This window comes from Rana temporaria, chromosome 7, assembly GCF_905171775.1.
Source record: "Rana temporaria chromosome 7, aRanTem1.1, whole genome shotgun sequence".
NCBI lineage: Eukaryota > Metazoa > Chordata > Amphibia > Anura > Ranidae > Rana > Rana temporaria.
The window spans coordinates 171,265,496-171,406,022 of record NC_053495.1 but is presented as its reverse complement, the minus strand read 5'-3'; the positions used below and the strand labels follow the sequence as shown (position 1 = coordinate 171,406,022).

The following is a 140,527-nucleotide window of genomic DNA, read 5'->3' as shown; positions in this document are numbered from 1 at the left end:
ATAGAGCGACAATTTTGAAAAAAAAAACGTTTTACTTTTTGCTATAATAAATATCCCCCAAAAAAAGTATATTAAAAAAACAAATTTTTTCCTCAGTTTAGGCCGATACGTATTCTACATATTTTTGGTAAAAAAACAACGCAATAAGCATTTATTGATTGGTTTGCGCAAAAGTTATAACGTCTACAAAATAGGGGATAGTTTTATGGCATTTTTATTAATATATATATTTTTTTACTAGTAATGGCGGCGATCATCAATTTTTATCGTGACTGCGACATTATGGCGGATATTTTTGCCGCTATTTTGGGACCATTTACATTTATACAGCGATCAGTGCTATAAAAAATGCACTGATTACCGTGTAAATTTATTATAGCAAAAAGTTAAAAATATTGCTTTTTTTTTTCAAAATTGTCCCTCTATTTTTGTTCATAGCACAAAAAATAAAAACCGCAGAGGTGGTCAAATAAATGTGACTGGCAGGGAAGGGGTTAAGTGTGTCCTAGGGAGTTATTCAAACTGTTAGGGGGCGTGGCAACGAGTGACACATCACTGCTCCCCGCTCTCCACGAGAGGTAGCAGATGATCAGTGTCCTGTCACTAGACAGAACGGGGAGATGCTTGTTTACACAGGCATCCCCCCCCCCCCCCCGGTCTGCCGCTCCGTGACATGATCACGGAACACCAGCGGACATCAAGTCCACACGCTGGCAAATTTAAATTGACGTATATTTACATTGAGTTGCCTATCCGTGCCATTCTGCCAACGTAAATATGCGTGAGCCGGTCCCTAAGTGGTTACAGCCCAACTTGCAGATTATATGAAAGAAACTCTTTGCACTATTCAGGGAATATAATAACTGTGCTAAATCAAAGTACAGCAAAACCCAGCTGACTTTTCATAGTGCATCTAAGAAGACTGCTTGTCCTGCTGCGGTGTGATCCCGTCATGAGACCACATCAGCCTAATCCTCACAAGAGTCTTGCGTTAAATAAGTAGAAAATAATTTCCTTTATTTTATCCACTTAATTATTCTATACAGTGAGACAAAGACATAACTACATTTTGAGACGAAGACATAACTTAACATTAGCTACGCCTCATATAGCAGGGGTAACTTTACGCCCAAAAAAGCCTAACGTAAACGTCGTAAAAAAATGCGCCGTACGTACGTTTCTGAATCGGCATGTATACCTAATTAGCATATTGATCGCGTAACTATACGGAAGCGCCACCTAGCGGCCAGCGTAAATATGCAGCCTAAGATACGACGGTGTAAGACACTTACGCCGGTCGGATCTTAGGGAAATCTATGCGTAACTGATTCTCCGAATCAGTCGCATAGTTACGACCACGCACACTCAGAGATACAACGGCGTATCCTGAGATACGCCATCGTATCTCCGTTCTGAATCTGGCCCATAGGGTTTAAGGGACAAAGATATGTCCTTGTCACACTGCTTCTATGGGGTACATTATTGGATGAAATAAAGAGAATTTTTTTTGTAATTTGACAATTTTCTGATGTGGTTGACACTGTTGAACCCCAAGGTGCTCAGTGGGGGGTGGGGTGAACAGCAGCACAAGGCATTCCTTATGGTAAGATGTGCAGTTGCCCCGTTTTGTTTTGAAGAAGACTTGGTAAGGGCAGTGCTGGAAGCCGCCAATATTTTCACAAGCAGTTCCGGCCACTATACTAATTTATCTAAGAAGGGAGTAAGCTGCACGAAACTAAAAGCCAACGCTGCCTTTTACAACTTGTTACACCTGTTTTTAGGGTGTAACGTATTTACCCCCCCCCCCCCCCCCAATGACAGCATATGGGAGTTCTTTTCCCCTGCAGCGGCTGTCAAATCGGTGGGGCTCCCCCTGTCCAGCCACAGTGATCTATAAATGAATACACTACAAGGAGCTGGAGATGTGCCTGATCTCACTGAAAGAGAAAGAAAACCGCCGCTCCAGACAAATGCAGTATGGTTCAAAACCCAATGGGTGCAGGCAATGCACAAAGCATAAATAAGAGGGAGGAGATGATGGACAGCCGCACTCCAATAAAGTGTAAAAAATGGTGCCTTTTATTCCAGTAAAACGAAAACTACAACCGCAAAAAAAAACGCAAGCAGTGGGGTAACACAGCTGACGCGTTTCACATCGATAACCGATGCTTACTCATAGCTGTTGTAGTTTTACTGGAATAAAAGACACCATTTTTTACACTTTATTGGAGTGCGGCTGTCCATCATCTCCTCCCTCTTATTTATGATCTCACTAAAACATCTCAAAGTTCAGTAGGTGATCTGCTAATCACAAGTTGCCTAATATCACTTCTTATTTTTGACTAGTAAAAGTTTCTGCACTCCTCCTCTTTTATAAGCCAATTGTTGGGGGGCAGACAACGAAAGGAAACCAGACATAGAAGTACATAAGCTGGCGTTGCTGAACTTACCTGAAAGAGACTTCTGCCTGGCAGGCATGCTGATCCTCCATCTTCCTGGAGTCACTGTCTCAGCACAAGTATGCAGTTTTGAGGCCCTGGCTTCATTAGGGTCAGTAACTCAAAAGTATTGGGGAAAAAAAAACAGCATATTTGCAATTTAAAGCAGAACTTTACTCATAACAAGTTATTGAAAAGAATGTTCTTTAGCAAGAATACATTCCACATTAATAGCTATGCTACCAAAATGAATGTGTGGTGTAAATTGCCTCTAGCATTGTTCACGTTTTCTTCTTGCCGAAGGCTGGCATTTTGTTGAAGCCCTGAACAGCAGTAAATCTTTAAGTTGACAGCAGACCGGCCTCCACAAATTTGGTGCGGGGCCTAAAAATTAAAAGCAACTGAAAGAAGGGTAGAATAGTGTATTTATTTCTAGATTTAAACAGTATGGGCACTTATTTTTAATGTTTTACATGGCTATACCTGCAAAAGGGGCTTGAAGTGATGGTGATGTCCATGTAAAGAGCACTGTACATCTGTAAACCTCAGACATGAAATATGAACAAAGAATATCCCTCTATGGTGTGTACGTGTCTCAATTAAGAGTACTAAGGGGGTTATTTACAAAAGGCAAATCCACTTTGCACTACAAGTGCAAAGTGCACTTGAAATTGCACTGAAAGTGCAGTCGCTGTAGATCCGAGGGGGACATGCAAGGACAATAGAAAACAGCATTTTAGCTTTCACATGACTGGATAATAAAATCAGCAGAACTTCCCCTTGTTTCAGATCTTCCCCTTAGATTTACAGTGACTGCACTTCTAAGTGTGCTTTGCACTTGTAGTGCAAAGTGGATTTGCCTTTCGTAAATAACCCCCTAAGTGTCACCTTTGTCTGTTACTTAATTTCTCTGCTATCAGCATGAATACAAAGTTTTCCTGACACCAAGAGAACAATAGTGACAGGGGAGGGAGCTCCAGCTGATTGACAGCCTCAGCGCAGTTGCTTTGTGGTGGGGGTGTGTCCCTTCCCTCCAATCAGCACATAGAGCTCTCCTTACTGTGCTCTGCAGAGTGTGAATTTAATTCTCCACCACCTTCTTTCTGAACTCTTAGACCAGCTATATAATTCAGCACTTAGAACATACCTAGAGAAGGCTACAGATAGACAAGTACAACCTATGTAGGAGAATTTGTTTCATCTCTGAGTATCACATGAGGCCAGTCACTTTAGGGCATGGGTCTTCAAACTACGGCCCTCCAGTTGTTCAGGAACTACAATTCCCATCATGCCTAGTCATGTCTGTGAATGTCAGAGTTTTACAATGCCTCATGGGATGTGTAGTTCCGCAACAGCTGGAGGGCCGTAGTTTGAGGATCCCTGCTTTAGGGTATATGCAATGGTTTGCAACCACTTTACCCCCCCCCCCCCCCCCAAATATATCCAATTGCAGCTTACCAGTCCTAGTGGCTGTATACATTCCCCCCCCCCCCATGCTAATTTCTAGGGTTGTCTCGGTACCGAGTATTTGCGGGAGTACTTGTACTCCCTCAAATGCCCCTGATGCCTGGCCAAATACTTGTCCCCCCCCCCCCGCTGCGTTTATCTGCGTGAGGGGAACATTACAGCTTTCGTTTGAATAGCTGTGTTCCCCGCCGCGTATAGACACTCCCCCTTGCTCGGGATTGGACGGGTGATCTGTCCAATCCCGAGCAAGGGGGAGTGTCTATACGCGGCGCGGCGCTGATTAACGCGGCATCATCTAGGTATGGGGGACATGGCTGTATATATGTGGGGGGACATGGCTGCATTTGGGGACACATTTAAAACAAAGTATCGGTATTCGGTATCGGCAAATACATGAAAAAAAGTATCGGTACTTGTACTCGGTCCTAAAAAAATGGTATCGGGACAACCCTACTAATTTCCTCCTTTTAGCTTATCACCCTGCCAGTATCGCACTTCCGTATCCAGGATGACAACACTCACCCTCAACGATAGCTGAGAACAATGTTATTGATAACAATACAGCAGTTTATCAGCTCACAATATTTGTTTTTTTACTTATCAAGCAGGGACCAAATAAGTCAATGTTTAAGGTTCACATACAAGTTAAAGGGCCAATTATTATGGTAAATGCAGGGCCAACCACTTATCCGTGATCAAAAAAATCTGACCAGGAGCACAATAGCCTGTTTTAATAATTAAAGAGCGAACGCCTGTTCTCAACAAAAGTGAAGTGCTCAGTAATGGTTGGCTGTAAGAATTTTGAGTGGGAAATGTGATCTCAAGTAGACATCCTACCACATTTCTATCCTTCATACTGGAAGGAAAGCACTCGCATAGATTACAGTGCTTTGAAAAAGTATTCATACCCCCTGATATTTTACACATTTTGTCTTGTTACAACCAGAAACGTAAATGTGTTTTATTTGGGATTTTATGTGGTAGACCAACACAAAGTGTCACATAATTGTGAAGTGGAAGGAAAATGATAAATGGTTTTCCATTTTTTTTTTTTTTTTTTTTTTAATACAAATATGTGAAAAGTGTGGCATGCATTTGTATTTGGCCTTTTTACCCTGATACACCTACCTAGTAAATAGAGTCCACCTGTGTGTAATTTATTGTCAGTATAAATACAACTGTTCTGTTAAGACCTCAGGGCTCTATTTACTAGGTAGGTGTATCAGGGTAAAAAGGCCAAATACAAATGCATGCCACACTTTTCACATATTTGTATTAAAAAAAAAAAAAATGGAAAACCATTTAATACAAATATGTGAAAAGTGTGGCATGCATTTGTATTTGGCCTTTTTACCCTGATACACCTACCTAGTAAATAGAGTCCACCTGTGTGTAATTTATTGTCAGTATAAATACAACTGTTCTGTTAAGACCTCAGGGCTCTATTTACTAGGTAGGTGTATCAGGGTAAAAAGGCCAAATACAAATGCATGCCACACTTTTCACATATTTGTATTAAAAAAAAAAAAAATGGAAAACCATTTAATACAAATATGTGAAAAGTGTGGCATGCATTTGTATTTGGCCTTTTTACCCTGATACACCTACCTAGTAAATAGAGTCCACCTGTGTGTAATTTATTGTCAGTATAAATACAACTGTTCTGTTAAGACCTCAGGGCTCTATTTACTAGGTAGGTGTATCAGGGTAAAAAGGCCAAATACAAATGCATGCCACACTTTTCACATATTTGTATTAAAAAAAAAAAAAAAAAATCATTTATCATTTTCCTTCCACTTCACAATTATGTGCCACTTTGTGTTGGTCTATCAAATAAAATCCATTTATGTTTTTGGTTGTAATGTTTCAAGGGGTATGAATACTTTTTCAAGGCACTGCTGAGATAAGGCACTTGTGCTTGTAAACTGGATGATGGAAAACAAAGTATAGAATAGTGGCCGATCCAGCTTCTACAGCATGACCTGCTTTACTTTGGTACAATGTCCGTATATTATCCTGTATGTAATTACAATCAATAGAGGTCAGGCTCTAAAACAGTGCAAGTTCAGACTGCAGTGAAAATAAAAAGCGGCAACAAGATCATTCAAGGTACAGTGGTAAGTTTCCTCTATTTCTTTGCAGCCTTTTCTTCAAGTAGTTTGAATATGTCCTCCAGGGATTGGTGCACACACTGCACAAACTGCTGTACATCACGTGCTGGGTACGCGGACACATTGCAACCAATCCAGTCGTCGTGTACTCCATAGCCTACCCCAAAACCATCGGGGACCACTGGAGCAAAGCCTCCTAGCTGCACCGCTGGGCTTGTTAATGTGCTTGTGGAGAGAATGTTGTGGTTGATTCGTGCGTACGCTGGATCCTGGTAGAGCTCTGGAAGGGACATTCCTTTGCCAGCAGCAAGGTAACGCAAGGCAAAGAGGTGCCGATCAAATCCTTGACCTGGAAGACACAGGGGACAGATAAAGACCAGCGTTACAATCAGACACTCTCTTGCCATTCTGTAAAGTAGTTTAGTTAACCATTTGCCTACAGGGCACTTTCACCCCCTTCCTGCCCAGGACAGTTTTCAGCTGTCATACTTTGAATGACAATTGTGTGGTTATGCAAAACCGTACTCGCATAACAAAAAAAAAAAAAATTATATATATTTTTTTTCACACAAATGGGGCCAGATTCTCGTAGATCGCGTATCTTTGCGCGGGCGTAACGTATCCGATTTACGTTACGCCTCCGCAACTTAGACGGGCAAGTGCTGTACTCTCAAAGCACTTGCTCCGTAAGTTGCGGCGGCGTAGCGTAAATAGGCCGGCGTAAGCCCGCCTAATTCAAATTTGGAACAGGGGGGCGTGTTTTATGTAAAATAACCATGACCCGAAGTGATTGACGTTTTTCACGAACGGCGCATGCACTGTCCGTGGACATATGCCAGTGTGCATTGCTCCAAATACGCAGCAAGGACGTATTGGTTTTGACGTGAACGTAAATTACGCCCAGCCCCATTCACGGACGACTTGCGCAACTGACCTAAAATTTTCAAAGTTTGGCGCGGGAACGACGTCCATACTTAACATTGGTACGCCGCATGTACGCCACCATAAAGCAGGGGTAACTTTACGCCGGGAAAAGCCTAACGTAAAACGGCGTATCTGTACTGCGTCGGCCGGGCGTACGTTCGTGAATTCGCGTATCTAGCTGATTTACATATTTCTAGGCGTAAATCAGCGTACACGCCCCTAGCGGCCAGCGTAAATATGCAGTTACGATCCGACGGCGTAAGAGACCTACGCCGGTCGGATCTAATAGAAATCTATGCGTAACTGATTCTAAGAATCAGGCGCATAGATACGACCCCCCAGACTCAGAGATACGACCGGACAACTCAGAGATACGCCGTCGTATCTCCTTTGTGAATCTGGGCAATAGAGTTCTTCTTTTTGAAGTATTTAATCACTACTGGGGTTTTTATTTTTCGCTAAACAAATAAAAGAAAGAAAAAAAAAATTCATAGTTTGTTAAAAAAAATTGCAAACAGGTAATTTTTCTTCTTCATTGATGTGCGCCAATGAGGCTGCACTGATAGATGACACCGATAGGCAGCACTGATGGGCACAGAAGAGACGGCAGTGGCTCTCCGAGTTCGGGACCGATGTCCCTCTGACAGAGGCAAGTGATCAACTTTTCTTTTTTTTTAAATAGCTGATTATTGGCTCTGTTTACATTGTGTGATCATCTGTCATTGGCTAACAGCTGATCACGTGGTATGAGGAGAAGGCATCAGAACAAGCGACAAATTTTGGCTGCACCAAGGCCCCTTTCACACGGGGCAGTGGAGGTGCGGTGACGGTATAGCTGCGCGATTTTTAGCGCCGATATACCGTTGTATTTACCACAATATTCAGCTGCTATCGGTGCGGTTTTAACCCCCCGCTAGCAGTCAAAAAATGTCAATACCGCCGGCAATGCACCTCTGTAGAGGCACATTGCCGGCGGTATTAGCGCGGTTTCCCATTTATTTCAATGGGAAGGAGCAGTAAACACCCCGCTCCTATACCGCTCCAAAGATGAGGCTAGCAGGACTTTTGGAGCAGTCCTGCTAGCACACCGCTTCAGTGTGAAAGCCTGCAGGGCACGATTTTTTCAGGCGGTATAGCAGCGCTATTTTTAGCGCTGACCCGCCTGAAAAATGTGTCCCTGTAAAAGGGGCCTTAGGCTGTAAACTATTTAAATATTCTTTGTAGGGCTGCGGAAATTAACGATTAATTGGTCGATTAATCGTTAATTTCTTTGGTCGATTAAAATTATTTTGATCGATGACGATCCGCGGAGTGAGCTCCGCGGTCTCGCCCATAGGAAAGGCCGCGGCTTCGGCCTAGCTCCGGAGCCGCGGCGCGCTGACGTCATCATCACCTGCCCGCCTGCTTGTATCTTCTTCCCTTGCGCACGTGTGTCCATCGGCTACTCTGCAGATGGGTCTGCCTGCCTGATAGTCAGGTAAGAAAGGACAACCATCTGTGTGTGGTAACATTATGGGGCAGATGTATATATTCCTGGAGTATGGGGACAGATGTGTATATTAAAGCATGGGGGCAGATGCTGTAATGTACACATCTGCCCCCATGCTGTAATGTACACATCTGCCCCCATGCTGTAATGTACACATCTGCCCCCATGCTGTAATGTACACATCTGCCCCCATACTGCAAGAATATACACATCTGCCCCCATGCTGTAATGTACACATGGGGGCAGATGTGTATATTCTTGCAGTATGGGAGGCAGATGTGTATATTAAAGCATGGGGGCAGATGTGTATATTACAGCATGGAGGCAGATGCTGTAATGTACACATCTGCCCCCATGCTGTAATGTACACATCTGCCCCCATGCTGTAATGTACACATCTGCCCCCATGCTGTAATGTACACATCTGCCCCCATGCTGTAATGTACACATCTGCCCCCATGCTGTAATGTACACATCTGCCCCCATACTGCAAGAATATACACATCTGCCCCCATGCTGTAATGTACACATCTGCCCCCATGCTGTAATGTACACATCTGCCCCCATGCTGTAATGTACACATCTGCCCCCATGCTGTAATGTACACATCTGCCCCCATACTGCAAGAATATACACATCTGCCCCCATGCTGTAATGTACACATCTGCCCCCATGCTGTAATGTACACATCTGCCCCCAAACTGCAAGAATATACACATCTGCCCCATGCTGTAATGTACACATCTGCCACACAACTACTTTTAGCTGATCTCCTTGCATTGCAACTCTGCATTAGCCACTGGTAAATGTGGTGGGGGCAGTATGGGGGGCAGATGTGTATATTCTTGCAGTATGGGGGCAGATGTGTATATTCTTGCAGTATGGGGGCAGATGTGTATATTACAGCATGGGGTCAGATGTGTACATTACAGCATGGGGGCAGATGTGTATATTACAGCATGGGGGCAGATGCTGTAATATACACATCTGCCCCCATACTGCAAGAATAAACACATCTGCCCCCCATACTGCCCCCACCACATTTACCAGTGGCTAATGCAGAGTTGCAATGCAAGGAGATCAGCTAAAAGTAGTTGTATCTGTATGTGCGTTAATTAATCGAAATTAGTCGATTAATCGATTAAAAAAAAAAACGATTAATCGAACACAAAAATTTTAATCAGTCACAGCCCTAATTCTTTGCAAGCAGTAAAATAGCTTTAAAAACAACCCATTTTGAACTTTATCTGCTTTTAATGTGAGGTTATTACTTCTCAAATATCATATACTCTACAGTGGAGATTCCGTCAGTTTCTAACAGCTTTGAAACACCTGCTGTGCGTTTACATTAAGCCGCGTTCACATCTGATGTTTTGTGATTCTGCCCTTGCTCCCAAATCATTACTGCAATGGTGGCAAAAAATGAACCACGCGTGTTCAGGTACCATTCATTTTCAATGGCATCTAAACACGGTACAGTTTTGCTGCAATTTTTAGCACAAAAAAATTGCACTGCAATCGCAGCAAAACGCATTGTGCGTAGCTTGTCACCCAAAATAAGCTCTTGCTCCTTCTGGGTGAAAAGCTTCATGTGATGCCATTTGCCACAATTGCAAAACCATACCACATTTAGGTGGCATTGAAAATGAGTGGCACCCAAACACACATGGTGAGTTTTGCCACTATTGCAGTGCGATTTGGGATTGTGGCCAGAATCGCAGCAATTCTGCATGAGATCCCAAAATGCCAGCTGTGAAAGCAGCTTAAGGGGGGTGTCAAACTGCTAAGGTTCTGGGAGGAAAAAAAAAAGAGCACACAAGACTGTCAATGCTAACACTAACTTTTTGTAGCAAGTCACAAGCTTAGAGTAGGGCAGCGGGTGTCGGGTCTGTGTCAGATATTTGTAATGCATATGGTCAACTAATTATATATATATATATATAAAAAAAAAGAAAAAACATGTTCTACTTCCCTGCACTGTGCAGTGGTTTTGCACAGAGCAGCACCAATCCTCCTCCTCTTGGGTCTCTCGTCGCCTCTCCTGGCCCCCTCCCCCCGTTGAGTGCCCCCACAGCAAGTAGCTTGTTATGGGGGCACCCAAGGCAAGCGGCCGCACCGTGTATGCATTCAGACACGGAGCTGCGGCCCCACCCTGCTCCCCCTCTCTCCTGATTAGCTAACTGACTTTGATGGACATCACTGAATCAAGATGGGGCTCAAGTAAGTATTAGGGGGGCTGCTGCACACAGAAGGCTTTTTTTATCTTAATGCATAGATTGATCAAAAACCTTTAAGCTTAACATTTATTGGGCTTGCAATTATAACAAAAAAAAAACTCGCCTCCAGACCTTAGGCCGCGTACACACGGTCGGTCCAAACCGATGAGAATGGACCGAAGTTCAGTTTCATCGGTCCGTGTATACGGCCCATCGGTCTGTTGTCCTTCGGACCAAAATTTTAAAACTTGCTTTAAAAATCGAACCGATGGACCGCTGACCGATCGGTCCAAACCGATGGTTAGTACACAAAAGCATCGGTTCTAAACCCGCGCATGCTCAGAATCAAGTCGACGCATACTTGGAAGCATTGAACTTCGTTTTTCTCAGCACGTCATTGTATTTTACGTCACCGCGTTCTGACCCGATCGGATTTTGAACTGATGGTGTGTACGCACATCAGACCATCAGGCCACTTCAGAGGTGGACCGATAAAAACGGTCCGCCGGACCATTCTCATCAGATGGACTGATCGTGTGTACGCGGCCTTAAAGAATAAGTTGTGTTTACTCTGCATGTTTTAGTCAATGCAGAAGATATCTGGAATCATTAATATAGACTCTAAACCAGGGATCTTCAAACTACGACCCTCCAGCTGTTGCAGAACTACAAATCCCTTTAGGCATTGTAAAACTCAGAGATTCACAGACATGACTAGGCATGATGGGAATAGTAGTTCCTGAACAACTGGAGGGCCGTAGTTTGAAGACCCCTGCTCTAAACTGAACTCTGATCATTGTGGATTTTTAGTCCATTTGCATTAGATCTTTTCTCCAGCTCAACATTGCTTGGAAAAAAGTATGAGCCCTATAGACCTCTCGTAGTTAATAACGGCTAAACATGCATACTATGGGGGTTATTTATGAAAGGCAAATCCACTTTGCACTACATTTAAAAATAAAAAACAGAATTTTAGCTTTGCACATGATTGGATAATAAAATCAGCAGAGCTTCCCCTGATTTCAAATCTACTCCTCAGATTTACAGCGACTGCATTTCCAAGTGCAATTTCAAGTGCAAAGTGGATTTGCCTTTCGTAAATAACCCCCTATGTTCTTGTTTCAGAGGTTTTGAGAAATGAGGTCCAGTATTAGACTCACCCATTGCTGCCTCCTTAGTTAGCTGCCCATGATACTTGGAGCATTCATTGAGCATTTCCCTGAGCTCAGCTGCGTTATGCTTGGAGGAATTCTTCACAAAAGCCTCTGAGCACTTCTTGGTATAAAGGCTAGCTGGTCGGATGGTCTCTGTTCGGCCATGTTTGAAGGCTGCGGTGCTGCATGACTCATAAGTGGCAGTTGTCTGTCCATATTGCCTGAGATAAGCCATCTGGAATGAGAGCTGAGATATGGCGTCAGGACTGAGCTTCTGAGTTTTCAGGAACTCCTTCCCTCCTCTTTTGAACTCCATGGTGGCAATGGTCAGTGAACCCACCAGAGCATCAAACTTCTTTTTAGCGTCAGTTACTGCAGCTTTCAGAGAGTCATCCATATGAAATGTAAGTTTTTGTACGGCGTTACCGGAGTCCACAGCAGCGGGGGCGCTCTGAGGAGACACGGCTGGCTGCTCTGTACTGTCCTTGAAAACCTCATTTTGAAACCTCAGAACAGCAACTCCATCTCCCCATGAATGCTCAAAATTGATTGCCGCTGTCCCATCCTTCGTCATGATGATGCTGAATGACTTGTCATACCAGCGGTTTGAAGCGGAACCATGCAGCATATTATATGAGAGGTGAAGGCCATCTTTAACAGGAAAGTCATCCAGACACAGACAGAACACAGCTGAATCTACTTTATGCAGAGCCTCTTGGTTGCCATTGTCTATCAGCTTCTGCCTCATTATGGCCCACGTGTTCCTATCTTCACTAGTCAGATATCCTAGGGGGAATTCTGGTGTAGGAGTATTGTCTGACAGGATGTAGTTCAGGTGGGCTTTAATTTCTGATGCATTCACTATGCTTCCATCTTTATCCAGAACATCAAATGCATAGAAGTTTCCATTTCGGAGGACCAATAGATGTCTTGCCTTCTCATCGCTGACAAGTTCATCCTTGTTTAGTTTTGGTATTCGGGTGGAGTTAAACAGGCGGAAATACTGAGACATGTCTAGCGGGTATGCATTCACCATGTATGCCCCGTACCAGGACAGAGAGGATGGCACAAAGCGGATGAGCTTCCTAAACCTTTGCGTGTCACTTTTGGCCGGATTGAGGTGGAATATTTCTGGCTCCAGATAACCAGCTCTCATAGTTTTTAGGAAACGCATGGCAGACACGGTCATGTTTGTGGCTCTGACAAGCTGGTTGTTAAATTCTGGCTTTGGATCCGGAGTGAAGGACATGAAGGGATTAGAATTCAGCACAAGTGGGTCTCTAGCACAGAGATACATGTCAAACCATGGACCTGCAAACCAAGATAAAATATTATTACGCTTCAAGTCAAGCATTTCTGAAGGAAATCAATGACAACTCAACTATATTAAGTGAACTTTTCTTGTACAAAAAGTTCCCAAATTAAAATGTATTCTCTAAGGCCCCTTCCACACTGGGGCGGCGGTGGTAAAGCGCCGATATTTTTAGCAGCGCTATTCGGCCGCTAGCGGGGTGCTTTTACCCACTTCGAGCAGCCGAGAAAGTGTTAAAGACCACGGCTTTGCCAGCGGTACAGCCGCAGTGCCCCATTGTTTTCAATGGGCAGGAGCAGTATACACACCGCTCCAAAGATGCTGCTAGCAGGACTTTTTTACCGTCCTGCTAGTGCACCGTTCCAGTGTGAAAGCCCTGGAGACAGCAGCGGCTGTTTCAGGTCGCTTTGCAGGCGCTATGTTTAGCGTTATAGCACCTGCAAAGCGATCCAGTGTGAAAGGGGTCTTAAAGCAAGCACCCATAAGGTCTTTCATTTCATTTGTCTTCAGCATTTTGTTAACTTGCCAATTGTCTATGTGAAACATTTCTCCTGTGTATGATTTATTGCAGACTCAATATATACAATAAGGCACATATCTGTGTCAGCATTGATGTTCTTCCTTCTAGCCCATTTCAATAGGGAAAAAAAGCACCAAATGTGCATCTGCAGGGTGCCTAGAGTGCTCAAAGGATAAGTTCACTTAAAACACATTTTTGCAGGTAATAAATAATTAGCATTTTTTTTCTAAGAAGTCTGCAGAGCATTGCACTCACAAATCAGCAGATCATGGGTGCAATGTCCAGCTCATGTAGACTCTTAACATAGCTGTGCAGGCAGACAGCTATCTGAGAGCAAGAAGAATCAATGAGCTAAGGGGAAGCTCAACATTAACCTTGCAGCTCATTGAAAACTACAAGCCGTCAGCGGCAATGGCTTACAATGTTTGTAGGCACTTATTCACAGGAAACTGTGAATAAATGATGCAGCCATGTGGGCGTAGTCCCGCATGGCCGCACTGTTTTTTTTTTTTTTTTTAACAGGGAAGGCACTGGTTTTTAAATAGTGACATCAGGTGTAGGGAGAAGATCCACAGCCAGCTGTCACAAGGAGGAGGGGGGGGGGGGGAGCTGCAGATGCTGGAACATATTTCATGTTCCACCCTAAAAACAGGTGAAACATGTAACATGTTCCAAAGGTGAACTTATCCTTTAAACATTTTCTGTGCACCTGCGGACTCCCGAAGATGTACTTTAAGCTTCAACATGAATTGTGAGCATTCTCCCTCATCCCAGAGGAGAGACGAAGATGAAACCTTTTTTTTCATAAACACCTACCTGAGATATAACTGGTATGTTTGTTCTGCTTGTCTTGTTGCACCAGTTCCTCATGCAGCTGCTTGCCCACCCCGTTTTGGAAGTTCAGTGCCAGTTGTTCTGTCTTCCTGAAAATAAAAGCCAGAAACCATAATTCCCAGGTGGGTATAATAGTGTCCATCTAAAATAATATTAGCATGAACTTAAAAGGTATCTATGCTTTTACAATAAATTGCCCCCAGGTACAGAAGAAAGGTCACCCACCGAGGAGCAAAACACTGTGCTGCCCAATATGGTACTGGGCTGCATCAGATCTACGCTTCTAATTTGTGCAGCAGTTGTCAACAGGTATAGAAGGACTCAAATGTGGCCACTGAAAGCTCCGCACATGACAGAAGACTTGCAGGCAGAAAACCTATTGGAGGAACTCTTTATGCCGCGTACAGACGGTCGTTTTTTGTGATGAAAAAAAACAACGTTTTAAATCATGAAATAAAACAACGTTTTTGAAACTTCATTTTCAAAAACGACGTTGCCTACACACCATCGTTTTTTCAAAATGCTCTAGCAAAGCGCGGTTACGTTCAGCACTCTTTTCCATTGAAGCTCGCTTCATAACTTGCTTCTGAGCATGCGCGGGTTTAAAAACGTCGTTTTGCCCACACACTATCATTTTCATTGACACAAAAAACGACGTTTTGAAAAACGACACAAAAAATTCAAGCATGTTCGAATTTTTTTTTTTTGTCGTTTTTCAGAAGACATAAAACAACGTTTTCCCCACACACGGTCATTTTAAATGACGTTTTTAAAAACCACGTTTTTTTTCCATCACAAAAAACGACCGTCTGTACGCGGCATTAGAGACTGTGGACATGCAACATGGTGTGATTGGAGACGGAAAGCACATTAAAGGAGACAGTTGGACTAGGGACTGTAAAGGATTGCAGAGAAAATGTCAAAGGGTCGTATGTGGCCTTTTAGTACTCTGGTAAGGTGACAGGGAGGATGGGTAATATTTCCACATACCTAAATTCATCATTGTCTAGAAGAGGTTGTTGTGCATTCAAGTATTTTTTCACAGTGTCTTCAAGTTTGGGTATTGGCAGTCTGGAAGATATAAACAAAGATTTTAAAAATAATGAAAGAAGCTTTATGATAAGAAAAATATAGACCATCTCCATTATAGAGAAAGGAAGAATGGCTGTAGGATTATCAAATACATAAATAACTATAGAATAATGTTAACATTTTGTGTTGTATGCACAGTTTTGGGACTTATGCCCCGTACACACAATCGGAATTTGATGGCCTAAAATCCAATGGAATTTTTTGTCGGAATTCCGTTTAAGCTGTCTTTCATACACACTGTCAGACCAAATTTTGACCATCCAAAATGCGGTGACATAAAACACTATGACGAGCTGAGAAAAATGAAGTTCAATGCTTCCGAGCATGCGTCGACTTGATTCTGAGCATGCGTGGGTTTTTTCTCAGTTGGAGTTGCACACAGACGATAGGAATTTCCTATGTTTTTTTCTGTTCCATTTCTAAACACCGACTAAAAAAAGTCTGATGGGGCCCACACACGATCGGAATTTCGATCGTGTGTACGCGGCATTAGGAAGGTTCTTGGGCTGGCATAACAAGTGTATGTACAGCTGTGGCTGCTCAGCCTGTACAAAGCAATGACAGGCTGAGACATCGCTGTTTGCATGTATGTGCACACCCACTGATCACCTGCTGTTAGAGACAAATAACCAACCCTAGATGCAGACCAAGATTAAAAAAGGGTGCCCGGGATGTCCTCACCCAAAGCTGACCTGTCCCTCAGCTCTGGGTGGAGATGCCGGCATTGCTAGTAAGGGAATCAGGAAGTGAAGCTTTGTGGCCTCACAGCCTGGTTGCCTACTGCGCATGCACGAGTCACGCTGAGCGTTCTGAGTGGTCCCTGCTGTCTTCTGGAACCTGCGTGTCTCCCAGAAGACAGAGGGGGGGGGGGTGTAGGAGGGGCTGGACATGGTTTAGATCGCCACGGATACTGCATCAATCTTTTGTCAGAAGACAGAGCAAATAGCTGGAATAAACAGGTATCTGCTCCCCCCTGAAAGGTACCAAATGTGACACTGGGAGGGAGGGGGGGGGGGTCACGGGATCTGGACAGCAGAAGTTCCATTTTTGGGTGGAACTCAGTTTTGAATATCTGTCCCTAACCAAAAGTAACCACGGGTTGTGTGGATACATAACAACAGCAATTTGCATCTAAGCTGCCAATCTCTAAGCATTAGCTCTGTCACATGGAAAGAAGGGCAGAGAGTAACATGTTACCCATAACTGAAGTATTGTGTATCCCTTGTTGCTTCCAAAACCAGACAGAGGGATGGGGGAGTGAAAGGAAGGTGAACAGAGGAAGCTTGGAGGGCTGCAGTTAAGTGAACCTGTTTTACAGCTATTAACCTACTTAAAATAAATAAAATGAATTTCATCCTAAATTTTGCCCTAAGGGAGATAACTTTACTACAAAACAATAAATGTACGTTAGGCAGTCAGGAAGTGGTTAAAGCAGAACTAAAGTCTGCAATACTCCCCTCCCCTCTAATGGTCTGACGTTCTCAAGGTCCCTGGCCGCATATGTCGGGTAACAGTTGTTGGACCTTTGACCACCATGGGATGATATACTGTAACTGTGCAGCAGTTTATTCATCTCAGCAGACAGGCACCATGTTGAGATTGTACCCTAAGCTGCGCTTCTGCAGTTCAGTGTACATTCTACATAGGACTGTGAGAAGGCAGGTATGTTTATTTTATTGCAGAGGAGACATTGCATGTTTTCTGCAAGAATAAGCCTGCCTGCCCAGTTTTTATTTATATTTTAGTTCCGCTTTAAGGGCTTGCTCAAACTTGTGGCAGCCCTTGTCATCCTTCTGAAAAGCGATTCATGGTGGATTGATATTCAGAGGGCAGATGTCACCTCTTCATCTCGTATTAACCTTGAAAAGCCCACATCACCCCATTGCAACCACATGCATTGAACTCTTGAATGGGTACATTCAGTGGCAGTACAGAGCGCTGAACATGACAGGGGGTACATTTTTTTTACAATGGCCTGTTGAACACTTCATTCAGCTACCTTTGCAGCTTAAGTGGGGCAGTAACACCACGGCTCAATCACCTATATTTACTGCCCCTCTGATCACCAGCATGAATGAGCCCTAAAAGAGAACAGATTAGTGTAAACCTTGGGTAAAACAACATACCTTCCAAATGCTCTTGATTACCACTTCAGACCCACGCTATAGCCGAAAGACGGGCCCAGCACGGCTCTGTTGTTCCAGGAGAGCATCCATGGAAGTCCTCCTGGAACCTCGTCCTCCAACACGTGCTCTGTGTATCCTTCGGACACAGCTCATCGCGGATTGCAGTAAAAGGCCTATCACAGCGGCCCCTTACCATGTGATCAGCTGTGTCCAATCTCAGCTGATCATGTAAACATACTTGTTGGTTATCTGCATTCCTTTCCTCACGCGCTGTCACAGCGTGAGGAGAGCCGATAAATGGTAAGTGTGACAGGGACATCGACACTGATGGTCAGTGCCTTGATCATCAGTGCAGCCCCAACAGTGCTGCCTATTAGTGCCACCTATCAGTGCCCATTAGTGTCGCCATCAGTGCCGCTTATCAGCACACATTAGTGAAGGAGATTTTTTTTTTCGTTTGGTTGGAAAAAAAATAAAAACCCCAGTGGTGAATACATACCACCAAAAGAAAGCTCTATTTGTGTGAAAGAAATAACAATGTTATATGGGTACAGTGCTGCATGATCACACAATTGTCATTCAAAGTGTAATAACGTTGAAAGCTGTAAATTGGCCTGTGCAGAAAAAAGGTATAAGTGCCTGGTATTGAAGTGGTTAAGCATTTCAGATCGACTGGGCAATGCAAATACTCAAACTAGGGATGACGATGGCATGTGTACACCATAGAAACAATTAGTGCTAAAACTGATACACACTCAGTGATTGTCCATATACACACCTAGGCAGACTTTTCTGAAAGTGCATAGTGGGGACAATGCTTTTGTGCAGATACTCCGAGTCACCACTACCGGCACTGTACCCCCGGAGGAGGACGGATGTTGTGGCAGCTGGTGATGCCCCTTTCCACAGACATGACTTAGTCAGCAAGCGAGCCATGGCAATAGTCTGTCAACAGAAAACTGGAAACCTGGAGGAGACAAAAGAGCATATATTAACCTGGAGGAGAGAAGATCAGAGTAATCATAACTGATAAGAGCAGAGCAGAGTACAACACACAATGAGGCGTATAATCAGTGACACAGAGATCTGAAACATATGAACTGGTCTTGTTCTGATCTAGACACACACACACACCACATATATCCCTCCTGTCTGTTTCCTCCGACAGCCATATTTCCATTTGATTTAAAAAGTTTCTAAACCCAATAATAGAAATTGAAGAAACTGCAGATCATTAGTCCTTTAGATAAGGTGGCTGCATTTGTTTTCTTCTTTTTATGATTTTATCCCTTTAATTTCACCTGTACCAATTCATTCTACCTGTAACATATTTCCTATTCTAGGGTGACAACACTCACTGCACTGCATCTTTGAGGAGCAGCATTGTCACCCTAGGACAGGAAAGTATTGTAACTGTAGAACACTTCTCTCCATAACATAGGAGGGGGTATTTGTAGCCCTTTCTGGAAGCATCAACAGGTATTTTTTGCATTTCTCAGACCGATATAACAAAATCTTTCAAATATATATTTAAAAGAGAAGTGTGGGATATAAGAAAAATAAACACACATACTCACCTAGGTGGATGCAGCATTGGTTTGATACTGCACCTGTCCCCTGCCACCTCTAAGGTCGTGTACAGACGAGCATACATGTACGATGAAACCGGTCCGCGACAATGACGCGGCAACGTGGGCGGCCCTGCCAGTTAAATGCTTCCACGCATGCGTCAAAGTCATTCGACGCATGCGAGGGATGGCGGGCGCTCGGACATGTACGGTAGGTCTGTACAGACGACCAAACATGTCCGAGCGGGCAGGATTTCAGCGGGCTGTTTTAAAACAAGTCCAGAAATATTTGCCCGCTGGGAAAAGGCCCGGCGGGCAAATGTTTGCTGGAATCCTGCCCGCTCGTGCCTACACACGACTTACTGGATCACCAGGCAGTGGAGGGGGAGGGAACTGCTAGCTCGGGCTCTCAGCAGCTCACCGAGAGGATGAGCCACCTGGCTGCCAGGCATCTGGGTGGATCCCAACATTAAAGTCGGGGACTTTCCAGTCTGTGATGTCAGCCAACAGTGGACTTTAACCTGTTGGCTGAATATGGGTCACAGGAGTGCAAAACTAAGTGCACTCCTGTGACCCCCAGGTAAAGTATAGCCAAAAATGCTTTGGCCCTACTTCTCCTTTAATAGACCAGAAGGGTGTAAAATTTAGGAGTTAACAGTTAGAGTTTACATACACCTTAAGTCATTGGATGTGGACACCCTTCTACAATGACAACATTGTTTTTGCCCCCCTGGAATGTTTTCCAGTTTCTGAACTCACCAAATGGCACCCCCCTTTGAATAAGTTCCAATGATTTAATTTTTTGTATTTATTGTTAGGCAATATTTAAAGCCGAATTTCAGGTATGGCAATTTTTATATATCTCAGCTTGAACCAATGTAAGCGTCAGGGATGTCCTCTTTCTCCATTATTGTATGTTATAATAATGGAACACCTTGCAAATGCACTGCGACAAAATGAAGACATAACGGGCATTCAGGTAGGTCCCCTACATGAAAAATTGGCCCTATTTGCAGATGATTTATTACTATTTGTAACAAACCCCCATACCTCTATTCCATCTATACTTTCAGAATTCCAGAGATTTAGTGAAGTTAGTAATTTTAAAGTTAATTGCAACAAATCAGAACTTCTTAATATATCTGTCCCGCAAGGAAAAATGAAGCGAATATCGAAGAACTTTCCTTTTAAGACGTGTACGGAGTCGATTCGATACTTAGGGATTAGTATTTCAGCGTCACCAGCACAACTATACTCTCTAAATTTTCTCCCGATGCTCAATAAAATCCAAACGACCCTGACATCATATACACTCAAACGTCTTTCGTGGTTTGGTAGAATTAATACCCTTAAGATGGATATACTCCCTCGTCTTCTATACTTGTTTCAAACAATTCCAATCCACCTTCCGGCAGTGTTTTTTCGTAAAATTCACCGACTATTTTCTAAGTTTATCTGGAATTCAGTCCAGTCAAGAATTAGTTTCGGGACACTATCTCTACCAAAAAACAGAGGTGGAGTGGGGGTACCAGATGTTTCGATTTACCATAAAGCGACTATATTAGCACGTATTACGGACTGGTTTCACCACTTCACCTCGAAGCAATGGGTTCAATTGGAAGGACATATGAATCCTATAGATTTATGCGCCCTTCCATGGACCTCGCCTATTCTTCGAAAAGGCCTTTCAATACCAGTAGACCTTACTAGGCAAACACTGTATATATGGGACAGACTGATACCCATATATAAAATATCAAAACAATTGAGCCCTATGACCCCCTTTTTTGGAACGCCGGATTTTTTACCAGCCCTACACTCAATCACGTTTGGGCCCTGGTATAAACAAGACCATAGAAGAATTGCTCAAGTCCTCCAGACAGATTCACTACTAGTGGTAGATTTTCCATCGACTAAGACCCCTCAGAACTCTGCGCAGTGGCTGCAGAGACATCAAGCCTTTTGCTATATACGATCAATCCCATCGAAACTAGATTTCTATGCTGAACCGACTGCATTTGAATCCTTGCTACTGCAAGAAGAACCAATATCACACTCAATTTCTATAATTTACTCTATCCTTTTGCTTTCAATCCATCCAGATCTCCCCCCGTTCACGCGGAAGTGGGAGAAAGAACTCCAAGAGAATATAGCTTTAGCAGACTGGCAAAAAAGCTTTATTTTGACTCACAAAACTTCAATAGATACAAGAGCACAAGAAAAGGCATATAAGTTGGTGAGTAGATGGTACAGGTGCCCTTCTATAATGCATCAAATCAATCAAAATATACCGGACATTTGTTGGCGTTGTCACGAGGCAAAAGGTAGCATGTTACATGTCTGGTGGGATTGTCCGCCGGTAAGAAGGTTTTGGAAACAAATTTTTGATCTATATGGAAAATTGGAGGATACAGTAATTTGCGCATCACCCAGAGTGGCCCTTCTAAATATGACCCCAGGTCCTTTAAAAAAGGCAAGAGAGGACGTGATTGGATACTTTATTTCAGCAGCTAGAGTAGTTATTCCTCGATATTGGAAGACAGGGGTAGTGCCTTCCCTAGGGGAGTGGGTGAAGGAATTGGAACGTTCTAGAGACTTGGAAAGTCTATTGGCTCGGGAAACGGGAAGGGAAGAGCAGTTTTCTCTTACTTGGTCTGCATGGTCTGACTTTCGGAAATCAGATGAATTCCCAACCTGGGTTAAAGGGAACCTTACAGACGAGTAGCCATGGTGGGGAGATTATTATTACTGTTTAATTTTATTTCCCCCCCACCCCCTTTTTTTTTTTTTTTTTTTTTTTTTTTTGTTCCTCCTTCCTTTTTTTTTTCTATGTGCCTATGGGTATTATATGTTACAGATAAGAAAATATGTATTATGTACATGTATGCTTGACTGCTATGATTATAGTAGTAATGTATGTCTATGTAGATACTACTAAAATTCAATAAAATTCAGATTGAAACAATGTAAGCGTATGTATGTGCAATAGATGTGGGATCCCTCTGGAAGCTGGAAATCACAGTAGTTGGCATTGCTACTCCAATGATTGGCTCTAGCGTCTGGGATTCGTGCCGAGTGGCTGCCTTGCTGCTTATTGAACATAGGAGGTTGCACACTTGGCACAGGCAGCATTCTGAGAACTCTGATTGGACACGGTGGAGATTGTGACATCACCTCCCACCTCATCCAATTAGAGAACTCTTTGTATTCATTAACAAAATACAAAGGGTTCTCAGAATGGTGCCCGTGCAAAGGGACCGTCTGTCTTAAAAAAATCACCCCTCTTTTGTATGACATGTTGGGGTTATATCTTTCACTTGGATGTTATAAGTTGCACAGTAAATACAGCTGGATAAAACAAAAACTGTGTCTGTCTTAATTTCAGGCTACGAAGCAACAATACATGATTATGGTAAAGGGGGGGGGGGGGGATTCTTTACTGTATATGCTTACATTGGTCCAAGCGGGATACATGTAACTAGGCAAAATTAGCCGCACTTGGAATTCAGCTTTAAGCCCCTTTCACACGGGCAGTCTGATCAGGACGGCCTGTGAGTTTTTTTCAGGCGGACCCGATCAGACCCTGCATTGTTCTCTATCGAGTGGCTAATGTCAGCGGACCCACTGTCATCCAATCTGATCCTGTCTGCCAAAAACAGATGGAAGGTGCTCCTATTTTCCATCTGTCCGGCAGATCGGACAGAAACAGACAGGAGGTCCATTTCCATCTGATTGCCCCATAGAGGAGCGCAGGACTATGTCCGTATCTGCTCTGCGTAGCGGAGTGGACACGGACCTCTCATCCGCCTGCTCAGTGGGATCAGCAGAGATATCCTCTGCTTAGCAAGCAGATTCCACATAGCAAAGGTGCCCGTGTGAGAGGGGTCTTAGGTTGGATTCACGCTTGTGCGATCACAGACATTGCATGCGATTCGCACCGCATTCCTGTGCAGATTACATGTGATGTCTGTGAGATACGAATTCAGCCATGCAAACTGTATGGCTGAAATCGCATCGCATTCGCACCAACACGGTGCAGGACCCTTTTTTTGATCCGCATTGGAATCGGATTGCATATGCGATCCGATTCCTGCACCATTTGACAGTTTGCACTTTGAAGATGTCAGTGTGAACCAGGTTGCGATTCTGGTGCGATGCAGGAACCCACACTGAATCGCAGGGTTTCCCGCATCGCACCAGTGTGAACCAGGACTCAACGTTTATAAAAAGAAGAATCGAGAAGGAGGTATAGCTCTGCGTGCTTACTGGTTGTTGTACTGCTCCCACCCTCCAATGCCACATTTGGCACCTTTTGGGAGGGAACAGGATATCTGTCTTTCACAGGTATCCTGTTCCCACTTCCGGGGACCTTAGCCGCGGGTATTGACGCCACCACCTGGGCTCCCTCCTCCTCCCCCGGCCAGTAGGAGAGCAGAGCGGAGCCGCATGTGCAGTAGGGTTGACAGCATGAAGCCATAAGGCTACACTGCCAGGTTACCTTACTTGCAATGGAGGCGGCATTGCACCCAACAACTGATGGAAACATCAGCTGCGGTGCCGACATCGCTGGACTCCAGGACGGGTCGGTATCCTTTTATTTAAAGTCAGCAGCTGCTGTATGTGTAGCTGCTGGCTTTTAATTTTTGCAGCAGTGGGTGGACCTCCGCTTTAATCTTTGACCATATAATATAGAAGCTGATTGGTTACTATGCACAGATGCTGTGTGTACCATTTTTATTAAGGGCCAGTTCTCACCAGACGCAGTTCCGTACAGTTTCGTGTGCATTTTTTCTGCACTAAAAATGCATGCACAGTGTTTTCCATGTATTCCAATGGCTCTAGTTCACACCATTCAGTCAGTTTCCAGTGCAGAAACTGACCGGAAACTGACTGCATGGTGGGAACTAGAGCCATTGGAATACATGGAAAACACTGTGCATGCATTTTGTGCAGAAAAAAAACACACGGAACTGAACGGGACTGCGTCTGGTGTGAACTGGCCCTAAATCTCCTCCAATAGCTCATATCTGGGGAAGCGGACAATCACTGGGGAGGTCCACTCAGCACCACTGCCATTCATAGAACGTCTTGTATATTTTTCTCTGATTGGATGAGTCTGGGATTGTGACATCATAGCCCGCCTCTCCCCCTCATCCATTAGAGAACTTCTTTATTCACTGAAAAAGGAAAAATAAAAATACAAGGCGACCTTTGAAAGGTTGCGGTGCCAAGCTAGCGCCCCCCTGTGTTCACTTCTGCAGCACCAACTACTACAGTAATCCTCCACAGCAGTCTCTCAGATATGGAATAAGTACACTTACACCAGTCAATGGCATTATGCAATATAAAGCAGACATGGAGCTCTGACTGCAATCCTTGGAAACAGTTATTACATGGTCACAGATACAGGACAATACTTCATAAGTACAAGAATAGACTCTCCCCTCTGAGCAGCAACCTGAGATACAGAATCATCAGTGTGCAGCTCCCTGTCTTCTATGTGTACAGCTGACACTCATATGAGAGGTGTGCAGCACCCTAATTCTTCCGGCAGACCCCTCTCCCCATCATATGAGACCCTGCCAGCTCCCCTCCTACCTGCACACACGTCCTATGCACTGTCCTCGACCCGCCCCTCTCCTCTGTCCCCTTTACCTTTGCCCTACTTACCTCCCCCCTCCTTCACCACAGCCCCGCCCCTCTTCTCCTGACAGGCTAGTTCACACTAAGCTCAGGCGCAACGCACAATGCTTTCCCCCGCAGACTTTAGACTAGCACATCCGTTCCGGGATGAGGGAATGTTTACACACTACACTGTTTCTAGAGTTTTCTGGAGAGAAATAGTTTATAAAGGCGATTATTTCCCGCCTGTGTCTGACTGGAGGAAGCATTTACAGTGTCAGTCAATGTTCATGGTCCAGCAGAGCACAATGTACATGTATAGAGGAGAATGGCTGCCTTTCCTTGTTAGTGGCAGTATATATATCTCTATATAAATTTATATATATATATATATATATATATATATATATATATATATATACTGTATATATATATATACATATATATCTGACAATATGGTTCCATATTGCATGGGACAGAAACCAGTGTGATTTGTCCTTGTGGCGGGGGGTCCCTGTGTCTTCAGGTTGATGACCTTGAGCTCCTTCACACATCTGTATGTGAATGGTGTCTCATTTAGACCCCTGTCACGTCGGTTGTTTCTGCAGTGCTTTAGCACCGGTTTTCGTGCCCTAGCCAGTCACGTGACAACGGTACCTTAACCACCTTAGTACGCTTACCCCCTTTTCTGCTCAGGCCATTTTTCAGCTTTCAGCACTCTCACACTTTGAATGACAATTGCGCGGTCATGCTGCACTGTAACTATGTGAAATTGTTATCATTTTCTTTGCACAAATAGAGCTTTCTTTCGGTGGTATTTAATTACTGTTGTAATTTTTATCTTTTACAAAAAAAGACCAAAGTTTTTCTTAGTTTCTGTCAGTAAATTTTGTAAATAAGTAATTTTTCTCCTGCGCTGATGAAGCGGTACTGATGGACACTGATGAGGTGGCACTTATGGGGACTGATTAGGTGGCACTGATGAGGAGGCACTGATATGCCACACTTGTCGGCACTGATAGGTGGCATTGGTGGGCACTGATGGGCATTGATAGGTGGCACTGACTGGCATCACTAATGGGCACTGATTGCTGGGACTAGTGGGCACTGATTGCTGGCACTGGTGGGCACTGATTTCTGTCACTCCTGGCACTATATTGTAATTAGGGCACTGATGATCAGTGCCCTGATTACATGTGTAGATGTTCCCCTGTAAGGAGATGCCGCTGATCGGCTCTCCTCGTCACACACTGTCAGTGTGAGGCGAGGAGCGCCGATTACCAGCATCTTTGTGTTTACATGTGACCGGGTGTGATTGGACACAGCTGATCACATGGTAAAAGAGCCGCGGACGTGGCCCTTTACAGAGATCAGGGTCGCGCCATGTCCTAGCAACACAACGCGGCCCGATCGCCGCACTGCGCGCCCCCGCAGGCGCATGAGACTGGCCATTCTGGGCCGACGTCATATGATGTTGTCCCAGAACAAGAGCCGCACCGCCCCTCCATCATTTGAAGGTGGGCGACAAGCGGTTAAAAAAAAAGAGGACCCGTTTTGCCGCGCCTTCGAATCACTTTCAAGGCTGCCCATTCATTTCATTGGGCAGGGGCATTTTTGGAACGCTAGTTACAGCGATCCAAACACACTCAAAAGATGCTGCTTGCAGGACTTTTTCTACCGTCCCGAAAGCGCACCGCCCCAGCGTGAAAGCACACATTCAAATGAATGGGAGACAGTTTTCCGGTGCTATTTTTAGCGCTAAAACACCTGAAAACTGCCTCAGTGTGAAAGGGGTCTAACATGAGGCGCATTACACTGCACCTGTGTGAGAGCCGTGTATACCTATACCTGTACAGATATTCCATGCAAAAAGGCCCATTCATGGCAATTGGGATGCAGTAGCTGCATGGATACAGCAATACTCCCAAATTGACATCCATGTGGGTGCAGGTAGGGTTGACACCTGTCTGGGATTCACCTGAACAGTCTGGGTTTTGAATCGTGTCCGGGTTTCAGTCCTCCAAAAAACCCGGACACATTTTCAGACAGGAATGTGGCTCAGAACAGGACCTGACAGGAGGGTGAGGGGGCACTATGCACGCCACATTACTATTCTCTTTGGAGCCCCCAAAGGTGTCCCAGGTCTGTTATCCTATAGCAGTGATGGCCAACCTTGGCACCCCAGATGTTTTGGAACTACATTTCCCATGATGCTCATGCACTCTTCAGAGTAGCTGAGCATCATGGGAAATGTAGTTCCAAAACATCTGGGGTGCCAAGGTTCGCCATCACTGTCATATAGTGTATTATAAAGATTTGTCGCTAAAGTGTTTGGCTTGAAGAAAAAGGGGCAACCCTAAATGCTCACTAAATAATTGTTAGTTGAATTATTTACTAGTATTATTTTTTGTACTTTTTTAACCCGATTTTCTTTATTTTTTGTAATGTATGGTTTATAAATATTAATACTTTTTATACTTTTTTATTTTATTTAGAAAGATATGCATCTGAAAACAAGTACATAATGTATTGAGTATAAAAGATTGCAATGCATTCAGAAGAAACAGACTATGAAATCACATAGCAGTTGTTCCGTAAGTCAGACTTTCTAATGTTGTCTTCTTTGCGTTACGTAAAAAAGACTATCATGACAATGAATCCTCATGTTAATTCAGCATGAGATGCGTATGTGCTCCAGATGCAAAAAAATGTATTTTATTTTTTTAAATCAAAAGGTTTTTATTATAACAAAAGCAAAATGCACTTCCAATACAGATGTGTAAATATACAGTCCATACATATAATGGAAACAACTTTACATACACAGGGGCCCGGATTCAGAGAGCAATTGCGCCTGCGTAACCATAGTTACGCAGCGCAAAATTGCGCTGCGTAACGAATGCTACTGATTCAGGAACCTCGTTACGCCGACTGCAGCCTAAGATATGCGTGGCATAAGGCTCTTATGCCCGCATATCTTAGGCTGCATTCTTGCGATGGCCGCTAGGTGGCGTTCCAGTTGTGCTCAGCGTATAGTATGCAAATTGCATACTAACGCCGATTCACAACGTTACGCGAGCCCTGCGTACGCAGTTTACGTCGTTTGCGTACGGCGGTTTTCGCGTAAGGCTGCCCCTGCTATTAGCAGGGGCAGCCAATGTTACGTATACCTGTCGTTCCCGCGTCGCAAAATTTGAACTTTACGTAGTTTGCGTAAGTGAATCGTGAATGGCGCTGGACGCCATTCACGTTCACTTTGAAGCAAATGACGTCCTTGCGACGTCATTTGCCGCAATGCACGTCGGGAAAGTTTCCCGACGGAGCATGCGCTCTACGATCATCGGCGCGGGAACACGCCTAATTTAAATGATTCCCGCCCCCTACAGGATCATTTAAATTGCGCGCGCTTACGCCGGGCATTTTGCCGGAGCGCCCACACAATTTACGGAGCTACTTCTCCGTGAATCGCGCGTAGCGCAGAAAATTTGCGGGGGCGCAGGGCAAAAACTTTGCCCTGCGCCTCCGTAAAAACTGCGCAAAGGTACCTGAATCTGAGTATAAATGTAGTCTTTAGATACATCTTTTTTTTTTTCATTAATTTTTTATTAAAGTTTTCAAGTTTACAGAGATCACAAGAAAGATTACAAAGGGTGAACGGCAATGTTCAAAATATAACAGTCATTATAACATTGACAGTGGCATACAGTTTCAGAATAGCGTTCAAGAAAAAATGTGTTTATGGTAAAACCTGTATATTGGAACATTTCCATATCCACATGGAGGATATTTCATCATTGGTGGCCAGAGTCGTGTAGCATTCGCAAAGTCTTTGTGGTGAAGAGTGAGGTTTGTTATGTGATGTGAGCGGGGCTCCAAACAATATGGTGCTATAAACCGAAGTATGCCACCACAAAGCCCATTCACCCCTAACGGGATCAAACTGTGAATGGGTGGGGGCCATAAACGTTTAATATTGTGTACTGAATCTGTTTGGTTTATTTTGAAGCTGAGGTGAGCCCCCCTTTTAAGGGTATTTTAGCGATATTTGGGTCCTCCGAGTGTCCTAGGAGGTCTTTCAGGGCTAATTTAGTGCATGAGTTGGTAAAGAATACCGTGGGATGGGGTTTTGGTGTAGTGAAGTGTAGTGAAGGGGGGACAGGCTGGGGGAGGGGGGGGGGTATAAGACGACAGAAGCAGCAGGGATCCGAGGTGTATTCGAAGAGTTTGAAAATGTTAACCCTTAATTGGGTGTGGCGGTGTTAGTAGTCAGATCTGTAGCATCTGTGGAATCTCTATAATGAATACAACATGCACAGATTTCCTTGTATTCCATCGGATCATCCTTGGCCTGGTGTATAAGGTTTTCCATTTTGGCTATTTCGTCTACTCTACGGACCCATTCCGGTAATGTAGGAGGATTGGCACTCCTCCAGTGGGTAGGTACACATTGATTGGCTGCATTAATGAGGTGCAGGACAAGGATTTTTTTGTATTGTGAAAGAGGCAAGGAGGTATGGTGGAGTAGGTATTGTGCTGGGGTGAAGTCTGGGGTGTATGTTCTGATTAGGCGGTGAATTTCTGCCCAGAATGGTTGTATGAGTGGGCAATCCCACCATATGTGGAGTAACGAGCCTGTGACTGAATTGCATCGCCAGCAGAGCGGAGAGACAGAATGATGGAATTTAGGGATCCGGTCTTGTGTCCTGTACCATCTGGAGTAGATTTTATATCTATTTTCTTGAGTAGAGGAATTAATGGATCCTTTGTAGATATGGGTGTGAATGAATGACTTGTATAGCGCTACACATGCGAACTGAATCGCCTCTGGCGCTTTTTGCAGCCAGTGTCTTCCCGGCTGGTGCGGTCATTAACCCCGTAGGATCTTGACACGCTTGGGTGTGTATGCGTTCCCAATCTTCTTTGGGAAGGTCTATACTCAGGTCATTTTCCCAGCGTCGTATGATTTTATCTTGTTTTGGGTTGTAGTCCTGGAATAGAAGCGCATACACGGCCGAGATTAAATGCCTCTGGGGCTCTATACTGTTGCATAGCGCCACGAAGGGTGTGTGGTCAAGGTGCCATTGAGCGTTAGGCGTGGTACTAAGGAGGAAATGTCTAAGTGGCAGGAATTTAAAAAAGAGGATGTGTCGCTCAGGGAATTTAGAGGAAATCGCTGAATAGGGCAGGAGATCGCCATTGTGGAAGAATTGTTGAGCTCTAGTCAGGAGATCAGGGGATATGTCATCTGGGTTGTGTAGAAATAGGCCGGGGGGGGGGGGGAGTCTGGGTTTTGGTCCAGCGGGGTCAAGGGGCCGGGGGAGGGGGTCAGTCTGAGAGTTTTGCATGCGGATATAAAAGTCAGCATTGTGCGTCCTATTAACGGGGGAGCAGTATATTCTTTACGGGTGGATTTATGGTTGATGGTAAGTGAGAGACCGGTATCTTCGCAAAGGAGTGTTAAAGTTGAATCCAATCTTTGCTGCTTCTATGTGCCAGTCAACAATTCTGATGAGGTGGCATGCCCAATAATATTTAAGTCCCACTTTCAGTTTCGGGATCCCCAGTCTGTCCCAGCTTATTCTGGGGTTCTTAGGCCGCGTACACACGGTCGATCCATCCGATGAGAATGGTCCGACGGACCGTTTTCATCGGTTCACCGATGAAGCTGACTGATGGTCTGATGTGCCTACACACCATCGGTTAAAAAACTGATTGTGTCAGAACACGGTGACGTAAAACACACAACGTGCTGAAAAAAACGAAGTTCAATGCTTCCAAGCATGCGTCGACTTGATTCTGAGCATGCGTGGGTTTTGAACCAGTGCTTTTGTGTACTAACCATCGGTTTGGACCTATCGGTCAGCGTTCCATCGGTTCGATTTTAAAGCAAGTTCTCTAATTTTTGTCCGAAGGACAAAAGACCGATGGGGCGTACACACGGACGGTTTGGACCAATGAAACTGAACTTCGGTCCGTTTTCATCGGTTTGGACCGATGGTGTGTACCCGGCCTTAGAAGCCCAAATGAAATTTCTGCACGTCCTCCTATAAGATGTGAAGTAAGAAGGAGTGACTTTAATGGGGATAGCCTGAAATAGATAGAGGAGTCCTGGGAGATCATTCATTTTTAAGATGGCGATTCTGCCGAACCGCGAGAAGGGACTTGTATGCCATTTATGAAGGTCTCCCTGAATATTCTGGAGGACGGGTTGAAAGTTAAATGTATAATGGTCATTCAATTTAGTAGGATTTGGGTGCCCAGGTATGTGATTGCATGTGGTTCCCAGCTGAAGGGGAAATTAGCTTGGCATTGTGTCACTAACGCTGTCGGGAGTGTAATGTTTTGGGTTTTCGATTTTGTAAAGTTTGGAGATTTGACAAAGTTTTAAAAAGCGAGAAGTCTTTGAAAAGGTTGGGGATAGTGGTAATGGGGTCGGAGAGAAAAAGCAGAATATCATCAGCATAAGCTGCTATTTTATATTGTTTGTGATGAATATCAATGCCTTTGATATCCGAGTTCTCTCTCAGTTTACGGAGCATTGGTTCCATGGTGAGGACGAAGATAAGGGGGGATAAGGGACATCCCTGGCAAATTCCGTTCGAAATGGAGAAGGCGCCCGACAGGCGACCGTTAACTCTAATTCTAGCCGTAGGGGACGAGTATAATGTGAGTATCATTTGAATTAGGCGGTTTGGAAACACCATCGCTTGTAGTGTAGCAGACATGTAACATTTTTAATTATTGAGTGGAAGGGAAAATGAATAATGGTACTGGAGGGGTCTTCTAGGGTAGGGTTCTTCAATTAAAATTTACAGGGATCCAGTCAGCAAAATATATTTCCGGCAGTGGTCCAAATCTCATGTTAGCACTATAGCACATCATGGTCCCCCATGCACATCATTGTCTTCTGTCTACCTTTAACATCATGGTCACCTTTACATCACAGTCCCCTCTTTAAAGCAGCCCCATAGTGTCCCCAGTTCCCCTTCACCCCAAAGCTGCCCTTTACATCACAGTCCCCTCTTTAAAGCAGCCCCATAGTGTCCCCAGTTCCCCTTCACCCCAAAGCCGCCCTTTACATCACAGTCCCCTCTTTAAAGCAGCCCCATAGTGTCCCCAGTTCCCCTTCACCCCAAAGCTGCCCTTTACATCACAGTCCCCTCTTTACATCAGTGTCCCCAGTCCAGGGGGAAAAAAAAGGTATTTATAATGTTTTTTTATATCTATGCAAAAATGTTTTGCCTTTCATTTTTATTTTAAACTGAATGGTTTGTTTTACAAGGTGATCATTTACAATCACTTTAATTTCTATATTATAAAAACAGCCATTATTGACCATTTTTGTACACCAATTGTGTGTTTTCATTGTATTGCACAGGTTTGGGTTTATAAACTGCTGAAAAAAATGGACAGTGAATGTAGTGGATTTGAATCTGCTTGCACACTGCCCCTTTTAACATATTTAAACATTTATAAGCTACATAATACAGTGGAACCTTGGATTACGAGCATAATCCATTCTGGGAGAATGCTTGTAATCCAAAGCACTCGCATATTAAAAGGGAGTTTCCCCATAGAAGTCAGTGGAAACGAAAATAATTTGTTCCGCATTGACTTCTATGGCATGCAATACCACACGTGGCCAGAGGTGGGGGGGCGCTGGAGAGCCTTGGAAATACTCAGGGAGAGCTCAGGTGAACTCGGAAAGGCTCGGGAATGGAGTATTTCCGATCGGCTCCTGCAACCTCGCACCTCTGGCCATATGTGGTACGGTAGGCTGGAATCCTGCTCGTATTGCGAGGCAACACTCGCAAACCGAGTAAGGATTTAAAAAAAATGCTTGTATTGCGAAACGCTCGTTAACCGCGTTACTCGCAATCCGAGGTTTCACTGTAATACAGTAATAACATACTAGTCATGGTACAAAACAATAGCTAGCAATTGATAAGAATGTTCAATTATTGGTCAAATGTATTTCCCAGCTGGTTGGAAAATCCATTATCTACCAAAAGCCATTTTTTACAAATATTATCAATACAAGCAACCGGTCATAGTACGTGACAGTACGGGACACATCATCACACATTACAGACGTTGGAAATAAAAGGTTAAAGGAAGAGTTTTCTTTTTGAAGCTCAGCTGTCTGCAATATGATGGATCTGCTGTGTATTAGAGCGCAATGTGAGCACAATGGCAATTATAATTATAAATATGTGTGATTTTCTTATCTTAGTCTTTTTCTTTTCCTGTTTTCGAATAAAAATCTGCTTTCCTTTATTTTTCTCTTGTCTTGTATCCTTTATTTTTGTGCAGTCATATTCTTTTCAAATTATCCCGAGCTCCCTAATCTCCTCCCAGGCTCCTAATGATGAAGTCAGTAATAGGATTGGGGGTATTAATTTGGGACAGTAATGCCAGCTGCAGGCTGTGTGGCTTATGGGTGAGGGGTGACCTTGCGGGTTGGCCAGCCTGCGCTAGCTTTGATCTGATCTCTGCGGAACGTGAGTTGGCTTGTCACAGAGCGGCGTAGTCCCTCTGTGGGATGCTGATCCTCCCCTGGAAGCTGTAAGGACATCATGGCAGGGGCCCTGGATGCTGTACTGGCCAGAGCCAAAGATGTGTGCAAAAGGAATGGGCTGCTTATTCTTTCCGTACTGTCTGTTATTGTGGGATGTCTCTTGGGATTCTTCCTCAGGACCAGGAGGCTCACCGAGCAGGTCAGTATCATACTTTTATAGTTGCTGACGTTCTCGTATAACTATCAGTGCGCAGTGTTGTTGCATACGCTTTAGATTTACATCATCAGTTATGACATTTTTCTTCAACTATATGTCAACACAATCTCTCTAAAATCTCATATAAGCTTTAAATCTGCAGTTTTTATTGATATAATACCTGGAGAACTTACAATGAAAGTCCTCGTTCAGGCAATTCCTGCTAGAGGGTGACAATATTCTGTTCCTAAATTCCAATTAGGCCCCTGTGTTTCCACCCACAATGTAAACTGCAAGTGGCTATTTCAACACATTACACCTGCATGGTCCTCTGTTGCCACCACCAAAATCCTTACTGAGAAATGGCATGCACCATCGCTGGATTGCATGTAGACAGGAGGTGGCTGAAAAGAGGATGCAGAAGATGAAGCAGCAATGAGATGCAAAAAAAGTTAATCGGCTTTGACTGATATACTGTGTGTATATATATATATATATATATATATATATATATATATATATTGTCAAATGTATTGGTCAAACATTCCCATAGACTCACTCCTAAACCTTGTGGAAAGCCTTCCCAGGAGAGTTACATAGTAGGTGAGGTTGAAAAAAGTCCATCAAGTCCAACTAGTGTGCGTGATTAGTCAGTATTACATTGTATATCCCTGTATGTTGCGGTCGTTCAGATTCTTATCTAATAGTTTTTTGTACCGTTACTCCTATATGAGCTTGTAGGAAATCCCATTTCAAAAACCTCCACTGTTCCTGGAAAGAATTTCTACTAGAATTTTAGGTGTGTTTGTGGGAATGTGTGTCTGTTCATCCAAAAGAGCATTTGTAAAATCAAGTTACAAACATCCGACTTACAAACGACTCCTACTTACAAATGAAGGGAGACAACAGGAAGTGAGAGAAAATCTACCCCTAGGAAGGGAAATTCTCTCCTGTAAGAGTTATTGTGAAAAAAAAGTGTCTCCACTTTATCACCAATCCTTGTTTCTCTAACAACCCAACATTTTTAATATCTAATTGTCACAGGGATAGAAAGTGAGGTGAAATCTTTTTTTTTTTTAATCAGATCTTTTTAATTTTTATATGCAAACAACATTGAAACAATACAAACAGATTGTACGAACAGAATCACATTAAACCAAACACAACCCAAAAAAAACAAAACAAAAAAAACACCCTAAACCACTCCCCCCCCCCCACACAACAAACCCCCCCTCCCTATCCCCCACCCTGCTTTTGGAGTATATATGGGGAAAAAAAAACCTATTGGTTTACATAATACCTAAATGATAGACTGGAGCCACCTTGACCAGGTAGCATCAAACTTACTCTTGAAATTCCTTAGGGAGTATGTATCTTTTTAAAAAAAAATAATCCTATTGAGATCTAAAATCCACTCAGATACAGTCGGTGCGTAGGGAGAGATCCACTTAGGAGCAATCTGTCTCCGGGCAACAATAAGTGCGTGCCTTATAGTGTTACCAATAGAGGAGGTATAAATAGACGTATCGCAGTAGCCCGATAGACATATAAGTGGTTCAACTGGAATGTTAATATCCAAAAGGCCGTTTAAGGTACCAATCACCTCCGCCCAGTATCTTTGGAGTTTCGGGCATTGCCAAAAAAAGATGTATTAGCGTACCTGTGGTACCAGGTGAAATCTTCTGAACAGGGGCAAAGACAGCAAAACAAATGATACAGGGGTGTTAATAGATTTTTTTATCTGGAACTACACGTAAAAAATGTACCTATTCCGACTTACAAACAAATTCAACTTAAAGGGGTTTTCCAGCCATTTTTTAAGTTTATTAAAAGTCAGCAGCTACAAAAAGTGTAGCTGCTGGCTTTTAATAAACAGACACTTACCTGCTCCAGCGACGCGTCTTCATTCCTAGTGTGGGCACCCGGCAGTGACAGCTTTCGGGCTTCACGGCCGGGCACCCACTGCGCATGCGCGAGCGGCACTGCGCCGTCCGATTGGACAGGCGCTCGCCTACAGGGAGGGGCTGTGAAAAGGCGATTAAGCTAATCGCCTTTCCAGCGCCTCGGCGGAAGGAGGAAGTGGGACAGGAAGTCCCCTTCTCCTGAAGCCCCCACCCCCCCCCAAAAAAATGACATGCCAAATGTGGCATGTAAGGGGGCGAGGAGTGGGTTAAGTGGAAGTTCCATTTTTAGGTGGAACTCCGCTTTAAGAACAAACCTACAGTCCCTATCTTGTTTGTAACCCGGGGACTGCCTGTAATGCTGTTGAACAAGATGTGGTTCGCAACCAGCATTTTTTATGTATTCAAAGGTATCCAATAGGGGTTCAGGGCTCTGTGCAGGCCACTTGAGTTCCTCCACACCAAACTGGTCAAACATGTCTGTATGGACCTGATTTTTAACAGCTGAATGTAATATTCTGGAGAGGTGTTCACGCGTTTGACCATATAATGTAATGTATTGTTGCTGAGATAAGATTTCAATAACACAGGAAATGAAATATTTGCAATGACTCAGCCAACCCATAGACCTGCATTGTGAGAAAGAGCAGTAAAGCACGACCATTGTGTAGCACTGCAAAGCCAGAAGCAGAGCCTGCATATGTAATGAGGAAATAGAATGCATAGACACAAGATTATTAACCACTTCCCCCTGGATGAATGTCATATGACAACGTGGGGTTTAAGTGGTTATACCGGGATGAGGCCTGCAGCTACAGGCCTCATCCCGGTATCAACCATTACAGCCAGCAATGTTGTTTTCTGTAGAAGTGATTTGAGTGGCTATGCAGCCACTTGAACACTTCTATAGGTGGCTGAAAGGGGTGCCCCACCACCAACTTTTCTGGGCTCTCCAGTTCAATGGGGGAGCCTGGGACTGCGCCTACCAGCAGTATCTCCATCTGTGATCAGAGAAAGAAGAACTGACGTTCCAGAAACTGGAAGCAACAATGGTTGTTTGTTTTCCTGGCCATTATTGGTCAAGAAATCAGGCCATCAGACCAATCTGCCTCTGCATTGAAGGCTAGAGGGGAGATCTGGGGTCTAATAGACACTCTTTCTCTCCAAAAAGAGGACCTCTCATGGCCCATGTTGTTCATCCTTTGTGATAGCAACAAAGTTGATAAAACATTTTTAAAGAAAAGGGACAGTGGAAAAAAGTTTTTATTAAAATAAATAATATTTAAAAAACAAAACTGTAAAATGCCCCTTCCCCACTGTGCTCATATTAAAATGTAAATGGTAATCGCACTATACATGACGTATCATCGTGAACGTCAGAGAAAAAGCAAGTATGATTCATACTGCTTCTAAATTTCACAATCTAACAGGGACAAAATATTTTAAAAAATCACACAGGTCAAATATGTAATGGATTTACTAAATATATATATGGGTAGGATTTACTAAAGACAAATTGGTGCACTAACTTTCCCCAAAGCTTAGTAAATGTGGTAAAGCTTTGCTGATTTCCATCATCCAATCATGTGCAAGCAAAAATGCTGTTTTTTTTAAGTTTGCTTGCACCTGATTGGGTATTCTTTACAAAGCTACGCTTTACCACATTTACCAAGCTCTAATGAGAAGAGTGCAAATGCACTTGCAAAGTGCACAAACTATTTGGCTTTAGTAAATCCACTCCATAGTGCTTTCAATATATTCCAATGGCTCTAGTGACACCAGTGCGCTCAGTTCTAGTGCTTTCAACCAATGTATAACCTGCTACCTTTTTTTCATCCAGATGCATCAAAATACATGTAAATGCACCAAAATGCAAACAGTCCTTATGAAAATAAAGATTTTTAAAGTGTCAAAATATAAAAAGAGGAGGAGGAAGTGTGTAATAAAATTGCATGCAAGAAGATACACAGGTGGGGTGGATAACTGGGGTGAAGGGTGGGGGGCGACCTCCCCCCTCATAGAGACACATGTATATTTTGAGCATAAGAGTATTTTACACAAAGGGGTGCCCCTATTGGCACAATTTGAGTGGAAGGGTATGCCCTGGAAAGGTGCCCATCTGTGACCCTTGTATGTGAGGGAGTGCTGCCAGAGTGAAGGGTAACAATAAGGGATATAGGGGTAGATACGGGTGAGGGAGGGACGAGGAATTTCCAGGCTTAGGGATATCAGGTTTTATAATATTCTTTTCCGGTGTAATATGATATATTAAGACCTTGTATTTGTTGTATTATGTATGTTATGTCTTGAAAGAAAACTAATAAAGACAGTTTAAACACAATAAGAGGAATAAAATGCATTGGACTGCACTAAAAATATATATAAAAAAAAGCACTAAAAATGTTTGTAAATGCATATACAAAGACATATCCGGAATGCTGAAATTGTGGTGTGAACGAGCCCTTAATCACTGATCACACAAAATAGTTCTAAGTGGGCATTTCACATGAATCAATAGGGCACATGCCAGCTTTCATAATAATATTTTAAGTGAAAAAGTGTCTTTTTTTTGTCATGATTAAATATTTTTGCCAGAGCTTCAAAATGTGACCCAAAACCTATGCAAAAGATTTCATGATCTCTGGCTACTAAAAGCATTGTGGGTGTTTCAAATAATTAGACACCAAAGAGGGTCTTCTGCTTTTATTAGAAAGATTTGGTGTGAGAGATGAGTATGAGAGGCGCACCGTTGTCCAGCACTACTAAGCCAGAAGCAAAGTCTGCATATGCAATCAGTATTTGACTTTCAAGAATATATTTGCCAACTATATACAAAAATAATATTTTTAAAATATTTACATGCATAGCCTTTGGGGTTCAGTTACTAATGTAGCGCTACCCCCGGAGGAGTCGCTGATTAGATTTGGGATCGGCGTGTTTAAGTTACCTCTATACTGTGTCTAGGGTGATGGTGGTGCTGAGAGCAATGATAGAATGTCCAGGATCGTTGATTGCGTTTTCAAATGCTTTATTTTCCCGGTCAAACACGACCAACATGTAACTTGAGGTAGAAAAGATAGGTTGGTGAAGGAAGAGCAACTTCACAGTATCAGGCCATGGATAGTAAAGGCAGTCCTGCCCTTTAGCAATGGTATTTGTATGCGTCGCCACTCCAGCCGGAGTGGGTGAAGTGCCCCTGGACAGACCTCTCTCGCAGGCCTGGCAGAGCGCCACTTCTGGGAAAGGAAACAAGTCTCTGCCACAGACTTGGCTCTAAATTAGATCTGGATGTCCAGATGAGACCTCTGCCACAGGCCTAGTGCTTGAAAGTTAGGACGGTAAAGCAAATCCTCCCAGTATGTCTTTGTGGTCACCGACTGACAGTTTGAATGTGACCTGTCAGTGTCCGGTGCCCAGATCCCCGGTGGTTCGTTCAAGCCCTGTTGTATCACCTGCCTCCGGGTTCTCCTCAGACCGATCCCCCACCAAACAGCACCCAGCTTGGGATCTTCTCAATAAAAGTGGGGACCCAGTAAGTCGAACTTCCCCTGCCGTTGTATGTGTTGTACGTCACCGCGTTTGAGAACGAGGAGATTTGGTCTTGACAGTGTGTACGCAAAGAAAGCCTGTCAACTAACTAGATATAACCATGCTAAAGGTGAAGAAGAAAACAAATAGCACAGTCAGGAAGGTTTGTGGTCCAGGATGATGGGACAGTCAAAATTCGAAGCACACAAACAGTGTAGCGCAAGCCGGCGGGAACTATTTCCATGCTGCCCTCCTGCAAAGTGCTGCCCCAGGCCTGGGCCTTGTTGGGCTAGGCCAGGATACAGCAGTGGATGGAGGTGGATCACTGGTGACCTCAGTCGTTTCTTTTATTTATCTTTTTTAATATAAAAGAGTATTTTTAATTGTACAAATAATTTCTTAAAGAAGACATCATATAAATGTTAAAAAACGTTGAAAAAACCTGATAATGCCATATGCAAACCCCCCATCTCAGATTCATGCACCCAAGAATATACAACAATAATAGTAAAAAAGAACAGGGGCTGTTATATGTACCTTTTTAATGATTATTTTTGTATATTCTTGGGTGCATGAATCTGAGATGGGGGGATTTGCATATGGCATCATCAGAGTTTTTCAAAGTTTTTTAACATTTATATGATTTCTTCTTTTAAGGAATTATTTGTACAATAAAAATACTCTTTTTTATATTATTAAACGTCTTTTTTTATTACATTTTGACTGTGCTAAAGTCCCAAGGAGTCCAAGATAATTTTATTTGTTGAAAAAAAAAAAGGTCACATAAAAATACCAAATGCGTTTCGGGGGAAAAAACACCACTCCCGTTTCCTCAAAGCTGAACACAGATAAAAAACAGGATAAAAGCCGAGACGTCACGGATTTATATTAGAACCAATATTGACCTCTGTACTTGGCGTAACAGCTTGCCATTGCTGGTCAGCAACTGCTGTCAAATTGTTACTGTGCAGAGTTCAATACTTCCTCCAGCAGGAACACTGAAAGCAATAAACTCTGACTGGGGTTCTAAATGTAGCAACCCTTTCACATATTTATAGAAATCAGTTTTTGGTAAAAAAAAAAAAACATTTTTTTTTTTCAATTAATTTCTTTTTATATGAAGCCATATACACAGTGTATATTATTTTACAACTAAATCACATTTTCCAGTTATTTAGCCAATTGCAACCATGCTGTGTGATCCTAACAATGTGTATTGTTTCTTACAGGAGATTAGTTACTTTCAGTTTCCTGGGGAGCTCCTCATGCGGATGCTGAAAATGCTGATCCTGCCGCTTGTGGTATCAAGGTGATAAAACACTTTTTAATCTTTTATTTAAGGTATTACAATGTATGTCTATCCTGTTAAGCTTGGTTTACAATTGTTTTATTAGACATATGCATTTTTGCTGTGTTTTTGCCATATTTGTGGTGCATTTTGCCCTGGGCATGTGACTGGATAAAGCCCTTCCCACAGGAGGGTTACATTTTCCAAGCATTTTTTACCACAGTTTCACTTCAACAGGGAGGTGTGTTTTTGGTTCATTTTTTTTAACGCACTAAGCATGTACCTAAAATGCATGAAGCAGGAAAACCAACTGAAACGCATTAGACTGGTGTGAACAGCTCATAGGCCCCATACACACGATAGAATCCATCCGCTGAAAAATCCCAGCGAATGGGTTTCAGCGGATAGATCCTATGGTGTGTACACTCCAGCGGATCTGTTTCCACGGATATTTATCCCCTGGGATGGATTCCAGCAGATCAAATATTTGCTGACATGCTAAACAAATCTATCTGCTGGAATCCATCCCAACGGATGGATCCGCTGGTCTGTATAGACTCACCGGATCCATCCGTCCGAAGGGATCCCCCGCATGCGTCGTAATGATTCGACGCATGCGTGGAATTCCTTATATGACAGCGTCGCGCACGTCGCCGCGTCATAATCGCGGCGACGGCGCGACACGTCATCGCCAGAGGATTTTGGGGGGGATTTCAATGCGATGGTGAGTACACTCCATCGCATGGAAATCCGCTGAAATCCTCGAGAGGATTTATCCGCGGAAACGGTCCGCTGGACCGTATTCGCGGATAAATCCGCTCGTGTGTATGGGGCCTTAGAGATTTAAAGGGATGCATTTTTGTTCAACATTTTTAACTGAACTGATCAAAATTGAATCAGTGTGAAAGGGCCCTTAGACAGTGTCTGTAGGAGCCTGACTTTGTACCTGCGATCCACTAATCGGAGGTGTAATGCTCTGCAGGTCTTCTGTGAAAAAACAAATAAATGAACACTTTTTTTTTGACCTGCTAAAATGTGTGCATTTTTTTCATAAAGGTGAACTTATCCTTTAGATCTAATGTTTTAGTTTTTACAACTTGCTTTACCCCTTGCCGCTGCCCTGCAGTGGTCCTTTAAAGCGGAGTTCCGCCTATTTTTTTTTTTAAAGTCAGCAGCTACAAATACTGCAGCTGCTGACTTTTAAAATAAGGACACTTACCTGTCCAGGGTGCCCGCGATATCGGCACCCAAAGCCGATCTATCGCTTGGCCTTTTGTGTGCTGCTTCTGCCACCATCTTTATTAAGGGAATCAGGAAGTGAAGCCTTGCGGCTTCACTTCCTGGTCCCCTACTGTGCATGCGCGATCCCACTGGTCCCTGCTGTCTTCTGGGACCTGTGTGTCTCCCAGAAGACAGCGGGGGATGGGGGGGAGTGTCCTGGATTGCCTGGGACTGTCCCGCAATTGACATGTCTGTCCTGGGTCCTGGGCACCTTCATTCTGGGACAATACAATGTCCCGGAATGAAATAGAGGATGCAGCCACCCCCTACTAACTAATAACTACATTTCCAGAACTGGTTGCTAGGGCCAGCGCTGCCTGGCATCTTGCAACCAGTGAAAATTTACTCTCAGACAGTGAGACCAGGAGTGAGGCCTGCGCCTAGTGCAGCACTGCTGTCCCCACCCACCTCGGCACCTCCTCCTTTTCCAGCACCCAGCGGCAAGCAGCAGGGACAGGTGCGATCTTCACTCTCCAGATAGTGACACCACTCCTTTCCTTCTACGCACGTGGCTCATGCAGAGGGAGTGACAGCAGCACTGCATCTGGTGGCAGGCTATGGGTGGCAAGCGGGCGGCACTGCATCTGGTGGCAAGTTACACATTCACCTGACAAATAACCCGCCGCCAATTTCCCCATCAACCCCGAGACTACATTTTACCCCCCCCCCCTTATCTTTTTTTGGGGAAGGTGAGAGAGGGTCTGTGTCCCTGAATGGCAGTTTGGAAATGTGGTCACCCTAGCCTGACGTGGTGTAGATAGCCGGGGGTGGCTCGGCTATCTATGCCTGGAAATGGGAGCAAAATACCTTTGGAGGATTCCAAAAAGCGAAAGTTCCATTTGTGGGTGAAACTCCGCTTTAAGTGGGTGTGAATGCTTAGGAGGCAGAGATGGCTTTCCGATCATGTAATCACTGGGATTGACTGTCACAGCAGTCATATGATCTTAAGCGCATCCCTTTGGCTCCCAATTGCAGAGACCAGGAGCTGCCAGTAACAGCTTCCCAATAACATGTTTTATAGAAAAGAACTTGTGCACTGCTATGCAAATATACTGTACCTTATAATGTGAGATATTAATAAAGTAAACAAAGAACAGCTGCTACCATTCAATAAGTGAACTCATAAATAAAATATACAAAATAATGGTGCGCTTATTCAATATGAATTTGTAAAGCATTAGTAAAAATCCTCAACTGAAATTAATAAAGTGCAAAAACGTGAAACTTGATACTAAAGTGCAACAAATTAAAAGCACCACTATATAAGTCCACAATATGCCGAAAAAGTCCAAAGACAGTGATGATTCTGAAGTGAGCAGATATTCCCTGTGTCCGTAAAGCTCAGCGGGGATCCTCCGTAAAATCCCTGCTGAGCCGTCAGCTGACAGGGCGGTCCCCGCACACTGTGCAGGGACCGCCCTGTCTTTCCTCCGCTCTCCCCTAATGGGGGATCGGATGAACACGGACCATATGTCCGTGTTCATCCAATCCGATCCGCCAGACGGAAGAAAAATAGGATTTTCTTCCGTCCGAAAAATCGGAGCTTTGCGGAGGCGGGTGATTACGGGTGTCAGCGGATAGTCATCCGCTGACACCCGCAATCACATAGGGACCAATGTATGTCCCGTTTTTATCCACAACGGATGGATGAAAATGCGGACCTACGGTCCGCACATGTGAAAGGGGCCTTGTTAGTATAGGAAGATCCTCGATAGTCAGGAACACCAGCTCCAATAGTGAAGGACACACTCTCTCTTTTGAAGAACGATTTCTCCAATTCTGCTCAAAATATAAAATAATGCATAGCACAATACCATTTAAAACGATTTATTAAAACTTAGGGATTGTGCACTCACAGTTTCCACATCTTGTATAAATGCAAATGATGTATCCAAACTGCGAGCTCCTGGCCTCCTCACCACTGATTCCTATGCCTACATACTGTACTTTCACCACTAATAGATGTCTCTCATTCCCATCTTAAAATGTTGGTATGAACCAGGCACATAGCATTTCCAGATGCTCAGCAATAGCGTTGTATTTTTCTAAGTGCAGGCTGTCTTTAAAGTGGTTGTAAACCCATAAAAAAAAAAAACCTGCAAGACAAAGGCATAATGAGCTAGTATGCATTGCATCGAATACTAGCTTATTATGAAATACTTACCTTAGATTAAAGCTGTTGCAGTGGTCCCCGTACACCGCTGTGACCAGCGACATGTCTCCTGGATTTATTTCTGGGTTCACAGGCTCCGGCGCTGTGATTGGCTGAAGCCGCGATGACGTCACTCCAGCGCGTGCGAAACGCCGGTCACGGCACAGGCCCTTTAGAAACGGCACGAACTAGCCATTTCTTCAGTGCTCATGCACCGATGACATCGGCGCAAGCATATATGGTAAATATCTCCTAAACTGTGCAGGTTAAGGAGATATTTCCAGTACCTACAGGTAAGCCTTATTATAGGCTTACCTTTAGGTACAAGTGGTGTAACAGAGTTTACAAGCACTTTGAATGCAGATTCTATATGAACACATATATACCGTATTTATCGGCGTATACCGCGCATTATTTTGCCCTGAAAATCAGGGCAAAATCGTGGGTGCGCGATATACGCCGATACCCGCTTTCCCGCGCCGAGTTTGAATACTGCGCCGACATATATGCGCATATATCCGAATATATGCGCAGTACACTCGTGTATAGTTGGGCAGTCTCTGCTACACTCGCGCTCACGTCCTGTACGTCCAGGACGTCAGCGCGAGCATTGCCGACTATACGCGAGTGTACTGCGCTCGGTATATACCGGCGCAGTATTCAAACTCGGCGTGGGAAAGCGGGAAACGAGCGAGGAGGACGCCGCAGAAGGACGCCGCAGAAGGACGCCGGACCCGACGAAGAGGACACCCGAAGCCGCAGACGGACGCCGGACCCGACGAGGCCGCTGATGGACGCCGTGCAAGACACCAAACTGTAAGTACAAAAATCTTTTTTTCACAGGAATTTCTGGGCAAATTTAGGGGTGCGCGATATACGCGGGAGCGAGCTATACCCCAATAAATACGGTATATATATATATATATAGTCTTTCCACCTAAAAGGACATTTTTGGCCAAAATTGGGCTTTAAAAAGTAAAACAAAAATAGAAAGAATATCCACTATCCATTTTCTCAATATTAAGAAAAAATATCCACTTTCCACTATCTCAATTTCTGTTTCAAATACTTTATTGAATTTTATAATTATCAACAAAATTCCATTAACAGAGCATGTACAATAATATGATAGAAATATATATTCTATTAACAGAACATGTACACTAGTATAGTAGAAAAAGGCGTAATCATTCAGGAAAGTAACTCTTATAAATGTAAATGAAAATAGATAACCTAGCGGATTGTAGGATAAGATTATGTAACATGAAATGTCATAATCATAGCTTCATGGCAGCTATTTGATGACAAGTAATTAAGAAATTAAGTTGATTGAAATAATATAATCTGATTATGTCATCTATGAAGAGAATAGAATAGAATGAACCTATAAAGAAATATACATTTAATGTGTTGTAGAATAGCTGGGGGAATAAATTAGCCTAAACCAGGGCCAAGTTCCTTCTCTTGGCTTGGCTTTATCTAGTGTGAAGGTCAAAAATCCTAACCATTCAAAGCATCTTCTATTACATTATATCAGATAATTAACAAGAATAAACCTAGTAGAGGGGATAGGGCACTTGTCTCAATTTCTTAGAAGTTCGAAAACATGCTGGGTGAGCTGCTAATGCAAGAATGTGTAACGTCTTTCAGATTTTGTAATAATAGGTTTACAAAGACTGATTTATTGCCCCAGTTGCTGCTGCGCAAATCCGTTTCTGTCTTCTAATAATGTAACGCTGGTGATTTATACAAATGGATTATTTTTCATGGTTGTGTGTTGAAATATAACGTCAATGGGGTAATAAAGCTTTCCTAAACAAAAAGAGATTGGTGGGTGAGGATTTATTTATTAGGCTAAATACCTTTTTGTTACTGGAAAAAAATAAAAATAAATGATGTGGGGTTCTTATACTCAAAAGACCTTAAAGATTAATATTTAGTTTAATTTGATAAGTATGTAAAAGCTGTTATAAAAATAAATATATACCGTATCTTATGGACAGACACAGAAGATGGGTCAACACTCACTCGCACAGCAAGATTTATTTTAATCTATAGAATTATAAACTGCGATCTAATACCACATGCAGGTGTTAAAGCTGAAGGCAGATAAAAAGAACATAAATGAACACAGATCTGTATTTTTGTTTTATTTATTTTATATATAAATATAAGTATCTGAGTTTCTCTTATTTCAGTCCCTGTACAGTAAAACCCAAACTGAGGAAGCTGCAAAAATAACTAGCCTGATGTGCTGCAATGATCACGTGCTAGCAAGAGGTATGCTGATAGGAGGAGGGGACAGAGTGAAAGAGTGATGTACATCTCAATGTGCTCTTTTTCTGTCCTGTCACTGAGGATGAGACTAGACCTGTAAGGCCGCATACACACGATCGGTCCATCCGACGAGAACGGTCCAAAGGACCGTTTTCATCGGTTAAACGATGAAGCTGACTGATGGTCTGATGTGCCTACACACCATCAGTTTAAAATCTGATCGTGTCAGAACACGGAACGTAAACCACGTACAACGGCACTATAAAGGGGAAGTTCAAATCCAATGGCGCCACCCTTGGGGCTGCTTTTGCTGATTTGTGTTAGTAAAAGACGATTTGCGCTTTTCTGTCTGTTACAGCGTGATGAATGTGCTATCTCCAAAACAAACGCTAGTTTTACAAGAACGAGCGCTCCCGTCCCCTCATTTAGTCTGAGCATGCGTGGATTTTGAATCGATGGTCGTGCGTACTAACGACCGGTTTTGACCTATCGGTCAGGCGTTCATCGGTCAAATTTTAAAGCAAGTTCTCTTTTTTTGGACCGAAGGACAACTGACCGATGCGGCCTACACACGACCGGCTGTGCTGTGTGGCAGAGATTTTAAATGTTAACAACTGGAGGGACAGAAATACAAATCCTTTGGCAGGTAAAACAGTTCCCTTATATTGCTGCATCTACAGCATACTGGGCCAGATTCACAGAAGAGATACGACGGTGTTTCTCTGAAACGCCGTCGTATCTCTCAGAGTATCTATGCGACTGATTCATAGAATCAGTTGCGCATAGATATCCCTTAGATCCGACAGGTGTAATTGTCTTACACTGTCGGATCTTAGGATGCAGTACCGCGGCCGCGCCGCTGGGGGGAGTTTGCATCGTTTTCCAGTGTCGGGTATGCAAATTAGCAGTTACGGCGATCCACGACGGTTTTCGCGTTCGTTACGTCGGCGCAAGTCATAGTTTCCCGTCGCAAAGTTCAGCAATCTTTTTCATTGCTTAACTTTACACCAGCCATGTTAAAGTATGGCCGTCGTTCCCGCGTCGATTTTGAATTTTTTTTCCGGCGTAAGTACGTTACGCACGTCGCAATTCACAAGCACGTCGCGCCGCCGTAATTTCACGCAAAGCACGTCGGGAAAATTGCAAACGGAGCATGCGCAGAACGTCCGGCGCGGGAGCGCGCCTAATTTAAATGGTACACGCCCCATTTGAATTGGGCGGGCTTGCGCCGGACGTGTTTACGATACACCGCCGCAAGTTTACAGGTAAGTGCTTTGTGGATCGGGCACTAACACTGAAAACTTGCGGCGGTGTAACGTAAACGGGTTACGTTGCGCCGCCGCAATTGTACCTGAATCTGGCCCACTGTACTTTAGTGTGATGGTCAAGGAAAACATTTTTCCTTATACTTTTGGTCAGTGGGAATAATTTATCATAGCTAACAAGATCATTGGTTTCAGTAGCAACCTACTTTGGTGGCAGAGATGGTTCCTTACTCAAGGAACCACTAGCAACCTCTGGAATCTTCTCTACGGTATCAAGGTTTTCCCTTTATTTTTATTAGGTAGAGCAGCCTTTTTTAACCAAGGTTCCATGAAACCAGTGGTGGCTGGTGCTCCTTTTTGGGGGTGTGGGGTGGCACCCTGTGCCCACTCGCTTGGCCACCCACCTGCCCGCTCGCCAGCCGGCCAGCCCCGCACTTACCACATCCTGGTCACGGGCAGCTTGTCCGGCTTCTCCTCCCGGCCAATCCGGTCGCTTCTCCCAGACAATCTGGAGAAGCAGGAAGACAATAGCGAATGTTTATTCGCTAATGTCACAAGTGGGTGGGCTCAACATTTTTGAAGCCCAACCTTTTTGAAGCCAATTAGAGTCTATGCTTAAAAAAAAAAACCTTCTAGAACTCTATGCGTCTAGCGTCCCACATGGAGATTAGGGGCTGGCACAAGCGACTAGGGGGCCCCTCAGCCACCACTGCATGAAACCCTAGGGTTTCTTCAGAAGTTGCTAGGAGTTTCTTAAGCATTGAACAATCTCAAATATGTAACCACTAACACCAATGATTTTTTAGCTATCTATATGTTAACATTCATCCCACTAAGCACCAATGTAAGGCCGCGTACACACGGTCGGCCCAAACCGATGAAAACGGACTGAAGTTCAGTTTCATCGGTCCAAACCGACCGTGTGTACGGCCCATCGGTCTGTTGTCCTTCGGTCCAAAAAAGAGAACTTGCTTTAAAATCAAACCGATGGACGCCTGACCGATAGGTCAAAACCGATGGTTAGTACACAAAAGCATCGGTTCAAAACCCGCGCATGCTCAGAATCAAGTCGACGCATGCTTGGAAGCATTGAACTTCGTTTTTTTCAGCACATCGTGTGTTTTACGTCACCGCGTTCTGACCCGATTGGTTTTGGAAACAATGGTGTGTAGGCACATCAGACCATCAGTCTGCTTCAGCAGTGAACCGATGAAAACGGTCCGTCGGATCATTCTCATCGGATGGATCGACCGTGTGTACGCGGCCTAAGGCCCCGTACACACGACCGTACATGTTTGCTGAAACTGGTCCGCGGACCAGTTTCAGCAGACATGTTCGGTCGTCTGTACAGCCGAGCGGACAGGATTCCAGCGTACATTTGCCCGCCAGACCGTTTTCGAGCGGGCAAATGTTTCTAAACTTGCTTAGAAACATGCCCGCTGGAATCCTGTCCGTCGGACATGTTCGGTCGTCTGTACAGACTTACCGTACATGTCCGAGCGGCCGCCATCCCTCGCATGCGTCGAATGACTTCGACGCATGCGTGGAAGCATTGAACTGCCAGGGCCGCGCACGTCGCCGCGTCATCGTCGCCGCGAAGGAGCGGCCTCGTCGCCGCGCATCGTGTACGCGCTGATTTCTGTATGATGGTGTGTACAGCCATCATACAGAAATCTCCGGGTGGGCATGTCCGCTGAAAACGGTCCGGCGGACCGTTTTCATCGTACATGTTTGCCCGTCTGTACGAGGCCTTAGAAGCATCTGACTGACCACCACAGTAATTTACTGTGAGCTTTAGATATAATAATAATTGGAAAGGGTTCCCTGAAACATGAAGGTTGCTTCAAGGGTTCCTTCATGATAGAAGGTGTAAGAAAGGCTGGGGTAGAATGAAACAAAAACTAATCATAGCTGCATGTGTTTTCTTAAACGGAGTCATCCAGCAGAGGGCAGCAGGACAATAATGTGCAGGAAAACAGTGCAAAAGTTGAACTTCTTCACAAAACTGTTTTGCAGAATATGGAATATACATGTAAACTTGAGATCTCATAATCTAAATGTTATTTGCACTTATTTTTAGTGAAGGTGCCCAGTTTTATCTGATAAAGCTTGTAGAGGCAGCATCTTCACAGCTGTTTTATATCTTATTTAACAGCTGTACAAGCTTCTTGTTGATTTAAATCTAGCCCTGAATATCTCACTAGCCGTTGGCAGCACAGAAAGATCTAATTTTAAACGACTGAAGGACAAGCTCATTCTGCACCGTTGCTATCTATTGAAGGACTCATTTGGGGGGGAAATGTAAACATCAACAATGTGTACGCAGCAGCGGCACAAAATTACCTTGGCTTTCAATCATTCAGAATGATTAAAGTCCAAGACCATTTTCCACCTGAGCTGCTGCCTACACATCGTTTATGTTTACATCTACCCCCTGACATGACAATGTTCATTTGTGTAGTAACCAGTGTAAAATATGGTCAGAAATGGGACTGTGGGCACAGAGTTTGATTGTTTTGGTTTATGCCGCTAAACATTATGGAATAAAATGAAGCTGTGTGATTGGGCCCATAGCATACAATAGTGGCGGCTGGTGCTCAATAATTCGGGGGAAGGTCAAACCAACACCACCCCCCCTTGGCGTGAGGCGAGACTGGAGACCCAGGAGATGGACATCAATGCGGGAACACCAGCAACACCCCTCCGCCCCCCTGTGGGACTAGACCAGTGGTTCTCATCCTGGGGGTCGGGACCCCCTTTGGGGGTCAAATGATGATTTGCCAGGGGTCACCAAATCCTGGGCTGTTCCTGAAGCCTGCACCACTCTCAACCCTCTTGCGGCTGCTCAGCAGGGCTGTCTCTGGAGCTGATGGCCACCCAGCTGGGCTGTTCCTGGAACACACGATCGCCCACTCAGCCTCTTTGCAGCCGCCAATTCAGTTCACGGCATGACTGGGGGGCAGAGACTAGAGGTCCGCTGACTGGTGAGGATTGTGGGGTGGGAGGAGCTGGAGGAGACCCTATCTCCTGATTTAAGCATAGGTGTCAATACTACGAGACACCACAAAGTCGGAGACACAGTGAGTAACACTACATGTGATTATAGTTGCCATAAAAAGTCCCCACTACAGTTCTCAGATCAGTAGATGACCTTGATCAAGAGCACCTAAGTTGGCTGATCAGAACTCCCCCTAGCATTGCCACTCATCCCATTCCCCCTCCACCAAAGAGTAAGAGAAGGAATTAAAGTAGAGAATACATGGAAGGGAGATGAAAAGAGGGGGAGGAAGAAAGAAAAAGTGAGAGAAAGAATAAGCGAATAAACAAGAAAGACGGCTAGAGAGAGGGATGGGGAAAAAAACAAGAAATTAGGATAGCGAGAGATAAAAGGGAAAAAGAAGAGAACAAAGAGAAAGAGAGATACATCCTAAAATGTACCATATGCGGTTTTAATACTGTACGAGTGGAGGAATCAGAGAGCGCTAAATTTCCGTGAGTTAGGGGCGCAAATTACTTGTCTTGCCTTGGGTGCTGACAACCCACGCTACAAAAATAATTTTACTGTTAGGGGTCCCCACAACTTGGCAAATTTTATCAAGGGGTCACGGCACTAAAAGGTTGAGAACCACTGGACTAGACAGACAGCCTCCTTACCTTATGGATGCCTCCGATCTCCCCTCCTCTCCTCCGTCAGAGCCAGGGAGTGCTGGATGCTGGATGGCTGAGTCGCTGCGGGTGAGCAATTCCTGGAGTCAAAGTGGCGGCATGCGGGTCGGTCAATCGGGCTACTCCTGCGTCTCCTCCAGTCGTGCGTCTCCTCCCTTCTTCTCCTCCCCCGATAGGTTCGCTTCTCCTTTCGGCCAATCAGGAAACGAGTCTCACGACCCTATTCCTGATTGGCTGGGAGGAGAATCAGTGTGACAATAGTGATTATTCATTCGCTATTATCACACAACTGGGTGGGCTCCCATTGGAATCCATGCGCCTGGCGCCCTGCATGTAGATCAGAGGCCCGGATGCATGGATAGGGGGATAGGGGGGGCGGCACCCATATGCCCCTAACGGATGGATTCTCTCTCGGGTGCGGCCGCTCCATTCCTTTGATGTGAAGCCATAGCTGGACGCCCTCAATTACAATGCCAGCGCCGCGGAGAGGAGGGGGAAAGGAGCAAGGCTCTGTGTGCCTGCATCGCTGGATCGTGGGACAGGTGAGTGTCTGTTTATTAAAAGTCAGCAGCTACACTTTTTGTCGCTGCTGACATTTAAATGGGTGGAACTCTGCTTTAAGGTATACAAAGCCGCACTTATTGTGTGTTTTCTATTTGCCCAGAGTTTTTAGCTTTACACATTCATTTTAAACTCAAAGTTTAGTTCATGATTTGTTGATCCTTTCTGCAGGCTAGTCAGAATGGTTAGATATATAGCGGTCTGGATATAATAAAGTAACTTCCGAGGATGTTGCTGCTGATGAATTACGTAATATTCCCCTTTACTGAACCCCAAGTAATGACATTTATGAAATATGTCAGGTTATGACGGTCTCCATAAACATTACATGCCTTTGTGGCTGGCCTCTGTCCCAGGGATCTAAGAAATCATTTTGTACAGGTTCATCTCTGTGCTTGTCATTATGATAGATTTGGCTGCTGCAGTGTATTTTATTCATTTCCGCTTCTCTACCTGATATTAAAAATAATAGAGTAACAGGCAATGGAAAGGAAACTGCAATGCCAAGTTTTTGTTCTGGGCTCCTGTGCGTTATTACCAAAGAACCATGACATCATCAGCCCAGGAAGATATAACAATATGATTACATTTTTTTTCCAAGGTTACTTTTTCAAAGGATAAGTTCACCTTTTTTTTCTAAATTCCAGCTCCCCATGTAAAAATATAGCATTGTAGCAAGGTCCCGGGTCCCCTTTGGTCTAAGGCTGCGTACACACGGTCGATCCATCCGATGAGAATGGTCCGACGGATCGTTTTTATCGGTTCACCGCTGAAGTAGACTGATGGTCTGATGTGCGTACACATCATCGTTCCAAAAACCGATCGGGTCAGAACGCGGTGACGAAAAACACACGACGTGCTTAAAAAAAAGAAGTTCAATGCTTCCAAGCATGCGTCGACTTGATTCTGAGCATGCGCATTTTTTGAACCAATGCTTTTGTGTACTAACCATCGGTTTGGACCTATCGGTCAGCGGTCCATCGGTTCGATTTTAAAGCAAGTTCTCTCATTTTTTTCCTAAGGACAAAAGACCGATGGGGTGTAAACACGGACGGTTTGGACCGATGAAACTGAACTTCGGTCCGTTTTCATCGGTTTGGACTGATGGTGTGTACGCGGCCTGAGGAGAACCTCCAGAGTAAGGGACAGCTGACATCCTGTGTAGAGTGGGTTATAAGGCATAGTGGGTGTAATGCAAGGTAGATTCATGGGTGCCAGACACTTTTGAATGCAAAGAGATTTATTTTCTCTTGAACAGAACTGTGGGAGAGAGGTTTTTGGGCCAGAACACCCTTAAGTAGTTGCAATGGTAATTACCAGACTCTGAGACTTTTATAGGTAGAAAGCCATGCAGGGACCCAGCCGGACACCACATCTGCATTTGTAGACACGCTGTCTCCTATGGCACAGTCTTTTAACAGTTTCTAACACAAGTTGTAGCAAACTTCTGTACTTCCTCTACAATTACTTCTGGTAGATCTACACTCCACTGAGCTCCCAGTCTCTCTCACTAGACTTGCTGATCCACTGCAACTGGATGTCTTGAGCACTTCCAGCCTTCTCACTGAGTATCTTCCTCAAGCGTCACCCCTGTGTCCCTGCTGGGTCCCTAGCTTTGCACTTACAGGTTCCTGGCTTGAAACACGGCTGCTCTGAAAGCATCACATCCGCTGGCTGGGTCCTTGGCTTGACACCTGCTGAAGTTTCCCAATTCTTCACTGTCCCCGGTTGGCAGGAATACTGCGCTGGTACTTGCTTTAGCTACTTACAGTGGTCTCTGGTAATAAGGTGGATGGTCCCTTTGTGGCGACAGCTTCCCCTGTACCTCCGACCACATCAGGTTCTCCGGACGGCAGAACCATAACTTCTGGTTTGACTGCAAGCTGCAGTCCCAGCCCTACCCTGCTCTCTTGCTTCTGGATAGGCCTGCAGACAGCCTTAAACCTTGATGTCGCGGGGTTAGGCCTCAGAGTGCTACAGAAATAATGTACTTATTTTGCAAAAATATCAAAGAATTCCATTAATTCTACAGACACTTACCTCACTGTCTTCATGGATGTTTCAAACTAATATCCATTACTTCTACCTTACTTCCTGGGCAGGCTATAGGTCATGACACAGGAAGGAGTTGACCAGCTGACCTCATTAGCATACACCCTGTATCATCCACCCTCCTACCTACTCACCCACCCATTTCCAGGTGCATGTTTTTTACATGAAATGCAATTAATCAGTGACCACCCTTCTCACTAAATACAAAGACATCGATTTTTTTTTTCCTACCTTAACTTTAACTTTGCATAGATCGTTCATTTGGCATTTTGAAGTGTGCAGCAAATGAGAGATCAGATAACAGCCTATGTGGAGCAGAGCTGTAGTACTAAAAACAGGAGGAGTGCTTAGTTAACCTGCCTCAGCGAGGGACCCTTCTTAAAATGCTAGTGTTTGGATTGTTCTCCCCAGAGCACACAGTGCTTACACACACACGGTAGCTACCACACCGTGTCTTAATAGAAACACACACTGTTCACAGCATCCACTGAAAAATGTCTTTCACTCACTGCCACATGTAGACAGAAATGTAAAAGAGATTTACAATATGGTAGCTTTAACAGATATACAGCTTAACTATTTTTAAATATAATTTTAGTGAAAAATTAAGGTAAAACAGTTCAAGAATATATATATATATATATATATATATATATATATATATATATATATATATATATATATATATATATATATATATATATATATATATATAAATAAATATCACTACGTAAAGTTGTCTGGTCTTTCACACGATAGGATCGCCAGAGGAGAATGGTCTGAAGGACCGTTTTCATCAGTCCAAACCGATCGTGTGTGGGCCCTATAGGTTCTTTAACCTTCGGTCAAAAAAATTAGAACTTGCTTTAAAATTTAACCGATGGACGCCTAACCGATAGGTCAAAACCGATCGTTAGTATGCAAAAGCATCAGTTAAAAACCCGCGCATGCTCAGAATCAAGTCGACGCATGCTTGGAAGCATTGAACTTCGTTTTTTTCAGCAAGTCGTGTTTTACATCACCGCGTTCTGACACGATTGTTTTTTTAACCGATGGTGTGTAGGCGCGACGGACCATCAGTCAGGTTCATCGGTTAACCGATGACAACGGTCCTTTAGACCGTTCTCATCGGATGGACCGATCGTGTGTACGCGGCCTTAGAGTTTGATTCACGTGCACAGTAAGTCCAGTCTAATGTAGCCACTAACCCTCAAAAACGTGACTCACAGTACCCATGGTAGTTTCAGTGTAAAATGAGTTCGGAGATGAAAATGCAGCCAACTCCCTGGAGCTGGTGTTACAGAATTAACCCTCCCAATCCCAAGGGTCTAATGGGTGTGCTGAAGGGGGCTAGGAAGTGTTTTATTATGCTCCAACAGACAAACCTTTACTGCCAATTATCATAAATGTCAGCATGACAACTAACAAATTATTTAGCAGAATGAAATTACAATTCATTAGAGCTTAAATATAATATGGATCTTATGCAAAATTCTAATGCATTTTATTGTCTGTCTTGTAAGATAGATGTGTCTGATTTCTACCAGATTTGTATCTTTTAATACATTAAAGTAGAACTATAGGCAAAACTTTTTTTTTCATTTTGAATAGAGACTAAAGGAGAGTTAAAACCTCTGTTCATTTTTTTGCCATCTGTATCCCAATGGGAATATTTACCATCACTGAGGCCGCGTACACACGGTCGGACAAAACTGATGAGAATGGTTCAGTTTCATCGGTCCAAACTGACCGTGTATATAGCCCATCGGTCTGTTTTCCTTCGGTCCAAAATTTTAAAACATACTTCAAAATCTAACCGATGGTTAGTACAGAAAGCATCGGTTCAAAACCCGTGCATGCTCAGAATCAAGTCGACGCATGCTTGGAAGCATTGAACTTCCTTTTATTCAGCACGTCGTGTGTTTGACGTCACCGCGTTTTGACCCGATCGGTTTTTGGAACGATGGTGTGTACGCACATCAGACCATCAGGCCACTTCAGCGGTGAACAAATGGAAATGGCCCGTTGGACAATTCTCATCGGTTTGGAACGACCGTGTGTACGCGGCCTTACTGTCCCATAGAAATATCAGGAAGTGAGAGGAAATCCCTGAAAATTAAGGGAACAGTAGTGTTCTCATGACAAATAGATGGAGTCTAAATCTCCCTAACTGGGGGCAGAGGTCATGCCCCTGTGCGTCTAACACCGTTCCATGCATTCTCTTGGCCTCACCTCTATCTGGCTTCCATGGCGTGGACACAATTGTAGGACTGTGGGCACAGAGCTACAGTGCCTGGCCTGTCTTCTCCCTGCAGCAATGAGATTGTTTGATGGGAGATTTACATAGGATCTGTTTATGCTTGACCCTTGATTGCTTGCCACTTCCTCAATGCTACAGCTTGTTGTATAAGGTGTTTACCATCATTCTCTCTATTTGCCTGGATTTTGGCTCCTGTGTTCATCTGACATTAGTATCATTATTCACGGCCTACCTAAGGGACAGCTCCATACACATTTATGTACCTATGTTCTAGCCATGGTCCACAGCCCCCTGGATTTATAAGTTACTGCAATAATTGATTGTTACTCCTTTATTACCAGAGTTGCAGGGCTACCCAGCTATCGGTGTCTGCTAGAGTCTTATATTTCATTTATGCTTTATTTATGACTTAATAGTTATATATGTGGATGCATGGATGGTTGTGAAAAATATAAACATATGCGCTAAAAACAACTAATGTATGTGATACCTTACTAAGATCAATCCAATTGTGATAATAATTCAAAACCCTGAATAGGGGATTAGTCGTGTTGCCACAGTGGGGTGAAGCACACAAAATATATATAGATGAGGAAAAAAAAAAAAAAAAAAAATTAGTGTATAGAAATTAATTAATAAATTAATACAGAGCTAATTAATTCAGAGCATCAAATAGTACTCAATCTCAGAATACCGTCCCTGTAGAGTAGATGGTAAAATAGGGTTAAACAATGTTGATTAGCAGCAGCGTGAGAGTGTCACTGGATACAACAGCTCTGTGAAACAGGTATCTTATACTCAGCTTCAAATCACTTCAGTAGCTCCAATGACACAGCCTTGGTCATTAGCGATGGTGCAAAAAACAGGCTTCAGCCCCCCTCTTCAATACACCACAACAGGTGTGGGACATGTAAGAAAAAGGGAAACACAATAGTGTAATACAGCCAGACACGACAATACCGCTGCCAATGCTATGCGCCGATCCACTCACGCTCTCCCCTTCTTTGAATCAAGCCACTCAGTAACGAAAAGTGTAGAGGTCCTCACTCGGGAACTTCCGACAGATCTCGTACAGCAGACTCCTCCCCTAATGGATGGTTGTCTAGACGTTTATTTGCTACAGATAACGTTGTACTTTTAGATGGTGGAAGGTAGAGTTTTTGTTTATTTCATTTGTTTCATTGGCCCGGATTCAGGTAGATTTGCCCCTTATTTACGGAGGTGCAGGGCAGCGTTTTTGCCCTGCGCCCCCGCAAATTTCCTGCGCTACCCGCGATTCACGGAGCAGTAGCTCCGTAAATTGCGTGTGCGCTGTGTAAACTTGCCCTGCGTAAGGGCGCCTAATGTAAATGATCCCGTAGGGGGCGGAAATCATTTAAATTAGGCACGCTCCCGCGCCGAGCGTAGAGCGCATGCTCCGTCGGGAAACTTTCCCGACGTGCATTGTGGCAAATGACGTCGCAAGGACGTCATTTGCTTCAAAGTGAATGTGAATGGCGTCCAGCGCCATTCACGAATCACTTATGCAAATGACGTAGATTTCAAATTTCGCGACGGGTATTCTTTAGCATTGGCTGCCCCTGCTTTTAGGATGTGCAACCTTACGCGAAACCCGACGTACGCAAACTACGTAAATTGCGTACGCAGGGCTCGCGCAACGTTGTGAATCGGTGTTAGTATGCAATTTGCATACTATACACTGAGCACAACGGGAACGCCACCTAGCGGCCATCGCTAGAATGCAGCCTAAGATATGCGTGGCATAAGAGCCTTATGCCACGCAGATTTTAGGCTGCAGTCGGCCTTACGATGTTCCTGAATCAGGAGCATTCGTAACGCCGGGGCAAGTAAGCAATTGCGCTGTGTAACCTATGGTTACACAGGCGCAATTGCTTCTTGAATCTGGGCCACTGGTTATAATATACCTAGGACCTCAGCTGTGTCTGGTGGTAACTCTTCTTGCTGAGCCACCTTAGATGCTGGACAGTTAGATGTTGGCCAATCTTGCCTTGTACCTTGTTTATCATGAACCTTAAACTCTTTGCTCCTCCCATGAACTTCCTGTTTTAAACCATGTCTCTGCACTTCCTGTTTGCCAGATTATTGTGCTCTCCCCAGCCAATATCTTGCTCTTGTCACTCCTGCTGCCATCCGTATCTTCTCTACCACTTGTTACCGACCTTTGGCTTTTTCCTCGACTACACTTCTGCTTGATCCCAACCTGCAACCACTTGTTACTGACCTTTGGTTTGTTTACTGACTATGCTTCTGCTTCATCCATACCTGCTATGTCTGCTACTGGACCCTCGGCTTACTCACCTCATGACCTGCTTGTATACCTGCCCTGCTGGTCGGTGGGTATCTCTTTACTTATATAACTATTGGACTCCAAGCCTGACTCCAGGTTGTGATACAGGATGTATATTGATCAAACCATTCGCCAGACTGTTTTATGATATTACCATTAACAGCAGGCATGATTAAGAGTCTTTTGTAATATTTATAAACCCTGTTTGTTTTAAAAAAAGAAAAAGAAATAAAGAATAATAAAAAAAAAAAGAGTCTTTTGAAGACCCTGACTGACCACCATCTGAATTTTAGAGAAATGAAGGTGGTGCCAATACATCTTCCCCATTCTTTCCACACAGTTTGAGGCTCATCATACCTCATTATTTTAACACCTACCTAAAAAGTAATCGCAAAAATTAGGCTTGAATGGTTAAAGTGCATTTAACATTTAATGTTCAGCCAAGACTACCTTGTCTACAGGATGACAACACTGCTGCACAATTTCACTGCAGAGTGAACAGCGTTGTCACCCTCTTAAGGGGTGTGGAACAATCACAGATCTACTAGCAGGATCAAGAGATATTAAAACTATGCAACATCAGAGACCAAGAAAAACCAAAACTTCTTTGTTTATGGTAGTGATAGACTATATCATATATTTTTTATTATGCCCATAGTTTCACATGTAGGTTTCCACAGATATGATATAACTGTCTCTTTATATAGCCATTTAAGACTACGATGAACTCATGATTGCGAGTAAGCGAAAGACAATCCTGATTGATCTCTGGGTAGAAAACGATTGGACAGATTAGAAAGCCTTGTTCTATGGCTATCTTCTTCTACAGAGATAAACCGGTGACGAGAAATTCTGCATTATGTTGGTCTGCTCCTTCTCCTTTTAAATTCTATAGACTTAGCAGGAGTGCCTGTACAACCTGGGTGTTCCTGTTTATGGCCAAAGCTCAAATGTGAGACAGTTGGATACTGATTTCAAATGCAGTCATTTTAATATCTGTAGCCACCTGTAGTCTAGGAACAATGGTAGCGTGACCAGAATGATATACATTCCAGAATGAGAGTAGAGCTTGTTGGGGATTCCAATTTTTTTTAAATGATAACTATGAGGATGCAGCTCTATATTGCCGGGTGGGTCCCTGGGATAGTCAGCTTGTATGAAGTGAAAAAAATAGACCACTAAGCCATAGAAATTGACCCAGTTATATGTATATTTTATACATGATACTTAATTGTAGAAAAAAAAAATCAAAAGATCACTTCCATTCTGTTTATGTGGTCCTTGTAGAAATCCCCTCATTCCGCGTACACACGACCGTTTTTCATGTCATGGAAAAAACAAAGTTTTTCTCAACGTGATTCTTCTCAAGCCTGCCTTGCATACATACGATCGTGAAAAAAATATGCTCGAGCAAAGCGCGGTGACGTACAACACGTACGACGGCACTATAAAGGGGAAGTTCCATTTGAATGGCGCCACCCTTTGGGCTGATTATGCAAATTTCCCTTCCCATAACTTGCTTCTAAGCATGCACGTTTTTTCCCCCGTCGTTAAAGCCTACACACGACCGTTTTTCACGACGACGACGTCGTCGAGAAAAATGCTCTGGAGCCTACACACGATGGTTTTTAATGACCAATTTAAAAAATGGCATTTTTCTCGTCATGAAAAACGGTCTTGTGTACGCGGCATCAGAGTAAGGCCCCTTTCACAAGAGGCGGATCAGTAATGACACTGTGCAGGGACCGCCCTGTCTTTTCTCCGCTCTCCTCTATGGGGGGAGCGGATGAACACGGACCGTATGTCCGTGTTCATCCGCTCCGCTCTGCAGACGGAAGAAAAAATTTGATTTTCTTCCGTCTGCAAAATCGGATGTTTGCGGAGCCAGGCAATTACGGGTGTCAGCGGATGTTCATCCGCTGACACCCGCAATCACATAGGGACCAATGTATGTCCCTTTTTTCATCCGCAAACGGATGGATGAAAAAGCGGACATACGGTCCGTACGTGTGAAAGGGGCCTTAGAAAGTTACTGTAGGTTGGCTCCTAGCCAGGCTCTTCATTTGTATTGTGATAAAAAAAAAAGAAGATATTTGTGCCAATCCCACAGCTTGGCGCTCTAGTCTTTCACTTCATACAAAATGATGCACATTGGCTTGGGTTACAGACATGCTCTATTCCACAGATAACACATCATTTAGTTTTAAATTGGTAGCTCTCTGCAACTAAATTGGATTTTTTAATTATAAAGACTTCTGTAAGAAGGGCATCATCTTTCATCACAACACATGGCACACATTCCACACAACAAGTGTTATATGGCAAGACATCTAAAATGCTCTACTGAGAATATTTGAGGCATATCCATTTAACACTTGCCAAGCTCTAAATAAGGAAAACACAGATCCCTCACACAAATGCACTTAGAAGGGACATTATGAAGTGCAAGTATTGTTCCAGTTTCCTGTGTTAGCATGTAATCAGAACCTTATGGTGTGCATTTTATAGTTATTTTCCACTCAGAGAGGCAAATTGAGGCTTTCAGAGCTTCATATACAATTCTAAACAACTGTATTACTTGAATAAAGAACAAATAATGATAGCAGGTTTTATTGGCTTATTATCCAGGGGAGAGAGGGATAGGGTTTAAAGGATACCCCAAAAAGGTACTGGTATTTCCTCCACTTAATAACATTATCCCTTCTCAAGAGCCAGCAGTCATACCTCCCAAGTGTCCAGGGATGGACTGGCCATTGGGACTACAGGGAGTTTCCCGGTAGGCTGATGGCTCAGTGGGCCGGTTTCAGTGACAGCGGACCGCCGCCCCCCCCTCCGCTCCTCTGTCTCTCCCTTCCCGCAGCGCTCACCTCCTCTCCCTCCCTGCAGCGCTCACCTGGGTGGAACAGAGAAGCAGGGGGAGGACCAGAGGAGCAGGGGGGGACAGAGGAGCATGGGGGAGGGGACAGACAGCTGACTCAAAAGCTATGGCCTGGGAGTTTTTCACTTCTGCCTAATCTTGTCCCATAAGGGGGGGGCACCGGACTGATACTTTGCCCCAGGTGAAATAATGTCTAGCTTCCCCTCTGGTACTGCCTATAAGAGTACTAGTACCAGCCGTTCTACTCTAATAAAGCAGAATGGCTAGTGGCTAGTGAAGGTGGAGAGGGGGCTTGGGTGGCGGGGGGGGTGCAGGATTTGTCCGGCCGCCATGAGAGAGTCCTGTCAAAGTGGGCCAGTCTGGATGAAGTCCAGGGCCAAATTTTTGTCCCAGTCCAGCCCTGCAAGTGTCCCTCATTTGGAGGGACTGTCCCTCATCGGGAACTAAATCCCTCTGTTCCTCATGCAGCCTCGGTTGTCCCTTATTTTGGACAGATGTGCGGGCCTCTATAATAAATACAATATTCAACTACCAAAAGTGTTACACTACATTAAACTTTCCACACAAAAGTTTCTTTATTATTTCATTATTGTTTCAAAAATATTTACTACCGGTAGAAAGTAAACATAATGCCATAAAAAGTATTTTTGGGTTTTAACCAATCATTTTGTGTTTATTAATTCTTTATGGGACCTGTAACTGAAGGTGTGGCGAGGAGTGTGTTCTTTACCTACATACTTTATACTCACTACACCCTTTTTTAAAGGGTGTCCCTTCTTGCCGTCTCAGAAAGTTTGGAGGTATGACATTAGTGTGTCTTTAGGCCAGGGGTCCTCAAACTACGGCCCTCCAGTTGTTCAGGAACTACAATTCCCATCATGCCTAGTCACGTCGGTGAATGTCAGAGTTTTACAATGCCTCATGGGATGTGTAGTTCTGGAACAGCTGGAGGGCCGTAGTTTGAAGATCCCTGCTTTAGGCCTTTAAAGCGGGGGTTCACCCTTAGAGGGCACTTTTTCCCCTTAGATTCCTGCTCGTTTTCTCTAGGGGAATCGGCAATTTGTTTTAAAATATGTGCAGTACTTACCCGTTTACGAGATGCATCCTCTCCGTCGCTTCCGGGTATGGGCTGCGGGAATGGGCGTTCCTTCTTGATTGACAGTCTTCCGAGAGGCTTCCGACGGTCGCATCCATCACGTCACGATTTTCCGAAAGGAGCCGAACGTCGGTGCGCAGGCGCAGTATACAGCCGCACCGACGTTCGGCTTCTTTCGGCTACGAGTGACGCGATGGATGCGACCGTCGGAAGCCTGTCAATCAAGAAGGAACGCCCGCTCCCGAAGACCCATACCCGGAAGCGACGGAAGAAGATGCAGCTCGAAAACGGGTAAGTACTGCTCATATTTTAATATTTTAAATATTTTTTTAGAAATGGGTGAACTCCCGCTTTAAGCTCAGCAGTTGACTGAGTATAATTGTCTAAAGGTGGTCACCATCCTTTCTTTCAGGTCCTAGCACAGGCCCTTTCTCAATCCTGGGGACATGGCTTTGGAAATTTACAGGCATCAGCTCTGGGTTGCAAAGGGCCTCTGGACTCTTCTCACCCTCTCCAGGTAGCAGGCCCGGGAGGCAATCACAGGGCCTTCAACCAGGGGAGGAGGGGGAGGTATGAGGGTGGGAGGAGGGGGAGGGATGATGCATTTTGTTTCACATGTTCGTATTGGTGTCTTTTTCTATATATGTAATGGTGTTGCACTGACTTTGTTATCACTTGCCTGACGAAGAGGTCCTATGCGGCCTCGAAACGTTGCACCTCTTATGATGTTTTCTGTGCATTAAAACTTTTTTGGACGTTGTATACGATCCGCGGTGTGCTGGCGAATATGTTCATGTCATAGGGCCTTCAACCAGACATCCTTTCTAGGCAAAGTATGGGAGCGAAGGACCCTTTTAAAAGGGTTCTCTAAATATTTATCTCCTTCTCCAGGCCTGCATCTCTGGCAATAAATCTCTTAGTGATTGGCCCAGGTAAATTAAGTAATCATAACTTTAAAATAAATAATCATAACCCATAACTTTATATATATATTCTTACTCTATTCACTGGAGAACAATCCTCTGGAGCAGGCAGAAGTAAACAATGCCCTAGTCTTAGGGGGTATGCAATGTGTACAGAAAGGTAACTACATGAAAGCTCAGGTTGGCTACAGTCTAGCTGAGTCATCAATTTTACTTAGAGGCACTTCAACTTTGGCAGGACTAATACATATATACTCGCCAAGCAATTTATTAGGAGCACCTTAGTCGTGCAGTTTTCTAATTAGTTAACCATTCAGCAGCAGAACAATGCATTCAATCATGAAGATACAGGGCAGGGGCTTTATATAATATTCACATCAAACACCAGAATAGGGTTGGGGCCAGACAGGTTGAATTCAGTATTTCTGCAAGTGTTGATCTCCTAATATTTTCACTTAAAGCATTATCCAGAGTTTACTTATGCCCTGTACACACGATCGGTTCATCCGATGAAAACGGTCTGATGAATTTTTTCATCAGATATCCGATGAAACTGACTTTCATCAGTCGTGCCTACACACCATCGGTTAAAAAAACTATCGTTTCAGAACGCGGTGACGTAAAACAGAACGATGTGCTGAGAAAAATAAAGTTCAATGCTTCCGAGCATGCGTCGACTTGATTCTGAGCATGCATGGATTTTTTACCGATGGGCGTGCCCACAGACGATCGTTTTTTTCTATCGGTTAGCTAACCATCAGATGATTTTAAAACAAGTTCCTTAACCGATGGATAAAAAACCGATCAGACCGTTTTCATCAGACAAACCGATCGTGTGTACGTGGCATCAGAGTGGTGCAAGTGATCAGTGACTTGGTGAAGGGCAAAGCTTTGTTTATGAGAGAGGCCAGAGGAAAATGGTCAGTCTAGTATGATCTGACAAAAAGGTTTTGGTAACTAAGATAGCCTCTCTTTAAAACTGTGGTGATCCCACAATGCACAACATGTTGAACTTTGCGGTGGATAGGCTACAAAAACAAAATACCATTTTGGGTTTTACTCATGTTGGCTAGGAAAAGAATGCAGATGCTGCGAGGGAATAGGCTCAGAAAAACTGGACAGTTAAATACTGTAAGAATGTAGCCTATTGTGATGAATCTAAGGCCCCGTACACACGACCGAGTTTCTCGGCAGAATTCAGCCAGAAACTCGATCAGAGCTGTATTCTGCCGAGAAACCCGGCCGTGTGTACACTTTCGGTCGAGGAAACCGACGAGGATCTCGTCGGGCCAAATAGAGAACATGTTCTCTATTTCCTCGTTAGTCAACGGGGAAACTTGGCTCGCCGAGATCCTCGGCGGCTTCACAAGGAACTCGACGAGCAAAACAATGTGTTTTGCTCGTCGAGTTTCTTGGCCGTGTGTACGGGGCCTCAGTTTATGCTGTGGCACAAAAACGGTAGACAAGGGGGACTACGATTGGGCAGGTGTTGGCGCCAAATTGTTTAAGTCGCCACCCTGCTTCTTCTTGGATAGGACAACCATTCACCTACTGTTGAGAAAACTCTCTGCCAAATTGCGGCATACTGCCGGCCAGAGGCCTGCTCACGACATCCCCGGCCACTGACCTTAATGCAGAACAAATGAATATCCACCAAAAAATGCATTTCCACCACTTTACTGCAACTTACAATTTTCACGTAACTTCCCGTAACATATCACATAAAAAACAGAATTACAAAGGAAACCTTTGTGGAATGTAGAATCCATGCCACAAAGAATTAAGGCGTAAAAATTGGGACATACGCAATATTAACACACTGTCTCTAATAAATTTCCTGCAGTGTATGTTTATTGTCCAGCTGTTTCTTGTTTGAGCGAAACTTGGTAGAAAAAAAAAACAGAAATTGTGCAATGGGTGACAAGAATAACTCTTCCTTCAGACACCTATACATGATGTCTCTAGGGTCAGACTGGCCCTTGAAGCTACAATACTAAATTTGAGGATCCCTTGGTGGGTTCTGACTCTAGGTGGGCTATAAAACAAGCTAACAAACAAAATAAAGATCTCTTTTATATATTATTATATTATAGCAGCCTAATTGGACCAGTATATTGAATTGTAGAATGGCGAGCATTTGTGTGTAGATGTGTTGGGCTATTTATGAAAAAATTAAGTATATTTTAATCCATAAAGGCAGTGCAGTTGCAGGTGGTTGGCCTTCAGCTTGAGAAACCTGCAGATCATTGTCAATTTGAGAGAAGGATTTTGTAAACACTCTCAGCAGGAGAGATGAGTGATGACGGGTCTGGCCAAGATCAGGGAGAAAAAAGAGAGCGATTTTGCATGAAAACTCAAGCACTGACTGCTAAATGATGTGAGAAACTGTTTGCCATTAAAGCATGCCTATATTCAAATGTTAGCTAAACATTTTATTATAACATGTATTTCTTGCTGGCATGAATAAATAAAAGTCTAACTAAACCTAAAAACATAAATGTTATATAGTGGGTATAGAGAACAGTCACCCCCTTTAAAATAATAAAATGTTGTTGCTTTGCAGCCTGAAATGAAGACAGACACAGTTTTTGTTTTATACAGCTGTATTTACTAGTGCAACTTATAACATCCAAATGAAATATATAACACCAACATGTCAACAACAAATTCAAAAACAGAATCTTTTATGCCCTGTACACACGATCGGTTCGTCTGATGAAAACGGACCGATGGACCGTTTTCATCGGACGAACCGATCGTGTGTGGGCCCCATCGTTTTTTTTCCCATTGGTGAAAAAAAATAGAACCTGTTTTAAATTTTTCTTATGGTTAAAAAAACGATAGAAAAAACGATCGTCTGTGGGGAAATTCATTGGTCAAAAATCCATGCATGCTCAGAATGAAGACGACTAATGCTCGGAAGCATTGAACTTCATTTTTCTCAGCACGTCGTAGTGTTTTACGTCACCGCGTTGGACACGATCGGATTTTTAACCGATATCTGACGAAAAAATCCATTGGTTCGTTTTCATCAGATGAACCGATCGTGTGTACAGGGCATAAGTTGGAAAAATCACCCCCCTTATGTTAGTATTATGTTGACCACCTTTTGATTTAATTACAGCCTTTAGTCTGTTGGAATATTTGTCTACTAACTTTGCAAATCTAGGCTTTGCATTATTTGCTGTCATGGATATGCAATAAAGTCTGGCAGCTTACCTGTCTCATGTCTTCATTAGAGGCCTGACCCTCTTTCTGGCTGTCTTTTATCACCTTCCCCCCTGTATGGCCCCACCCAGGCCATCCCAGGAAGTCTATATTAACTGTTGCACTACATGTCTGCAGTGCTGTTCAACCTTTGTTTGTAGCTTGTTCCTGTCTGCAGTGTGATACGTTTACCTTCCTGTGTACCGACCTTGGCTCGTCTCTGACTTCTCCTGTTGCCTGTTTCCCTGACCCTTGGCCTGTTCCTTGTTTACCCTTGTCTGCCTGTTGCCCCGACCTTGGCTTACCCATCACTATCGCTTGTCCTGGTTGCTGCTTCCCCCCTCTCCCTGCGAAGTGTGACCTTGGGGACCCCAGGGGACGCGACCTGGATCCAGCTGCGGCGAAGGCCATCCTCACCACCAGAGGTTCTGGTGAACACAAAGCTGGGTCTTAGACTCCGCGCCCTGGGGAATCTTGGGCTCACGCTTCCCCTCTGTTTGCAGCAGTCGGCCATAGGGTTCACTACCCTGTGGTGCATCCCTGACCCCAACAGGGTGCACTTGTCACCTGGCCACAGGTGACCTGACATTTGCCCGCTCTTCTTTGCAGAACTGCTCAAGTTCGGTAAATGTGATGGCGACTGTTTGTGGACTGCTGTCTTCAAGTCATTCCACAGATTTTCAATGGAGTTTAAGTTTGGGCTCTGACTAAGCCAGGCAAGGACATTGACCCTTTTCTCCTACAAACACTGTGTGGTCATTGTTGCTGTGTGCTTTGGGTCATTGTCATGTTGGAAGGTAAACCTTCTTCACATTGACAACTTTCTGGCAGAGGGCAGCAGTTTTTCTTTCCTCAATAATTTGACCGTATTTTGCCCCATCCATTTTTCTTCTATCCTGTCAAGTGCTCCAGTCTCTGCGGTAGAGAAACACCCCCATAACAGGATATTACCCCTCCATGCTTTACTGTAGGAATTGTGTTATTTGAATGGTGAGCTGTATTGGATTTGGGAGGCCTGAGTGAAGTGTTTTTTTCCTCTCCAGGAGGGAGGGGGTCCAGTTCTCTGGGGGCTGCTGCCCATAAAGGCAGCCTCACTAGGCTAGGGATTGCAGTCTGGACCTCAGCAGCTGCTGGTCTGAGGGCCTGGAGAAGATTGCCAAAGGATTATACTGGAGGGCACTATCTTGAAGTCCTGGTCTGGAGAAGGATCGTTTTATCTCCCCCATTAAACGTCTACCTGTGGATACTGGGTGGCAAACAGCTCCTGGGACACTGTAAGTAAAGACCTTGCAATGGACTAATAGTTGTGGAAGTGCTAGAAATGAACTAAGTGGCAGAAATGGCTACAGTATATGGACTTCTGCTGTAGGGTCCTAGATATACTGGCCATTCCCTGTTACCTCCAGGAAAAGCTGCTTTTGGAAGATTAGTGAAAAGTTTGTCCTCCCATTATTGCTACTGATCATATTGGATTATCCTGTGACACTAAAGCCCACAACCACCAGGCCAGGCTTGTGAGGAAGAGGCCCTTGCCCTCATCAAAATGCAAGGCACCCCCTATGTTGAGGGCATTATGTTGTCTGGTTTGTTTCAGGAGGAGGGCACTGCAGACACTGGGGAGCTACAGTTCATTGAGGGAACCATGAATGCCAACAAACACTCCTCCAAGATGACCACTGCCTTGCTAAAGAGGCTGAGGGTAAAGGTGATGGACTGACCAAGCATGTCTCCAGACCTAAACCCTTTTGATCATCTGTTGGGCATCCTCAAACAGAAGGTGGAGGAGCGCAAGGTCTCCAATATCCACCAGCTCCGTGATATTCTTATGGAGGAGTGGAAGATGACTCCAGTGCCAACCTGTGAAGCTCTGGTGAACTCCATGCCCAAGAGGGTTAAGGCAGTGCTGGAAAATAATGGTGGCCACACAAAATATTGACACTTTGGGCCCAATTTGGACATTTTCACTTAGGGGTGTTGCCAGAGCTTTAGACATTAATGGCTGTGTGTTGAGTTATTTTGAGGGACAGCAAGTTTACATTGTAATACAAGCTGTACACTCACTACTTTACATTGTAGCAAAGTGTAATTTCTTCAATGTTGTCTCATGAAAAGACAATAAAATATTTACAAAAACATGAAAGGGTGTACTAACTTTTGTGAGATAATGTAAAGCCTGATTTTACTGTTGTGGGTTTAATAATACTTTAAGATTACATTTTAGGGAATGTTACATTTACCCAGCAACAAATAGAAACTGACATTACAGATATATTACAAACATTGTGGGCATTACCTGTGACTTTTGCGTGAATGCTAAGACACTCGCAGAGCAAATTTTTTATTCATTGAGCCCTGGTTCACACTGGGCTGTGGGAGTGAAGCCGTGCGAGTTCAGCTGAATTTCGGCCGTGATTTAAGAGACATCTCTGCAGGTTTCTGCACAGATGTCTATGTAAATCGCGGCCCGAAATCGCAAAAAGTAGTACAGGAACTACTTTTTGAAATCGGTGCAGCGCCGCAGATGCGGCGTCGCACCGATTAGGACAGTGTCATTGCCGGCAACTGGCGGCAAATGCCACCGATTTGAGATGCGATTTCACATGTGAAATCGCATCTCAAATCGAAGGAAATCGTACCCAGTGTGAACCTGGGCTCACCTCTTAATGTGGAAAAGGTTTACAGACTTCTGCTTAAAGCTGGGTTCACACTTATGTGAATTGGATGCAGTAATTTCCTCATCCAATTCGCATAGCAGGAGATTGTGACTGGCTCTCTATGGAGCCAGTTTACATATCTCCGCAGCGGCTCTGGTGCAAATTGTACAGGCGCTCTGTGCGTCTTTTGGTCCGTTTTAGGTCTGAATTCAGCCAAATATTCTGGCTGAAATCGGACCTGAAATGGTGAATGGAGACGCAATGGACTCCTGCTGTGAGCCTCTGTGTGTTCTAGTGTAAATCCAGCCTTATTGTCACCACCAACATACAACACATTGATAATTTACTGTGCCTCTGAGCAGGGCTGCCATTAGGAATTTATACACAGCTTCAGGAATGCCGCAAATTGAGAAGCTGGGGGGGGGGGGTGAGTTGGGGGGTTGCTGCCACCGCAAATTAAGGTGGGGGGGCTTTGGGTGCTGATAAACAAAAAGAAATGTAAAAAAAAAGGGGGATGCCATCCGGGGCCTAGGGGACCACCGGCCCCTAAGGCCCTGTACACACGATCGGACAAAACCGATGAAAACGGACTGAAGTTCAGTTTCATCGGTCCAAACCGACCGTGTGTGGGCCCCATCGGTCCGTTATCCTTCGGTCAAAAAATTTAGAACTTGCTTTAAAATTGAACCGATGGACGCCTAACCGATCGGTCAAAACCGACGGTTAGTACGCAAAAGCATCGGTTCAAAACCCGCGCATGCTCAGAATCAAGTTGACGCATGCTTGGAAGCATTGAACTTCATTTTTCTCAGCACGTCGTTGTGTTTTACGTCACCGCGTTGGACTCGATCGGTTTTTATAAACTGATGGTGTGTACGCACGACAGATCATCAGTCAGCTTCATCGGTTAACTGATGAGAACGGTCCTTCGGACCGTTCTCATCGGATGGACCGACCGTGTGTACAGGGCCTCAGAGGTCGGGGGGGGGGGGGGGCTTTGGGGGCTGATGAATAAAAAAAAGAAGGGGGATGCCATCCGGCCCCTGGGGACCACCAGGCCCCATAGAGGTCGGGGGGGCTTTGGGTGTTGATGAACAAAAAAATAAAAAAAATAAAAAATTAAATAAAGGGGGATGCCATCCGAGCCCCTGGGGACCACCGGGCCCCTTACAGGTGTACTGTCTGTACCCCCCTGATGGCGGCCCTGCCTCTGAGTATTGATGCCTCTTCAGTACCAGAAGATCTCATAGCTAATGGAATTCCCAGAACATCACTAAAGCCCCATACACACGGTCGGACCTTTGTCCAACCAAAATCACATCGGAATTCCGATGGAATTCCATCGGAATAAAAGAGAACATGTTCTCTATCTAAACGCCGACGGAATTCATTGGAATTTCCGATAGAAATAATCCGATGGGGCATACACACGGTCGGAAATTCCGATGGAAAAAGTCTGTCTGACTTTTTCCATCGGAAATTAGACATGTGCGTTCCCATTCGTAACGAATGGATTTTCGTACAAATGTGTTCGTTTTCGTACATTCGTATCAATTCGAACATACAAAAAGCTGAAAGAACCAAAATACGAAAATTATGGAATTACGAATAAGTAAAATTGGACAATCTTACTAAAATACGAAACACCGAAAAGCAAAAGAATGAAAATGACATCTAAAACGAACGATTTGCATTCCATATTTTAAATCCTTTGTCTGTTCGTATTTTCATTCGTATGTTCGTATTTACCTTTGTGTGTTTTGTATATCCGTTTCTTTGTCTGTTCGTAAATTTGTGTACTTGTATCGTTCTTTCGAATAGGCACTGGGCAGTGTAGTTAGTGAGTGATTGCTTAGGGCCAGATTCATGTACAAATCCAGCGGCGTAACGTATCGTCTGTGAATCTGGCCCTATATATCTTAGCCAATCAGCTTATCTCTTTTGTGCTGAGTCACATTGGACAGTGTAAAGCATTTCCGTGGATTTTTGTCTGAAGGGAGTTGGCCGGACTTTTGAAACCGAAAAAGTTTGTCCGATAGAGCGTACACACGGTTGGATTTTTTGGAAAACGCTCATTTTGACGTTTGTTGGCAAAAAGTCTGACCACGTGTACGGGGCTTAAGAGAAAGTATATCTTAATATAGATTAGCCGCGTGTTGCTATGTATTTACGAAAGTGCAAAATTACGAATCCATTAAACGAAAATTATTATCTAACAAAATTACGAATTTCGAATCAATGAAAATAAGTTAGACAGAATTACGAATCATTCAGTATAAACGAAAATAAAACTGTTACGAAAATACAAACGGGTCCGAATAGGAAAACTTGCATCTTACGAAATACGAACGGGTCCGAATAGGAAAACTTGAGTCTTATGAATTTACGAATCTTTACAAATCTACGAAACGAGACAAAACGGAACAAAAAAATACGAAAATGTTTGTTGTGCAGACGAAACGGAACAAAAAAATACGAAATTTTTTGTTGTGCACATGTCTATCGGAAATTCCGATCGTGTGTACAGGGCATTAGCATTGTTTTATGTGAATCCATATGCACATCATTAGGCCATGGAATTCTTAATTGTATCACTTAAACAAGTCCTGAGTAAAAGGCGTACCCCCCTCTTCCAGCACGGAAAGGTTCTTCACCACAATTTCCTTAACATTCTACACGAGACCATCTTTTTGCAAAACAACTTAAAGAAACTAATAAAAAAAAAAAAAACATATACCACAGACATTTTTCCAGCACTGAAAGACCATTTAAATCCTGAATGAATTTGCAAGCGGTTGAGTTTGTGCAGATTCATGATTCACAGCGCCTAAAACTGCAGACGATGGGAAAATGTGATCCACATGGGATATATCTGTAATGAGAAACAATTGTATGGTTCCAAGGAGTCTGCTGCAATCCCTTCAGCCTCTGCTAGTATCTCACATTAAATAGAGCTTATTTTATAACACCCAGGAGATGGCTGTTAAGTGCGTCTATGGCAGCATGCAGGAGTTTTATGAGACAGTCAATGTTTCTGTGTGATGTTCATATAAAGTTGTCTTGGCTTGTTGGCATAGCTTGGTGGTATTGCTGCAGTCTGAAAACAAAATTACAGGTTTTTAATATATTGTTTTTATATACAATAAAAACAGTACAACATACGGTAAAAGAGCTACAATTCTGTAATATATATTGTACTGTAATAAGATACCAGGTGACATATGCATTGGGGTCCCATTGACATCTGTAGTATTAGATTAGCTGCCGCAATTCTTGTGCCACAATTTCTGTCCAGCAGCATGCGATGTTCTAAAGCCTCGTACAAAAAACGGATTTCCCGATGGGAATTGTGTGTTGACAGCCTGTTGGCTGAAAATCCGACCGTTTGGAAAACGCTCCATCGAAGAAAAATTGTTGTCCAAAGTATAAACACGCATACTCGGAATCAATGCTCACCAAACACGACATTAGCAGAAGGTGCCCAAAGGGTGGTGCTCAAGAGCTGAAAAACCACGTAGTATGTCCAGTACTGTTTGGCCGACAATTGTGTGCCGTTTGTATGCAAGACAAAATCCAGGCACACGCCCTTCGGAGAAAAGTCTGATGCTTTGTCTGTGGAAAATCCGATCGTGTGTACGAGGCTTAAGCCTAGAAACATCACTCACCGTAATAATTTCTGGCCTGTGACAGTTCATAGACCAGTAACTTGCAGATACGTTTAATTTGCATGTTAGAAGGTTAAGCAAGCAGGAGCAGACAAATTGCTGAAGGGCTGTGATCTATGACATGCCAGAATTATGCAAGCTGTACACAGCTCGAACTTCAGCTGATTCCTGCTAAATTGTCTACATTTTCAGCCGTGAGTGGCCCTGTCAGCACCACCCAGCTCGAAAAATGTTGATTAAAAAATTGACTGAGTTGGGTGGAAATTTTTTGATCAAACAGGGACAACGTCAGTCAGATGCAGCCACTGTTTGGGTAATCAGACACCTGTGAGTGCAGCCTATTTGTATACAATAGCCAGCAGTGCAGATTCCTCCATCCATGGATGGGGTAATTGAGTGATCTTTTTCTGTGTACAAAGATAGGTCTATAACCAGGGCTCAAGTCCTGCGGGAACGCGTGGGAACGGAGTTCCTGCACTTTTTTAACAGCAGGAACACAGTTCCCTTTGCAGGACTAGAGCAGCCGAGCCAATCCTTCACTAAGCAGCGATGCCCAGCTCGAGTAACTTTCATGGGCAGGCGAACCTTAGTAATCCTTTATGTTACTGGCCGCTTCCTGTATATGGAATCATCGGGTAGTGTGCGGGTTTTCCGTCACTTCCACAATGCCACAATGTCTCCTGGGAGCTTTTGTCATTGTACCAAGGAGACATTGCGGAGGTGTGCCGCAAGTTATTGCGGGATTTAGAAAGAACTTGCTTAAAGTTCGTTCTAAATCCTGCGATAACTTGCGGCAGACCTCCGCAATGTTTCCTGGGAACAATGACAAAAGCTCCCAGGAGACATTGCGGCATCATGGAAGTGACGGAATACCTGCACACTACCCGATGATTCCATATACAGGAAGCGGGCAGTAACATAAAGGATTACTAAGGTACAGTGGATCGAAAAAAAAAAACATGCGGTTTAGTAATTATGCATATGAGCGTATCATTCTTTTTTTTTTTGGTGGGGGAGAGGATCTTGGGTGGGAGTTCCCACACTTTTTTCCCCAGGACTTGACCCCTGTCTATAACGATATAATTTGATGAGTTTGGTGTTGAGGAACTCTAGTGGCCTGCATAGAGTGCTGACTTCCAACCAACCGAACATCTTTGGGATGAATTGGAAAACCGATTGTAAGGCAGGTCGTCTTGCCCAACATCAGTGCCTGAACTTAAAAATGCTCCTTTGGCTAAATAAGCACAAACTCCCACAGACACACTACAAAATCTTCTGAAAAGCCTTCCTAGAAGACTGGCAGCCATTATAGCCATTCATGACAATGGACGCATGACAATGGACGCACAAATAGGGTCAGTAGTCAGCGGAGCGCACCATCTGTTGCGCCTACTACGCAGACTTATTCCATTTATCCCCAAAGAAGACGTAGCAGTCGTGGTGGGAACAATCGTGAATTCCAGACTGGACTATGCAAATGCCCTGTACCTCGGACTCCCAAAGTACCAAATCTCCCGTCTGCAAGTCGTTCAGAATACGGCCGCCAGACTGGTGACTGGGAAAAGGACATGGGAATCAATCTCACCTTCGCTGAGAACCCTTCACTGGCTGCCAGTAAAAGACAGAATTGCATTTAAAGCACTCTGCCTGACACATAAGTGCATCCATGGGAAGGCTCCGCAATATCTTTGCGACAAGATAGAACCTCACAATTCGAATCGCGTTCTGCGATCCACCGACCAAAATCTGGTCAGGGTACCAAAAACCAAATACAAGTCCAAAGGAGAAAGAAGGTTTGCTTTTCAGGGTCCTAGACTATGGAACGCTTTACCAACCAGCATTCGGTTGGAGGAAAACCACCTGACTTTCAGAAGACAGATCAAAACTCTGCTCTTTTGATGTCATGAGACACGAACAACTAGCGCCCAGAAGCGATTCAGTTCGCATGCGCCGCGCTTTATAAGTTTTTCATTCATTCATTCATTCAAAGGGTGGGGGCAACTCAATCTTAAAGTTACTGTAAAGGGATTTAAAAAAAAAATAACAATCACGGTATACTTACCTGCTCTGTGCAATGATTTTACACAGAGCAGCCCTGATCCCCCTCTTCTAAGATATTCTATTGGCTTCTTCCCTCTGCTGAGTGCCACCACAGCAAAAAAACTGCTATGGGGGCGCTCATGCAAATGGCTCCTGCTGCTGCCTCCATGGCTAGTGAGGGGAGAGAGACAGCAGAGAGAGCCCCTGCTCCCGGGCACAGTGCTGGATCAAAATCGGGCTCAGGTAAGTATAAGCAGTGCTGGGGGAGAGAGATTACTACCACCAGCTAGCGGTGTAGTGAGATGTCGGCACAGTCCTCCACCTTCGGGTTCTTGTTAGACCTGGCAAGATGGCACACAATAATACCTGTGGATACTCCATGCTGGTGCTCTCCACTGACAGTGACTGGAGCCCAGCTGTTCTGTGTAACCAGACATTGTGGGGGCAACTCCATATAAATTCCTTTGATATTAGAATGGGATGTTCAAGGTGTAGTTATTAAGTGTCCACAACGTTTTGGTCATATAGCTTATGTATATTTAAACTATAATAACCCTTTAAACCAGTGGTGTCCAACCTGCGGCCCAAGATGAATCATTTTTATTTTCTGGATTTTTGGGGTAAAATTGCGTTTACACTTAGCAAACACATGTGGCTAAGTGAACACAGTGGGGTTGATTTATTAAAGGCAAAGCATTTGTGCACTGCAAGTGCACCAACAAGTAAACTTCAAGTGCACTGCAAGTGCAGCTGCTCTAGATCTGAGGGGAACATGCAAGGAAAATAATAAACTGAATTTTTGCTTGCACATGATTGAATGGTAGAAATCAACAGAGCTTCCCCTTAGATCTAGAGCAGTGATGGTGAATGTTGGCACCCCAGATGTTTTGGAACTACTTTTTCCATGATGCTCATAAACTCTGCAGTGTGGTTCTAAAACATCTGGGGTGCCAAGGTTTGCCATCACTGATCTAGAGCAACTGCACTTACAGTGAACTTCCAAGTGCAATTGAAGTGTACTTATAGTGCACAGTATATTTGCCTTTAGTAATCTTATAAATTTTATCTTTCCAAAGGAAAATATCCCACTCTTCACAATCACACCTCATTCATGTCATCAGCTTTTGGCAGCACCTATATTTGTGAGCGACTATTTTCAACGATGAAGCACATGAAGGCCAAAAATCTGAGGCTATGATTACCCTCATCCAGCCTCACATGATTCCCCAGTCGGCCCAGACCGGCCAGACTGTTGCAGTCAGGGTAGCAGGGGGCAAGGTGCTACGTTTATCCACCGTCCAAGTCGACAAGTGCGTGTGGCATTACTACGCGAGTTACCCGCAGAAGTACTTTTGGGGAACGATTTGGGTCATTTAACTTCCTCATATGCCCCAAAGGCCGCCATGGCTGTGACCACCCGATGCCAGAGCCAACTTCAAGGCAACCCCACTCCTATGGGGACCCAGACGACTCCATGTTTGGGCTGGGAGCTGTACTAAGTCAAGTTGGTGATGACGGGAAAGAGCAAACGGGTGGCGTATCTCAGCCGCAAGTTGTTACCCTGTGAAGTTGTATATGCTGCCGTAGAAAAAGTGTTTGGCCTTAGTCTGGGCTTTAAAGAAATTGCAGCCCTACGTGTATGGACGCTCTTTTACCGTCATGACGGACCACAATCTCTTGACATGGCTTAACCGGGTGGCGGGATAGAATGGGCGATTACTAAGGTGGAGCCTGGCTTTGCAACCGTACAATTTCACCATACAATATGGGCCAGGGCCTCAAAACAGGAAGGCGGATGGGTTATCCTAGCAGACAGACCTGGAACCTTAAGACTACTTTTCCAACATCCTCGAGTTGACCTGTTCGGTGTCCCACTGTGGCTGTTGGACTGTTTCCCAGGGGAAGTACTGTCATGGACCTTGGAATGCGGAAGTGTTTCTCCTTGAAAACTGTTACACAGTGGGGGATCTTCTGCCCTGTCTTAAGGCTAACCCCCCCCCCCTCCAGACGGCTCCATTGTTCTGTGTCTGGCTGTTTGTGTACATTGATTGCCCTCTGGGGCTTCTGTCTCATTACACATAGCAGTCATTTTATTCAAGCTATCGGACCAATTCCTGCTGATCCTGTTTCAAGTCCTCATTTGCATGGCTAAGAGGACCTAATGGAGAACTACCATGTACTTTACAATTGACCAATAGGAAAGCGGTTGTTGGGGGCGGGATGTTCAAACTTCTGTATAAAAGTGTGTTGTGTGCTTCCAATAAAAGAGTTTCCTGTTTGAACTTACATACAGCCTGCCTGGTGTTTGTTCTGATGGATTTCGAACGGCACATAGCTGTAGTTCGAATCCCGGAGCCTTGGATGACCGAACCATCAGACGTTTGCAATAATTAATATTAATTATTAATTATTCATTAACCACTTCAATACAGGGCAGAATTACTTATTCTTCATAAATCCATGTTGATTACTGCTGATACTCTTTTCCTTCCTAAAATTTGCAATCTGGTCCAATAGTAGCAGAGGAGTGTCGGGAGAGCGGAACCGAGCGAGCAAGGGTCTCGTTACACCCATAATTGTGTAAAAAGTAATTTCTGCCCTGTATGGATTTATGAAGAATCATTCTTGCCACACCAATCTATTAATCTTCTATGAAGAAGTGAGCTGTCATCTAGATAAAGGAAAGCCTGTGGATGGGGTGTATTTGGATTTTGCAAAGTTCCCCACAAATGTTTACTGTACAAGTGTAGCGCTATACAAGTCATTCATTCATTTATTCACAAACTAAGGTCTGTCGGCATGGACCATAGTAAGTACATAGTGAGTACCTGAATTGAAAACTGGCTACATGGGTGAGTCCATAGTGTGGTGATAAATGGGAAGTACTGGGAATGGTCCGGTGTTAAAAGTGGGGTCCCCCAGGTTTCTGTCCTGGGACCAATTATTTAAAATTTGTTCATAAACGACCTGGAGGATGGGACGAACACCTCAATCTCAGTATTTGTGCACAATACAAAGTTAAGCAGGTAAATAACTTCTACGCAGTATGTGGAAAGATTACAAGAAGACCTAAACAAATTAATGGGGTGGGCAACTACATGGCAAAAGAGGTTTAATGTTGAAAAAATAATACATTTGGGTGCCAAAATTGTGAATGCAATTTATCTTGCTAGGGGGAGAACCTCTGGGGGAATCTAGGATGGAAAAGGACCTGGGGGTCCTAGTAGACAACAGGCTCAGCAATGGCATGCAATGAAAGCTGCTGAAAGCAAAGCCAACAAAATATTGGCATGCATTAAAAAGGAGATTCACTCCAGAGATATTTTTTCCACTCTACAAGACTCTGGTCTGGCCGCATCTGGAGAATGGCGTCCATTTCTGAGCACCAGTCCTCACAGCTATGGGGAAAGACTACAATCATTGAACTTATTCTCTCTGGAGAGGAGACGCTTGAGAGGGGATATGTTATTAATGTACAAAAACCGTACTGGTGACCCTAGCATAGGAAAGAACTTTTCGGTTAAAGGGAATTTAAAAAGACAAAAATATTTGTTTTTATACATTAAGGGGCAGATTCACAAAGAATTGCATGGGCGCAGCGTATGTGAGATACGCTACGCCGCTGTAACTTACTTTTTTTAGCTTTGAATCCACAAAGAATTTGCGCCGTAAGTTACGGCGGCGTAGTGTATCTCTTGCGGCGTAACGGTGCCTAATTCAAATTGGCGAGTAGGGGGGCATGTTTCATTTAAATGAAGCACGTCCCCGCGCCGAACGAACTGCGCATGCGCCATCCCTAAATTTCCCGCCGTGCATTGCGCTAAATGACGTCGCACGTGGACGTAAATTACGTCCATCCCGATTCACGGACGACTAACGCAAACGAAAAGAAAAAAATTCAAATTAAACGCGGGAACAACGGCCATACTTAACATAGCAGGTTTAACTATACGCCACGAAACAGCAGCTTTAACTATACGCCGGAAAAAGCCGACTAGAGACGACGTAAAAGAATGCGACGGCCGCTCGTACGTTCGTGGATCGTCGGAAATAGCTAATTTGCATACTCGACGCGGATTACGTCGGGAACGCCACCCAGCGGACGCCGAAGAATTGCATCTTAGATCCGAAGGCGTACGAAGACGTACGGCTGTCGGATCTAACTCAGATGCCGTCGTATCTTTTTTTGAGGATTCAAAACAAAGATACGAAGCGGGAAATTTGAAAGTACGCCGGCGTATCAGTAGATACGCCGGCGTACTTGCTTTGTGGATCTGCCCCATAATCTTTTTTTAATAAAATATTTGTTTTTATACATTAAGTGTAATTTGTATACTGATGGGTCATCCTTGAACAACCCTTATTTTTTCCTTTCTGTGTTGTTATCTATTACATTGGGTTGATGACCCATCAGTACAAGGCTGGATTAGCCCCTTCTTTTATATAATCCTCCCAAACTATATGCAAAAATGATATAGTCAGTAAACAAGCCAAGGTTGGTGGTTGCAGGTTGGAATCAAACAGAAGCATGGCCGAGTAACAAGCCAAGGGTCAATAACAAATGGTAGTGGAGATAAGGACAGCTGCAGGTATACAAGGGAGAAAGATATTGACTGGAGAGAGTACAATATTCTGGCAAGCAGGAAGTGCAAATGTAATGGTTGAATAGGAAGTTCATGGGAGGAGCAAGATTTTAAGGTTCACCAGAAATATAGTACAAGGCAAGATTATCAAAGTAATCTGACAGCATGCTGTCCAGCACAGGTCATGGGTTCAGATCCCGGCCCTGACAGTTTCCCTGGTTCAGATGTCCCCTTTGAAATATTTTCCCCTTATTCTTTTTATTTAGAAACAACCTTGATATTTTGGATTTTCTTTACATAACACTGGGACAATAGCAATAAGGACAAAAAAGAAAGTGGATTTCCCCCTAGATTACACAGTTGATCTCCCCCCAAAAAACTGATAGAGGTTCTTGTTTTTCCTTATCCTATCAAAAAAAGCAAAAAACATTTTTGCCTATTAAAGGTAACCAGTCACATGTTTTAAGCTGGATATAAATAGATAAATAATTATTTTCTTTGTATTGTGTAACCAGAAAGGCACTGTGCTAGCTGTTAGTCCTGTTGCTTGATTTCTAGAAACGTTCCCTGAAGATGTGATGTACTCTAATCCGGCTCTATCAAAGCATTACCGCAAGCATCCTGTTTACGTGGATTTGTTTTCATGGTCCTGACATGTCACGTAGCACAGTGCCAGGACATATGTACCATTGTAGGGAGATTGCAAATTGTTTGCATTTTGGATTTAACAACAATTTAGGGGTGTTTAATATGTTATTTTTTTACATAGTTCCAGCAGGTACTAGACTGCCTATACTACTGCCTACTGCTTTATAGCTACTAGATGGTGCTGACTATCATAGGAAATAAGTATTCTCGAATCGGTGCCATAAAAAGAAGGGGGGAAGTTGGGACTTTGGATGAGGCACATATGTAGTGCACCTCCATCCCTGGTTCAGGAATTTGAAGCGGAAGTTTGGGACTTTAACCACTCCCATACAGGGCACTTATACACCTTCCCGCCCAGACCAATTTTCAGCTTTCAGCGCTGTTGCACTTTGAATGACAATTGCGCGGTCGTGCTACATTGTACCCAAACTAAATTTTAATCGTTTTGTACCCACAAATAGAGCTTTCTTTTGGTGGTATTTGATCACCTCTGGGATTTTTATTTTCTGCAAAAAAAATTAAAAAATTACCGAAAATGTAGAAAAAAAACGTTTTTTTTTTGTTTCTGTTATAAAACATTGTAAATAAGTACGTTTTCTCCTTCACTGATGGGCACTGATGGTACTGCACTGACGGGCACTGATAAGGCGGCACTGATGGGCACCGATGAGGTGGCACTGATGTGGTGGCATTGATGGGCACTAATATGCGGCACTGATGGGCGGCACGGATGGGCACTGATAGGCAGCACGGATAGGCGGCATGGATGGGCTTGGATAGGCGGCACGGCTGGGCACGGATAGGCGGCATGGACGGGCACAGATAGGTGGCATGGACGGGCACGGATAGGCGGCACAGATGGGCACTGATAGGCGGCATGGATGGACACTGATAGGTGGCACGGATGGGCATAGATGGGCACTATTGTATGTGTTGTACTAATGGATGCCAATCAGTGCCAAACAATGCCTGCCAATCAGTGATGCCCATTGTGGGCACTGATTGGCATCCATTGCGGCACTGATTGGCATCCATTTTTTGTGTCCTCCTCATCCCTGGTGGTCTAGGGTGGCATCCTTTTTTTTTATCCCTGGTGGTCTATATGGCCATCCCTGGTGGTCCAGTGGGCATCCCTGGTGGTCCAGTGGGCATCCTCGGCATCCTCAGTGGGGCCGATCGGCTCTCCTCTACTCGCGTCTGACAGACGCGAGTGAGGAAAAGCCGATTACCGTTTTTTTCTGTTTACATCGTGATCAGCCGTGATTGGACACGGCTGATCACGTGGTAAAGTGTCTCCGTGAGAGACTCTTTACCTTGATTGGTGTTGCGGGGTGTCAGACTGACACCCTGCAACAACGATCGCTGCGATGCGCGCCCCCGGGGGCGCGCAGCGGCTCAGAATCCTGAGGACGTCATATGACGTCCAGTCAGGATTCTACAACCACTTTGCCGATGTCAATATGTCATTGGCGGGCGGCAAGTGGTTAAATGAGGCTGCAGACATGGTGTGGGTAATGGGAAAGGGTACATATTTATTAACCATAAAAATGCTGGGCATGTATCAAAAACAGAAAACACATGGAAGAAACAATCATTTCAAATAAATATAATTTCATAATACTGCCACACACATGAATTATGTGCATGTGCAATATAGGCAGCAAGGATACAGCAGTGCATGACCAAGCGCCACATAGTGGTCTGTGTTGATGAATGGATATATTCAATGGGTTTGCATATGTACAGATATCACATTAACAGCAACAGTGAAGGAAATACAAGTATTGAAACCAGTAAAACCATGAAGGGTTGAATGTGTTGTTAAATTAGATGATGCGATGAAGACATATATTTAATCCCTGTTACCCGACGCGTTTCGTGTGTATAACACTCATCGGGGCGGATGTTTGGGATATCTACAAAATATATAATGAGGTATAATTACTTGATCTGGTTGGTGATGGAAACAAATCAAAGATGGAACAGGGACCACCGCCGCGATCCTGGCGGCCATTGCAGACAGCAAATCCTCTGTAGAGGGTAAGATAGACACGCTGGCTATAGAGTGTGGGCTCATAAGGCAGCACATGGATAAATTCAGGGGCCGCCTGTCTGAAGCAGAGCAGCGCTTGTCAGTAATGGAGGACACAGTGGCTTCCACCTCTCATTCTGTTGGGGAACTGCAACAGCAGGTCAGAGTCCTGATGGCCCGTTCTGAAGATGCCGAGAACCGCCTGCGCCGCAACAATGTGCGGGTGGTCGGGCTCCCTGAGGGCGCAGAGGGCGCCAACCCGGTGGAGTTTGCAGAATCCTTCTTTAAAGATCTTCTGGGCCTGCGGAACCTGTCCCCGGTATATGTGGTGGAACGCGCCCACAGGGTACCTGCCGGTAGGAGGCCTGCAGGCGCATGGCCGCGTGCCTTCCTTGTCCGCCTGCTTAACTTCAGGGACCGGGACACGATCCTGGCCGAGGCCCGTAAACACCCTGAACTGAAACATGAAAATGCTGTGATTCACCTGTATCCTGACTTCTCACAAGAGCTGCAGAAGAAGCGGCGCTCCTTCACAGACGTCCGTCGTCGCCTGAGAGAGAAGGGCCTGGTATACAGCATGCTCTATCCTAGCCGTCTGAAGGTGATTCACAGGGGCTCAGCAAAATTTTTTGATTCTCCGATGGAAGCGGTGGATTGGCTGGATTCACTGGCCTGAGGAGGTGCTGAGGTCGGGGGTTGAGGTGGTGATGTGATCGACCTAGGAGGAGAAGTCACTTACCTGTCTAAGATGTCCTTGCTGGGAGCAGTGGTTCCATGCTGCAGTGTTTGAATGATATGCTCAGGTTACACTTTGTTGTGGAACTCCATAGCTGAAAGCTGGTTGTAATGTTACGAGCGGTCAATCATCCGTTCCGGACAGGAGCAGCAGGTACGGTTAAGCACGGATTGAAAATCCCGCGTGATTCCCTGAAAACCCCCACAACTTTTTTTTTTTTCTTTTTTGAAGTGGATGGACTTTTGAGACGTTCCACGGCTGTTCTATACGTTTTGGGTACAAAGTTTCTCCGGCGGTGATACCGTTTTTTAGTTTGGTTCGCCTGGAGCAAACAGGGCGTTGGGGCTTGTGTGATGTTTTTTTCACTGTATTTTTGCCAGACGTTTTTAATTTTTCTTACTGGCATGTTTTGTTCCCCCCCCCTCTTTTTTTTACCTCTCCCCCCCCCCCTTCCTTTTTTTTACCCTTGGGACATTGACTTTTTGCCTTCACCTTTCCTCGGCTTTGGGGCCTCGCCCCATGTGCGTGTTACAGTGTGTGATACCCTTCATGACATGTATATTGAACCATTGAAATATGTTACCCTGTGGCTCTCTGTGTCCAGACTCCCCCCCCCTGGCTGGCTTGATTCGTGTGCCCCTCCTGTCCTTCAAATATTTTTCTCTTCCAGACCCAATGAATGATATTAAACTAGTATCGTGGAATGTCCGCGGTTTAAACTCTAAATTCAAACGCTCTTTAGTCTTACAGTACCTCAAATCCCTGAACCCCCATATTGTCCTCCTGCAAGAAACCCACTTGGTGGGTAGTAAAACCCTTTCCCTGAACAGGAGCTGGATACAGAGGGCAGTACACTCCACTTACTCCTCATACGCCAGAGGTGTGGTCATCTTGCTGCATAAGAAATTGCAATGTAATATAGAACATGTGGTGACGGACCCTCAAGGGAGGTATGCTATTGTAGTCCTCACCGTAGACTCTCAGCTGTTGGCTATAGCGAATGTTTACATCCCTCCCCCCTTTCACAAGGAGGTGTTGTACCTGATTTTAGAGAAGATTGCCACCTTTGGTCCACTAAAATTGCTAGTGGCTGGGGATTTTAATAATGTGATCGATTATGAGTTGGACGCTTCTAACCCAAACCGGGTGCGGAATCTGGATCTCGGGCACTGGGCAGATATGGCGGCTTTGGAGGAGGTGTGGCGGTGGAAACATCCTGGTGAGAGAGGTTACTCCTATCTTTCCCACGTCAGCTCATCCTCCTCCCGTATTGATCTGGCCTTTGCGAATCCGGCCCTCCTGCCGCTGGTGACCGATGTTGGTTACCTGGCCGGGGGTCTCTCGGATCACACCCCCTTGCAGGTGACGCTGTGCCGCCCTGGGGGGGGTAGTCGGAGAATCTGGAGACTACACCCGGGGTGGGTTGATGAACCATCGGTTGAGCCGCTGGTTGCCGGCCATATTGCTGAGTACTGGGAGGTCAATGACGGCTCTACGGGTGGGCACATGGTATGGGATGCATTTAAAGCGTCCACCCGGGGTGTGTACATCGCTGCTATCAAGGCTGCTAGGACTGAGAAGAATTCAGAGTCGGAGGCGCTCCAGGTCCATGAGGTTCGGTGTGCGAAGGCTCATGCTGAGGCGCCCTCTGCCTCCACACTTGCGGAGTTGCAGATGGCCAGAAGGGCCTTCTTGGTTCATCTGCAATCTCTTACGCAATGCACGTTTAAATGTAAGGCGGAAGACTTATTTGAGAAGGGGGACAAGAACGGAAAATTGCTGGCATACTTAGCGGCAGATGCTAGGCCTCATGTGGCAATTCCTTGCATACACACGGCAGGAGGAGCCTTGGTGGGGGACAGGGAGGGGATAATGCAGGCTTTTGTGTCCTACTACTCTGACCTCTATGCGGCTATCCCACAGTATGACAATCAGGTTCTGACGGACCTGCTGGACTCCTTTCCGATCCCGGTGTTGCCTGGGGAGGCGGTGGAGCTCCTGGAGGCTCCTTTTTCTCCTAAGGAGCTGACTGTGGCTATTGCTTCCTTCCCAAATGGAAAGGCGCCGGGTCCTGATGGGATTCCGGCAGAGTGGTACAAGACTTACTCTGAGGTGGTCTCGCACAGGTTGCTGACCCTTTACAGGGAATGTTTGGAGGTGGGAAGTTTGCCCCCCTCGTGGTACGAGGCCCAGGTGGTTGTGCTTCCCAAACCAGGGAAGGACCCCCTCCATTGTTCCTCATATAGGCCAATTGCTCTACTGAATATGGACCTAAAAATTTTGACCAAGATGTTAGCTAATAGGTTGATGCCCTGCCTAGAACACTTAATTTCACCTGACCAGACAGGGTTCATGCCCAAGAAGGCTACAGATATTAACTTACGCAGAGTGTACGCCCACACACAGATTGACGGGGACATATCTCACGGGGGGGCCCTGGTGTTTTTCGATCTTGAGAAGGCGTTTGACTCCATTGATTGGGGCTACATGACCCAGGTACTGGAGCGTATGGGCTTCGGCCCTGTGTTCCTTAAATGGATATCATTGCTATATAGTAGTCCGGTGGCGGCAATTCGTTTAAATGGTGAGGTGTCGTGCACCTTCCCGGTATTCAGAGGCACCAGGCAGGGGTGTCCCTTGTCGCCGGGCTTATTTGCCCTGGTGATGGAACCCCTGGCAATTGCACTACGATCCTCGCCTCAAATTGAGGGAATCAAGGTGGGCACTCTGACTGAGTCACTAGCGCTTTACGCAGATGACCTGGTTTTGTTTCTGGGGGATACCGGTCCTTCCCTACATGCCGCACTTTCATTGATGAGCAGGTTCTCTGTGGTCTCAGGCCTCAAGGTCAACTGGACCAAGTCAAAAATCCTCCCACTCAGGTCCCATGTGTCGCCTAGACAAGCTGATCCTTCTAATCCCCTACAGTGGGTAACTCAGATTAGGTACCTGGGGTTACAAATTACGAACTCTGTGTCAGACTTTGTTAACCTCAATGTGTCCCCATTGTTGAGCACTGTCTCCAGGAAGTTGAACTCCTGGAAGAATCTCCCCCTGTCCCTCATTGGTAGGGTCAATCTTATTAAAATGAAGATTCTCCCTCTCCTGCTTTATACATTTAGGAACACTCCGGTGTGGATCCCAAAGTCCATTTTTAAGGCCATAGATGGTATGATCTCCTCCTTCTTGTGGCAGGGTAATCTCCCTCGTCTCAAGTTGGCCATCCTTAAACAACCCTGGGGGGAGGGGGGTTTGGCGGTACCCGACTTTCATAGGTACTTCCTGGCAGGCCAGCTGACGGTTGCACACCGTTGGCTGACTTCTGCTCCGGACGATGCTGCGGTGTCGTTGGAGGCGGCTTGTGTGGGTTCCTATGAGGCGCTCTCCTACTTAGTTTATAGAGGCCCGAGGGCCCCTTACCCCTTGACGCACTCCATGAGGTCAGTGATTAGAGCATGGTCTGTGGCACAAGAATTGAGGCCTTCTGATCGCCTCACCCTCTCCCCTAAAACGCCTCTATGGAGAAATCCTAATTTGTCACACTTTCTGGACTACCCGGACCCGGTGGTGTGGGCGGCCTATGGGATAAAGACCTTAAGTCACATTGTGGGGAACGGTATACTTCTGACGTTTGATGAACTAAAGGCGCGCTATGACCTTCCCAATACCCATTTCTTTAGGTTCCTGCAGTTGCGCCATGCATTCCTGGCTCAATTTGGTGGGGTTCCTTTGACTTTAGAGATCGGGGATTTGGAATCGCTGGCCCGTAGCGAATCACTTCCTAAGACGGTATCTAGCCTCTATCAGGAGTTCTTTCAGGACACTACCAGGCTGCTGTCGCCCTGCAGGAGTGCTTGGGTGGCTGTAGCCCCGGGACTGGACAGGGACGACTGGGACGATGTCTGGGGGGCGGCATTTCAGGCCCTGGTCTCCACTAGGGACAGGCTTATACACTACAAGTTCTTGCATAGGATATACCTGACCCCGGCCAGACTGGCTAGAATGTTCAGAGGTCAGGGCTCTGCCTGCTGGCGGTGCTCCATGCCCTCTGCCGATTTTATGCATGTCTTCTGGGATTGCCCCCAGGTCAGGGCATACTGGCAGGCGGTGGTAGATTGCATTAGGTCGGTCACCTCTATCTCGATCCCCATGACTGTGGAGGTGTGTTTGCTGCAACTAGTTGAACCCCTGGCCACGACCAGGGCTATAAGGACTCTTCTCATTCTGCTGCTTTTTTATGCCAAAAAAAGAATCATCCTTTCGTGGAAAAGCTCCTCAGCCCCAACGGTGACAGCCTGGAAGGCGTTAGTCAACAAAGCCATCCCATTCTATAAGGCAACTTACTTGAATAGAGGGGCTTTGACCAAGTTTGATAAGGTATGGGGGGGCTGGATGGCCTCTGTGGATACAGTGTCAGATTAAGCTGGATGGGTAGGAGGCATGCGTGGTCTGACGGCTGAGGGGGTCAGGGAAATTGTGGGTAGGGGCGCAGGATATGTCTCATGATGACTGTTCACTTTGAAAAGGGTACTTGTTACTGCCTACTATGGAGGGGTTCGGTCCTCCAGGATGGAGTGCGAGCATCCGTCTCTTAGCTCGGTACTGGGGTCAAGGGTCGGCAAGAGGACAACACTCCACTTGCCGTCGCCGCACCGTCATAATACGTCCACAAGGTGGCTCTCCTAGGCGAGATCACGTATTATGACGTCCTGCCTTTTAGCCGCCACTAGGGGTGCACGCGCGCCCCCCGCTCGCCCCCGACTCCCGTGCGTGTGCCCGGCGGGCGCGATCGCCGCCGGGCACACGCGATCGCTCGGTACAGAGCGGGGAACGGGAGCTGTGTGTGTAAACACACAGCTCTCGTTCCTGTCAGCAGGGGAAATGCTGATTTTCTGTTCATACAATGTATGAACAGAAGATCAGTGTTTCCCCTAGTGAGGCCACCCCCCCCCCCCACAGTAAGAACACACCCAGGCATACTTAACCCCTTCCCCGCCCCCTAGTGTTAACCCCTTCACTGCCAGTGGCATTTTTATAGTAATCTAATGCATTTTTATAGCACTGATCGCTATAAAAATGCCAATGGTCCCAAAAATGTGTCAAAAATGTCCGAAGTGTCCGCCATAATGTCGCAATACCGAAAAAAAAATCGCTGATCGCCGCCATTACTAGTAAAAAAAATATTAATAAAAATGCCATAAAAATACCCCCTATTTTGTAAACGCTATAACTTTTGCGCAAACCAATCAATAAACGCTTATTGCGATTTTTTTTTACGAAAAATATGTAGAAGAATACGTATCGGCCTAAACTGAGGAAAAAAAATGTTTTTTTATATATTTTTGGGGGATATTTATTACAGCAAAAAGTAAAAAATATTCATTTTTTTCAAAATTGTCGTTCTATTTTTGTTTATAGCGCAAAAAATAAAAAACGCAGAGGTGATCAAATACTACCAAAAGAAAGCTCTATTTGTGGGAAAAAAAGGACGCCAATTTTGTTTGGGAGCCACGTCGCACGACCGCGCAATTGTCTGTTAAAGCGACGCAGTCCCGAATCGCAAAAAGTACTCTGGTCTTTGGGCAGCAATATGGTCCGGGGGGTAAGTGGTTAACTTACCAAATCCTCTACTTCCCTATGCTTCAGTGGTGGATTGTCCCTTAACATCCTCACAACCCTGCATTGGTCTTGATAACATCAGGACCTTAGACTGCTGGAGTTTAGGGGCGAAGATGCTGCAAGGACTGCTCTAGCAGCACAAAGGAGCAGCGGATCAGGTAAGTAAAACTACAAGGCTGCTAGACCTAAATGAGCAATTTCCCAGAGTTGGGCTTTAAAGGGGTTGTAAAGGTTTGTGTTTTTCCACCTTAATGCACCCTATGCATTAAGGTGAAAAAAAAAGTTCACCTGCTCGGCTCGTCCCCGGCATCCTCTTCTCCACGGAGTCTCGGGGATTGATTGGATAGATTTATAGCAGCGCAGCCATTGGCTCCCGCTGCTGTCAATCAAATCCAATGGCGTGGTGGCTGGGGGGCAGGACCGAGTCATACACTCTATGGATGCCCAGTGTATGACACGGGAGCGCGCCCGCAAGGTAACCCCCTCGGGATAGGGCTTCCCAGAAGGGGTTAGCTATTGTGGGGAGGAGCCGAGAGAGCCGTCCGTGGGACCCCAGAAGAGGAGGATCGGGGCCACTCTGTGCAAAACGAACTGCACAGTGGAGGTAAGTATGATGTGTTTGTTATTTAAAAAAATGAATAAATGAACCTTTAGTACCACTTTAAGGCACCACACAAGTCAAAATTATAGTATGTATTTCATATTATTTATTGACTTGTATGGGTCCTAAAAAGTCAAAAATGCCCTCTTTTATTTTATGTTGGAATGTTTAGCTTTAGGCCCCTTTCACACTGGGGCGGGAGGCGCAGTGGCGGTATAGCGCCGCTAAAAATAGCGGCGCTATACTGTCGGAATTGCCGTGGGATTCGGCCGCTAGCGGTGCGGTATTAACCCCCGCTAGCAGCCGATAAAGGGTTAAAATCGCCCACAATGCGCCTCTGCAGAGGGCGGTATTACCGCGGTTTCCCATTGTTTTAAATGGGAAGGAGCAGTGAAGGAGCGGTATACATACCGCTCCTCTCACCGCTCCAAAGATGCTGCTGGCAGGAGACTTTTTTCTCTCCCGCCAGCGCATCACCTCAGCGTGAAAGCCCTTGGGCTTTCCCATTGAGAAGGCCGGGCAGGAGTTTTTCAGGCGGTATAGCAGCGCTATTTTTAGCGCTGTACCACCTGAAAAACTCCTTAGTGTGAAAGAGGTCTTAGGGTGTGACAGCTTCCCCGCATTACAAATTACAGAAGGATATGTTAATTGTTGTAAAAACTAGGCCATCGTAAACATTCACGACCCATGTTTCCAGGAGTCGTCTGACCACATGGGCTAATTTTTGTGGACTAATGGGCTAATTCTATAAACAGAGATTTGACACTGTTACCTAAAGATTGTACTACTAAGCAGAAGGAAACACAACTGTGTTAGTATGGGTATTACAGTGTCTGAAGGCACAATAATGTATTGTGTAGTAGTCTTGCACCGATTTCTCTGAAGATTTCCAGACCCTAGAACAGGCAATAAATAGCATTGCTGGATTGAATTGTCCCTAAATAATGTTTATTTTATTTCCACGTGTCTAATTCGTCAATTATAAACTGCAGATGTTGCTGGCTCGGTGTAAATAAGCACATGCCAACCAACACAGGAAACAACAAAGGAAAGCAGGAACAAAAATACATTTATAATCTTGAGCACACAGTGTTGTTTGTAAGCCACTAAAGCAAAGTAAGTGATTGTATTACATAAATTATTAAATAAAAACATTCCTCTGGCAAATACACAAAGTTCAAATGACTCAAATCTGGATTTAGCTTCACCTTCCTATTAGGGAATGTTGCACGTGTTGATTTCCAGGTATCTTTTCTTTAAAATTATTTTTGTCTCTTACATATTCTACAGCTCAAACCAATCACATCTGCCCATGTCCACTAAACATCCTCCGCTCTAATGGCGCGTACACACGATTGGAATTTTCGACAAAAAAAGTTTGATGTGAGCTTTTGGTCGGAAATTCCGACCATGTGTAGGCCCCATCGGACATTTTCTGTCAGAATTTCCGACAGCAAAAATTTGAGAGCTGGTTCTCAAATTTTCTGACCGGAAAAGTTTTTGTCGGGAAATTCCAATTCTCTGTATGCAATTCTGATGCACAAAAAGCCTATGCATGCTCGGAATCATTGAACTCAATTTTTCTCGGCTCGTCCTAGTGTTGTACTTCACCACGTTCTTGACGTTCGGAATTTCCAACAACATTTGTGTGACCGTGTGTATGCAGCACAAGTTTGAGCCAACATTCTGTCGGAAATTCCAATCGTGTGTATGTGGCAAAGAGTTCACACTTGGGCAGCTTCTGAAATAGATCTGCGGTGGATCGCTTTTCAGAAAGTGGTTAAGCTGACCCTGCCACCTCCAGAATGCCTGTTTTTTTTTTTTTTTTACTTTTTCCTTGCCGAACAGTAATTTTTAATGGGACTAAGAGGCCACAACCTCAAGCCAAATGGTTGGCTTGTGGTGGAAGCAAGCTCATATTGTCCTAAACAGGCAAGTTCAACAGGCAGTGCCACTTGCCAACTCAACCAGCTTTGTTAAATGTATCATGGCGCAAAGCACAGTGGCTGTGGCATGTGTACAGCCTTCTCTGGCTGTACAGTGGCCCAGATTCAGGTACGATTTGCCCCTTTTTTACGGAGGCACAGGGCAGCGTTTTTGCCCTGCGCCCCCGCAAATTATCTGCGCTGCGCGTGTGCGCTCTTTAAAATTGCCCTGCGTAAGGGCGCCTAATGTAAATGATCCCGTAGGGGGCGGGAATCATTTAAATTAGGCGCGCTCCCGCGCCGAGCGTAGAGCGCATGCTCCGTTGGGAAACTTTCCCGACGTGCATTGCGGCAAATGACGTCGCAAGGACGTCATTTGCTTCAAAGTGAACGTGAATGGCGTCCAGCGCCATTCACGAATCACTTACGCAAATCACGTAAATTTCGAACCTCGCGACGCAGGAACGACGGGTATCCTATAGCATTGCCTGCGCCTGCTATTAGGATGTGCAACCTTACGCGAAACCCGACGTACGCAAACAACGTAATTTGCGTACACAGGGCTCGCGCAACGGTGTGAATCGGCGTAAGTATGCAAAAAAAACACAATGGGAACGCCTCCTAACGGTCATCGCAACAATGCAGCCTAAAATCTGCGTGGCATAAGAGCCTTATGCCACGCAGATTTTAGGCTGCAGTCGGCGTAACGAGTTCTCTGAATCAGGAGAACTCGTTACGCCGGCGCAAGTCAGCAATTGCGCTGCGTAACTATGGTTACGCAGGCGCAATTGCTTACTGAATCTGGGCCAGTATCTTTTAGGTGTGTGGCGGGTATTGAACCACACCTTAACAACACGTGTTTATTGCCTCCTTGACAATTGTGTGGAAGAGATCTAGGGCTTTATGCGCATGGCACATGGTTGCATGAACTATAGTTGACTAAGCTTAAAATGACCCCCACATACCAACTAACTCCTATACTATACTATCCTATACTAACAGCCATGTAAAAGGAAGATGCTTATACTTATCTATTCTCAGCTTGCCCTGATCTCCCCAGCGGACGGCTTCAGGGAAGAGGAGAGAGATGGAATGCCTGGGTGGTGACCATAGGTGTGCACAGCCTATTGTATTAGGGTGCGCACCCTTAAGCTCAAACACATGCATGTGTATGTGTCTACATATATATGACGCCGGCACATTGATCTCCCTGTCGGCATAGTGAAAGAGAAGAGCATAAACACTTCCCTTATGGCAGAGATGGTAAGAGGGAGATCTTCCCCATATTCCTGCTGCTATACAGAACAATAACACTAATATGCATTGGGGTGATTAGGGTGTGCCTGGGCACTCCCGGCACACCCTGTGCACACGCCTATGGTGGTGATATCACCCTTAGGCTTACTATGGGGCATCTGTTGTTGGCTATCCCTCCTCTTCCCTGAAGCCATCCACTAAAAGCCGATCATGTGACCAGACTGGAGGGCCCTGAGAAGAGAGAAGTATAAGTATCTTCCTTCAAAAGGGAAGTTAATATAGGTGTTAGAAGGGGGTGGGAGCCATTTTAAGCATAGTTAGTTAATTATGTTAGTTAACAAATTATCACAACATCCTACACACTGGGGAAAACTGCTTGTGTGAAAATTAAGCCTATGGTCCATGTCACACTAGCGATCCTGTCCTAAAGGAACCAGTTGCTAAAAAGAACTCTCACTTGTTCCTATGGCATTCCTCCCTCCTGCCCAAATGCCCCAGAATCTTTCTGACCTGCCAAGAAAACGGTTTTACAGCAACACCCATGGTAGGGCCAGGGAGGGAAGGATGTCATAGGAGCAGGTAAGTGTTTTTTCTTCTCTCTTAGCAATCTCACCACTTCCACCAGCAACAGGATTGTTAGTATGATATGGGTCTAAGCCCTCATTAGAACAGTCATACCTGCAATGTGTGTTACACAGTACTAGCATCGCTATGACAATAACAACTGATGGAATTCACATGGTGTACAATCTCATGCTTCTGTGTACAATTTTTTTTTTTACTTGTAAGCAAGTTTATGTATTTTTGGTCATTTAATTTTATAAGAAACACATGTTAAAGTCTAACTCCACATTTATTATCCCTTTAAATAGTTTGTTTGGGCCAAGCGAGCCCAAACAAACTATTTAGTACTAGACCAACAGGTGCGCTTGCTGGGCATGCTGTATGAAATGTATGTAGCCTAAGCTGTGTTTCGGCAGTGGAAGGTGACTTCCTATTGCACTCCTGGAATAAAATAGAGCTGGGCTGAGCGCTGCTCAGCCATTCACAAGAAGCTTTGTATTCTATGAATGAACACAAATGAATACAAAGTTTCCTCTGATTGGCTGAGGGCCCCCATCCATATTGAATGTGTAGATGTGGGAATCAAGTAATTTTTTTCATTCAACCCGCTGGTTGAATAAAAAAAAAAGACTAATCTATGGATTGATTAAAGCTAATATTCACCCATAACTTGAAAGTCCCTTCTGTCCACCCCTTCTCCCCTTCGTTACCTGTATAGCGGCTTTTTTTTGTTTACTCTTTTTTAGAAAAAGAGTTAAGTCCGCTTCCAATATATGTCATTTGCCTAGGCGAATGACGTGTACTGTGACTGCAATGCCTTATGGACTGTTTTCATCAGGCAAACCTTTTGTGTGTTGGTCCCATCATTTTTTTTTCCATCAGTGGAAAAAATAGAACATGTTTTAAATTTTTCCTATGGATAAAAAAAAGCGAAAGAAAAATCCGATCGTCTCTGTGGAACTCCATCGGACAAAAATCCACGCATGCTCAGAATCAAGTCAATGCTCAGAAGCATTGAACATCATTTTTTTCGACTCGTCGTAGTGTTGTACGTCACCGCGTTTTGGCACGATCGGATTTTTGACTGATGGTGTGTAGGCAAGACTGATGAAAGTCAGCTTCATCGGATATCCGACAAAAAAATCCATCGGATCAGATTCCATCAGATATCCGATCATGTGTACAGGGCTTTAGTGTTTAATTCAAAGAGGCAGAGGGTGGCAGGCCTACCGATGGATCATTGTAAGGCCCCCTCGGAGAGCCAGCGGGATTCCCGATGACGTCACACACAAATATGGCAGCTCAAAACCCAAGTGGCAGCTGATGGGAATAGGATCTTGGCTGAAACCCCTCAGTGGGTGAGTATCCAAACTGGTAAGCAGCAGTAAAGAAAATAAAAAATAAAAATACAGGTTGGGAAGCTGAAGAGCCACTTTAAGGATGAGGCACAAAAAATTAACCCATATCGGTCAAATACATTTTAGGCCCCATTCACAGCTTGCATTTAAAGGGGTTGTAAAGGTTTTTTTTTTTTTTTCACCTTAATGCATCCTATGTATTAAGGTGAAAAAAAAACCTGGCAATGGGGCCCCCCCCCCCCAGCCACCCCGTTTTACTTACCTGAGCCCGTTCACCTGCTGCGCTCACCCCCAAATTCCTCTTTGCCACTCAGTCTGGCCATTGTTTGGCTAGATTGGATGGATTGATAGCAGTGCAGCCATTGGCTCTCGCTGCTGTCAATCACATGCAATGACATGGCGCGCTGGGGGTGCGGGGCCGAGTGATACAGTCGGCGGCTATAGCCGCCAGCTGTATCACGGGAGAGCACCTGCAAGAACCTACCCCTATGGGAGAGAGCTTCCATGGGGGTTAGTTCTTGCAGGGAGGAGGCGAGACAGCTGCCGAGGGACCCGAGAAGACCAGGATCGGGGCCACTGTGTGCAAAAAGTGCTTCACGGGGGGAGGTAAGTATAACACGTTTGTTATTTTTTTTTTTTAAACAGGAACCTTAAGTGTTCCTTTAATGTGTATTCTAAATGCGGTGTGTTAAAAAAATAATCCAGCTTGATGCATCTTTAATGCGCTTTCATGAAAATGCATATTATAGGGTTCAATGGTAACACACTTAAAACTCACTGCACAGATGTGAACCGATCCTTACTATAGTCAGGTCACTAAAGGATGCATTCCGATAAGTTGCTTTGGGTTATTGTACTTTGCTGGTTGCTTTTTGCCTTCTAGAATAAACTTGTTGGACATTGTGCAAGAGGCTCTGTCCAAGGTCACATAATGAAGTATTAAATCTCACGCAGGGCATGCCCTGGGGTCACTTAGGGTTTGAGATATGTGCCAGGTTCCTTTGGTACAGGCACATGTGCTTTGTGTAAGGTATTCCCTGGAGTCATCCTGAGTGTATGAAGAAGGTAGAAGGGCTTTCCTCTCGGGAGATTAGTGCCTCTAAGTATAGGAAAACCAGACAGCTTCTGTTATAATCCACGTGATTTGGGATCAGTGTCCAGATGGTTTTTTTGCATGTGATTTGTGTTTTTTCCACATCCAAGTGTAGAAACAGAGTGCTGCATTGTTTGCAAACAGGTGCAGGGAGAACGTTACAAATCATTCACTCCCAGGTCTGAATTCTCTGCCAGTTTCCCCAGCTATTTGGGCTTGCAGTGGCATATCTCCCCTAATGACACACTATAATTAGAAATGCTTTATTCCCAGGGAAAGTCATGAATTCTGAAGAACTGGTAGATCCTAAAATGCTTAAAAATTGTAATCCTCGATCTGTACCAGATTCCAAGAAACCAGTTACAAAAATATTTTCTTGACGCAACACAATCCCAACAGTTACCCACAGTTACTGCCCACAAGTCTCTGGGATGGCGTTGTAACACTAACAACAGATGTGTTCTGGTCACACCTTTCGTCTTTCTGGTCAGAGAAGTTTCCCAAAAATGTACGAACTTCATCATTCCAGAAATCCATCCTTTGCCATTTCCTGAATACTACCAAATCCTGTATCCACCTGAAATGGAGAGATTCCTCCCCTCCCTTGATACCCCTGTGATTATGTAGAGTAGAAGATTTTAGAAAAGCTGACACAACGCATACCGAACAGCATAGTTTTACTGGATTGACTTCACACTCTTAAGGCCCATACACACGACCTGACTTTTTGACAACAATGGTCCGACGGATGTGTTTTATCAGACAATCCGACCATGTGTATGCTCCATCGGACAATTGTTTTGGGGTTTTCAACGGACAAATGTTCGCTCTGAATGCTCTCAAACCTTCCGGCAACAAATGTCCGATGGAGAATAATCTGATTGTGTAAACACAAGTCCATTGGACAAAAGTCCAAAGTACAAACACGCATTCTCAGAACCAATGATAAAGATCAGACAAAAATAGCAGAAGTTGTCCAAAGGGTGGGGTTAAAGAACTGAAAAAACATGTGATTTGGTGGACTTGGCTGAAAAAGTTCTGCCGTTTGTATGCATACCAAGTTCACGGCCAATGCCCCTTCAAAACAAAAATCCTCGGAAAAGTCAGATGGAAGTCTGATCGTGTGTATAAGGCTTTAGAGGGGGGAAAGGGCAAATCCCTACTTCAAGGAGACCCTTGATCCACTTGTCTGCACCCTAGCACCCACCTGAGGGATACTTCTTCCCAATTTTCTCCCCACCCGTTCTTCCTCTCCCTACCATCCCTCTTGTTGTTCCCCCCTACTTTCCCTTTTCACCTCCAACACTACCCCTTCTTCCCACACTTCCCACCTTCTGCCATCCCCTATGCCAATTCCCCATAATAGCCTTCCCACACAACTCTCTGACCCCAAACTTTTTACATCTCCGTACAAAACCTCCTGACATTTGACAGAACATGAAAAAATTACCCAGAAATTTGTACCCCTTTACCCATTTCCCATAGACACAGTTATAAAAACAATATAACAACTCTATATTTTATACCTAACCTTAGTAAAACCATTAGATATTGTGTGTTCTGTATCAATGCTGTATTAATGCTGTATTAACGTACTTGTTCTGCATCTCATACAAAAACATTTTATTGGTAAGTTAATCAAATCTATAGAACCAGACTTGTAGTAGTTGTAGGAGATATTCGCTCAGTGGGTTTAGGTGATGTTAGGGCAGATAAGGTGAGTCTGATGTCTAGGTCCACTCATCATAGGTGAATCTTATGTCCACTCCTCTCCTTCAACCTGCAAATGATCCCTGATAGATGGTTTTGGGGAAGAAAGTGATGGCAAGGTTACACCCCTGGTCTGATCACTATTGTCTACCTGCAGAAACCCGCACAGATGTCTCTGAAATCGGCCCCCGAAATCGGGACTGACATGCGGGAATGAAATCATGCAAGTTTAGCTGAACTCGCATGATTTCCTTGAGTTGAGTTGAGTTGCTGCCATGTAATTGGCTAATTAGTAATGTGTTACCAAGCAATAGAACAGGTGTACCTAATAAAGTGGTCAGTGAGTGTATTTGGGAGTCATTCTTGAAGGACAAGAAGGAACGCTAATGTTGGTTCAGGAGGCAAGAACTTTTTTTGCTTCTGATTAAGACCTGCTTTGTAATAAAGGAAGACTGGTGGCCACGCATAGTCCCACATGTTTTATTTCTTTTCACCCTTCCATTAGGGTGACCACGTGTCACGGACTGCCCGGGACAGTCCTGCATTTTACAGGTCTGTTCCAGGTCCCGGGCACCTTCATTCCAGGACAATACAGTGTCCCGGAATGAAGCTGACACAGTCACCTCTATCTGTTGGCCCCAAAAAAGGCCACCACATAGCTGCTTTACTCACTGACAGCACTTGTCCTGGCCGGGAATGTCTGGAGAGGCACAATCCCTGTCGCCTTTTTGTGATTGGAGAAATCATAAATCCCACCTCTTGTGTCTAATCACAGCAGGGCAGTGTAAAGCCAGTGTTGGAACAAGGTAAAACGGGTCTTGACCAGTCAGGACACGTACTGTCAGTGAGTAAAGTGGCGATGCGGCTTCATTTTTTGGGGGCGTGATCAGTTCTTATGGGTAGAGCGCGCATCCGTTGCCCCAGCTGTGCTGATTCATTACAGCACAAGCTGATTTTTGGGAAGGGGGTCCCTGAATGGCCGTTTGGAAATGTGGTCACCCTACCTTCCATAAACACTGATTGTTATTTAGTGATCTAATAGTCTGAAGAAAAGTATAATGAAGACTTGATTTTGATCATATCTCCCTTTGTATCTTCAGCTTGATGTCGGGATTGGCCGCTCTTGATGCCAAAACGTCCAGCCGTCTGGGCATTATCACAATTGCCTACTACCTGTGGACCACCTTTGTGGCGGTGATCGTGGGGATAATCATGGTATCCATCATCCATCCAGGGGGTGCAGCGCAAAAGGAGAACACAGGACATAACGGGAAGCCGGTCATGAGCTCAGCGGACGCTCTGCTGGACCTGATCCGGTAACTGAGCAGCAAGTGGCTGAGTTATAATGTAACACTCAGCAGATTCCTCCAGGTTTGTCAGAGGTTGTGCAAAGAGGAGTTTTTAGTGATGAGCAGTAGGAAATGAAAGACAAACATTTTTGATTTCCGATAACTTATCATATTCTGCACATTTCTCTATCCTATGTATCTATAATAGTGTTGTGAAATCAGCAACTTGTACTTAAAAGCAGTTTTAACCCTAAAGCTGGTCATATAGATAACCATACAGGTATTAAATATATAGCAGTTGTTGCAATGAAAGATGCATCATGGGACCATTTTCAAGATTTGCAAGAGAGACCTGAGTTCTAAGAGCCCTACCATACAGCACAGCCAGGTGATGGCACTAAGTCAGTGAAAGACTTATTATACAGGATTTATAAAGTGCCAACAGTTTACGCAGCGCTTTACAATATAAAGGGGGACAGCGCAATTACAATACAGTTCAATGCAATAGGAGGGCCCTGCCCATGGAGCTTACAATCTAAACGGAGGGGGAGGTGGTACAAAAGGACTGGTAATAGTGACAAGGATTGACCCCTGACACAACCTCAGGGCGAACCCCATTCTGCCATTTGACCCAAATCATAAAAGTGAAACATGCTGACCAGAGAGAGAAACAGTCTACATCTTCACCTTTCCAATGTTCAGCCAGAGAGAGACCGAACCCATTTATTCCATAGCCCTATAGACAAAATGACATCACACACATAAGCACATTTGATTGGTTCAGTTCATATAGTTCAGTCCCTTATTACACGCCCCTGTGACGTCTGTTCTTGGCATACTGCACACGTTTTAGAAGTCTCTAATCAGCACAAATGTCTTCGTGTCATACAGGGATGCCCATTGAATTTCACAGGGGCAACATTCTTCAGTCGATGGGATGGGCCAGAAGGAGGGAGTTTAGGAGTGCAGTAGAAGGGGCCAGCTGTCTTCACTTAATTACTTCCTGAAGGTTCCTTTAACCCTATAAAGTAACAGCATTGTAACATATTTTCACACATACATATGTAACATTTGAGTAGCTCAGGAGGAAAGTAATCATAACACAAAATATTAATTTTAGTGAATTCCATCACAATAGCTGCAGGTTATGATCTGATGGAGGTGACTTATGTACAGTTCTTAGATGGAGGTGGGTTAGGCTTCCCTGAATAAATGCGTTCTTAAGGGTCACCTAACAGTGTTCTCTACACCCCCCCCCCCCAGCACACCTGATTGGCTCCTAGATCTACCCTTCCTTCTCCCATTTCTGTTGTACAGGAGATTGGGAGTGGTTTATATCTTGTCCAATTCAAGCACTTACATCAGGTGCATTAAAATTAACTACAAAGCTGCTCTAATCTGTGTTATTTGTATTTGCCTGGAGTTCAGCTTCAAATTTTTGTTCAGATCCACATTAGGGCATTTTCATATAAAACAGTGTTTGGTGCGTTGACTGGATCCGCAACTAAGTCATATATATATAAATTCATAAATGAGGGCCTGTTAAAGGAATTAGAGTCCCACAGACTCAAAACGTAGGGCGCACCAGTGCAAAAAATAGTAAAAGAGAAAGTGTAATGCCGCGTACACACCATCACTTTATGTGATGAAAAAAAAAGACGTTTTTAACCTCCCTGGCGGTATGATTCTGTCAGAAAAAACATGCTAAAAGCGGTACCATTATTTGCAAGGAAATTTGGCGTTTTATATTGTAGGTCTGTAATTTTTAGAAATAACTCACTTAAATCTGACCAAACAAGATTCTAATAGGCATCCCAGGTATGACATTTTTTTAAAAACAAAATTATAAATTATAATATAATAAATAATTATAAATAATTATAACAAATAATAATATAATTATAATAAAAAGTATTCAATAATGTAATCAAATCAAAATCACTGAAATTTGCTCAGTTGCAGAATTGTTGCTGTCATTATTTTTTTTTTTTTATGACGAATTTCCCCACAAATCGCTATCGCACAATTCTGCAAGTGATTATAATTTATTATCGCTGTTTTTTAGCTGATCTAAAACTATTTTTGACATAAAGGGACACTTTTGGTTGCTATGGACAATCTACAGTTTGCAGGGAGAAAGAAACGTTTTTATTATATAAAATGACATGCATGACACAGGACAGACCACTAGGGACAGGGGGGGTGTGTTTTTTTTACATACAGTACTGTAATCTATAAGATTACAGTATACTGTATGTAAGGTGTTTGTTTACTTTTTTGAATTTGGCGCCGTTCTCCGTCCCCGTGCGTCGTAACGTCGCAGGGAACGGAGATCGGCGTCACACGGAGGCACTGTGTGAATCGAGCGAGGTCCCGCTCGTTCACACAGCGCGGTGGCATTGCTGGATCCAGGGACAAGGTAAGTAACTTGTGCCTGTGGATCTAGCGAGGCAAGCCCGAGTCTGACTCGGGGTTTCCGCTCGCAGCAGGAAAATCTAACCCCGAGTCAGACTCGGGAAGACCGCCAGGCAGGTTAAAAACGTCACTTTAATTGACTGTGTGTGGGGGAAAACGTCGTTTTATGTCTTGTAAAAAACGACCAAAAAAAATTGAAGCATGCTTCAATTTTATGTGTCGTTTTTCAAAAGTGCACTTTTTACTTCACAGAAATTGACTGTGTGTAGCAAAAAACGTCATTTTCTAAGACGTTTTTTCATCCACGCATGCCCAGAAGCTACTTATGAAGCGAGCTTCAATGGTAAAACGTGGTGGAACGTAACCTCACTTTGCAAGATCATTGTGAGAAAACGATGGTGTGTAGGCAACTTCGTCTTTGAAAATTGAAGTTTCAAAAACGTCATTTTTTTACTTCACAGAAAGTGTCGTTTTTTTTCATCACATAAAGTGATGGTGTGTACGCGGCATAAGAGATTTTCTTTCGCAACGAAATTACCTGTTTTCTGAATTCAGTTTTCAAAAAAATATGTATTTCCACATGATGTAATTAAGATGTCTACCATTTTTGCTGTGACCCTTCCTGAATACAAAGGCAGTACTGTGGGAAAGCTCCCTGTTTCTTCTTTGCTCTAGAAAATAAGTCGCAGTATTCATAACATTTACAAATAATGAGATTTGCATGCTCCTAACCTCAACTATAAACTATCTGATTTCCATTATGTTCTCGTTCATTGGCTCACAGATATCCAGTATGTGGCATAAAGACGTGAGTGAATTTACACTAGGTAGAAACTGACCTTATAACAATGCGTGCGATTATGTTGGAAGGGTTCCCAGTGTAATTTCACTACTTGATAGTGAGTAATAGGAATCAAAATACTGTAATCCCCCACAACCCGAATGACAATCTGTCTGATGGTCATGTGACCTTGTCTTTCTAGAGCAAGCTGAAACTGACCTAAATGCTGCTAATTACCCCTAAAAATGGCATTTTAAGGACATGTACTGATTGGCCTTGTGTCCTCCCAATTTTTAATCATCTCACCTCTAAAAATGATAGCGAGCTACTACAGCCAGCTACTAGAATTTTTACTCTTTAACCACCTCAATACCAGGCTTTAAAAACCACCTCCATACCGGGCCTATTCTGGCACTTCTCTCCTACATGTACAAATCATCATTCTTTTGCTAGAAAATTACTCAGAACCCCCAAACATTATATATATATGTTTTTTTAGCAGACACCCTAGGGCAGTGATGGCGAACCTTGGCACCCCAGATGTTTTGGCACTACATTTCCCATGATGCTCATGTACTCTGAAGTGAAAATGAGCATCATGGGAAATGTAGTTCCAAAACATCTGGGGTGCCAAGGTTCGCCATCACTGCCCTAGGGAATAAAATGGCGGTCATTGCGACTTTTTATCTTGCATGGTATTTGCGCAATAATTTTTCAAATGCCTTTTTTTTGTAAAAAAATGGTTTCATGAATTAAAAAATAACAAAACAGTAAAGTTAGCCCAATTTTTTTGTAAAATATGAAAGATGTTACGCCGAGTAAATAGATACCTAACATGTCATGCTTTAAAATTACGCACACTCATGGAATGGCGCCAAACTTCGTTACTTAAAAATCTCCATAGGCGACGCTTTAAAATTTTTACAGGTTACCAGTTTAGAGTTACAGAGGAGGTCTAGTACTAGAATTGTTGCACACGCTCTAACGCACGCGGCGACACCTCACATGTGTGGTTTGAATGACGTTTACATACGTGGGCGGGACTTACGTGTGCGTTCGCTTCTGAGCGCGAGCTACCGGGGACAGGGGCATTTTAATTGTATTTATTTATTTTTTATTTTACTTATTTATTTATTTTTTACACTTTTTTTACATTTTCAATTTTTATATCTATTACAAGGAATGTAAACATCCCTTGTAATATGAATAGTGTGTGACAGGTCCTCTTTAAGGAGAGATGCGGGGTCAATAAGACCCCACATCTCTCCTCCAGGCTGGAAAGAATGAGATTGTGAAAAAAAATTCACAGATCTCATTCTTACTAGCTGCAATTGCGGTTTGTTTACTTACGGGTACCCGAGCGTGACGTCATCACATCGCGCCCGGGCCTCCGAAGGTCATAGAGATGTCCATTTGACCATCCTCACCCTTTCTGTTTGTCCTGGTGACTGCTGTCACCAAAATGTAGACATGTGCAATTCGTTTCGTTCTGAATTAGTTTTTCGTCAAAATGAACGAAAGACTATTTGACAAATTTTTTTAAAACAAATTTCCAAAAATTTGAAAATCAGAAAATCCAAAAGAACGAAAATCCAAAAATAAAAACAAAAATCCGAAAATTCGAAAGAACAAAAATAATTTGGATAATTTAGTTTTTTGTATTTTCTATTATAGTTAAATTATTATCCATTATTATAGTTTTTTTTTCTTATTATTATTTATTATTAATAATAATAATAATAATAATAATAAAAACTATAATAATAGTTATAAACTATTACATTTATAGGTATTGGAATTTCCTTTCAAATTTGGCTAACTGTTAGTGGACTTACCGAATACAAATTTATCTGAAGTTACGAATTATCCAAAATAACGAATGCCTCATCTATACAAGTGGAACATAACAAATTTGAATGCATCAGAAGTCATGAGTTAATGAAATAACAAATACTGCATCTAAACGAATATAATGTAACGAATACAAATGCATCCGAAGCTATGAATTATCAAAATAACAAATACCGATCATAACGAATGACCTGTTGTACGAAAAAAAACCTAAAAACTAATGAAACAAAAACAAATTGTGAAATTAAAAGAAATTTGAGATTTTCCTAGCTTGTGACGGAAAATATTGATTATATGATGACAGGAGGCTCATATCTTGTGCATTAATCTTCCTTTATTAATGCTCACAGCAGAATACATTTCTAATAACTTTAATGTAAAAAACTTTTTTAAAACAGACTACCCCTACAGTAGTCCATACAATCCTTAACCACGCCCCTGATAGTGACCCCATAAAAGGGGCTGTCTGTGAATGTTCCTCCTCTTTCTTGATGCGATAATCTTCATATAAAATGGTACCAGAAAGAAGGATCGGAGCGTGTCCTTGGAGCGACGACCGGCCGGTCGACCTCTGAATGGCTTCCAACGGGAAGTGCACCATCAACCATGACCCAACAGGGGTTTCAGGAGCAATAAATCCACAACGAGGATTGTCTAGCGAGCTGTCTTCCAACGTGAAAGCAGAATACGATCAACCTCCTAACCGGATTATCCGTCCGCCATTACCAGCTCGGCCCTCAGTAACCTGCGAAAATGAGAAAACAATCGTAATAGGGAGGGTCGGGAGGGAAGATACTCGCCTCCTGTCATCATATAATCAATATTTTCCGTCACAAGCTAGGAAAATCTCAAATTATATATCAGACAGGAGGCTCATATCTTGTGCAAGTTCAAAGCTCAAATACATAAATAGATATGATAAAAAACACAAGTCATAACTCTAAGGGAGAACCGCTAGAGATACATGGTCCTGAGGTCTGAAATAGAATTGACGGAACGTGGTCTCGGAAGACCAGTCCGCCGCTCTCAAGAGATCGGAGAGAGAGCCTCCTGAAGTGACTACTTTGGTAGCCATGGCGCCCCTGGTGGAGTGAGCCCCGAACAGGGTGACGTCGATCCCCGCCATTTCCATGGCGGTTCTCACCCATCGTGCCAAGGAGGCAGACGAGACAGGTAGGTGGGGTTTGACATAGGATATAAGGAGTTGAGAAGAACCTGTAGGGCGTAAATTAGCCGTGAGGGATTCGTATGTCTGAAGACACCGAACGACACAGAGGAGGGGATGCGTAGGAAAAGAAGGGTAGAAAACCGAGTGAATCGCAGTCTTGGTCCTGCGTACAATGGAAAATTCAACGCCGTGTGGCGAAAATTGCCTTCTGGAGACGTCAAGAGCTCTAACATCTGAGACCCTCTTGATGGAAATTAAACAAAGAAGGACCGTCAATTTTATAGATAAAAGTCTCAGGGACAGGTCCGAATTGTCCCCCCAACTGGCGAACATATCAAGTACCTTTGAAACATCCCAGGTCACTTGATATCTAGGCCTAGGGGGACGTTGAAATTTTATGCCTCGTAACAGCCGGCATACTAAAGGATGTCTGCCCACCGGCAAAGAATCCACGGGGCAATGATAGGCTGAAATAGCCGATCGATAGATATTAATAGAACTGTATGCCTTGCCGGATTCGAAAGACTCTGTCAAATAATTAGCCACTAGTGAAACAGGGGCCTGTATGGGATCAACCTGTCGTTGATCACACCAACGAACCCAGAGTCCCCAGGCTGATCGATATGCCGATCTAGTCCCGGGGGCCCAGGCCAGGGAGAGGAGATTCCGAGCCGAGACTGAAAGGTCTCTATCTGCGATCGGGATCCCGAGACTAACCACGCTAGAAGTGGCAGGTTGTTCTCCAGAACCATGGGATGAGGATCCCCGGTCGGATTGGTGAGGAGGTGAGGGGAGAAGGGGATCAGTCTGGGGTAATCTACAGCCATTCCCAGAAGCAGAGGAAACCACGGTTGGGTCGGCCACCATGGGGTAACTAAGACCACTGTCGCTCCCAGGTAGGTTATCCGTGGGAGAAGTCTGGGGATCATTTGAAAGGGGGGAAACGCGTAGTGTGTCCCCTCTGGCCAGGGCTGGCGGAGAGCGTCCACCGCATGTGCCTCCGGATCTGGCCTCCAGCTGAAGAAGCGAGGTAGCTGACGGTTGAGGCGTGAGGCAAAGAGATCGAAAGATAGCGGACCCCAAAGTTGCTGCAAACGAAGAAAAATTGATCGATCCAATGTCCAATCGCTGGAATCTCGGAGATATCGAGAGTTCCAGTCGGCTACCGAGTTGGATACCCCCGGGATGTACTCCGCTATAGGGGTGATGTTGTGAGATAGGCAGAAATGCCAGAAGTCCCTCGCGATATATGCCAGCGTCTTGGATTTGGTGCCTCCCAGTCGATTGACATATTGCACTGCTGCCACGTTGTCCATGCGAAATAGAATACAGCATGTGGACGTGTGAGGCATAAAACTCTTGACAGCGAACAGGGCCGCCAAAAGTTCCAGTGCATTGATATGCAGGGAGGTTTCCGTAGCGGACCACGTCCCTCCTGTGGAGGACGTCCCGCACCGGGCACCCCAACCCCTGCGACTGGCGTCTGATTCTATCACGACGTCCGGAGAGGGGTTGAAGATGGTTTTGCCGTTCCATTCCACGGCATGATGAAGCCACCATCTCAGTTCCTCGGTAGTCTCTTGACATAAGGGAATTTCGTCTGAATACCTGAGGCCTTGTCTCAGGTGCATAATTTTGAGCCGTTGGAGGGCTCTGTAATGTAGTGGGGCTGGGAAAATGGCCTGGATGGAGGCCGCGAGCAGGCCCACCAACCGTGCTAGAGTGCGGAGGGATAAAGAACCTCTGTTCAGTGCTGCCCGAATCTCTTTGCGGATGAGCGCAAGTTTCGTTTTGGGTAGACTGAGGGTTGACTGGATGGTGTCTACCGTAAAGCCCAGGAATTCTATTTGTTGGGCTGGAGTTAGGCTGGATTTCTCGTAATTGATTACGAATCCCAGTTCTTGGAGTAGGGAAATTGTCCAAGACATGTGTAGCAGGGCCTGATCTCTGGAATAAGCCATGATGAGGATGTCGTCGAGATAGATAATCAGACGAACACCTCTGTTCCTTAGAGCTGCCACCACTGGTTTCATCAGTTTGGTAAAACACCATGGGGCAGACGAGAGGCCGAACGGAAGGCAAGTGAATTGCCACATTCTGCCTTTCCACGGGAAACGAAGTAGATGTTGCGAATTGGGATGAATGGGAACCGTAAGATATGCATCTTTTAGGTCCACTTTCACCAGCCAATCGCTGGGGTGGAGAAGGTCTCGGAGAAAGTGGATGCCTTCCATTTTGAAATGTCGGTATTCGACATATTGGTTCAAGCCCTTCAGGTTTATCACTGGGCGGAAGCCTCCCCCTTTCTTGCTTACCAGAAACAGGTTGCTTATGAAACCTGGGGAAGAGGGATCTACTTCTATAATGGCCTGTTTCATGACCAGATCTAGAATCTCTTTGTCTATGAGGCGTTCTTTTTGTTTTGCAAACCGAATGGGTGGGGGAATAATGTTGAGAATCGGAGGGAATAGTAGTTCTATGATAAACCCCGTAACGGAGTGTAGGATCCATGCGTCTGCCGTAATCGCAGACCAATGTTGGAAAAAATACCTCAGGCGTCCCCCCACAGGAGTGTAATCGAGTGTGGTGTAAGGTATGCTCACCGGTATGAGGTCGGGATCGTGGGTAACCTCGTCCACCACGTCCGCGCCAGGATCTGCCTCGAGGAGGGAAGAACGGTGCGGGTTGTGCCATAGGAGTGGCGTAGGACGGAGCCTGGTACTGATATTGGGCAGTGGATCTGCCCTGTGGCCTGAAGAAGGAAGAGCGGCCGGCAGAACGGCCTCTATTTCTGCCGGCCCTGTTAAAAACCTTGTTTGTGCCCGTTTTTCTTAGGGAGTTCTGAGCCTTATCCAGACTGGAGAACAGTCCAACAAATTTATTAATATCCTTGATGACCATGTCACCAAAGAGCATGCCTTCGGCTGCTGGGCCAGGTTCAGATTCCGCCAGGTGGGATAACTGGGGGTCTAAGCGCATCAGGATTGACCTGCGCCTTTCTATTGAGCATGCTGTGTTTGCGGTGCCAGCTAGGCACAGGGCTCTCTGTGCCCAACCTCTCAGCTGCGGCAAGTCAACTGGTTGTTCAGAAGCTGCCGCCTGTTCTGAGAGGTTGAGTATTTTGGTTAACGGGCCCATCAGATCCAGGACGCGGTCCTGTATGGCTCGGAAAGACCGTTCAATGCCCTTCTTTTGAAATTTTCCTGTTTTTAGCAGGTATTTCGTTAAAACCGGGTCAACTTCCGGGGTTGCTACCACTTTCTTGGGAATGGAGGGTCTGGGACATTCGGCCCTCAATTTATTGCGGCTACCCTTGTCTAAAGACTTCCTTGCCCATAGTTCCACGTATTGCGAAACATGTGGTAAAGGGGTCCACTCTCCAGAACGCGGGTGTGTTATGGCGTCTGGGTGAAAGAAGGGTTCGCCGAGGGCGTCCAAAAGGACTTCGTCCTGCGTGGCAGGAGTGGCTGCTGTGTTAAGAGCCGTAGCCCCAGCATCTTCAGTATCCGAATCAGAAACGGATCCTTCCGATCCCTCTAAAGGGTCGGCAGAGTCCTCCTCAGAGGAGTCCACGTAAGAGTCAGGTTTTGCTCTTCTGGTGGCATTAGGTCCCTTTTTCTGGGTCTCCCTGAGATTCAGGGGTCGAGTTGTGTCTAAATGATGCTGGGGTTGGTAGACCGTGGTGGGTGCTACCTGTAGCATATTAGTTACTTCCCCTGCCGGGGAGTCATGGACCGCAAGGGTGTGCTTCCTTTTTTGTAAGGATTTTCCCTTTTTATTAGGCGGTTCACCGCACTGAAGCGGGGTCGGTGTCACATCCGTGGGTTGTAATGCCCAGGGGGATGGGGTGGTGGCGGCCAGGGCGGCCTGAATAGACATCTGTATGATGTCCTGGAGTTGGGCGGCACTCAGGGTGTGTGAGGTGCCTGTAGCTTGCATATCCCCACTGGGGTTCAGTGGATTAGTATCAGCCATCCTGTGAGTGACTTTAAGGCAGTATGCCAGTAAAGGGTGTTATCTAGATAGGCACAGGCCGTTTAGATATGAATATATATTTTTTTTATTATTTATTTATTTAGTTCCCCTTGGGTATTAATTTAAGGCACTATGTGATCAGCACAGGGTCTAAGGTGGCTGAGGAGTAGTCAGCGCTGGGGCTAGCTAAGAATAGGGAGATACTTAGCTAAGTATTGTGCTGGCAGGCTCCTGTCCTATCCTCTCCTCCGTAGGCTCCGAGTGGCTACAGAGGAGAGGGGAGCCTCAGAAACTGCAGCGGCCCGGGAACGAGATCTCGCGAGATTTCGTCCGGTGCGCGCTGATTGGCTGACCGTCGCACGTGGGCGGAGACGCCCCCTAAGAGCGCGCGAGTGTCGTGAGGAAGAAGAGGACACTAATGGCGCCGTGCCAGGTAGACAGCTGTGTAGGATGTCGGGAGGAGAAACGCTCCCGACACCCTGTTGATTGGTGTCGCGCTGTATAGAAAAAGACACCTAGCGATATTAAGCAGAAGCGTTAAAGGTAAAGGCACAATAAAAAGTCCTGGGACACAGGAAAAGTTGAGAAAGCTAAGAGCTATAACATTGAAGAGATTATAAGTAATAAGGGAGAATATACATATATATATATATGTAAGTCGCAAATATGTGAAAAATAGGAGACATTCTCTAGAAATCCTATAAAAATAAGCAATACACTATAAATGAGTACTTATCTGATCTGTGAGCAGAAAGAAAGAGGGGGAACATTCACAGACAGCCCCTTTTATGGGGTCACTATCAGGGGCGTGGTTAAGGATTGTATGGACTACTGTAGGGGTAGTCTGTTTTAAAAAAGTTTTTTACATTAAAGTTATTAGAAATGTATTCTGCTGTGAGCATTAATAAAGGAAGATTAATGCACAAGATATGAGCCTCCTGTCTGATATATAATCCCAAATTTTGAGTGGTCACCAGAACAGGAATAGAGGACAAATATTCCACAAATTCTGGGAACCCTGGAGAGAACCAGGGATTTCCCTCACTTTGGAAGGATTTCCTCTCACTTCCTGGAGAATGCTTGTAATCCAAAGCACTCGCATATCAAAGCGATTTTCCCCATAGAAGTCAATGGCATGTGGCCAGAGGTGGGGGGGGGGGGGGGTTGTGCCAGAGAGACTCGGAAATACTCAGAGATGGCCCAGATGCACTCGGAAACCATAGGCAAGGCTCGGAAACACTAAGGCCTCGTACACACAACAGAGTTTCTCGGCAGAATTCACCGAGAAACTCGGTCAAAACCCGGATTCTGCCGAGAAACTCTGTCGTCTGTACAGTTTTGGCTCGATGGAGCCGCCGAGGAACTCGACGAGAAAATAGAGAACATGTTCTCTATTTTCTCGTTGTCCTCGTTCTTCTATGGGAGAAGCCGGCCCGCCGAGCTCCTCGGCGGCTTCATCCCAAAACTCGACGAGGAACTCGACGTGCCAAGCACGTCGAGTTCCTCTGTCGTGTGTACGGGGCCTCACAGAGGCTTGAATCCTGCTCGTTTTGCGAGACAACACTCTCAAACCCAGTCAGGATTTAGAAAAATAATTGCTCGAATTGGGAAACGCTTGTTAACCGCGTTACTCGCAACCCGAGGTTTCACTATATTACAGTGTATATATATATATATATATATATATATATATATATATATATATATATATATATATATATATATATCTATATATATAAAACTCAACGTGTGTGTGCATGTATGTATGTATGTTCCAGCATCACGTCCAAACGGCTAAAGATATTAACATGAAACTTGGCACACATGTTACTTATATGTCAGCAACAAACATAGGATAGGTGGTTTAACCCTTACCCACCCCCATTTGCCATGTTCGGGGTTTTTCTTTAAAGTCCCATTCAACTCTATGGGAAATACATGTTACTTCAGAACTTCCAAACGGCTGTACATATTTCGGTAACACTTGGTCACATGTTACTTATATGTCCACTTAAACTATAGGATAGTTAATTTATCCCTTAACTACCCCCATTTGTGAGGGTCGGGGTTTTTGTTTAAAGTCCCATGCAAATCAATGGGAAATGTATGTTCCCACATAACTTCTGTACGCCTGGAGATATTTCAATAATACCTGGTACACATATTACTTATATGCCAAATAAAAATATATGACAGTTAAATTAACCCTTACCTACACCCTTATATAAAAGATGGGTATATTTATATTACTATGATTTTCCTCCCCAAAAGGTTAAGATAGGAAGACCGGGCAACGGTACACACAGAACGGCCGCCCTGTAGCAGTAAATCTGCTATGGGGCGGTCAGGACAACTCCAGTGTGTATGTACACAATATAGGGGCACATGCATATTTTCTTCCAGACAGCAAAAAGCTAACCAACAGTATACAATAATCATTTAATAAAGATGTAATCTCTGATTTCCTTTTTTTCCATTTTATTTTTTACTTAGGAACATGTTTCCTGCAAACCTTGTGGAGGCAACTTTCAAGCAGGTCAGTGTAACTATTTATTTCTCATTTCTCTGTATATTTTTGCTACAAACTGTTAGTGATTGGTCAAAAGTGTTATTTTTACATTTAGGATAGTGAACGTCCTGTTGGGCTGCCTATTATGTCTGTCCATGCCTCTGCAGATCTGATAGGCTTAGTGCTGTCACCCTGAAATGTAAAATGCTGTAACTTTCAGGATCTTCAGGGAATAAACTTTGGAATTGATTCATAAAAATGTAAAATAATGTACAGTGAGGCTTTGTGGTTCACACTGATGTGAGGCGACAAGAGCACAGGAATCACAGCTTGTCCCGCATTGCATCGCACCGCATACCATTCACACTGTGTTCATGTTCAATTCAGCGACACCCCAAAAGTAGGTCGCAAAATACAGTGCATTTGTTAAATGGTGCCTGCACCTTTTTTGTGCAGATGTGGTGCGATTTGAGCCATACAAAATGATGGGTTCAATTCTCACCACACAGAATCGCATGTGATTAGCAAAGGAATGGGGTGAGATTTCTGTGCAAATCACATGCGATGTGACGCATCGCACCGAGTGTGAACCCGGCCTGAGACATGGAAGCCCAGCATATCAGCATTATCTGAATGCTTGTAGACAATCTAAATGTATAATTTTTGTTCAAAGTATATAGGACTTTAATATGTAAGAAGACTATATCAGGCATATAAAGGGAAAATAAATAAAACATTATATACAGTATTGTGGATATAATCAGTTAGAATTTTTACTCAGGTTTGGTATAGGCCCCTTTCAGACGTGCGCTTTTTTTGAAAACGGGACATACATTGGTCCCTATGTGATTGCGGGTGTCAGCGGATAAACATCCGCTGACACCCGTAATCACCCGCCTCCGCAAAGATCCGATTTTGCAGACGGAAGAATGTCCTATTTTTTCTTCCGTCTGCGGATCGGATGAACACAGACACACGGTCCGTGTTCATCCGATCCCCCATAGGGGAGAGCGAAGAAAAGACAGGGCGGTCCCTGCACAGTGTGCGGAGACCGCCCTGTCATCCGACGGCTCAGCGGGGATATACAAAGCGATCCCCGCTGAGCTTACGGACACACGGAGGCGGATCATTACTGATCCGCCCCGTGTGAAAGGGCCCATAGGGTCTCCTTCTGTCTGATACTTTTAAAGTCCCATATACTTTGTACAAATAATACACTTTCTGATATTAATAGGGATGTTGAGATGGTCATGACATAACAACCGCCACCCCCCCCCCCCCCTCGGTCGGTCAGTCCGTCGGTTGACCAATCAGTCAAAACCCCCCACCCCCGTCGCTCACTCGTCCACCTACCAGCCCCGTACTTACCCCATCTAGGTCGCGGGCAGCTTCAGATCCTTCCTGCATTTCTTCCTCCACCGACGGCTTCCTTCTTGTTGGCTTCACCCAGCTTCTCCTCCTCGGCAGCTTCGACCTGCATCTCCTCCTCCTCGGCGGCATCATGGCGGCTTCACCCTGCGTCTCCTCCTCCCCAATTTATCTGCTGATAGTATAGAGCCTAGGAGGCACTCTGCACATGCTCAGTTTTCTACATGTGATCAGCACAGGGCGAATAAGCATGCAGCCTCATAGGACAGTCAGAGGAGAATGAAAACTCCTCCTACAAGCTTTAACCAGTGCTTGGCCAGACACTGATAGAAGTCACAAGACTGCTATATACTGCTGATGAGAAAATTTATTTAGCAGTTTATATTTACTAAACTAATTGCATTTCCATGTTCTGTGTACTGTGGGAGACATATAGATATAGTGGGAAAAAAAAGTCATATTGTGGCCACAAAGGGTTAATATTTACCATTTAGGTCGGATCTTAAATACATAAAGAACACTTATTACAACACACACTATGTCGCCATTATTCTTTTTTTAGTACCGAACCAAGAATGTGCCTGTGGTAAAAAGTGGGAAGACAACCTCTTCGGATAGTATAACGCACAGAATCCTCATCTATGGAATCCAGGACGAGAATGGATCACATATACAGAACTTTGCTCTGGATATCACACCCTCCCCTGATGTGGTCTACAAGTCGGAGCCGGGAACCAGCGATGGAATGAATGTACTGGGCATTGTCATATTTTCAGCCACCATGGGTAGGAGGACATGTTCAAAATGTTTTCTCCTTACAGTAGATATCAAATATAGTAATATGTATACATTATATACAGTATATAGAATTATAGATCATTTGTAGATAAAAAGCCCAAAAAAGAAAGTTAAATCTGCATTTAACGCTATCAAATAACATAGCCAGCATGCTATTTAGAGTGTATCTAAACCCAAGAACAAAAATACTAAATATTGAAGCAGCGCTTAAGTTGGCTGCATTAGTTTTATTTTTTTAGGATTTATTTATATTTTTAAGTCGTGGATCTTCCAGTAACTAATTTCCTGTCCTAGTGAGTCAACACTCGCTCACTATACTGTATCTATGAAGGAGGACTATCGTAATCCTAGAATCCTTGCATCTAATTTTTGACTACTGGACACTACCAGGGATGGACTGGCCATTGGGACTACAGGGAGTTTCCCGGTGGGCCGATGGCTCAGTGGGCCGGCTTCAGTGACAGCGGCCTGGGAGTTTCTCACTTCTGCCTAATCTTGTCCCATAAGGGGGGGGGGGGGGACACCAAACTGATTCTTTGCCCCGGGAGAAATATTGACTTTGTAAGTAGTTGTTAGTATTTTGAATTTAATTTGTTGGTTGAGTGGAAGCCAGTAGAGGGATTGACAGAGAGGAGTAACAGACACAGAGCGATTGGTAAGGCGGATGAGACTGGCAGCAGTGTTCATGATGGATTGAAGGGGTGATAGACTATATAGAGGTAAGCCAATGAGAAAGGAGTTGCATTAGTCAAGGCGAGAGATGACCAGAAAGTGAATTAAGAGCTTTTTTGTGTCATTGATTAGAAAGGGGCTATTTATGAGATGTTGCGGTGGTTGAGGCGGCAAGATTTGGACAGTGATTGAACGTGGGGATTAAAGGAGAGTTCAGAGTCCAGGACTACACCTAGGCAAGTGGGGATGGGCTTACAGTTGTGCCATCGATTTTGACAGAGAGATGAGAGGAAGGGGAAGGGGCACATGACGGAGGAATAATGATAAGTTTGGTTTTGGATAGATTGAGTTTAAAGTGGATGTCCGCTGAAAAAAAAACATGCGCGTGGGAGCCAACGGTCACGGCACAGGCACTATAGAAACGGCACGATCGCGCCCTTTCTTCAGTGCACAACCGCCGATAATTTCTGCACAAGTGTATATGGAGACTATTGGCCAGATTCACGTACGGCGGCTTAAAGATGTGCGGGCGTAGCATATGTAATTTACGTTACGCCGACATCTTTTTGGTGGTTTATCTTTACGCCTGAAAACGCCTTACGTAAACGGCGTATCTTTACTGCGACGGGCGAGCGTACGTTCGTGAATAGGCGTATCTCACTAATTTTTTTTTAACAGTAAAGTATCTCACTAATTTACATATTCTAGGCGTAAATCAGCATACACGTCCCTAGCGGCCAGCGTAAATAGACAGCTAAGATACAACGGCGTAGGAAGCCTTACGCCGCTTGTATCTTAGCAACATTTAAGCGTATCTCAGTTTGAGCATACCACTTTAAGCTGGTCAAATGGAATGGCAGCCGACTTCCAGTTTCTAGTTATGGTGATTTTAGTAGATACAAATATAAAAGTGAGGAGTGTTTTTTTGAGGCTTTATCAACCCAACAGAGCATGTTTAGGAGATTTGGTTATATTGGTTTGAGTGAGGGTAGTAAATAATGATTTGTCATTTAAAAGTCACATGATCATTATAAGAAAGATTACAGAACATAAAAGTGAATATACATAATACTGCACATGCATATGCCTTTCTTGTCTGTTTAACATTGCAGTGCATTTATTGTATTAAAATTACATTCGATATAACCTTTTGTTGTTGATTTCAAAATGATCACATTCTGTGACACTTCATATCCTTTTTTCAGATATAACATTATGTAAAGTAGAAATATTTGAAAAAATAAAACCTTAAGATGTGGTAAATTATACTGTAAGTCCCATGTGTTCCGAACTTTCCAACACAGTCATCTGCTGAGAATCTGTAATTGAGGAAAATTACTTTTGGAATAGAGATTCCAGGTGCGCCTGGATTAACATAATTACTGGGAATAGGCTGGAATGTTTAGTATATTTACAGTGGAAGAACCACAGCAGCCCTAATAGTCTCTGTTGTACAGCATGGGGCCCGATGCAGGTTCCCCATCTGTCTTATAGTCACGCAGCTTTTGTACTATGGAGCTTTTTGATCCCAAACATTTATGCCGCGTACAGACGGTCGTTTTTTGTGATGAAAAAAAAAACGATGTTTAAAATCATGAAATAAAACAACGTTTTTGAAACTTCATTTTCAAAAACGACGTTGCCTACACACCATCGTTTTTCCAAAATGCTCTAGCAAAGCGAGGTTACGTTCACCACTCTTTTCCATTGAAGCTTCATAACTAGCTTCTGAGCATGCGCGGGTTTAAAAACGTCGTTTTAAACGTCGTTTGGCCCACACACGGTCATTTTTTGTGAAACAAAAAACGACGTTTTGAAAAACGACACAAAAAATTCAAGCATGTTCGAATTTTTTTTTTGTCGTTTTTCAGAAGACATAAAACAACATTTTCCCCACACACGGTCATTTTAAACGACGTTTTTAAAAACAATGTTTTTTTTCATCACAAAAAACGACCGTCTGTACGCGGCATAACAGTTTTTACTGAACATATAATGGAAAAATGAGGCTGCCTTCAATAAAAACATATCAAAAACATATCATTAGCAGCAGAGAGATACAGTGTATGTAAATGTTGACTTTTCATATCAAAGTCAAGCTTAGTTCTTCTTTTTTCTTTTTCCCTGTTAGTCCTTTAATGTGACAACTAGCCACTTTGTGAAATAGCAAGAGAGGAGAGAGAGGACAAGGCCAGGCTCAACTTTTAAATTAACAGATGTGTATATAATTTCAGCTGCCTATATCTCTGTACCTGCTTATTGTTTTGAAATTCATATTTCATTGCATCCCCCATTTCCAAAAAAGAGCATTTAAAGCAGAGTTCCGCCATTTTTTTTAAGTCAGCAGCTACAAATCCTGCAGCTGCTGACTTTTAAAATATGGACACTTACCTGTCCAGGGTACCCGCAATGTCGCCACCCAAAACCGATCTGTCCCTCGGGTGTCGGGTGGAGGCGCCACCATCTTTGGTAAGGGAATCATGGACCTGAAGCCTTACGGCTTCACAACCCTACTGCACATGTGCGAGTCACGCTGCGCGACTCGAATGGTCCCTGCTGTATTCTGGGACCTGTGTGTCTCCCAGAAGACATGGGGGGGGGTGGAGGAGGTGTCGGACATGGCACACGGTGTAGATATCTGCGGATACTGTGGCTATCTATGCCCAGAAGTGGGAGCAAATACCCGGATTACACAGGCATCTGTTCCCCCCTCCCCCTTGAAAGGTGCCAAATGTGACACCGGGGGGTGGGTGATTCCGAAAAGTGGAAGTTCTATTTTTGGGTGGAACTCCGCTTTAAGGAGGAACTGCAGTTTGCTCACATAATTTGTAATAAATACATATTTGTCATTATGAAGCCTCCCTCCAACCACTTTACATATAATTTTATATATACAGTAAAACTTTGGTTTTCAAGCATAATTTGTTCCAGAAACATGCTTGTAATCCAAAGCACTTGTATATCAAAGCATTTTTTGCGCTAAGCGCACGTAAAGTGTATGAAGCGCGCCTACCCAGCATTCTAGTTCTTGTTGTTTTGGGATGTCAAAATAAAAAAAGATTTTGATCTACAGTGGTGTGCGGCCATTTCTTCTATTCTCATTGTGTGCATAGGCGAGCCAGGGCGAGCACCTACTGGATCATCAGGCTTCCTGGTCTCACCTGGAGTGGTGTTTTTTTTTGTTCCACAACCCCACACAGCACCCTGTGAACTCCTCCTTGTCTATTGAAATGCTGAGTGGGCACACCTTTTATATTCTGCACGCCAAATATTAGGCCATTCAATTGGTTGCTGCGGAAATCAGTATTTGCTCAGGATGGGGATCCCAGCGAGCTCCCAAGGACATTGGAGTCCCAAGGACTGACACCTTACTGGTATATTCTATTCACCTATTTTGATAAAAATTACACCTTTTGGTTTTAGGGGACCAATAGGAAAGATGGGCAACCAATAGAGGAAGCATAGAGGTGGAAATATGGGAGCATGATGGTTTACATTTGGAAAATGTATAGTAATAGGTAAGCATATATTGGTTACCATGAGAAACAAGTCCACTCTTCTTTCTTCTTCTTTTTTTTTTATAAATCAACTACTGGTATCTGGTGAAATTATCAAGAGAACAGCTTGTCAAATTATCTTTGTCCTTTAGGTATAATGCTGGGCCGCATGGGCACAAGCGGAGTTCCTGTTGTCAGCTTCTGCCAGTGCTTAAATGAGTCTGTTATGAAGATTGTAGCTGTTTCTGTATGGTGAGTCTTATGGTCTTTTTATCTGTATGAGGATGGGTTGGGTACATAATAAAATTAGTCTGGGTTTAATTCCCAAATAGGATACTGTCTGCACAAATCATCTCCCCATGTGTGTGTGTGTTTCTTTACCCGACAGACAAAACATGTTCCTCTAGGGTGAATAGCATTCTTTTAAATTGTCTATAGTGTATCAGGCTCACTGAGTTGTGAGGTCCTTGGAGGTAGCATAGGCGTGCGCACAGGGTGTGCCAGGTGTGCTTGGGCACACTCCAACCCTGTGCTGCGCAGATTCCCTCTGCTTTCTGGCTGCAGAGAAATGGAACCTCTGTCCCCAGTCTCTTTTTCTGTCTCAAAAGTGAGACATCAGGGGTCTGTTTAGACCCCTGATTTTTAACCAAAGCCCCCCAAGCGGCCTCCTAAAAAACTGTAAAACATAAAAATGTAAAAAAATTAAAATAATAAAAATAAACTTCTGACAAAAATCTCTGCCCTACCGTCCCCTGCTCTACTGACACTAACTTCTGCCCTACTGACACCGTCCACTGCTCTACTGACTCCAACTACTGCCCTACTGACACCGTCCTCTGCTCTACTGACACTAACTTCTGCCCTACTGACACCGTCCACTGCTCTATTGACTCCAACTTCTGCCCTACTGGCATCGTCTACTGCTCTATTGACACTGCCATTGTCCATTGCCCTACTGCTATATATATATATATATATATATATATATACACACATGCATGTGTGTTTAAGCTTTGGGGTGCACACCTATGGGAGGTTGAGACACTTTTCCAAACAGGACATTGTTTGCTCGGATGTGATCACGCTGTAGATGGTGGATGACTTAGTACCATGTAGTGTGTATGGACCCAGTGACAAATCTATAGGAATAGACAATATTTTAAGATGATTCCAGGGTCTCTCTGTGGGCCTAGCTTGCATAGCAAGAGAGAAAGTACAAGGCCATTAGCACCAGAGGGGCAATGATTCCATCAAAGGAGATGTATGGAATCAACAGGACACTAACCTTTGAAGCAATTTAAAATATTTACTGAAAATTCAAGGAGGCCAACATAATTTGGGAATCTGCCTCCTCTTATTTCAAGGCTGAAAGGTGAATTCAATGTGAGAACACAGGGAAGCCAGAAAATAGCATAGATAGAAGATGATTAGTGTTGTAGGATAGAAGGCACATGAATCTAGAGCCGGTCATCTGCCAATATGGTTCCTCTTATCGATTTGGTTCCCCTCTTGACTGCGCAGGCGCTATCCGAGCCGACGGAAATCACCGAACCTGAGCAGCTGTAGCAAAAGGTCCAGGGCGACACGGAATTTGCTGTAAGTGGCCAGTCGGCCTCACCTCCTCGCTTCACTCGGACGGCTCGCTGCGCTTGCTCAGCCTCCTGGCTCTTTTTTTAACATCCTCCAAACCACAGGGATGTTAAGTAATGAGCCTGAATGCCACCTGAGGTTCGGAGATTTCCGTGGGCTTCGGGCTTTGTCTGCGCCTGCGCACTCAAGCAGGGAACCATATCGATAGGGGAACTAGATCGACAAGACACCGGGATACTGAAATAAAATTTTCATCCAGCAGAGATCCGAATCACATTTTTGTGCAATGACTCAGATCCTTCACATAACTTCACAGCCCTATCCTTCTGTATCACAATCCTGTTCTTACATCAGTCCACAGTCCTCCGCATATTACAGTTTCCGCTTCACAATTCACATATATGTGGCTCTGCGTGGTGTAGGTGCCATCTTAATGGACTGCTGGTTCTATGTTTTCTGCTGGGAAAAGTCCTGGCACCTTTTTTTAAAATGCGGCCGCATGGAAATTGCATGGTCATTTCACAGGAAACCGCAGTATGTATTTCAGTGCATTTAAGAGTTAAGAGTACCCCACACATTTTGTTCGTGCGTGTGATTTACGCACACTCTCGCACCCGCATATGTGAATGTAGCACTCTATGTTCCCTTCACATGCCCCCCCACAGCACTGCCACCCTTTACATCATCTCCCCATACACACATCACTGCCTCCCTTTACATCCACCACCCCACAGCACTTCCTTCTATTAAATCTCCCTCTATTCACATCTCCTGCACACAGCACTGCCCCCATCACATCTCCCCCTCCCCAAAGCACTGCCCCTTTACACCCCTCCCCCCACAGTACTGTCCCCCTTCACATCTCCCCCCGCATCACATCTTCCCCATTACAGCACTGCCCCATCAAATTCCTCCCCCAAAGTACTGCCCGCCTTTACATCTTCCCCTCCACAGCACTTTCCCCCTTCATATTTCACCCCCCCCCCCCCCCACAGCACTGCTCCCCATCACATCTCCCTACAGCACTTCTCTCACTTACATCACCCCCCCCCCCTCCACACACAGCAACTGCCCCTTTCACATCCACCCTCCCACAGCACTGCCCCCCCATCACAACCCCCCTCCCAATGCACTGCCCCCCCTATTGGAACCCCCCCACAGCACTGCCCCCTTTTACTTCACTCTATCCCCACACTTAAGTCAAGCAAGTTAAGAAAAGCTGTGCAACAATACCAGTGTTTTACATCAATCTTCGCTAGCAAGACTGTTCACAGGTCACTGTAAACACCAATAACGGTGTGCTAGTTGTAAAGTACTATACCTGTCATGTAGTACACTACAACACTGAAAGTTTGTAGACAGCTGATCATCACACCTATATAAGCTTGTTGGACATCTGATTCCAAAACCATGGGCATTATTATGATATTTCTCACCATTGTGTCTGTATTAGCCTTTTCTAAGAAGGCTTTCCACACGATTTTGGAGTCTGTCTGGGGGAATTAGTGCCCATTCAACCAAGAGCATTTGTGAGGTGGGGTACTGAGGTTGGATTAAAAGACATGTATCAAAATGGGAGTTCCAATTAATCACCCAAGGTGTTCAACAGGGTTGAGGTCAGGGCTCTGTGCAGGCCACTCGAGTTCCATCACACCAAACTAATCCAACCGTGTCTTTTTGGAGCTGGCATTGTGCACAGGGGCACAGTCATGCTGGAACAGAAATAAGCTTTCCAAAACTGTTACCATAAAATTTGAATTGCACAAATGTCTATAATGTCTTTGTATTCTGTAGCATTAGCTGTGCCTGTGACGTAAATGTAAGCCTAAGATAGTTTTTCCTTAAAGCGGAGGTTCACCCATACATGTTTCCCCTTAGATGGATGCTCGTTTTTTCTAGGGGAATCGGCTAGTTGTTTTAAAATATGAGCTGTACTTACCGTATACGAGATGCATCTTCTCCGCCGCTTCCGGGTATGGGCTGCGGGACTGGGCGTTCCTATTTTGATTGACAGTCTTCCGAGAGGCTTCCGACGGTCGCATCCATCGCGTCACGATTTTCCGAAAGAAGCCGAACGTCGGTGCGCAGGCGCAGTATAGAGCCGCACCGACGTTCGGCTTCTTTCGGCTACTAGTGACGCGATGGATGCGACCGTCGGAAGCCTCTTGGAAGACTGTCAATCAAGAAGGAACGCCCGCTCCCGAAGACCCATACCCGGAAGCGACGGAGAAGATGCATCTCGAAAACGGTAAGTACAGCTCATATTTTAAAACAACTAGCCGATTCCCCTAGACAAAACGAGCATTAATCTAAGGGGATTGTTTGAAAAAATAGTTTAATGGGTGAACTCCTGCTTTAATGAGATGTGACGTGATCTGCAGAAGCAGTTTAATTGTAGATGTAGTTTTATTCTGGGTTATTAAAAATATAGTAGGCATTATCAGTCATGCCACATATGTTCTTTCATTAGCATTTGAAAAGGACAGGACCAGTTTCTAGGCCAAAGTTGACACCTAGATGCCTAGATGCCAATAAAAGTTCCCATATGAGTAAACATAGATTGCCACCTTTCTGAAACCTTCAAAGGGACTCCCATGCAGTGTGGCTACAAGGATCCACAGGGGGCACAAGGCCCCGGCCAGTCCGCAAACTTTGATTTATATCATCAGATCTGAGGAATCTATTTTATGTCTCATAAAAGCTAAAATATTAGCGGCAGAGAGATGAAAATAATTCCTTTTGATGCTACACGTACATGTCAATCTGTATTTGTAGCGTGTGTAGAATCCTAGAAAAATGCACAAAACTGGTATATGGCGCCTGATTGTGGCAAGCAAGCAGTGATTGGTACGGTTGCAATCAGACTAATGCGCTGGTATCGGAAATCCAATCCATGACCCAGCAATCAGCGCCGTTCTGTGCCAATCGACTCTGGTCATTTCAGAACACAAAACATCTTGTGGGCTGAGACAGGAACACCCCCCAGGGTTGTTTGGCCAAGGGCTAGAGCCTAGCCCACGTCCATATCTCAATAAATGGAGTAGCCTGAGATATGGACGTGGTCAGGGATGGACTGGCCATTGGGACTACAGGGAGTTTCCCGGTGGGCCGATGACTCAGTGGGCCGGCTTCAGTGACAGCGGCCTGGGAGTTTCTCACTTCTGCCTAATCTTGTCCCATAAGGGGGGGGCACAAAACTGATTCTTTGCCCCGGGAGAAATATTGTCTAGCTTCCCCACTGGTACTGCCTATAAGAGTACCAGTACCAGCCGTTCTACTATAATAAAGTAAAACGGCTAGTGGCTAGTGAAGGGGGAGAGGGGGCTTGGGTGGCCGGGGGGGTGCGGGAGTTGTCCGGCCGCGTGGGAGAGACCTGTCAAAGTGGGCCAGTCTGGATGAAGTCCAGGGCCAAATTTTTGTCCCAGTCCAGCCCTGGACGTGGTTCTTCCCTTTTTATTTTCATAGCAAATTGCCAATTGTTGTCTTTCTGTATTTGTATCCTTTTTGGTAACTTTTTTTCTTTGTATGCGCTGCCCACTTTCGGGATATTAAATGATAAAATTAATAAGTGACTTCTGTGTACTAAGCTAGGACGTTTAGTGTGTGTCTGGTGTGTGGGGACAGTGGGAAGAGTGATCAACACTGGGATTAAAGCTTACAGGATAGCTGGAGGAACCCTAGAAGTGTGTAGTAATCGCTAGACTATTTCCCAACCCTAAGGCCCCGTACACACGACCAAACATGTATGCTGAAACTGGTCCGCGGGCCAGTTTCAGCATACATGCTCGGTCGTGTGTAGGCGCGAGCGGGCCGAATTCCAGCAAACATTTGCCCGCCGGGCCTTTTCCCAGCGGGCAAATATTCCTGGACGTGTTTTAAAACCGTTCGCTGGAATCCTGCCCGCTCGGACATGTACGGTCGTCAGTACATGTCCGAGCGCCGGCCGTCTCTCGCATGCGTCGAATGACTTCGACGCATGCGTGGAAGTCTTTAAATGGCAGGCCCGCCCACGTCTCCGCGTCATCGCCGCGTCATCGTCGCGGCGACGACGCGGACACGCCCCGCGTATTGTTTACGCGCGGACTTCTGTACGATGGTTAGTACAACCATCGTACAGAAGCCCTCTGGCAGGCATGTACGGTGAAAACGGTCCGACGGACCGGTTTCATCGTACATGTTTGCTCGTGTGTACCGGGCCTTAGCGTGCACCAGATTGTATGTAAGATTGGTATCTGCCTGTGTGTGGTCAGCTAGCTGGATTGGAGTCTCTCTCTAGTGGTGGCCAAAGGTACTGCGGGCTGTGAAAGTATCACAGCCAGTCTTACATGCTCAGTAGGAATTCCTTCTTATTCCCTTAGTTCCTCATATAGCCCTGTCACAGAACGCCCGTCGCAGTTAGTTAGTTGCTGTCGGCAAGCGCAATCGTGACAGTGCCCTTCACTGGAAACACCTTAATGTACTAATTTGAAAGGGGTTCCACATATGTTTGGCCATGAAGTGTATATCAAAGAATGAATCAGTAGTGTAATGCCTCGTTTCCACTGAGCGGAACGGTTCATTACTGTTCAGTACAGTACGCAATTTTGGGTGTTTCCATTATGAAAGCGTGCCATAAAACTGAACCGTACCGCACCATTCTGGGTCCTGCTTCAGATGTGGGGCCATAGAAAATGGAACGGTTCAGTTAGGGCGGAGGTACAATACATTCCACTGATTGGTGGACACGCTAGGCATTTTTTCTAAACCCTGTATGGCCCCTGACGGTCCGACTTGCAGTGGAAACGCTCACCAAAATAGACCGGACCATTCTAACCGCTCCAAATTGTACCGACCCGAACCGTTCCACTCAGTGGAAACAAGGCATAAGTGCTAAAAACTGGGGGGCCAACTAACACATTGAGTCCTTTTATATCCTGCAGGTACTTTCCATTTGGGATTGTCTTTCTTATTGCTGGCAAGATCCTGGAGATGGATGACCCTACAGCTATTGGAAAGAAGCTTGGATTTTATGCCATCACTGTGGTGTGTGGCCTTGTGGTGCACGGTCTCTTCATCCTCCCTCTTATGTACTTGTTAATCACCAAGAAAAACCCAATTGTCTTTATTCGAGGGGTGCTGCAGGCTCTGCTTATAGCATTAGCCACATCCTCCAGGTAATTCTTGCTGGGATTATTATTGATTCAAATTGAAATTTATAAGTTACATATGACATTTTTTACACTAGTAAAAATTTAGTTGAATCGATTCAGTGTACTTGGTGACAATGCCCCTGGTAGACCAATAATCCTTGATTTATGTCTTTGTGTTTTCATTTCCACCGTGGGAAGCATACATAGCAGATACGACTTTTCCCTTATTTTTAGGTCAACCGCAAAAAATGAAAAACCACCTGCAGGTGCTCCATAGAAAACTGTTATATTACCGCACTAACCATTGTGATACTTTCTACTTTGAAAAGGATGTATAATAATGTCAATGCCAACTAGATCTACAGTATATGATTTAATGTATAAAGGAACACCTGGAAACCCTTTTTCACATTGTGCATTGTTGTGCCTTTTCAGTTCTGCCACTCTGCCAATCACATTCAAGTGTCTGCTAGAGAACAATCACATAGACAGACGGATTGCCAGATTTGTGCTGCCTGTGGGTGCCACCATTAATATGGATGGGACAGCTCTGTATGAAGCAGTGGCGGCTATCTTTATAGCACAAGTCAACAACTATGAGCTGGATTTTGGTCAGATCATTACCATCAGGTGAGTTAGAATCACTTTACTATGGAATCATCATTGGACAATAACATTGTCCATAGCATAGCAACCCTGGTGCATATTTTACTCTCATTGATCGCCGACCCTAAAGGCCTGTACACATGATCGGATATTCCGACAACAATTGTCCGATGGACATGTTTTGTCGGATAATCCGACCGTCTGTATGCTCCAACAGGATAATTGTTGTCGGAATTTCCGACAACAAATGTTGGCTGTGCATGCGCTCAAATTGTCCGACAACAAATGTGTCCCGTCGGATTACACAAATCCGTCGGACTAAAATCCAAAGTACAAACACGCATGCTCTCAACCAATGCTAAACATCAGACGACAGTATCAGAAGTTGGCCAAAGGGTGGTGGTAAAGAGCTGAAAAAATACGTAGTTTGGTGTATGTTGGCTGAAAATGTTCTGCCGCCTGTATGCAGAACAAGTTCACGGACAACGCCGTTCAGACAAAAATTCACAGATTTTTCCAATTGAAGTCCCATTGTGTGTATGTGGCTTAACCCCCCTGGCTGTATTCCCGAGCATGACTCGGGGTGGATTTTTTGTGCTGAAATCGGTATCCCCGAGTCACGCTCGGGGTAGCTATGCAGAGCCTGCAGCGCGCGCTGGCTTACCTTGTTCCTGGATCCATGGATGCCACCGCGCTGTGTGAGCGAGCGGGACCTCGCTCAATTCACACAGTGTCCCCGTGTGCCGTCGATCTCCGTTCCCTGCGACGTTACGATGCACGGGGGCGGAGATCGGCGCCAAATTCAAAAAGGTAAACAAACACATTACATACAGTATACTGTAATCTTATAGATTACAGAACTGTATGTAAAAAATACACACCCCCCTTTTCCCTAGTGGTCTGCCCAGTGCCCTACATGTTCTTTTATATAATAAAAACGGTTCTTTCTCCCTGCAAACTGTATATTGTCCACAGCAACCAAAAGTGTCCCTTTATGTCAAAAATGGTTTTAGAGCAGCTAGAAAACAGCGATAATAAATATAATCACTTGCAGAATTGTGTGATAGCGATTTGTGGGGAAATTCGTCATAAAAAAAAAAATAATGACAGCAACAATTCTGCAACTGAGCAAATTTCAGTGATTTTGAGTTGATTACATTAATGAATAATTTTTATTAGAGTTATATTATTATTTGTTATAATTATTTATAATTATTTATTATATTATAATTTATCATTTTCTTTTAAAAAAAATGTCATACCCGGGATGCCTACAAGACTCTTGTTTGGTCAGATTTAAGTGAGTTATTCCTAAGAATTACAGGCCTACAGTATAAAACGCCAAATTTCCTTGCAAATAATGGTACCGCTTTCAGCACCTTTTTTCTGAAATAATCATACCGCCAGGGAGGTTAAGCCATTGTATACCCCCACAGACACCGGGGTATTTTCTACACCCACTGATTACAGTCTGCCCCTAAAATCTGAAGGACAGTGAATTGACCCTTTGTTTGAAAAGTTTGCGGACCTCTCTGGAGGGTCAAAATTTGGTGGTAATTTATCTTTACAGATCCACCACACTATTCAGACCCTGGGCCACCTAATTGGTTAAAACAAAGGAAACCTGTCATGATAAAAACATAGAGGAACAACTAACATTTCTAGATGGCAGGCTTTTTCTCAGGCAATGTACCCTCTGCTTGTTCTCCGTTCCAGTATTTTGATTTATTGTACCATAAAAATTCAGTGTGAGTTCTAAACATTCAACACGGATAACCATTTCAGTTCATCTGACTCTCTGCAGAGGATGAAAATATTTGTGCAACCCAAACTGCCTGTGTAGAAGTAGCTTATACCATTATATAAGATTAGATTGCTTAATTGTTCTTATGGTCTGAAACAAATATGTACATCTTAATTTACATTACCCATTTGTTCTCTGCCTCCCAGTATCACAGCTACAGCAGCCAGTATAGGGGCAGCAGGGATACCACAAGCTGGACTGGTGACCATGGTCATTGTGCTCACCTCTGTTGGCCTACCCACTGATGACATCACTCTAATCATTGCAGTTGACTGGGCACTGTGAGTATAATGTGTTTAAATGTACTATTCTTCTTCCCTAGTATCATGGGTGTCCACAGATAGGGGCGGGGGGCAATTGCCCCCCTCCCTACAATTGTCAAGAAGGTGTTGCAGTTTGCAGCTGCAGTGTCCGCCATTGACTTTTTCCTGAGTCTTACGGCTGCTCTCTGTCCTGACACATCTGACATCCCTCCCTCACCCCCAGCCTGATCATCGGATGATTGTTTGGCAGCTCAGCCGTTCCGCCGCTCCTCTTTAGTGATTGGCTGCCTGCCTGTGTACATGTTGTGTAGATCTAGCCAAGCTGCCGAGTGATACACTGCCACAGGAAATCCTGACCTAAAGTGAGTGGCATATACAAAATGAAGGAAAAACGTTCCGGACAGCCGCACTCCAAAAATTAATTGCTTTTATTGTAAAATCAATAAACACACAAAAATCATGTTACAGCAGACGGGGTAAAAACTGACGCGTTTCACACCAAACTTTAGTGCTTATTTATAGCTTACAAGTGAGTGGCGCTTTACTGCAGACGCCTGACATTGCTCAGTGTGAAAGTGCCCTAAATCAAGAGCTTAAACTATGCCTCTAATCGTCCTAATGTGCATGGACACATAAGATAACAATAAGTTGCTTCTACAGGCAAAACACAGAACTCCTTTAGAAGCAGCAATTTTTTAAGCCAGTGTGCTTGGATCCTTAGGCCTTGTACACACGACCGGATCTATCCGCTGGGATTTATCCGCAGATCAGTTCCAGCGGATAGATCCGGTCGTGTGTACGGCCTAGCGGACATTTATCGGCGGATAAAAATCCAGCCGACTGATTTCAAGCGGATAAAAATTTCTTAGCATGCTAAGAAATCTATCCGCTTGAATCCTGTCCAGCGGATTGATCCGGTGGTCTGTACAGACTCACCGTATCAATCCGTCCGCTCCCCTCCCTCGCATGCGTCGTAATGATTCGACGCATGCGTGGAAGTCTTTACCTTCCAGCGTCGCGTACGTCGCCGCGTCATCGGATGGATTCCGCACGGATTTCGATCTGATGGTGAGTACAGCCATCAGATCCAAATGCGCCAGAGGATTTATCCGCGGGAACGATCCGGAGGACCGTTTCCAGCGGATATCCTCTGGTGTGTACGGGGCCTTATGGTGCAACAGTGGTATTAGTAGTTTAGAATCTGACAGGTTAACTTTAGAAAGTAAAAAAAAACTTTGGCAGTGTGTTAGTGTGCTTGACAACAGTATTTTTACACATTTTTCTATGGTGCCAACAATTACATAATGTGTATGTACATCAGTCTCTGACCTCATGAAGATTACAATCTAAAATCCCAATCTCACATGCATACTTACACCTACTAGGGCCAGTTTACATAGGAATCAATTATCCTACGAGTATATCTACTTGGAGATAACTCACACAAGCACCCACACAAGCATGGGAAGACCTGGTCTATCTGGAAACTGAGATTTGCTTTAAAGCGGAGTTCCGCTGAATTTTTTCTTTTTAAGTCAGCAGCTACAAATACTGCAGCTGCTGACTTTGAAAATAAGGACACTTACCTGTCCAGGGCGCCCGCAATGTTCTCACCTGAAGCCGACCCATCCCTCGGCCCTGGGTTCTGAGATGAACATAAGCCTACGGCAATTGGCTATAGCTATGGCTATTGGTCTGCAGATAATTGTGGTAAAATAATCACCAGTGTTAAAAGGATATAGCTTGGGTCTATTGTTTGCATTACATTTCATTATTTAAATGAAAGAATTCTCTGTTACTTTGCACAATTCTTTCCCTTTTTTACCCCCAAAGCAGGACACATGTCTTTTTCAGGCTTTGTCTTTCATCTTTAAATTCTTGCCAATTTCAAAGAATAGTTTTAAACAAGAGACTGATGTTAAAAATGAAGTGAGGGAGACTGAACACTGCCAAAAGATCAGACTAGTGATAAATGTGGGAGAACAGGATTTGGAGAATAACCACCAGTATTGTATTTTTATCTATCTAGAGACAGATTCCGGACAATGATTAATGTGCTTGGAGATGCATTAGCAGCGGGGATCATGGCGCATATCTGCAGGAAAGATTTTGCAAAGCAGAGTGATGAGGTAAAGGTAAAAATGTTACCAATTTTTCTACGGTAAAGTATAACTAGGTTTTGTGTAACGCATTTTCGTCAGCACACTCTGACGTGAACTGACGAAATGTGTTGGATGTGGTCGAACGTGATACGTCACTTCTGCCCTAGTGGAACGTAGGTGGAGCGCATACAGCTTCCTTGCTCCCTGCCTTGTATGCTTGCCTTTACATTGCTTATGTGATGGGATTTTTAAACCTTTTTAAATAAAATTGTGACGAACTTAACCATGGGAGTCTGTTCTCTTCCTTTCATTACCCCATGGATGTCTGGAAATCTGATGGCATGATTTGAGTCCGGTAGGAATCCCCTTGGTTAAATTGTTGGAATATTTCCTTTCTGCGCATATGACTACCTGTAATGGGTGTCATGTTGGTCTGGTGAGTAGTATGTGTGACAGATGTTGGTGAAGGAAGATTCACAGTCACCCCTAATGGATTATACCAGCCTTGTGAAGATTTATTTCTTTTGGACATTTGTACAACTTGGTAATCGCACTTTATTGATTTATATTGGACACGTTAATAATATTGGCAATTTTTTATGGATGCAAATACACTTTTATTTCATCATTTGCATTGGATGATTTATCTTTTATATTTAATTGTAATCACTTTTGACACCAAGTGTTTTGATTGTCATTTTACACACTGGTGTTATGGTATATAGTGTATATTACACACTCTACAGAGAGCATGGTTTAATTAATATATTTATTAATTCTTTTTGCATATTTAGCTGTTTGCCTGGAGTTCAGCTTTAATTATTGTCACGTTCCCCTGTCAGTGATCCTTTGGCTTGGCTTGCTACCTCACTCCATGGATACTAACTTGGATGTGTCTTCATTTTATTTTATGTTTTCTTTTTACTATGTATTTAAATATTTCACAAATAAATATTTCATACAATGAACACCCTTGGAACTGGTGGCATTTAGCATTGTGAATTTTGTACAGAGAGAGCACAGCAGCAGAGGTTTTCTTCCAGACTATCTCTCTGATGGAAATTCTAGAAGGCCCAATCTGAACAGTAAAGAGAGCAGATGGAGGGACATGAGTTGCTCTTTTGACTTAGGCCCCTTACACACTGACTCCACTGAAGTCTGCCTGCTCAGCGGGGAATCTGTCCGCTGATCCCTGTCAAGCTTATGCAAAGCAGGCAAGGGCACAGCCAGCTCTCCTCTATGGGCGGTCAGATGTAAACATACCACCTGTCCGTTTACACCTGATTGCCATCTGATCCACCAGGTGGATCCACCAGGTAGTTGATCGGATGCCAGAGGGTATCAATGGACACATGTCTGTTGATAACCGCCACTCCATAGAGGAGACTGGAGGGTCCGATCGTGTCTGCCAAAAAGCTGACAGGTGGAAGGGCCCTTATTCAGTTGTGTGTGTAGTAGCTCAAAGTCTACAAACAATGGACATTTTTTGAACAGGTGGCTAAAAAAAACAGGTAATCTTGTGAAAAGGAAGTGAAGTGGCGCTTCCAATCTGTACACAGTCATAAAGAGAGACACACACACACATGGACTGCTTTGGCTGGAATAAAATGAACCATTATAATTTTTAATTTGTGCAAAAAAACTGGAAGAGCCAGAGGAAACCCCCACAGACACAAGAAAAACTCATATACTACATGCAGATAGTGTATCTGAACCCAGGACCTTGCGTTCTCCGATTCCTTATGTTTTGAAGCATACACCATACTTCACAATAAATGCTTCTGTCTTTTGTCACCTTGTGCTTTTGCAGAAGTAACATGTTTTACAGGCACACTCACTAACCTAAATTCACAAAACCAAATTTATATATATTTGATCTGTATTCTAACATATGATTTTCGCAGAGGAGGCAGTCAGCTAATAAAAATAAATATAGTTTTGGAGTAAAATAAAAAAATTTCTACAATAAATGACATTTTAAATGTTGCAAGCTTTATTATCTCTAGAAGTGTTATTTTTAAGATCATGTATGTTCTACTTTTATGAATTGAGGTTAATCCCGGTACACATTGCTGCGAATTTTGAAAAACAGCAGCGTAGGCTATTAAATAAAGGGGTCCCATTTTTATAGTTTTTCCTTTCTGTCTATGGCGTTGCTCTGTTTTCTCTTTCGTATGTCTCCTCCTATTACCATTGCACATTATTTATATCCTTGTATATAAATCCTTATCTTTGTGTTTAGATTTTTCACTGTCTCCCCTCCATCTGTGGCTTTGCTTTTATTTCCTCGTGTCTGGGACTATTTTTACTGATCTTTCAACCTGTTGTGAATTAGAACAGAAATCTGGAAATTCTTTAACTTTGGGCGTCTCTGACAGGAAATCAAGATATATTTCTATTAACCTCTTTATGCAGAAAATATATTTTGGCTGAGTAGTGTTTAGGAATGACTCTTTAGTGTTCCAAATAAAACATATAGTAAGACTACAGGATTCCAGGCAGTGAAGAGTCACAAGAGAAGGTTTTCCCCAGTCTGATCAGAGAACATTTGTATCTACAAGCCCTCGCCATCCATAGCAGACAGTCCCAACCCAAGCTTTTATGGCACGAGGAGTTCATTGGCTGGGGTGGATTTCCCCAGCCAGTTGCCAGCACAGGGAATATCTGCTAAATTCTTCCTCTCTCTTTTTCATAGGTACAACAATGTATATTTGCCCACTGAGAATGTATGTTTATGCCAAGATCATTATTTTTTTGTGATTTCTTGGTGGCTGGGCATTAATTGTCCTAATAATTAGCTACAGTTTTCTAAGGCTAATCCAGAACCCACTAGCTCCCACTCAGAGCAGCCTAACTGGGAACACCCAATCCGACTACTTTTGGGTTCCTTGACCCCTATAAGCAACGTTCCAAGATGCATTCAGGAGTTTTGGTTATCATAGTGTAGCACACCCCCCTAAGGAGCTGCAAGTAGATTAGGATCCCCCACCCTCCACAGCCAGGCACACCAAATTTTCACAGGCACTCAGAGTCAGAGAACAGTCCGTGACTTTGTTTTTTTGTTTTATTGAGGGATTAGAACTTGGATGGGGATGTGAAGTTATGGGAAGCCCACTTGACTTCTGAACAACTTCAGGGACAACTTTTCATATATACAGTCTATACACTCCTCTGCTTCCTCCAGTACTTGCTTGCAGAATTCCACTGGCACGAAAATATTTTTTTTTTAATCAGATACTTTTTTATTGAATTTTTTTTCTACAAATTACAAGACCACTACATACAAAACAAGCCCATTAAACATATAATATTACTATGACAACCCCCCCCCCCCCCAAAAAAAAATGTATTATGCGCCTTACAGATTATACAATCGCTGTCACTTAAAACCTTATATCATAGCATTAAAAATTAACACTAATAGTTAATCTGACACAGTACTCAGATTTAGAGCAAGAGTCTTTTATAGGCAGGAACCTGAGGCCCCTTGGTTGTGTAGCAAAGTTCAGTCTCCAGCATTCATCACTGTGGCTACTGATCCCAGCACGACCTCTTCAGGCACTGCCAACCCGTCTGGCTGCAGCTGCCCCTTTCACTAGCCCCCCTGGCTAAAGTCTCCACAGTCCTCCTAGACTAACACGTTCTCTCTCCACACTCCTCCCAGGCTGAACACTCACCTGCCCACCAGGCTAACTTATCGGGAGATCCCACTGCCCTCTCCTTGCTCCTGTTCCTCCAGGAAGGTATTCCTTCATGTGTTGTGGGGAATCCTTCCAGTGCTCAAGCCCCAGACCTGAGACAACTAGGGGGCGCCCTTGCGAGGGCCTCCGACAGCCTCCAGCACTCCATTTCCATCTTCCACTCGACTCCCCTTGCTGGCATGACTCATGTCTATTTATGAGATGAGTCTGCCCCCTGCCAGCCCATTTGCTTGGGATTGACTGAAGTCCTCATATATATGCATGACAGCCCCTCCTAGCTTCCACCCGCTACATCTGGAAGCTTCTCCAAGGTTCCAGAAACAGGGGAGGCACCAGAAGAACTGTTAGATGAGTGATCCAGCCTTCCTGAGTCACCCAACCCTGACCCAGATTCAGGCCAGGCCTGGCCACCAGCCAAGTCAATTTACCTACACTAGCACCTAAACTATACACATCTAGAACCCTAGCTAGAGGATGCTACAATACTATAAAGTTTCTCAGTAGGAACTTGTTATTTTAGGATGCTCTGTACTCTTTCCAGCAAAACTGTCCTAGAACATTAAAGCCAACTAGGCAAGGGGTATGCCACAAGTCCTCTTACAGCTGCACTGATACAGCATATTCTCTCTCTTGGTATTCAAGAATTATTCCTGGGTTAACCCATCATGTAAGGAAACCTGCCAAAAAATACCTACTGTGTCCCTCGGTGGAATGAATAGAATACATTTAACTGCTGTTTTACGTTTACCAGCCCTACCCGATATATTGAAAACCAGAATTTCTATGTACTACTGAGCTCCCTTTTAGCAATTAAATCAAAGTCAACAAATCTCTCATTGGCAGCTTGTTTTTTCCTACAAATATTTACTTAACATTACTTACTAAGTTACTTACAGAAAGTTATAAATTTGCACCATCTAAAATAACTAAGATTGTCAGTGCCCATTCACTACAGAGCTAATTAATACTACTCAGAGTGGCTTTTATTTCATACACCTGGGTTGATTTCAGCCAGAAGGGGCAATTCTCATCATGCCTAAATGGCAGACAACTTATGCAGATTGCTAAGTCTCCCAAATGTGATTGTAATTAATTTTCCTGAGATAAGTCAGGTTGTGCCCTGTCCTTCTTGGGATGCTCCTACGCATGTAAGGGTGATCATTCTTTCTAAAGGACTCTGTAGGCAAGCTGTGCACTGGCCTATTGGGTGGTCCTAGACATGTGAGGGTGATCAGCTCCTATTAAGGATACCAGAGGTAGCTTCTAGAAAGACTTCTTACATCATCATGTACGTGATTATACATGATTACCCAAAACAAATTGTTCATTAGCCAGGATCTCAAGAGCAGGACTAACTTAACCATGTTCTGTAGACTTTTTTCGAAACATCAAGGTAATCCAATCCAGGTAAACTTCCAGTGTGAGTTGGAAGGGAATATTTGTTTTAAATCAGGTTTCTCTGTTTAGAACTTAAGATATGGATGGGGACATCTGTAGTTACTGGGTTGCCTGCAGCTAAGAAGGAGAAATATGGGGGCTGATCTACTAGTTTATGAGCCACTATGAAAAAAATCCTCCCAACAGCCTTCTCTCCACTCTTTTTTCCCATATGAACAAAACCACCCCATCCTCTCTTGATAGGCCGTCAGAAAGTATGTGCTGTCAAGCACCCCACTATCCCAGGTGCTTCCCTGCAGTTGCACCCCACTATCCCAGCTGCTTCCCTGCAGTGCCATTGTTTACTCCCCACCCTATAGCGTTTGGATGACCATGGAAATGTTTTTAGTGGCACTTTATGTCTGTGATTTTTTTTTTCTTCTCATAAAAGTAGCATGTGATTTAAAGCTGAACTTCACACAAGCATCTAAATACACTGATAAAATACATACATTGGAGCTATTGTACCTTTGATTTCTCTATCTCTGATCCATTGCTAAGATTTTCACAGCTCTAAGGCCCCGTACACACGGTCGGACCGAACCGATGAGAATGAACCGAAGTTCAGTTTCATCGGACCAAACCGACCGTGTGTATAGGCCATCGGTCTGTTTTCCTTCGGTCCAAAATTTTAAAACATGCTTCAAAACCGAACCGCATCGGTTCAAAACCTGCGCATACTCAGAATCAAGTCGACGCATGCTTGGAAGCATTGAAATTCTTTTTTTTCAGCACGTCGTGTGTTTGACGTCACCGCGTTCTGACCCGATTGGATTTTGAACTGATTGTGTGTACACACATCAGACCATCAGGCCACTTCTGCGGTGAACCGATGAAAACGGTCCGTCGGACCATTCTCATCGGTTCGGTCCGACCGTGTGTACGGGGCCTAACATGCAACACAGCCCTGTCTGGCAACACAAGAATCTTGATCATCTGATTGGCTCCTTGTGCTGCTGTTTCATTACTCTGTCTAAGGTCTGCGGAACAGTAAATTCAAGATGCCAATATGTAGTTAAATACTTACACTGTTTGCATTTTAAACAATGGTTTTAATAGTGTATACATGAATACAGAGATGCATTAATTTGTGTATTTTTTATCTGCCTGTGGTTCTAATGCCTTGTACATTGTACACACGATCGGAATTTCTGACTGACTTTTTCCATTGGATATTACGATCGTGTGTAGCCCCATTAGAGATTTTTCATCGGAAATTCTGATGAATTCCATCGGAGTTTAAATATAGAACATGTTCTATTTTTCTCTGCTGAAATTCCGTCAGAATTGCGATGAGATTTGGCCGGGCAAAAGCCAGATCGCGTTTACGCGGCATTAGCCTTTAGTTTTTAGGCTTTTTGGATTTAAATAAAAAAATAATACATTTATTTAGTGTATGTATAAGCATAGGTGAAATGTAAGAGTTGCAGATGAATGCCTTAATTTCTTAGAGCTTCTTTATGTGTTCTTTTAGGTTCCTCTGATTTGTGAAACAAAGCCAATAAGTATCCACCAGATCATGGCTTACCAACGGAATGGTTGTGTTAAGAGCCGGAGTGCCCCCCACCTCTCCCACACAGTACCGGAGTTCCATCAAGTCCAGGTGGACCCCGAGCCAGAACTTCCTGAGTCACCTAAGAAGTGCAAAGACAAAGATCACTGTACGATAGAGATCAGTGAGCTAGAGACTAATGTATAAAGCAGCTTGTGCTGTATAATAAAGCTGAGCTGATCCCACACCAGTGCCCTCATAATACTGCTGTGGACGTGAAAATGGGAAGAGACTGATGCTGTTCCTCATAAAGGTGACACCAACAGCAAAAACAAAACAACTGCTTCTTAAGGGACAGTTCTCATCAACTCACAACTCGCCTAACAGCCAACTTTTGTTGAATGACTTCACTATAACATCTGTATCTGCAAGATGTGTGCCGGGACTTGTAATATCCCTACCCTCTGTGGTTATTGGTAATCAATACTCATATAATACTGTTTGCCTCCAAAGGTCTATAAAAGCCTTTCAGAGAGCAGAGTTCCATCAATTGTACAGTTCTGAAGACATAAAGATGCTGTGAAATAATTGTTATATATATATATATATATATATATATATATATATATATATAAAACTAATACATTTCTTCAGGCTTGATATATTTGTGTGCAGGTTAGCTAACTAGCTGTTAATTCCTTGGTGCCTACAATACTCCTAACGTATAGCTGTGACACCAGTGTGTATTGTTTGTTGTATAAAGAGCTCACTGAACTTCCCTTAGATCCCCACTCCTATTGAAAATGCACATTATATGGTCAGACCCATGAAATCGTTTGACGGCTTATGTGTTGGACACCAAAAAGACCAAATAAGCAAAGCTTTGGTTGAAATTAGGCAAATGCCAACTACATGCAGACTGAATTTTTGTATTTTTGTATTTTTGGGTAGGAATTTAAAAAGAACTTGAATTTAAAGAAAATGTATAATACACGTCTCACAACTTTCTAAACCCAGGATCAATGTTGTATATATTATAGCTTATTGTCAACCCTGATGCCGCGTACACACGATCATTTTTCAGCATGAAAAAAACATTGTTTTTAAAAAACGTCATTTAAAATGATCGTGTGTGAGCTGCACATCGTTTTTCAGGTTCTGAAAAACGACAACAAATTTTTTCGAACATGCTGCATTTTTTAACATCGTTTTAAAAAATGTTGTTTTTCGGGTTGTAAAAAATGATCGTGTGTGGGCTAAAACAACGTAAATACCCCACGCATGCTCAGAAGCAAGTTATGAGACGGGAGCGCTCGTTCTGGTAAAACTACCGTGCATAATGGAGTAAGCACGTTCATCAAACAAAAAAGCGCGAATCGTCTTTTACTAACACAGAATCAGTTAAAGCAGCCCAAAGGCGAATGGAACTTCCCCTTTAAAGTGCCGTCGTACGTGTTGTACGTCACCGCGCTTTGCTAGATCATTTTTTTAAACGATGGTGTTTAGGCAACATCGTTTTAATGATGAAGTTGGGAAAACGTAGTTTTTTTAGACATGCTGAAAAACAACGTTTTCTTTCATGCTGAAAAATGATCGTGTGTATGCGGCATTAAATGTAGTGGCTAGTTTTTTTTTGTTAAGGCTTTTTTCCTTCAGTTTCACCTGGTGATCCTGCCAGGAACAAACTTCAATCAACTGTACTGTTGTCTGTGAAGGAGAAACTTTGTCACCCTAGGTTGCTCTCATGACTTTGGACTGCAAAGATGTCTTCATAATAAAGGGGAGGCTAGTTTGTTGTTCACAGAAAAGTATTGGAAAGGCTGATAATATTGTTTGAGATTTCAGTCCTGTACATGGAAAGTTACAAGAACACAGGATTTCTGGCAGAATCAACATTTCCAGAAAATAAGCTTAGTCTGAAAATAGAAAATAATATAAGCACCACATCTAATGAGTTGGCAAACTGCAAGATATTAGCTATACTTAATTATTTTTTTTTAAATGATCCGTAATCATTTTACTGGTCTGTAATCGAAAAGGGAAAATCCCCAAAAGTCGCACATCTCTGTAAAACCCCGTAAGAAGGTGTATGACAGTCTCGGTGTGGTCTCCAACCCGGCTATGCCCTAGACATATTTCACGTCACCCATGAAGCGTAGTCATGACTAAGCTGACTGTGTGGAGTGAAACACGTTGGGCTTTTTTATACACCTTCTAATGGGGTTTTGCAGAGATATGTGACTTCTGAGGCCCCGTACACACGACCAAACATGTATGCTGAAACTAGTCTGCGGGCCAGTTTCAGCATACATGTTTGGTCGTGTGTAGGCGTGAGCGGGCCGAATTCCAGCAAACATTTGCCCGCCGGGCCTTTTCCCAGCGGGCAAATATTGCTGGACGTGTTTTAAAACCGTCCGCTGGAATCCTGCCCGCTCGGACATGTACGGTCGTCAGTACAGACCTACCGTACATGTCCGAGCGCCCGCCGTCCCTCGCATGCGTCGAATGAATTCGACGCATGCGTGGAAGCCTTTAAATGGCAGGCCCGCCCACGTCGCCGCGTCATCGCCGCGTCATCGTCGCGGCGACGACGCGGACACGCCCCGCGTAGTGTTTACGCGCGGACTTCTGTACGATGGTTAGTACAACCATCGTTCAGAAGCCCTCTGGCAGGCATGTACGGTGAAAACGGTCCGACGGACCGGTTTCACCGTACATGTTTGCTCGTGAGTACCCGGCCTAAGACGTTTCCCTTTTCCATTACATGCCTCGAGCTCTGATGAGCTCTGTCCTTGTCTGCACACCAAGCGGTTGCTACATGAGAGGACCCTGTAGAGCCTTGAGTGGCACCTGTCAATTTAGCTTGGGTCAAATTTTACTGGCCTGTCTTACTTTTTTTTTATTTGGCCTAACATGGATGGACATCAAACCAATAGAATCGTCAGACTGTAATGTGTGTGGACACCAACAGACATATGCCTCTTCCACATAGCAAAGAGGAGTAACAACCACTAAGATCTAAAAGATGGAAAACTCTAATCAGAATATTTTTGGAAATTAAGCCTAAGAATACATTTTCAAAATACAAATTCTAATAATTTAAGGCATAAATGCGCTACAGTTTCAATCCGCAGGCCCCGTTTATTGCTGCTGACAACTGTTGCAAGTTAAAAAATGATACCTGAAGAAGTGTAGTTTTGTTTGCCAATTTCCAGGGACCAATGAATAGGTGAAGTTAGGCCTCGTACACACGATAGGTTAACCAGAGGAAAATGGTCTGAAGGACCGTTTCCATCGGTCCAAACCGATCGTGTGTGGGCCCCATAGGTTATTTAACCTTCGGATAAAAAAAATGTCAACTTGCTTTAAAATTTAACCGTCAAAACCGATCGTTCGTATGCAAAACCATCGGTTAAAAATCCACGCATGCTCAGAATCAAGTGGACGCATGCTTGGAAGCATTGAACTTTGTTTTTTTCAGCACGTCGTGTTTTACATCACCGCGTTCTGACACGATCGTTTTTTTAACTGATGGCCCATCAGTCAGCTTCATAGGTTAACCTAGGACAACGGTCCTTCAGACCGTTGTCCTCTGGTTAACCTATCGTGTGTACGAGGCTTTACTGATGACAATCTAAGAACAATCATGACTTTGGTTTTATTTAATATTTTTATAGATAATAAAGATGGTTTGAAAATAAAATAGTTTTTTATTTGTTTAATTTGCAACACTACATACTTTATCTGAAGATGTACCCAGTCACAATTATCTTTTTGGCAATCTTAGAGTGGAACTATAAGATAAATGAAATTTGCCAGCCAAAGGATTTCTAAAGAGTGTATTCTCCTGATCTTTTCATGCTAATCCACCACTGACCAAATTGCTTTGGAATCATGCTCAACCCCCAATGCCGCGTACACACAATCGGAAATTCCGACAAGCAAAGTTCGATGTGAGCTTTTGGTCGGAAATTCCAACCGTGTGTACGCCCCAACGAAATTTTTCTGTCGGAATTTCCGTGAACAAAAATTTGAGAGCTGGTTCTCAAATTTTCAGACGGGAAAAGTTCTTGTCGGAAATTCCGATCATCTGTATGTAATTCCGACGGAGAAAAATCATACGCATGCTCAGAATCAAGTCGACGCATGATCGGAAGCATTGAACTTCATTTTTCCCGGCTCGTCGTAGTGTTGTACGTCACCGCGTTGTTGACGGTCGGAATTTGGTGTGACCGTGTGTAAGACAAGTTTGAGTCAAAATTCCATCTGAAAAATATCCACGGTTTTCTTGACGGAATTTCCGATCGTGTGTATGTACGCAGCATAAGAATAGCAATTGAAGGACACCTTGCTGGTTTGACCAAGAAGTGAGCAATGCGGTAAGAGCAGGTGAGTGCTCTCTCTACTCTCTTAGTGATCCTGTGTCTGGGGGTAACTTGAGGACCACTAGTGTGATAGGGCATAGTGTTGATCGGGTGGCAGTGCTAGAAAATTACAGCAGATTTTTTTGTGTCATTGGTCATCATTACAGCACACACTACTGGGCATTTTATCCTCAGTGATGATGGTACAAGCACTGTACGGATATGAGGTTTGGTTACTTTTAGTTTACATGTGGCTATGGCATCCTTTTGTGCTTAAAGGCAAAGTGTACAAACGGGTTTATTTACTAAAAGCAAATAGCATGTGTACTTTTTAAGTTCAGTTGCGCCAGAGCTTAGTAAATGAGGTAAAGCGTCACTTTGGAAAGAATACCTAATTACATGCAAAGGGAAAAAAATCATTAGATTTGTTTGCACATGATTAGATTAAGGAAGTCAGCAGAGCTTCTGCTCATTTACTAAGCTCTGGAGCAACTCCCAGTGTGTAAAGGAATTTTTTTTATTTTTTTAGTGAAGCTTAGACCCCATTTATGTTTTTTGCAGTTTGTGTCACCACTGGGCAGATTCGCCTTTCTATTTATCCTGGCAATCATTGTCACTGAGAAATTGATGCTATGATTAAAGGGGTTGTAAAGGTGTCGCAGGGGTAGCGCGTGACGTGATGTGGATTACCCAGAAGCCTCTACGCGTTTCGCATAAGGCTTCCTGATGATTCATTCACGTATTCGAAACGCGTAGAGGCTTCTGGGTAATCCACATCACTTCACGCGCTACCCCTGCGACACCTCCGCACGCCAAACAGCTCAACCACCGAGGCGTGGAACGCATGCCGGTGGGTAAACATAGAGCAGTTACGCTGGACAGACTGGTGCCGGTCAGATAGGCACAGACACATGTGAGTGTAAATTTTATATGTTTTCTGAATAAACCTGCAACTTTTTGGACGTATTACACCATATAAGGCTTTTTATTTTAAGTACCAT

General features: G+C 44.2%; 2 protein-coding genes across 3 annotated transcripts; one reads left to right on the top strand and one right to left on the bottom strand.

Annotated features, from left to right (window-relative positions):
* Window positions 1-5,869: 5,869 nt before the first annotated feature.
* CPT2 (carnitine palmitoyltransferase 2) lies at window positions 5,870-24,945 on the bottom strand. 2 transcript variants are annotated; one of them, XM_040360459.1, is made up of 6 exons: window positions 24,922-24,945; window positions 18,462-18,650; window positions 15,456-15,536; window positions 14,448-14,554; window positions 11,806-13,110; window positions 5,870-6,365 (listed from the first exon to the last, which is right to left on the bottom strand). In XM_040360459.1, the coding sequence occupies exons 2-6, from the start codon at window positions 18,617-18,619 to the stop codon at window positions 6,034-6,036; spliced, it is 1,983 nt and encodes a 660-aa protein (XP_040216393.1). In that variant the 5' UTR covers window positions 18,620-18,650; window positions 24,922-24,945; the 3' UTR covers window positions 5,870-6,033. The 2 variants fall into 2 exon arrangements, with proteins under 2 accessions (XP_040216393.1, XP_040216392.1); XM_040360458.1 differs by having other exon boundaries at window positions 24,850-24,928.
* Window positions 24,946-33,343: 8,398 nt separating this feature from the next.
* SLC1A7 (solute carrier family 1 member 7) lies at window positions 33,344-135,738 on the top strand. The gene is made up of 11 exons (XM_040360457.1): window positions 33,344-33,590; window positions 40,246-40,325; window positions 97,816-98,031; window positions 110,688-110,730; window positions 112,634-112,856; window positions 117,191-117,290; window positions 123,548-123,781; window positions 124,193-124,387; window positions 126,314-126,448; window positions 128,460-128,559; window positions 135,145-135,738. Exons 1-11 carry the CDS (start codon window positions 33,450-33,452, stop codon window positions 135,367-135,369), a joined length of 1,692 nt encoding a protein of 563 aa, XP_040216391.1. The 5' UTR covers window positions 33,344-33,449; the 3' UTR covers window positions 135,370-135,738.
* The last annotated feature ends 4,789 nt before the right edge of the window (window positions 135,739-140,527 follow it).

What these genes read in the sequence shown, in the direction of transcription:
- CPT2 (XM_040360459.1), bottom strand. Translation starts at nt 18,619, where the DNA reads ATGGCTCGCTTGCTGACTAAGTCATGTCTGTGGAAAGGGGCATCACCA. An exon ending in TTTCAGAAAAGTCTGCCTAG is followed by an intron (nt 15,537 to 18,461) that starts GTGTGTATATGG and finishes TATATCTTCCAG; the next exon opens with ACTGCCAATACCCAAACTTG. An exon ending in CTAGACAATGATGAATTTAG is followed by an intron (nt 14,555 to 15,455) that starts GTATGTGGAAAT and finishes TTTTATTTTCAG; the next exon opens with GAAGACAGAACAACTGGCAC.
- SLC1A7 (XM_040360457.1), top strand. Translation starts at nt 33,450, where the DNA reads ATGGCAGGGGCCCTGGATGCTGTACTGGCCAGAGCCAAAGATGTGTGC. An exon ending in CATATTTTCAGCCACCATGG is followed by an intron (nt 112,857 to 117,190) that starts GTAGGAGGACAT and finishes TTTGTCCTTTAG; the next exon opens with GTATAATGCTGGGCCGCATG. An exon ending in GCATTAGCCACATCCTCCAG is followed by an intron (nt 123,782 to 124,192) that starts GTAATTCTTGCT and finishes GTGCCTTTTCAG; the next exon opens with TTCTGCCACTCTGCCAATCA.